This window comes from Schistocerca gregaria, chromosome 2, assembly GCF_023897955.1.
Source record: "Schistocerca gregaria isolate iqSchGreg1 chromosome 2, iqSchGreg1.2, whole genome shotgun sequence".
Taxonomy (NCBI): Eukaryota; Metazoa; Arthropoda; class Insecta; order Orthoptera; family Acrididae; genus Schistocerca; species Schistocerca gregaria.
The window spans coordinates 637,127,861-637,244,570 of NC_064921.1; the positions used below are offsets into that span (position 1 = coordinate 637,127,861).

Genomic DNA, 116,710 nt, shown 5'->3' on the forward strand with positions numbered 1-116,710 from the left:
AAGAAGTGGAGCATAATACTAAATAAGATCCACAGTGTAGTTGTAGTGAAGGAATTTTGTTACGTCGGAAGATAAATTACGCATGACGGACGAAGCAAGGGAAGTAAGAAACCGACAAGGACAGGCCATGGGGGCATTCCTAGCGAAAACTACCAGTATATGTTGAAAGTTAAGCGGACAGCTAAGTTAAGCAATGACAAACTTCTCGAGAGAGTCAATAGGAAACGTCGACTATATGTAGGGAGAGGACGACAGGACATGTGTTAAGCAATCTGATAGCAGGGAATAATTTCAATGGTAGTACACTTACCCTTGGGCAGCAAAAGCTGTAGGAGAAGGCAAATATTAGAATGTATCCAACAAATAACAGAAGACGTTGGGGGCCAGTGCTACTCTGAGATGAAGGGGATGGCGCAGGAGAGGGGCTCGCAGCAGGCCGTATCAAACGGCGTTAATAATAATATATAATAATAATAGCAATAATCTCAGAATTTGAGTTGTTAATCACAGTGTTAATATTAATATGTCAAACTGATATACGCTCACAAGTTTCAAAGACGGACGAGTTATCCACTAATTTTTAACGGGAAACAAGAGTAAGAAGAGTACACATGCATTAAGCCGCAAGATAACAATATTTTCAGTAGCTATATTTTTACGATTGTGTTTTAATTTAACCCATTTGGGAAAATAACTGGAAACAGATCATACTTATTAACTTTTCAAACAAATTATCTCTTGACTTCGCCACTTATGAAAGTAATATCCTTTTAAGGCCTAATTTCCTAAAAGATTACTCATGGTTCATATAGTATTAGTAGCAGTAGTAGTAGCTTTATTCATCTATAGATCACATTTACAAATACAGTGGAGAAATTATGCTATTACAATTTAATTATTAATTTATAGAGCCATTAACTTACTTACAGGCCTAGTTTGACAAGGATTGGAGGTGAAATTACCACGAGTTGCTTAGGGATTTCATGTTTCTAAGAAGTTTAATCGAAAACGGATAAGATTTTTCGGTTCTGGGCTTCAGGTTCGTTGTCACGTGGAATGGTTGTAACTTACTCGTGTAAACTTCAGAACACACTCTTCAAATCATATAAAGGTTTCATGCGTATTATGAAATCAGATATTTCTGAACACTTTTATTTTAGACTATGCTCCTATGATAGGACTTGATTGTGCAGTTAATGAAGTGGGTTCGAAGGGGTTCGAAGAAAATGAGGACTTTTTGCGTTGGGATAAGTTGCGTGTTGATGTGAGGAGAGGTGTACAGGATGTCGATAGTTCAAGTTACAGTTGGAAACGCTGTAGAAAGAGAACTACTGCATAGAATGACGTTAAATTTGAACAGTATATTGTTGATGCTGGGGAAAATGTCATGGAATAAAAACAAATTTATGAGAACTGGACCAATAGATGGCGCTGTAAGCTTCAGAATATGCGCGCCAACCCGATACGCGGCGCATGGATGTTCCTCTGTTTGCATCCGAAACGCCAAATATGATTGTGTCCATGACAGATCGCGTGCTACTGGTGAGCCTCTTTTACAAGACCGGTGACTGTGCACCAGTAGACCTGCAACTGTTCCGGACACTCAAGAGTATGAAAAAGAGCAGTGATACTGTGTCTGTTTAGTGTCTGGAGAAAATAGTTACAAAATTCGAAAAGACAATTTATTTTCAAGTGCAATGCCCAGAGGGAGGAAAGCAGTTTATCTGACGTCTGTTGAAGATGTGGCCATTGCAGGAGGGATCGAGCGGAGTCTGCAATCATGCCGCGCACGGTAAATTTCTCGTACGTTGGAAATGCCTTCAGGCAGGGTGCATAAAGTCCTACGAAACATCATGCATCGCTATCCATACAAAATCACCTATGTTCAGGAATTGCTTCCTGCTGACCTGCCAAGAAGAGAAATGTTTGCTTTGGATTTTCATGCTGGCTTGGAAGAGGAGAGTGAATAGCCATAGACATTATGTGGACAGGCAAAGCCCATTTCGAACAACATGTCAGTAAGTAGAACTGCAAAGCCTGAGCAACGAAAAATACGCATGCTCATCAACCGATACCACATCAATCTACAACGGTGACTGTGTTGCAGGTTGACGGCATCGTTTGTCGTAGGGTCGTATTTCTTCCAAGAAATGATCCTGCGAGCCCTGTTACCTGAAACATCAATGGTAAACGCTGTGAGAGTCCTTTGCGCACGAACGTCATTCCAACCCTGTGACAGCGTTGGTGTGAGGGTAGGATCATTTTCAAGCAAGATGGCTCTCCTCTGCACACTTCACTTCCAGTGAAGCAGCTGCTGCAGAGGCATTTCGAACATGCTGGATTTATCAGCCATCGTTTTCGTACAACCTGGCCCTCCAGCTCACCTGCTTTTAATCCGTGTGACTTCTAGCTGTGAGGTCATCTGAAAGATGTTGTCTTCAGTGCTCCAACTAGGAACGTAGCTGAACTGAAGCCGCGCATTGCTCAACGCATTCTGAACTTGACCCCTGAGACAGTTCGATCTGTTGTGGAACATGCTGCTTCTCGATTTCAGCTTGTGGCAGAAAACGGTGGACAACTTACTGAACATCTCTTGCGCCAGTCTCACAACAATTAGAAACGGATGTCATTTTGCTTTGTGTGCGGGTTTTGGCCTCAGGAAAGTCAAAAAATGTCATTTTGGTTTTTATGAGGTTTTTGGCCCCAGGGCAATTAAAAACCGATTTTCCCATCCTATGTGGTACGACGTTGCCGTGGTGAATGGGCTTAATTAACTAACAGTGCCACAACTGTTGCCTGCCAAACTTGTGTAGGCACGTGCATTGAGCCACTGAAACCCTAGCCGTCGTATTGCGATTCATCTGGCGTTTGTAGGCGACCCCATTTGCTTAAGACGCTTACAGCACCATGTATTGGTAAAATTTTCGTTAATTAATTTATTTTTGGCCCATGACATTTCCCTCTGCTACAATAATAATTTTTATAAATTCGACGCCGGCCGGTGTGGCCGAGCGGTTTTAGGCGCTTCAGTCTAGAACCGTGGGACTGCTACGGTCGCAGGTTCGAATCCTGTCTCGGGCATGGGTGTATGTGATGTCCTTATGTTAGTTAGGTTTAAGTAGCTCTAAGTTATAGGGGACTGACGACCTCAGATGTTAAGTCCCATAGTGCTCAGAGCCATTTGAACCATTTTTGAACAAATTCGACGTCATTCTGAGCGGTGGTCCCGTTTCTACAGATTTTTAAAACTGGAACTCTTTATTGACACCCTGTATATACAAGTCTAGGCTGAGTGCAGATCTCTGTACGGTTTGCCGTAATTTGTAGAATTTAGTTGCACACACACACTTAAAATCAGAGTGGGGGTGATTTGCAAGTGAGACCAACGGTAGAGCCTTGAGGCGTGTTGTTAGTGTCACAGATTTGAAACGATTTTGGCCATTTTTTTAGGTGGTGAGGAGGTGGGTTTGTTCATTTAATGGAATGTACGAATATGATTGTTCATCCGCATACATCATAAGACCTTGCCTTGTCAGTAACTTACTGTACTGACAGTGCTAATAGAATTAGATCTAGTTAGAAAAGAATTTAACAGTGCTTCACAAAGGCCATTCCAAATACACGAGTATCCTGTTTCCTACTGCAGAATGAGGCTAATCACTGTAGCGGGTGTACAAGCTGTCCCAGAAAGCGACCCGCTGGGCGAAAGGCCTGTGGGCGACGCTGAAGCCGCCGGGGCTGACCAGCAGGTAGGCGCCCGCCTCCTCGCTGAACGCCGGCCACCGCGCCGCCGCCGCCGCCGCCGCCGCCGCCGCCGCCTGCAGCTCTTTGCCCTCCGCCGCCCCAGGCGCCGGACTCCTGCAGGCAGTCAACAGGCTAGACGCGTCAGCCCACACCACAACGCTCTGCAGGCCGCGCTACCGGTTCACAGGGTACTAACTCTGCGTTCGAACAGGCCTCGGAAAGCCCAACGGTACCTACCAACCGCCGTGTCAACACCAAACGAAAGGCGTCACTGGATATGGAGGATCATGTGGTCGGCACACCGCTCTCCCGGCCGTTATCAGTTTTCGTGACCGGAGCCTCAACTTCTCAGTCAAGTAGCTCCTCAACTGGCATCACATGGGCTGAGTACACCTCGCTTGCCAATAGTGCTCGGTAGACCCGGAGTGTCACCCATTCAAGTGTTAGCCAAGCCCGACAGTGACGTGAACCAGGGTTAAAACTGCAGAAAGGCCGTCAGCCCAAAGGGTATTAACAGAGGGAAAATCTCACAGGCTGATAGTCTAGGTCTTATTCCTCTGCTTCTTTTTCTTCAGTTCAATGTCTTCTCACCTCTACTGAGACCTACTGCAGGTGGCTGAAGACTGCGCACTTTTCTAAAAAATTCCTGTTTCGTCTACGAAACCATACATCATCTCATAAATTGCCTTAAGTGTGGAGGTAGTTGTACCAGGTGATCAAAAAGTCAGTATAAATTTGAAAATTGAATAAATCACGCAATAATGTAGATAGAGAGGTACAAATTGACACACATGCTTGGAATGACATGGGGTCAGTCGGCAATTTTCGCACCATACAGATATCATTTCTAAATCGTTTTGCAATTGGTTTTGATCTTCTGATGACTTTACTAGACGAAAACGACAGCACCATCTGCAAACAACCTAAAACAGCTGCTAAGATTGTCTCCTAAATCATTTACATAGATCAAGGACAGCACCGGGCCCATAACGCCCTCTCGGGGAATGCTAGAAATAATTTCTGTTTCACTCGATGATTTTCCGTCAACCAATACTAACTGTGACCTCTGACAGGAAATACGAATCCAGTAACATAACTGAGACAATATTCCATAAACACACAATTTGATTACAAGCCGCTTTTGAGGTACGGTCTCAGAACCCTTCCGGATATCTAGAAATACGCAATCACTTTGTAATCCCTTGCCGACAGCACTCAACACTTTGCATGTGTAAAGAGCTAGTTGTGTTTCACAAGAATGATGTTTTCTAAGTCCATGTTGAGTGTGTAAATAAACCGTTCTCTTAGAGGTAATTCATAATGTTCAAACACAATATATCTTCCAAAATCCTGCTGAGTATCAACGTTAATACAGGGTGATTCAAAAATGCATGTAAATATTTTAAGGGTGTATTTGTGAGGTAAATATAAGACAAAAATGTTCTATACAATTTTTGCTATACTTGGCTTATTACAGAGTTATGAACAAAACATGATAATACATTCAATACAACGTAAAGTATTTACTTCCCAGAGTTCACAGTTTAATTACAGTGCATTTGGACTAAAAACGCAAACTGGTAAATAAACGTGACGTAACAAACTGAACCAATTCCTCGCGAATACAGCATTACTTTAGTTCCTGTTGATTGAACTAAATCAATGCAAAATAACTAAGGAAAATACGTGAAAAATTTACAGACTGTACTGTACTGTATTTGCACAAATCTTAATGCAATGCATGTTCAAAATGCTATCCCTGAACTTGCTGACAGACCCGTGCTCGTCGCCGAAATGATCTCTGCACATTACACAGTCCGTTCAACTCTCCACGAATAATTTCACAACCACCTTCAATTCTTTGTTGTAGCACTTCTCTGTTCGGTACTGCAGAAGAATACACCAATGTCTTTAGTCGGCCCCATAAATAAAAGTCTAAAGGGTTCAGGTCAGGTGATCTGGCTGGCCAAGCAATTGGTCCTCCGCGACCTATCCATCGATGTGGATACGCATCATTGAGGTACGCCCTTACGTTGCGGCTGTAATGGGTAGGAGCACCATCGTGCATAAACCACAAGGTGGCTCGTGTTGCAAGAGGGACATCCTGTAACAATCCAGGCAATTCCCCCTCCAAAAATTCGCGGTAAGCGTGCCCAGTCAGCCTTGGAGGTAGAACATGAGGTCCGAGTAAGTCATTCCCCACAATACCACACCAAATGTTTATGGAGAATTGATGTTGATATCCACGCACAATTCTCGCGCCAGGATTCTCGACAGCCCACTGGTGCATATTATGCGAATTGATTACACCCGCACGAGTAAACATGGCCTCATCTGTGAATAATATCCGCCGAATGAACATTGGATCATTCAAATGACGCTCTTGTAACCACTGGCAGAATTGCTGACGGCGAGGATAGTCTGCAGGTGTCAATTCGTGCACTTTGTGCAGGTGAAATGGATGCAACTGTTGTCTCCGAAGCACCCGCCATACAGTAGATTGTGGAAGTCGTACAGCTGAACTAATTTGTCTCGTACTGATTGCTGGATCTTGGTCTACCAGGTCCAAAACATGTTCCTCGACGTTCACTGCATGCTCAAGTGGTCGACGTGAATGTGGCCCAGGACGAATGCCATACTACCGCATACGTCTGTCCACAGATACAAACGTCTGATGACTTGGTAACCGTCGTCTTGGAAACAGCTCACTGTACCTTCGTCTTGCAGCAAGTGCGTTTCCATCTGCTGCACCATACACAAGGTGCATATCAGCATACTCACTGTTTGAGTACATCATGTGCACGAAACCTGTAGCCTTCCGACGATGAATGAACGACAGGAAGTACGTTTCCGTTACCAACAACATCAGCGCCATCTTCTGTACAGTAGGAGTAAACAGCAATTGCAAACACAAACAAACACTATTCATGCAGTTTCGAATCAACTGTTGGGAGATACGTATGTGCATTACGTACCAGAATATGGCATCCTGCTGCTTGCACTGACGTCGTTTTGATACGGACATGACTTTCGTATTTTAACGATAACTCTGGAATTAAACGTTTATGGAAAAACATTTATAGAACATTTTTGTCTTATATTTACCTCACAAATACACCCTTAAAATATTTACATGCATTTCTGAATCACCCTGTATATTGTCCTGTAGTTTAGTGGGTTACTCGTTTTGCCTTTCTTGAATATTAGTGTCACGTGTGTAACTGTCCAGTCTTTGGCAACTGATCTTACGTCGAGCGAGCAGTTGTACATGATTAAGTATGAAGCTATTGTATCAGCATGCTCTGAAAGGAACCTAATTGGTATACTGTCTTTACCGGAAGACTTGGTTTTATTAAGTAATTTACACTGATTCACTACTCTGATGATATCTACTTCCAACTTACTCATGTTGGCAGCTGTTCTTCATTCGACTTCTGGAATATTTACTTCGTCTTCTTCGGTGAAGGAATTTCGCAAGGCTGTGATTAGTAGCTCTGCTTCAGCAGCACTGTCAACGATAGTATTTCCATTGCTACCGCTCAGAAAAGGCATTGATAGTGGTTCAAATGGTTCAAATGGCTCTGAGCACTATGGGACTCAACTGCTGTAGTCATCAGTCCCCTAGAACTTAGAACTACTTAAACCTAACTAACCTAAGAACATCACGCACATCCATGCCCGAGGCAGGATTCGAACCTGCGACCGTAGCAGTCGCACGGTTCCGGACTGCGCGCCTAGAACCACGAGACCACCGCGGCCGGCGACATTGATAGTGTTTTTCCGCTAGTATACTTTACATACGGCCAGAATCTCTTTCGACTTTCTGCCAGGTTTAGAGACAAAGTTTCGTTTTGGAAACTGTTATAAGCATTCTCGCATTGACGTCAGCGCTAAATTTCGAGCTCATGTAAAATATCACCGATGTTGGGAACTTTGCGCTCCTTTAAATTTGGCTTGCGTTTTTCGTTGTTTCTGGAACAGTGTTCTAACCTGTTTTGTGTAGCATGGGGGATTAGCTCTGCCGTTTGTTGATTACTTGGTATAAATCTCTCAATTGGTGTCGATACTATTTCTTCGAATTGAGGCCACATCTGGTCTACACTTACCTTGCTTTTTTGGAAGGGATGGAGATTGTCTTTCAGGAAGACGTGAAGCGAATTTTTATCTGCTTCCTTGAACATACATTTTTTGTTTATTTTTGAAGGGTTTGGGAGTTGCGGCATTCAGTCTCGCTACGACAACCCTGTGATCACTAATCGCTGTATCCATTTTGACTCTCGTTATTAGGTCATGATTATTTGTTGCTAAGAGATCAAGTGCGTTCTTATAACCGTTTACTGTTCGAGTGGGTTCATGAACTAATTGCTCGAAACAATATTCAGAGAGTGCGTTTAGCATGTTTCAGATGTTTTAAATACGTATTTTCGCCAACATATCCAGGGTAAAATGAGGTCACCACCAACGACAATAGCATGAGTCGGGTAAGTGTTTGAAATTAAATTCATGTTTTCAGAAATTGTATAATTTGAGTTTGGAGGTCGGTAAAAGGATCCACCTATTATTTTATTCCGGTTGCCAGGAATTACGTCTACCCATACTAAGTGATCGGAACTATCAACTTCAATTCGCTACAAGATAAACCGCTTCTAACATCAACAATCACGCCACCGCCAAATGTATTCAGCCCATCCTTCGTGTGAAGGTCCCCTGGTAAGGTGTTTCTCCGAGATATCGTTTCCTCAGAGTACCGGTCTAGTCCCGCAAGGTACACAGGTAAGCCACGCAGGACAGAGGTACTAGCGTAAATGAAGCTGTGAGGGGTTAAGGGGTGTCGCCATTTTTGGATAGCTCAGTCAGTAAGAGCATTGTCGACGAAAGCTTCCGCGTTCCCTATTCGGCACGCAGATTTAATCTGCCAGCAAGTTTCAAAATACTGCATACTTCGTTACGCAGTTGTAGACTCATTTTTGAGTGATATACGCTTTCTTGATATTTTGAATCGGATCCATTTTAGCCGGCTCGTGTACTCCTTCATTAAATCAATTGTAGGAGTAGCAATTTCCAATAGCTATATTTGCTCTAGCGCCGCTTCTGCAGAAAATACAGCGTCATCGGCGAAAGTCACAAAATCAAACGTAATTTATAATGTCCTGAATCCAACTCAAACCTTATATTTTATATTATTCTCTGTTGACTGCTTTCTACATTCTTTCATTCTCCGGAACATACTTGAGTAAAAGTAAGGGCCACTGTCATCTTTTGTCAATAATATTTATGTAGGTCACATTTCTGATAGCTCACTCTATTTTTTTAACCCTTTAGTTAGCAGAATGTGTCTGTGATCATTTGTTGTATATGATCTAGAGACTTGCTTTTAACACCAGATTCGCTCTGTGCTATAGTAATCATTCTATACTCAATATAATGTTCTGTAAAATCACGTTTAACAGTCTCTAAAGTCTTCTCGGGCATCCCGAACTGTAACTATTACTGCCGCCATAAGTGGAGACGACTGGAAAGATCTGCAAATAAAAAAGCTAGTGAAGCGTATTGTGCTTCAGGATAAGAACGCACTGTAGGCGGTGGATCAACGAGTATATGCAGATGCGCGATGGTACTAGATTTTGCTCTACACGCACGACCAGTGGTGGACGAACGTCTCTGCCTCATAGTTTTCAGAAGTTTGTACCAAACTGTTATCGTCATTACACGTATGTTGTTGCAGTACTGATTACCACAGGGACCACCACACATTCCAAGTTTAGCTTCTGAAGAGGCACAAAACCATTTTTCAGGAGCACAGTCCAGCGCATGTAGTTTCTATGTGCCGCATGTACGAGCAGCTCTCTTTATTTACGCTGGGAATGTTTGAAACGACATTGCCAACGTGTTGTGGAGGATTGATGTGTTCGTTTGACAGGGATATGAATTAACTGTTAGTTACTGGAACTCATATTAAACAACCAATAGCTCCTATGACACAAGAATTGATGGAACTGTTTCGAATCGTTAACTCAACATCCTCAGTGCAATGTTGAACGAAATGCTACTATCTCATAACGTATTTCCGAATGCTGTGGTTGTCGCTACACACAAACGCAGCGATAAGGGAAATATTTAATGGCTGAGAATGATCTGTTACGATTGAAAATTAGTAAAGTGAATCGTCACAGCAGCCCTTGGTTAAGTATAGTGCTAGGCATGGAGTATTTTTTCGGTGGTGGAGCATTTGCACTGTTCCAGTCGAAATTTCTGATATGGTCTGGTTGAACAGGGGCCGCGGGAATTTTAAACATCTTTTCTCTGTGCTCTGGCGGTGGTAACTATTTTATTTTTGACACTTTTTTTATACGCTAAGGATACTGATAATCTAGTTTCACCTTGACAAACAGTCGTCTAAACAATGTTAACCAGAGAGATAAATGTTTCTAGAATAGTAGTTCTAGATAAGTTTTACCGCTCTTCGTGGATTCTGCCAGCATTAGTACACAAATTCCTACACCACGAAGATAACGTGCTACAAAGGCGAAATTTAATCGAAAGGAAGAAGATGCTGTGATATGCAAATGATTACCATTTCAGAGCATTTACACAAGGTTGGCGATGGTGGCGACACCTACAACGTGCTGACATGAGGAAAGTTTCCAACCGATTTCGCCGGCCGCAGGTGGCCGAGCGGTTCTAGGCGCTTCAGTCTGGCACTGCGTGACCGCTACGGTAGCAGATTCGAATCCTCCCTCGGGCATGGATGTGTGTGATGTCCTTAGGAGAGTTAGGTTTAAGTAGTTCTAAGTTCTAGGGGACTGATAACCTCAGATGTTAAGTCCCATAGTGTTCAGAGCCATTTGAACCAAGCCAACCGATTTCTGATACAGAAACAGCAGCTAATCGGCGTTGCATGGTGAAACGTTGTTGTGATGCCTCGTGTAAGCAGCAGAAATGCGTAGCATCACGTTTCCGACTTTGATAAAGGTCGGATTGTAGCCTATCGCGATTGCGGTTTATCGTATGGCGATATTGCTGCTCGCGTTGGTCGAGATCCAATGACTGTTAGCAGAATATGGAATCGGTGGGTTCAGGAGGATAATACGGAACGCCGTGCGTATCTCAACGGCCTCGTATCACTAGCAGTCGAGATGACAGGCATCTTATCCGTAGGGGTGTAACGGATCGCACAGCCACGTCTCGATCCCTGAGTCAACAGATGGGGACGTTTGCAAGACAACAACCATCTGCACGAACAGTTCGACGACGTTTGCAGCAGCATGGACTATCGGCTCGGAGACCAAGGCTGCAGTTACCCTTAACGCTGCATCACAGACAGGAGCGCCTGCGATGGTGTACTCAACGACTAACCTGGCTGCACGAATGGCAAAACGTAATTTTTTCGGATGAATCCAGGTTCTGTTTTCAGCATCATGATGGTCACATCCGTGTTTGGCGACATCGCGGTGAACGCCCACTGGAAGCGAGTATTCGTCATCGCCATACTGGCATATCACCCGGCGTGATGGTATGGGGTGCCATTGCTTACACGTCTCGGCCACCTCTTGTTCGCATTGACGGCAATTTGAACAGTGGACGTTACATTTCAGATGTGTTACGACCCGTGTCTCTACATTCGATCCCTGCGAAACCCTACATTTCAGTAGGATAACGCACGACCGCATGTTGCAGGTCGTGTACGGGCCTTTCTGGATAGAGAAAATGTTCGACTGCTGACCTGGCCAGCACATTCTCCAAATCTCTCACCAATTGAAAATGTCTGGTCAATGGTGGTCGAGCAACTGGCTCGCCACAATACGCCAGTCACTACTGTTGATGAACTGTGGTATCGTGTTGAAGCTGCATGGGCAGCTGTACCTGTATACTCCATCCAAGCTCTGTTTTGACTCAATGCCCAGGCGTATCATGACCGTTATTACGGCTAGAGGTGGTTGTTCTGGGTACTGATTTCTCAGGATCTATGCACCCAAATTGCGTAAGAATGTAATCACATGTAAATTCTAGTATAATATATTTGTGCAGTGAATACCCGTTTATCATCTGCATTTCTTCTTGGTGTAGCAATTTTAATGGGCAGTAGTGTATGTTATCAACTAATTTCTCAAAAATAATTGCAGACCTAAAAATCATTTACGATTACGACGCTAAATATTTTATAAGCAACATAAATTGAATGAACCCCAGGATTTGTTCCAGTACACATAATCTGTGCAGACTTTGATGCCAGAGTAGACCTACTTTATCCAAATATTGAGAAAGGCAATATACAATAATAACTCTCCTATAACAAGGCCCCCAGAGTAGACAACAAGGCCCCCGGAGTAGACAACCTTCCATTGGAACTACTGACGGCCTTGGGAGAGCCAGTCCTGACAAAACTCTACCATCTGGTGAGCAAGATGTATGAGACAGGCGAAATACCCTCAGACTTCAAGAAGAATATAATAGTTCCAATCCCAAAGACAGCAGGTGTTGACAGGTGTGAAAATTACCGAACTATCAGTTTAATAAGTCACAGCTGCAAAATACTAACGCGAATTCTTTACAGACGAATGGAGAAACTAGTAGAAGCCGACCTCGGGGAAGATCCGTTTGGATTCCGTAGAAATGTTGGAACACCTGAGGCAATACTGTCCCTACGACTTACCTTAGAAGCTAGATTAAGGAAGGGCAAACCTACGTTTCTAGCATTTGTAGACTCAGAGAAAGCTTTTGACAATGTTGACTGGAATAGTCTTTTTCAAATTTTGAAAGCAGCAGGGGTAAGATACAGGGAGCGACAGGCTATTTACAATTTGTACAGAAACCAGATGGCAGTTATAAGAGTCGAGGGACATGAAAGGGAAGCAGTGGTTGGGAAGTGAGTGAGACAGGGTTGTAGTCTTTCCCCGATGTTATTCAATCTGTATACTGAGCAAGCAGTGAAGGAAACAAAAGAAAAATTCGGAGTCGGTATTAAAATCCATGGAGAAGAAATCAAAATGTCGAGGTTCGCCGATGACATCGTAATTCTGTCAGAGACAGCAAAGGACTTGGAAGAGTAGTTGAACGGAATGGATTGTGTCTTGAAAGGAGGATAAAAGATGAACATCAACTTAAAGTAGTAAAGAAGTTTTGCTATTTGGGGAGCAAAATAACTGATGATGGTCGAAGTAGAGAGGATATAAAATGTAGACTGGCAATGGCAAGGAAAGCGTTTCTGAAGAAGAGAAATTTTTTAACATCGAGTATAGATTTAAGTGTCAGGAAGTCATTTCTGAAAGTATTTGTATGGAAGTGAAACATGGACGATAAATAGTTTGGACAAGAAGAGAACAGAAGCTTTCGAAATGTGGTGCTACAGAAGAATGCTGAAGATTAGATGGGTAGATCACATAACTAATGAGGAAGTATTGAATAGGACTGGGGAGAAGAGAAGTTTGTGGCACAACTTGACGAGAAGAAGGGATCGGTTGGTAGGACATGTTATGAGGCATCAAGGGATCACCAATTTAGAATTGGAGGGCAGCGAGGAGGGTAAAAATCATAGAGGGAGACGAAGAGATGACTACACTAAGCAGATTCAGAATGATGTAGGTTGCAGTAGGTAGTGGGAGATGTAGAAGCTTGCATTAGATAGAGTAGCATGGAGAGCTGCATCAAACCAGTCTCAGGACTGAAGACCACATCAAACAACAACAACAACATCGGCATTTTATTGTTGAAAGAAGTATAATATTACAGGTGGTACATGTTCAACCTGTTGTGGACTGGGAGTGTCCAATTTAATGAAAGTGTCTCGGAGAGACTGAGGAGGAGGACGGAGAACGGGAAGAACAGGAGATGGACAGAGAGAAGGGAGAGGAGCAGATGAGGAGAAAGAAAATAGGAAGAGATGGTCAGAGAAGAGAGAGGAGGGGATGGACAGAAAGGTGCAGGAGTAGATGGATAGGGAGTGGGGGTGGAGGGGGTGGGCAGAGATGGGGGAAGGAGGAGATGCTCAGACAGAGGGGGAAGTAGGATATGGACTAATATAAGACTGGATTAAATATGGTCCTGGGAAACGCCGGGTATTCAGTCATTATAATAATCTCCGTGGAAACGTTTTAAACGATTATCGTGGTTGGTTCTTCCGTCATCTGTGTCGTAGTACTGCCCACACAAGCGAAATAATCTTATTTTGGTCCTCCGTTCTTTCAAAAAAACTGCTGCAATACCGATCCCCATTTTGATATATCTCTGCTCTATCTACCGTACACCCACAAACTGATAGACGCCCTCCTCACGCTGTGCTGGCACTAAACTTGTGCATAGTGGTTCAGTACAGCTCAGCATGGCAAGACAGTCATTTCGTAACAACTTCGGCACACACGGATGGTGTACTGATAGGCTGCCTATGTTTGCATCCGTCGGTCACAAAACACTCCGAGCCGAATTCGACCGACTTGTACCGGCTTCAGCCAACCCTGAACTAAGGAGTCCTCAGGGAGGTCATGAACAAACTATAGTGTATGCAAAATAAAACTGTCCAGGAAAATACTTCATGCCCCTTAAGATAGGCAAACACAACTTAAGTTACATCACTCGCATCACATTTACATTTCTGCGATTATTTAGGAGCGCTTGAACCAAATGCTTTTTCTTCACATATGATTGGCTATAATCTTTAGTTGGTAATTCCACTATATCTTGCAGCCAATACACTAACCGGAGTAGAAAATTATCTTGCTTAGTCGTAAGACTGTTGCGTTGTAAGGTTTATTTGAGACAGCAGTAGGAATTGACTGTATTCTAAATGGATGCTGGGCGTTTGGTAGAAGTTTGGAGTGCGTTTAGCCTTTGGCATCGCCTTCTCTACGTGATCTTAATCAGCCCCACCGTACGGATGCGACATGGACCTACAAATCTCCTCTGTCACAATACATGAGAATAATGAGTTGCTACACACGGAAAAGCAGCAAAGGCAGAGCTTCTAGCAGGAACTGCAGCAACTAAAGTATGATTATTATGTCTGTCACATATTTTCAAAAGCTCCAGCGACCAGGATAGAACAATGCCACAAATCATCTTTTATATATAAAAGTGAACAGCTATTTCTAAATGAAAGAAGTGAATGCAAGTACTGCTCACGTCTGTAGTTCCTGGAATGAAAACAGTTATTGGAACACAAGTGAAAGTACATTTAAGTACATTTAAGTACATCTGATTTACAGAAAAATTTAAGAATATGCGTATACATTTTTCGAGAAGCAGATCAGGATTTAAACCATTCTGAGGTAAACAAAAAAGAGCTCGTGTACGATTCATATGAGCATGCAGTCAACCTATCGCAATATTTTTAGTCTTTGTTACACCCAAATAGACGTTGCCGCTCTGGGTCAAACAGCACATGCAGCACACTTTCCGTTGCTGAATACGTCCAGTTTCACCCAGAACTCATAAAAATCTGGAGTGCAACATTTGCAAGCAATTACAGAATGTGTCCAGAAATGTTATCGTTGGATTTCTACCATTGCGAAACTGCATTCGTTGAACTCTTATATTAATTCCAAAGAATTACCCTCACATCGGATAGTGGAGTTCTGAATCCTTCTTACCCTGTCTTGGCGAAGTCTGTCCATAGTCGTGTCATCGTGTCAATGATCTTCCCATCGGGAGAACTTGGTTCTGGTATCTCAGGATAGAGTACACATCGAAACAGGTATCCCAAGTCTGTTCCATGGCCGGCAGCTGCAACAGATGAAGTGAATATCTAAAATATGGACGAACTGCAAGCCCATAATTTAAAAATTAAACACACATTTGGCAGTAGAGGATAACTGCAAGTTACTGGACAATATCTGAAGACTACACCTTCATCAATACTGAATATATTATTTATACATTCCCTTATCTTTATCGCAGATATAAAGCTTCCAACTTCTGTAATCTGATTTACAGCTAGAGGGAAACCTGTACCGAACTCATGGATGCTCCTGGAACTACTACTGATTGAGTCTCTTAGAATTATACTAGAATGTGCACGAAGATAGTGTTAGATTCATAAGTATGTGTAACTCGCTGAATCGAAATACGAACGTGGAGGCATTACGATTTATTTTCACACAATAAGAGTTGCCGTACAGACAATACAGTTTGCTGGAGTCTCCCTTGAGAACTGTACGATGTGCAGCATAAAAATGACGCAGGTTGTTTTGGATCAGTTCTATTTTTCTGTGTAACTGTTAATCGAATCCACTGAACAGCTAAACATCAGTGGCGGTGTTGTTTCAATTTTTCGTAGTACTGCTGGAAAGTGACAATTCGAATATCTTCCAGTTCGTCGCTTCGAATGTCTTCGACACTACAAACATGACATTCTCTCCTGTAGTAGTTGTCTAGGTGAATATCAGAAAGGCTACGCGGACTGAGACCCAGCGAATAAAAGGATGTCGAATCACGGAATCTCCTTGCTCGTCAATTGTTGATGAAATGGCTATCTGATAAGGAGCACTTCCACGGTACAGCAGTCGAAGACTCGCAGTGATTAGTCTGTCGTGGAATCGTCCATTTTCTGAGTCTTTCTAGAAGCTTGAATGACTTTACAGGAGACGAAAGTTCTTAGAGGTGCCAAATAATAGTTATGACTTCCTCATTCAAGCTTCATTCGGTTCCACACTTCACTCTGAATTTTTTTCTGGTTTATACTGGAAATCTAAAATTTACCTCCAATGGTAACACAACTCATGAAATTGATGTCATTTTAGAGTCTGTTGAGGTTGTCATCGTATTAGGCTGTGATGCTTTCTCTTGCCATTTTGTCTTTCTCATATCCGGAGTGTGATGTTAGCCAAAGCTCGGTCGAGAGTCAACCTCAACCGTTTCACTTTTCGATCAGTTTACGATGAGTAAGGCCGCCCTTAGTTTCTTATTCTATTGCTTCTGAATCCTTCAAAAATGATTCGAGTCACTAAAAAATTTGTAGTCTGAAGAGGGAAAATTTTCTATAGACTCAGAACAAATTTTTGTTAGTGAAACTCATTGCTCTTAACCATATTATCTACTAGGACACTTTATTTAAAAAAAGGAGGAGATATAATTCCCTGTCAACGATGAAATTATTACAATCAGAGCACAGATTCGGATTGGGCAAGGTAGGAAAACGAAATAAGCCGTGACCTTCTGCCTTCATCGATTAGCGTAATCATAGACAACCTGAATTGAGATGGCAAAAAAAAAAAGATTTGAACGTATGTTCTTCGGATGATGAGTCCATCGTCTTAAATAATGTATCAAATCTCCTGACTTACTGCTTTTCTTCTTTTTTTTTTTTTTAAGTGTAATACATTACACAACTTCATTCAGTTGTATTGATACATGACGAGGTTGAAAATTGTACTAGACATCTAGGAAGGAGTGACCAAGAAATGTGTAGGGAATGTGTCAGTTCCATAGTTGAGCCACTTCATTCCAATGGTGACAGACTCGTTACTTCTCTACCACGCTTAGTGCGCATGCTTAAGAGCAAATAGTGAAAGTTGTTTTCCGTTACCACGGCGTGAAAACTGATCCTTTACGTTTCGGGAGTGCAGCCACATAAACTGTACTTCTTCTAATAGAATTTCGACCTAGGACCTCCCGAAATATAATGAATTAACCGAATATGACAAATTATTTCTTCAAATATTTTTCTGAAATGGAAAGAGCTCTTTGTTCCCTCCACATTTTGTATTTCTACTTTGCAAAGGTTAATAATCGTGAGAGTTCCAGTTCCTGTTTGTGACAAATATCTGATGTGCCCCTTTTCTTACCGCAGTAGTACAAACTAGTGTGCTACATTGCCAAGTACACATTCCGCAGATGGCAGGCAGGTGTCAGAGAAGCTACGGTTGACAAGGTACTGGATAGTTTCTACACAGCGGGGAGCGGAACAACAGCGGCAGTCAGGCAATTCAACAGAGAAAAGATTCTACGGAATAATTGATGTGGATCCCATATAAATTTCACTTGTTACACAACTAATAGGCTGGGAAACTCAGAGCAGCTATTAATCTTGGCATTGACTGAGAAAGTTGCTGGATGTCCTCCTGAGGGATATCGTACCAAAATCTGTCGAGTTGGGGTATTAGATCGACAAAATAAGATGTTTGGAAGGCCCTGGCCGTAATGCTACAAACTTTTTCAGGTAGGGAGAGATCCGGCGACCTTGACGGCCAAGGTGACGTTTTTCCAGCACGAAGTCAAGCAGTAGAAAGTCTGTCCGTTTGTAGGCGGGCGTTATCTTGCTGAAACGCAAGCCCAGGATGGCTTGCCATGAAAGGCAACAAAACGGAAAGCAGAATATCGTCAGAGTACCGCTGTGGTGTAAGGACGCCACGGATGACAACAAACGGATCCTGCTATGAAGTTAAATGGCACCGCAGACCGTTACTCCTCGTTGTCAGGCCGTAAGGCGGCCGACGGTCAGGTTGGTATTTCACCGCTTTCTGGGGCGTCGCCAGACATTTCTTAGCTGGCCATCTGGTCTCAGCGGGACACATCACACAATTCTACTCCAGTCTGTGAGATTCCAGGCCGAAGACGTGTCCGGAGACGCTCTGGGCAGTGGTGGTATACCAGCCTGACCGTCGCCTGACGTAATTCGAGAACTGGGAATGGTAGTCTGGGAGTTTCTACTGCTTGTCTTCGTGCTTACCAAACCATACCTCCACCGGCAAAGTTGCCTGATCTCTCCGCAATCGAGAAAGTTTAGGGTATTAAGGGCACGGCTCTCCAACCATCTCAGAGATTTTGAACATCTAACCCGCCAATTGGACAGAATGTAGCACAGTATCCCTCAGGAGGACACCCAAGGCCTCTATCAATCAATACCAAGCCGAATAACTGCTTGCATAAGGACTATAGTTGGACCAACGCATTGTTCATGCTCAATTTGTGAAGTTCTTTCTCTCTTATAAATCATCCAATTTTTCTGAAACTGCAAATCATCCACCGAGTACCGCCCCAATCGGATGCTTGCTTCGTGGTGTGCCTTTTTTTGTAGATGACAGCATAAAGGGAAACATCTTTCTTCACCAAGTGATTTGCTATAGGACACCTGAAAACGATGGATCAATGGTAAGTTCCACAGCTCGTGGAGGGAGAGAAGGAACATAAATTCATTTCCCAAACGGATGATGTCCCCACCACACTGATAAGCCAAAATTTGGGAGTAACTAAATTGTGACCTAGTATGTCGATGGATTGATTTTACGTCATCTGCAGTCAATAGTCTCCGCACTTTGACGTCTTGTTCACTGTGTTTCTCAGAGTTTGAGCTATTTCTATGCGGTTTTGCCAAGAACCAAACATACATTCATATACCTCCAAATGTGTTGACAGACTTGATATGGCGTTAATATCACACCCATCAGGAACGCCATTGCGGACATGCTTGAGAGACCTTAGGGGAAGTGGGTTTCAGTCTTGGCAGTCAATTCCATAGCACTATGTTTGTGAATGTGTCCTACATGTAAAAATATGCAGAAGCCGCTTACTTTTTGTCGTTAGCTATTATCAGTATCAGTCCCTGGAAGGTATCAGATCGACCAGAAGCTGGAAGCAGAGAATGTGCCTCGGAATTGAGGGTACTCGTTAGAATGTCAGAGTACAAGTTTCAAACTTACGGCTTTGGGAAACTGGTACGATCAAATAATTACGTTCAGTATCGATGAAATATAGTCTTATCAAACTATCCAATAATTTGCACCACTCATTGATTTTGCTTTTTTATACTCTATATTTTTATGCTTAGTCACTGATTTTTTATATTCATTCAACTGTTGAACGGAGAACAAAATTGTCGTGTACCATCAGTTTTATCCGCCTGTTGCTTCACCTCTTCTGGAACTGTATCTCCTAGGACCATTTTTCTGAAGGTATCTAATTTGTAAAAGTACACAGGTGCCACAGACTTAGCGCTGTGAGCTGTTGCCGCTCTCACTGCGGGGAAGGTGAACATCGCGTCGCCTCGCAGCTGAAAACAGAGAATCTATCTTAGAACAGCCTCGCCTGCATCGCTAAATGAAATGGTCAAATAATTCTATAGTAATGTGTAATCAATGTTCATTGCGCAACCTAAAATAGAGTAAAAATAAAAAATATCACTCCTAAGACATCTGCCAGACCTGCTGAGATACTTGGGAGAATATAGACCGATAAAAGTATTCTATCTGAGGTATGATATATGAGACAGGCGAAATGCTCTCATATTTCAAGTAGAGTGCAATAATTCCAATTTCAAATATTTCGACTGCTGACACGTGTGAATGTAATCGAACCGTCAATTACACACATTATTTACAGAAGAAATAAAACTCTGGTAGAAGTAGGCTATGCGAAAGATCAGTTTATGTTCTGAAGAAATTTAAGAATATGAGATTCAATACCGAGACTAAGAGTTAGAAGACAGTCTAGACTAAGGAAAGGTAAATCTAAGTGTATAGCATTTGTATATTAATAGATAAAGCTTTTGACAATTACGATTGGAATACATTATTTGAAATTCTAAAGGCTGCAGAGATCAAATACGGAGATCAAAAGAATCTATACAACTTGCTCAGCAACCAGGCTGCAGATTAGCAGGATACTAAAGAGAAGCAGTAACTCACTAGGAAGTAAGGTAAAATGGAAGCTTATGTCCGATGTTATACAATCTGTGCATTGAGCCGGTAATAAAGGAAACCAAGGTGCATTATGGAAATGGAATTAATATTCAGGAAGGAGACAAAAAAATACTTTGCGGCTTGCCGACTACGCTGAAATTCTATCTGAGACGGCGAAGGACTTGAAATATCGTTGAAGCGGGGTGCATAATACTTTGAAAACAGGTTAACCGATGAACATATATAGAAGCAAAACGAGGATGATGAAATGTAAGTCAGAAGAATCTGTTGCAATTGAATTAGAAAAGTAGTACATGGACAGAAAACCAACTGATGGTGGACAAAGTAGAGAGTGTTTAAAATGCAGATTGTTAATAGCAAGAAAATGGTTTCTGTCCACAGGAATCTGTTGACATCTATTGTAAGTTTCTTCTTCTTCTTAGGTATTCAACCATTAGCAGTTCGTCATGCATTTGTGTCTTCGGCCTTCCTTTTGAGAATGGTATAGGCGCTGCAGCAGGTATCCTCTACGATCTGGTTGATGTATTCTAGTCTCGGTCTGCCTCTTGTATTTATCTCTTCTACAGTCCCTTCAATGACACTTTTAATGATACCACCGTGTCTCAGCAGACGGTAACCCATGTTTCCTTCTGTGTTCGGTTACCTGCAGGAGACAAGGCTTCTCTTCCTCCACTCTGTGGAGTACGTCTTCGTTTGACAGCTTATCTATCCAGGGTATCTTGAGCATTCAGCTGTAGCACCCTCTCGAAGGCTGTTATTTTATGTTTTTCTGCTTCTCCGAGTGTTTCACCTCCTTACAACACCACACTCCAAGCGAAAGTCTTTATGAGGTTTGTCCTGCAATGTTTGTCTATGTTTGCGGATGTGAAAACGTTTCTTCTCTTGTTAAAATCGGCTTTCGCCGATGGATTCGACTTGTAATATCCTTCCTTTGCCTTCCGTCTGATATAATTTTGCCTCCTAGGGAGGCAAAGGATTCAACCGTCTCCAGTCGCTCTATGTTAAGTGAGCATTCGGTAACAGTGTTTTGTCTGCCCACCACTAAGATTTTTCTTTTACCTTTATTTATTTTCATATTATAGGAAGGGCCAAAGGTTGTTTCGGTCTGCATCTTCAGTTAACACTGCAATATCATGAGCAAGTCCTAGCATGTCTATTTTCTTACCATGAATTTTAATTCCTGCTATAGCTCCTAGCTTCTCTCTATCATCATTTATTGTCCTTTGAATGTATCCACTGAACAAGACAGTAGCGAGTGAGCAACCCTGTCTTACACCCTGCTTAATAGTAGCATCTTCTTGAGATTCTCCACATCGTATCACGGCCACCTCTTCTCCACACTGCCCCTGCTTTGTTCTTCTGTCCTGATACTTCATGACAGTCTCTCCAATTCTGCGTTCTACCCACTTTAGAATGATAGAGGCGAAGATCTTCGAGGGGTGTGTTACCAAACTGAGAGTCCTATACTGTTCACATCTGTTTAAACATGCTTTCTTTGATATTGGGCACTGTGATACATTTCTTAGTCTGTTGGGAACTCCCCGGTTTACTACTTAACATGTATGAGATGGAACAATTCTTCATGTAGCTGCTCTCCAGCAGCCTTCGATAAATTATGTTGGTATATCGTAAAATCCAGTGACTTTCACAGCTTTTAGCTACCTGACTGCAAGGTCGTACCCGTCGCTCAAGACAGCCTCCGTCTTCTTACGGATCGTTTCCCTCAGCTTTCTCTAGTGCCAGATCTTCTTTATTTTCTGTTCATATAACATAATTCCATCCCCATTTTGACATCCACTGCATTTTATTTGTCTGTTTCAAAAGCGCTCTTTAACTGATTTATAGGCAGATTCCTTGATCATTTCATTCATCTCTTTGCATTTGTCCTTCGAGTATTGTTGTTTAGCCTCTTTTGACTCTGGATTAATTTCATTCTTCAGTGTTCTATATTACATTTGTTCTTCCTCAGTGATGTGCTTTTTCAGTTTACTTCTTAAATTAGAAATCTTTTCTGAAGTTATCTGTCTGGGGCACAGCCTCATGCGGAAGATAAATATGGACCAAAAGCAGTCCAGACAAGAAGAGCAGCTTTTGAAGTGTGCTGCTACAGAAGGATACTGATGCTTAGACGAGTAGACTGGATAGCAAAAGGTGTCAGTTTTCATGTTCTCACGGCGTGTAAAGTGACCCATAAAACTGCGGAAATTCAGTCGTAAGCAAATTTTGCCTGCTGCCAATATTTCAGCTGTAAACCGTTCAGCCATCAAATATTAACAGCCGACAAAGTATTGTGACGGCTGAATTCCCACAATTTTATGAATCAGCTAACGAGACGGTAGTGAATCGAATTAGGGAGAAAAGAAATTCGTGGCAAACTTGAGTAAATCATGGGATCGCTTGATAGGACGCATAGTGAGACATTAAGGAGTCCTGTGTCCTGTCTGCACGATGTGGTCTATTTTACACCATATTTTAGCTGTACGTGACGATGTTTTGCTGAGTGTATTGTATGTGTTGACGATGCCATTACGGCTTTATCACATTAGGGCATGGTGTAGAACAGGTACGCTTTACCTTATTTTATCTGTACATTTCCCAGTTTGTATGCGATTATATGGTGACATGAAATGCTGTATTGTTTTGAAAGCTAGGCTGCCCTGTAGGTGTATATTTTTTATATAGTAGATCTGAAGATGGTCATTACTGACTGAAACCGGTCATCGTCGTGGGACTATATATTCTGATCAAAGACAGGAATAAAAAAAAATCACTTAAAGGAATATTCAGCTTGATAGGTTCCCGGGAATTACGCCGGATAAATATTATAAAAACCGCTCAATATTTCAGCGAGACAACTCCCTGCCATCTTCAGGTGCTACTGTCGCGTCGCTGAGAAGCTCGCCAATTTTTATGTTAGCTATCTAGAACAGTGGAGGCGCCAGCGGCGGCATAACGTCATCGAAGACCAATCGTACACGGTGGTGAAAACGACAGCCCTCTGCTGGAGAAACGGATCGCGGTCTGCGGAAGCGCGCCGCGGCGCGGGAAAATGCGGCCGGGAGCGACGGACCCCGTTCGCACGCGTGAGTGGTTGGCGCGCGATTTAAGCATCTGCGGAAAGGTTTCTCATCTGCGTTTACTCGGTGCGGTTGCTAATCTGTGGCTGACGATTCCTTAGTGCCGCCAAGGCTGGCTCCCAGGCTTTGCTCAGGTGAAACCCTGGGTCTCTGTTTATTAGGTCACTGCTTATACGTATTTCGACCCCCTCTTTGTGATGGAGGCCCAGTAGGTGGAAACATACGAGAGGATCTTGGTGTTTCATAATTCATGCCGTGTACCATGTCAAGGCAGTGTTCAGCAACCGCAGATTTCTCTCGCTGACCCAACCTCGTGTGACGTTTATGTTCGTCGCATCTGTCCTTAACCGGACGACACGTCTGGCCAATATAAGACTTCCCACAGTGGCACGGGATTTTATATATTCCTGGTCTCCTCAGGCCGAGGTTGTCTTTAGCAGAGCCCAGCATTGATTGCACACTTGCGGGGGGCCGAAAAACACATGTAATCCGGTATTTCTTGCAAATTCTGCCCAGCTTAAAAGACAAGCCACCGACATACGGTAGAAAAACCAACCCCGTGGTGTTCTCTGCTTCTTCAGGCTGTTCTTGAGGTTTGGCGGGTGCTGGTCGAAATGCGTTCCGGATCTGCTTCTCGGAGTACCCGTTCTGGGCAAACACAGAGCGGATATGGCTAATCTCTGCCTATAAGCTGTCCTGATCTGAGATGGCTCTAGCCCTACGCACTAGCGTCCGTAATACACCGCTGCGCTGTGAGGGATGATGACAGCTCGTAGCTTGTATATACAAGTCTGTGTGCGTAGGCTCCCGGAACACACTGTGACCCAAGGAGCCGTCTCCTTTTTTACGAACCAAAACATCAAGAAACGGAAGCTCACCATCTTTCTCTACCTCCATGGTGAAACAGATGCTTGGATGGAGGGAGTTCAGATGTTCCAGAAAAGAATGAAACGTTGCTATCCCATACGGGAGACGAGCCGGCCCAGATTGAACCCACGTTGCGGATTAATGACGAGGGCTGGTGAGACGTCCAGCCTGGCTGTAGTTTTTGGGCGGTTCCCAAAATCCAAATAGGTAATACAGCGGCGGCGCACACGTTCCGCCGCAGCTACAAGCTACACAAACAATTACTTTGCCACACTCGAACAAGAGATTCACTCTCGACGCAGATAGAAGGGGTGCACAGATTCCGTCCGGTGGTAGTGGTGCTGGAGGGGGAGGGGGGGGGGGGGAGTGATGGCGACAGGAAGGGCAGTAGACCACCAATTGCCACTAGTATTTCCGCAACATATATAACAGTGCCGACCCCATAAGATATGCGGGAAAAAGCAAGGAGGAAGAAGAAGAAGAAGAAGTTATGCAGAGGAGAATAGGTTTTGCACAGGATAGACTAGCGAGCAGAGCTATACAAACCAGTGACTAGGGTTGCTCTCTACCAAAACTACGCTTCGGTTGTCTTCGTACAGTATAAAAATGACGTAGTAAAGCGTAGAATTACCGGCAATGTTGGTAACATTGATGAGGAAAGCAACATAATATGTGAGAGAGCAACTGGGAGTCGACGGCATCTCTTTGTCTTTTGTTTGTTTCTTTTGCACATAATTAGAACCGCACATCGTCCAGTGTTAGTTTATTGTGTATTTTATATAGTTAAAAAATGTGACGATGGTATGCTGATTGTATTTGTATGTTTTGACGATGCCATTATGGACGTATCACTTTAGGACATGGTGTAAAAAAGATCCGAGGATGGTCATTACGGACTGAAACCAGTCATCGTCTAAAGAATTCATTTGTGATCATAGACTGGAACAAAAAAGGATTTTAAAAAATATAAGTAATAAAAGTAGATTACGTAACTTCTGCACATTTATATAACCAAAGTAATTATTTTTGTTGCGAGTACGGTTTACATAACCAAACATTAAAAAAATTTAATTGTTTTTTTGGTATTTTGTATTCAGTAGAACGTTCCTCATTATGATCAAAGGCCAGAGATTCCTCTTATTTATGATAAGTGCAAAAGTTGTTTATGAAAAACAGAAACAAGTTTTATATAAGCTCGACGAAGTAGTGAAGGGATGTTTGATGTGTTTTCCTTTTGCATTTTTTTTACGTTTACCCTCTTTTTGAGAAAATTGCGACTTATAAATCTGTGTTTTATCTTTTGTTTTCACTATAACATCCCTCTGTTTCACGTAGCAAATCAACGATTTTAAAATAAAATTGGAACAGTTTTGCTATACATAGTGTTTATTTTTAAGTAACAGACAGGAGGATAATTATCAGAATAAATATGTTCCGTTGGTTACGCAGCCCTTTATGCACCCTCACTCAATTTCTAGACTGTTCACCACTAACTGATTCTAGGCAAATCCAATAAGACACATCGCATTCGCAAACAAAGCTATCAAAATGAGGTGACGCCCGATACGTATGCAATACGCCTAATGCATATGTAATGCGGTTACCATGTTCACTGACCAAAGCTACTAGGAAAACTGCCGACTAAGCTTACTTATGATACTCTACGGTAGTTTTTCAACTCTATCAGTGACACAAAAGATCGTATAGGCGTTTGCAAAGCAGCTTCCAACATGCAGGGAATGCACTGGGGGTTGTTGACAACCGCTTTATTGTGCTTATGTAGTATGCTGGAAATAGAGGACGAACTGCAGGGAAAGAAAGAGGAAGAGAGTAGGATGGAAGGAGGGGCAAGAAAATGGCTCTTCTGTGTTTAGAGTTTTAAAAACGAGCCATGGATTTAGTTGGCCTCAGATGATGAAGACAACGAGCTAATACTTTGCTGAAGACAGTTAGGAAAAACAGACAAATCATTATTCAACATGGGCAGTGGTGTTTTCAGAACTATTACTCCTCTTTACGACCTCAGTGTCTTCAGTAGTTCATCAACTTCATTGTTTTCGTGAGAAAAAGCATCAGAACCGATTCAGGCAATAATAAACACAGGGTTGTCGTAGCGAGATTAAATATTGTAATCCCCAAATACTCGAAAGATAAACGAAAAATATACCTATTCAAAAAAGCAGCTATAAATTCACTTGATGCCTTCCTGAGAGACAATCTCCACTCATTCCAAATTAATAATATAAGTGTAGACCAGATGTGACTTAAATTCAAAGAAATAGTATCGGCAGCAATTGAGAGGTTGATACCAAATAAATTAACAAACGACGGAGCTGATCCTCCCTGGTACACAAAACGGGTTAGAACACTGCTGCAGAAACAACGAAACAAACATGTCAAATTTAAACAGACGCAAAATTCCCGATATTGGCGATCTTTTACAGAAGCTCGGAATTTAGCGCTGACTTCAGTGTGACATTCTTATAACAGTTTCCACAATGAAACTTTGTCTCGAAACCTGGCAGAAAATCCAAAGAGGTTCTGGTCGTATGTGAAGTATGTTAGCGGCAAGAAACAATCGATGTCTTCTCTGCTCTATAGCAATGGAGATACTATAGAAGACAGTGCTGCCAAAGCAGAGTTACTAAACACAGCCTTCCGAAATGCCTTCAGAAAAGAAGACGAAGTAAATATTCCAGAATTCGAATCGAGAACAGCTGCCAACAGGAGTAACGTAGAAGTAAATATCCTCGGAGTAGTGAAGCAACTTAAATTACTTAATAATAGCAAGTCTTCTGATTCAGACTGTATACCAATTAGGTTCCCTTCGGAGTATGCTGATGCATTAGCGCCATACTTAACAATCATATATAAACGTTCGCTCGACGAAAGATCCGTACCCAAAGACTGGAAAGTTGCTCAGGTCACACCAATATTCAAGAAGGGTAGTATGAGTAATCCACTAAATTACAGGCCCATATCGTTAACGTCGATGTACAGCAGCGTTTTGGAACATATACTGTGTTCGAACATTATGAATTACCTTCAAGAAAACGGCCTATTGACACACAGTCAACATGGGTTTAGAAAACATCGTTCCAGTGAAACACAACTAGGTCTTTATTCACATGAAGTGTTGAGTGCTATTCACAAGGGATTTCAGATCTATTCCGTATTTCTGGATTTCCGGAATACTTTTGGCACTGTACCACACAAGCGTGCTTATTGAATATCGCCTCAGCTATATATGACTGGATTTGTGATTTCCTGTCAGAGGGCTCACAGTTCGTAGTAACTGACGAAAAGTCATCGAGTAAAACAGAAGTGATTTCTGGCGCTCCCCAAGGTTGTGTTATAGACCCTTTGCTGTTCCTTATCGTTATAAACGATTTGGGAGGCAATCTGAGCAGCACACGTTTTGCTCATTTTGATAAAAAAAAACACCAATCGTCAAAGGAGTTGTATGGGAATTGCTTACCATGCAAAGCTCCTTCACAGTTTCCATACAAATCGCTCGGTCTCCGAAGTAGAAACTGCGTATCTGTTCTGCCACTGCATCCCTGTCCTCGTCTCTGCACCGGAGGTTGTATGGAATGAGTAGCCGGTGGTTCACAGCGTAATTCGTTACGATCTTCGGCTCCTTCAGCAGACCTGTGAAGAAAACAAAAACAAGAAATGAAAATTACCTGACAAAGTGGCGATTGGACAAAGCGCCATTCTGCAGTAGATTAAGTCCGTCACTGTCATACTTTCAGAACTACCGAATTATGTCCGATGATTTAAGAATTCAAAGGTTATTTGGGCTGAGCCTTGTCCTAGCAATACAGAAAAGTGACGAGGGCATATACACTCTAAGACAAAATACAAACAACGCAGGCCGGCTTGTGTGGCCGAGCGGTTCTAGGCGCTTCAGTATGGAACCGCGCGACCGTTTAAGTAGGTCCAAGTTCTAGGGGACTGATAACCTCAGACGTTAAGTCCTATAGTGCTCAAAGCCATCTGAACCATAAACAACACACCATGAAGGAATTATCCGAATGGGTCGGAAATCAGTAGATACGATGCATACTCAGAGACAAGCAAATAATTACAATTTCAGGAAATCCTGTTGAGAGATATCGTACATAACTCTTTTTAATTGGAGTGTTGGATCTTCACATTCACGAGCTGGTTGGAAGCCCCTGTCCATAATGCTCTGAACGTTTTTCATTAGGGAGTGATCCGGCGACTTTGTAAGGTTTGTGAAGCACGAAGGGAAGCAGTAGAAACTCTCTCCGTTTGCGGGCGGGCATAATCTTGGTGAAATGTAAGGCTTGCGCAGAATTTCGTCGAGGCACCGCTGTGCTGTAAGGGTTCCGTGGATGATGACCAAATAAGACCTGCTGTGAAATAAAGTGGAACCCTAGACCACCACTCCTTGTTGTTGAGCCGTATGTCGGGTGACAGACAGGTTGGTCTCCCACCATTGTCCGAGGCGTCCCCAGATACGTCTTCGCTGATCAGAGGGGGTCAGTTCGAAGCGAGATTCGCTACTGAAGACAATTCTGCTCGAGTCAATGAGGTTCCCGGCTTAAGACTTGTGTGGAGACGGCCAGGATACAGTGGGATAGCGACCTGACTATCGCCCACCGTAGACCCTGACAACCAGGAGTGACGGTCTGGGGTGCCACTTGTTTTATTGTCATCGGCGACACTCCTACAGCACAGCGGTACGTCGACGATATTTTACATCCCGTTTCTTTGGCCTTCGAGGCAAGCCATTCTGACCTTACATTTCAATAAGATAATGCCTACTCGCAGACGACGAGAGTTTCTGCTGCTTGTCTTCTTGCTTGCGAAACTCTACCTTGGCCAGCAAGGTCGCCAGATCACTCCCAAAATGGACGTTTGGAGCATTATGGGCAGGGCTCTCCAACCATTTAGGTATTTTGACTGTATAACGCTCCAATTGGCCAGAATATGGCACGACATCCCTCAGGAGCACATCCAACAAGTCTGTCAATCAATGCGAAGCCGAAAAAGTGCTTGCGTAAGGCCCACAGGTGGACCAACGCATTACTGGCTTACTCAACTGGTGAAACTCTTTTCTCCTGAATAATTTATCCAATTTTTTCTGAAATTGTAAGCATTGTTTGTACATGAAATCACATCTACCATTTTCCAGTCCATTCGCATTATTCCCACATGGTGCGTTTCCCTTTATTTTATCTTTTTTTTTGTCTCAGGATGTATGTTAAAGTTACCGTGGGACCAGTCTAAGATTTTATAGATGAAATCTTTTGAATCTAATTATACACGGAAGATTAAATACGAAAATGGAAGAGCTACTAGATGAAGGACAGTTCTACTTAAAAATGAAAATGAGGCCAGGAAGTAATTCCGACTTCGCACTTAGTAAAGGAAAAAAGCGACAAGAAGAATCGTGGTTCCTACTTAGTTAGCTCATGCGAAAAAGAACATTACTCTACGCCTTAAAAGCGCATAGAGCTCGATTTAGTTCGCTACAAATGGTGTAGAACTACAACCAGGCGATCATGTCAAGTTGTTTTGTTTGTTGTTGATACAAGTCGTGATACTGAAGTGAGTTGTGTGTGTTTGGGGGAGGAGGGGGGTTCCAGTTGGTTATATACATTGTGTCCCAGTTCCGCTAGGACTGCTTGTGTGAAATTCCACGCTGCAATAATGTCTCGTGACGAGTTGCGGCGTTACGGTCCTTGAAGTGTGAACAACAGCCGTGCAGGAGGTCACAGCTCTAGCATCGTTGCATCAGGCTCCACCATGACAACGCGCCAGTCCACAAAGCGAAGATCGTGCGCTAACGGATCACAGTCCTGGATCATCCCCCAGATTTGGCCACAGCCGACATCTAGTTGTTCCCCAGATAGACATTAGGAATGAGGGGACCCCGTTACGGCGCACTTAAGGATATCCAGGACATCTGTACTGCAGTACTAAATGCAGTTTTTCAAAAAAGAACTGCAATTACAATTTCAAAACACTTTTAAAACGATTTCAGCTCCGCTTTGATTCAGGGGTAGACTATTTTGAATAAATATAGTGATTTTCTGAACATAAGTCACGACATTTATTTTTTATAGCCATAGTCTTAACGGAACTATGATACACTGCGCATACGATCAGCGCATTTAGATGAGTCGATACGGAAACGTGACACAGTGGCAGTAAGGAGATATTGTGTTCCGGCGTGCCCATGATCACACCACTATTAAAATTGCTCGATTTGATGGTGTGTCAACGCAGAATGTCCCAACGCCTCTACAAGTAATGGCGCATCAATCGTAGTCATGTAACACAGCGTAAGAATATTGGACGTAAAAAAGATAGTAACAAACCGTCAAGGGGCTGAAGACGGATGTCCCTCCTTGTCAGTGACAATCTATTTCATATGCGACAAGATTTGGCACTGTCAATGAACGCTGGTCCATCTCGCCCAGTTTCCGAGCGAACACTGTGGAGGAAACTTCATGCAGTGGACGTTTGGGGCCGGGTGACTCGCGGAAGTGCGTTGCTCACGAAAAGCTGCGCATCTTCAGTGGATCAAACAACACTGAAACTGGACCGCAGCTGACTGAGTGGTCCGACGAGTCGTGCTTTTGCTTCTTTTCAGAAGATGCGAGGCGTCGTGTACATCGACAGCCCGATGAGTCATTTAGCGCGTAGTGTCTCGAAGGTTTAGCTCGGGCTGTAGGTGGTTCTGTTCCTATTTGGGGGTGTTGTTTGTACCATGATTTGGACCCATTCATTCACTTTACTCTAAACATGAATCAAGATCCTAATTTCAAAAATTTCGATGAATCAGTGTTTCAGCTGTTCGACTAGCCAACTTAGTCCCGTAAAAAGTGGCTGGGATCATTTGGAATAGCGAGTGAAATATGCACGGGGAGTTCAATAACTAATGCAACACTTAAGTCTGACAGTAGGTTGGATTTATTCAGGATCACAATATACCGTATTATTCTTCACTCTTTTGGCTACAAAACCGTATTTTTCAACGTAATCTCCGTTCAGTTCGACTGCCTTACGCCACCTTACTGGGAGAGCATGTATGTCCGCATGATACCGCTCTACTCGTTTACGTCGGAGCAAACGTGTTGCTGCTTCAATAACCTCCACACCGTCCACGTACTGCTTCCTGCGGAGTGCACCACTTCATTGGGCCAAACAGATGGAACTCGGAAGGTGCGAGAATCGGGCTGTAGGGAGAATGAAGAAGAAGAGTCCACAGAATTATGTGAGTACCTGACTCGGGTGCGCAGACACGTGCGAGACCTTGCATTGTCATGGAGAAGGAATTTCGTTTGCATTTCTGTGGTGACGAACAGACTGAAGTTGTTTCTTCAATTTCCTGAGAGTAGCATTACACACTTCAGAGTTGATCGTTACATCGTGAGGCAGGACATCAAACACAATAACGCATTCATGGTCCCAGAAAATCCTCACCTCGACTTTACCGGCTGAGGGTACAGCTATGAACTTTTTCTTCAGAGGAGAGGTGGTTTGGCGCAACTCCATGGATTGCTGTTTTGCCTCTGGTTCTGTGACGATGTTCGCCAAAAGATTGTCACTATCAGCCTCGTAATGCCCAAACAATTCCGCACATATGGTCTACATCTACATCTACATCTACATCCATACTCCGCAAGCCACCTGACGGTGTGTGGCGGAGGGTACCCTGAGTACCTCTATCGGTTCTTCCTTCTATTCCAATCTCGTATTGTACGTGGAAAGAAGGATTGTCGGTATGATTCTATGTGGGCTCTAATCTCTCTGATTTTATACTCATGGTCTCTTCGCGAGATATACGTAGGAGGGAGCAATATACTGCTTGACTCTTCGGTGAAGGTATGTTCTCGGAGCTTTAACAAAAGCCCGTACCGAGCTACTGAGCGTCTCTCCTGCAGAGTCTTCCACTGGAGTTTATCTATCATCTCCGTAACGCTTTCGCGATTACTAAATGATCCTGTAACGAAGCGCGCTGCTCTCCGTTGGATCTTCTTTATCTCTTCTATCAACCCTACCTGGTGCGGATCCCACACTGCTGAGCAGTATTCAAGCAGTGGGCGAACAAGCGTACTGTAACCTACTTCCTTTGCTGTCGGATTGCATTTCCTTAGGATTCTTCCAATGAATCTCAGTCTGGCATCTGCTTTACCGACGATCAACTTTATATGATCATTCCATTTTAAATCACTCCTAATGCGTACTCCCAGATAATTTATGGAATTAACTGCTTCCAGTTGCTGACCTGCTATTTTGTAGCTAAATGATAAGGGACCTATCTTTCTATGTATTCGCATCACATTACACTTGTCTACATTGAGATTCAATTGCCATTCCGTGCAACATGCGTCAATTCGCTGCAGATCTTCCTGCATTTCAGTACAATTTTCCATTGTTGCAACCTCTCGATATACCACAGCATCATCTGCAAAAAGCCTCAGTGAACTTCCGATGTCATCCACCAGGTCATTTATGTATATTGTGAATAGCAACGGTCCTATGACACTCCCCTGCGGCACACCTGAAATCACTCTTACTTCGGAAGACTTCTCTCCATTGAGAATAACATGCTGCGTTCTGTTATCTAGGAACTCCTCAATCCAATCACACAATTGATCTGATAGTCCGTATGCTCTTACTTTGTTCATTAAACGACTGTGGGGAACTGTGTCAAACGCCTGGTCCTTCGTTGCTCTTTATGCTCTTCTGTTAGGTGGCGAGGAACCCAGCGGAAATACACCTTTCAGTACCACAACTGGTAGAGGAGTATGCCAACACTAACAACAGAGACGTACAGTTGTGCAGCAACGTGTTTGACAGAGATCCGTCGATCACCTCGGATGAGAGTGTCCGCAGTTTCCAACATAATAGGAGTTACAGCTGGGTGCGCCCTGTGTGCGAGAGATCGGACAAGCTTGCTCGACATTGTTGCGATGACGACAGACGCCTCGCCCGACGACTCACTCTGCTTTTGTTCAGTGCCAGGTCTGCCTAGACATTTTGCAAGCGCCTGTGTATATCTGCGATGCTCTGGTTTTCCGCCAAAAGAAACTCAGTGATAGTTCTCTGCTTGCAACGCGTGTGATGCTACAGACGAACGTTAAACAAAATTAAAATTGAACAGTAAGGCCATTGCTCTCTCAGACAGTACATTTTTCAGGATATTTCTACAGACGCTCGAAGTATTCTGAGTCGTGTATTATTCATCAATACTCACTTAAAGGCACTTCGTAAAAAAAGAGAGTAGCAGGTTGTACAGCTAAAGTGGCGGCGCTGCCGACCTGGGAGAAAGAGTGAGCCCTCGAAGGCGGTGGCGCCCGTGATGAGCGGCAGCAGCTGGAAGTCGCCGCTGCGCAGGATGTCCTCGGGGTGGCGCGTCAGGAAGGCGCCCTCTCCCGCCACCTCAGCGGTGCCCACGAAGGGGAACATCAGCCCACGCGCCTTGTCCTGCAGCCGCCGGTACAATGTACAGTTGCTTTTACTGGAAGTGCTCGAAGGGTGAGATCGAGCGCCACAATTTCGCTATTATCTACGACATTTAATTTATAAACTGTTCAATAAGCCGAATTATGCTGCTACAGCTACACTTAGAATTATTCCCCTATCGTCACCACCTACTAAACGTGGCGTCTACAACTAATAGCTCATAACTTATACAGAATGGTCAAAAAACAGTCTCGAAACCTTGGGGGGGGGGGGGCTGTGCTGAGAAATAATTGTTAAGGAAAAAATTCGCTACGTTCCCCCGTTTGGGAAGTTATTTAGCACTGAAGTTGGCCCATCAGGTCGTAGCGTGTGCAAACCTAAGCAGCCTGCCAGAGACGGTGTCGTGAAACGTGTTCTTTGTTTGGTTTCCTCAAACCGAACAAACGTAGCTTTTGCTCACCTCGCTTAAATTTAAAACATCTGAAAGAGGCACATTTTAACTGATAATGAACATTTCTACAAGTGGTAACTTACACACCCACAGATGCATTACATTACCGCATTTTAGCGCATGTAAGTGCTTAAATTTGCGCGCGCATCGACCTGATTGGCTAACTTAAACTCTTTACAATTATTTCTCAGCACAGCCTCATCTGCAACACCCTTACACGCTTTTCAAACTGTATAACATGGTGTTCATTCGCGACACAAAAGAAATTAAACTAATCGCATTAATAAGGAACTATTTGTCGCAGCGTTTCAATGAGCTGTTTTACGGCAGAACAGTTCAGTTTACCGTCCGAGCATTGCGTCCGCAGCGGTGCCGATGTGTCAGCAGGGACGGCGTGTGTCGTAAGACAGTACGCTTGGCGAGGAGGCCGGCGGAAACAGCGAGCTCAGCAGGCCAGTGCGTGAGTGCGAGCGATTCTGCGTCGTCGCTGGCGGCGCAGTGTACCTGTCTATTGCAGTTTGAGAGCCATTGATATTGATCTTGCTAGTCAATTTAATAAACAGAAATTGATTGGAGGTCCAAATGTTTTTCGTGGACTCCATCTCAACTTTACCTGTGATGTACAAGCAGTGTTTGGAGGTAGCACTTGGCTAACACTTGCTGTTGTATGGGGCAATCAAGCAAATTATGGTGGCCTTCAAGCTTTTCCTGATGCTAACATTTTGACTTGGAAGACGTGGAGTATTTCTGAGACTACAGGACTGTTGGCTAAACAGCCTTATGGTACTTTTGTTCCAAGCATGCCATTTGTTTTGAGTAAGAGAAAAAAGAAGAAATTAAATGCTGATGAGTATCTTTTTATATGGGCGAAAGTTGGTAATGGTAATTGTAAAATAAAGATCAACGGAGATTGTATGATTTATTATAGACAATAAAGATCCTTATCTCCTTTCCTTGTCTCCTTTCTAAAAAAAAGATTCCAGTGCGGTTATTCGTCGCGCCAGACCGCTCGTGAGATTTTTTTTAAAATGGCTCTCTTGTTTGCTCGCTAGGCGGGTGACCTTGAACGGGACTTAGCCACTGGCGAGGCTGCCTCGGGCAGCAGGGAGACAGAGACAGAACAATTAGGCGGGACTTGGTGCGCCTCCATAACGTTATGCAAGACACATGATTCGATTCGCAACTTCATGCACTGTTGGTTTGTCAAGGGTGCTAATGTACCGACACGAATCGTTAAACAAACGTAGCAATAGGAGAGACTGTTAACGGCTGGGACTAAAGGAAGAGGGTCTGGTCATTATGAATGATGTTTAATAGCAAAAACCCTTCCCCAACCGCAAAAAAAAATCTCCAGCTGACAGACCAGTAATGACTCTATCAGAATCATCGATGGCGTTCAAGCCCTTAGCGCTAGATTGTCTGATTACTATTAGGTGGCCGGCCGGTAAGGCCGTGCGGTTCTAGGCGCTTCAGTCTGGAGCCGCGTGATCGCTACATTCGCAGGTTCGAATCCTGCCTCGGGCATGGATGTGTGTGATGTCTTTAGGTTAGTTAGGTTTAAGTAGTTCCAAGTTCTAGGGGACTGATGACCACAGCTGTTAAACCCCATAGTGCTCAGAGCCATTTGAACCACTGTTAGGTAACAGTTTGTGCACGATTGTTCCATCTATACAGCACATCTCCGCTGTACTGCCGCTCGTGAGCCACCCAAGAGACTGCCATGATGTTTTAACGTCGCAGCCTCCGATCCACCACCGGTTTGCTGCAGAGTGGGTCATGATCGGCGAACAGCACGACATCACGACGACGCAGTCACCTGATGGGCAATAGCGTCGGTCATCGAGATGACCCAACACGGCAAAATTCAGAGCCTGGTACGGCAATAGTGTCGGACAACATGGCATCCGACAACACGCCGTGAGGGAAGGCGAGAGGGGCCTTGGGAGGGACCGAGCACTTCCAAGTCGTCGTGGAGGTCCAATCAGGACCACAGCAGCAGTCAGACGTGAGAGTCCGACCCAAGACCTAGGAAAGAACGGAAGATGCCGTCTGAGTTCTAAAATTACTGAATAAACGTGTAATACAACTGATTCTTTTATTGCTGCGTCTGATAACGCGCCCAGAAACCTACCACGACCACCTGAACACAGAAGGGGCATCAGGCGGTTGTGCTAGTTCTTAGAGCGCTATTGTTTGTTTATCTTGAACCGAGTCCTTACACCATGACACGTTTCATCAAAACAGATTCATTCGGTGGCAGCTGACGAACAGTTTGCTATAGATTTTTTACGCTATGTTTGAAGGCAAACACGATGGAATTCCAGCGCGTCATAAACGTAAATGTCGTTGCAGGTATGAGTAATGGAAGGAAGGAACTGCAAATATTGGTGCACACAAATGGGTCCCACTCCGAAGGCGACCATCAAAACTAGAAAATATCTATAACTACAAAAATTGTCAGGATCGGCCGTAATTTCAATACTTCAACAAATAAGTCAGCTATCCCAGTTGTAATTCTCCCTATTCTATCACATATATCTTAGTACTTTGTTAGATATAGTCGTCGAACTATGTACAGGTGACTCAAGAAAACTGCAGCGGCACTGATTTAGACGATACGTTTTTTCTGTAACTCTTCTCTCGTAACAAAATATCCAACCTTTGTGACAACTGTCTTATGGTTTCCATAGTTATTCCTGATTCTGTGTCAGGCTGTGTAGACGAGACGCCAGACCGCGGCGGACACATGACGTACCTCCGCGGTGCGACCTTGAAGAGTGTTCTCGACGAGCGCTATGGCGGGTTGGCGCGCCAGGAAGTCGAGCAGCTGTCTGGAGTCTGTTGTCGTGAGGCCGAGGTGGGCAGCCAGCGTGAACGAGCGCTCCGGCACCCGCGCGCTGAATGCGCCGTCGCCCACTGCCACGCCGCTCTGCGCGATCACTCGCCGAAACAGCCCTGCGGCATCGCGACAGGCAGCTCGCCATCTCAACGGGACTAACAGGAAGTCATGCTGGGAAGAACAGCAGCAATCAAAATTAAAGTATCCAAGTCAACAAAGAGAGATCGAGGTTGCGACGTTCAAAGGTTGTGAAACATGCTTGATTACAGCAAAAAAAAAAAAAAAAAAAAAAAAAAAAAAAAAAAAAAAAAAAGACTGTAATCAAAAATCATCGTTAGAAGGCATTTATTTATTCTAACTATCCTTTTCCTCACAGCTTCTCCCATGCATGCGTTCGAGGAATATATTGAACACACCCCCTCCTCTCTCGCATATACTGAACACACTCCCTCCTCTCTCTCTCTCTCTCTCTCTCTCTCTCTCTACGTCCATCTCTTCCTCCCCATGTCCGTCTACCTCCTCCTCCAACCTCTGTCTGTTTCTTCATCTCCTCCTCTCCCTCTCTTTGTCTATTTCCTCCAACCCCTCTCTCTGACCATATTTTCCTCCCCATCCCTCTGACCATATTCTCCTCCCCCTCTCTCTTTCCATTTCCAGCTCCCACTCTTCTTTTTCCACTTGCCCACCCCCCTGTACACCTTCCACTTGCATCATACATCTCCCCCTCCTCCCCTCTATCTATCAATTTCCTCCTCCTCCTTGCTCTCTACCCTTTCCATATCCATCTCAACCTGCCGTTACCCATGCTCATTGGTACACACAATCCTTCCAATACTTTCAATAAAGCAGGCCAATACTGCTCCCTCAACATGCCTGTCAAGTGGGTAGCCTACATATCATGGGCTTGAAAATCATTTATGTCCCCTGTAGTAGAGGCCATCATGCGAAGCTGATCGATAAAGTAGACAGATATTACTTTAAAACAACATGCGTGTCATGCAGGCTAGCCTACATGTTGCAGTCTAGGAGACTGTTTCTTGTCGCTGAGATGTGGGCTACCATGCAAAACAGGTTGATTTGGCCGAGCCAATACTGTTCCTACACAACTTGCCTGTCTTCAAAGCAGCCTATACACTAAGGGCTGGAAAAAACACGTTTTTGCCTATATGTCCTCTCCTATTGGAGCTAGGACGCTATAAACCACACAGTGTTGCTACTATGATGCGTGCTCTTTCTGTGCCAGGTTTGGATGGAATCGATCCGGGCGTTTGGGAGGAGATCACGGACATAGATACATACACTCTGCTCTTTGTGTATAAAGATTTAATAGTAAAAAAACTTTTAATCCCTATTATTCATTCCAGAAATTGTAACTGTTTCACATCTGCAAGGATTTCATCGAACACTAGTAAAACTTACACACTTCAGTGTAGCTATTGATACAGCAGCAGTTTTATGCTCCAGAAGCGAAAATATTGTGGAGTACCAGTACCCAGTACTACACCATTTCTGATTCCCAGAAGAAACAGAGCAACCTCTCAGAGATGCTGGTTGTATGGAAGCAATGCAACATGGCCACAATGAACCACCTACCTGGCACGTGTACATCAGGTTGTATGGCAGCCATTCGACAGCATATTAATTGCTTATTGTAAGGTGATTCATAGTGGAGTGGCTGAAGGGGTAACTGTTTTGATAGTAAACAGAACATGGTGTATGGCTTCCAGTCGCTACAGCTTTCAAGCGCAGAGAGTATCTTCATTCAACATATTAAAAAATTTAAACTATTTGAAAGTCAGTTACAAACAACATTCGTCCACGAGACTCAGAGGGTAATAAACACGGGTTCACAGGTAGATGCCGTGTTTCTCGACTTCCGCAAGGCGTTCGATACAGTTCCCCAGAGTCGTTTAATGAACAAAGTAAGAGCATATGGACTATCAGACCAATTGTGTGTTTGGATTGAGGAGTTCCTAGATAACAGAACGCAGCATGTCATTCTCAATGGAGAGAAGTCTTCCGAAGTAAGAGTGATTTCAGGTGTGCCGCAGGGGAGTGTCATAGGACCGTTGCTATTCACAATATACATGAATGACCTGGTGGATGACATCGGAAGTTCACTGAGGCTTTTTGCAAATGATGCTGTGGTGTATCGAGAGGTTGCAACAATGGAAAATTGTACTGAAATGCAGGAAGATCTGCAGCGAATTGACGCATGGTGAGCGGAATGGCAATTGAATCTCAATGTAGACAAGTGTAATGTGATGCGAATACATAGAAAAATAGGTCCCTTATCATTTAGCTACAAAATAGCAGGTCAGCAACTGGAAGCAGTTAATTCCATAAATTAACTGGGAGTAGGCATTAGGAGTGATTTAAAATGGAATGATCATATAAAGTTGATCGTCGGTAAAGCAGATGCCAGACTGAGATTCATTGGAAGAATCCTAAGGAAATGCAATCCGACAACAAAGGAAGTAGGTTACAATACGCTTGTTCGCCCATTGCATGAATACTGCTCAGCAGTGTGGGATCCGTACCAATTAGGGTTGATAGAAGAGATAAAGAAGATCCAACGGAGAGCAGCGCGCTTCGTTACAGGATCATTTAGTAATCGTGAAAGCGTTACGGAGATGATAGATAAACTCCAGTGGAAGACTCTGTAGGAGAGACACTCAGTAGCTCGGTACAGGGTTTTGTTAAAGTTTCGAGAACATACCTTCACCGAAGAGTCAAGCAGTATATTGCTCCCTCCTACGTATATCTCGCGAAGAGACCATGAGGATAAAATCAGAGAGATTAGAGCCCACACAGAATCATACCGACAATCCTTCTTTCCACGAACAATACGAGACTGGAATAGAAGGGAGAACCGATAGAGGTACTCAGGGCACCCTCCGCCACACACCGTCAGGTGGCTTGCGGAGTATGGACGTAGATGTAGATGTAGAGGTGACATCTAACTCCACATGTTATGTTTGCTTTGATTATGGGCGTCTCTTGGTTCCTAAGGTTGACCAGGTTAGGTTGGTTGGTTGATTTGGGGGAGGGGATCAAACACAAGGTCATCGGTCCCATCGGATTAGCGAAGGGTGGGGAAGAATGTAAGCCCTGTCCTTTCAAAGGAACCATCCCGGAATTGGCCTTAAGAGATTTAGGGAAATCACAGAAAACCTAAATCATTATGATCGGACGGAGGTTTGAACGGTCGCCTTCCCGAATTTGACCAGATTAGCTGCACCGAGAAATCTGTCCTACCGTTAGGCCCATTCAACTTCTACCAGCATTACTACTCCTGTCAGCAACCCGGAGGATATAAAGTTAGAGTTAACATTTAGCCTGCCACGGTGGCCGAGCGATTCTAGGTGCTTCAGTCGGGAACTGCGCGAATGCTACGGTCGCGGGTTCGAATCCTGCCTCGGCCATGGATGTGTGTGATGTCCTTAGGTTAGTTAGGTTTAAGTAGTTCTAAGTTCTAGGCGACTGATGACCACAGAAGTTAAGTCCCATAGTGCTCAGAGCCGACCAAGTTAACATTTAGCGAAGGGTCAGAACCGCAATACACGTATGGGTCACGGTGGTGCCTTTGCGCCACAAAGATTGTTTCTGAATGCTGCTCATTGTAGCTCAGTATTGCGCATGTGATGTTCTACACACTTTAGCATTTTATGTCGTTGAAACCTCTGGCTTTGGACAGTATTTTTCTCAGCCAATAACAATTTAGCACTTCTGGATTATTAGCTTCTCGATCGACAACATTAACCAGTTTTTAATTTTATAAATAAGGCAAAAAGGATGTGTTAATTACGCATATTCCTTACAAATCGAAAGAGACTCCGAGCTCTCGCAACTCCTTCATGTGCAACAGCTACTGACAGTGGCTACAGTGGCTACAAATACATCTTTAGTGAAATAATAAATGTCACAAAAAATTACACGAAAAACTGTAACTGCAACAAAGTAAGTCCACTTGTTCCAAGGAAAGGTCAGGCAAAATCTTCTGCGTTCTCATCGTTCAATTAACGCAGCGCGAAGAAAGACATCTGTTTGCGATGTTTTTACTTTCATTTCCATGCGTTTCAGATAACGTACACTGAATTGCGGCAGCCCCTAATTGGTCCTTGGACATACTGTGGTTACGCGTTACGCTGTGATGTTGAACGTTTCCGACTAGGTGCTCCCTTGTTGTTTTGGAATGATGCCTAGCGGCCACTCCCATCCTCCCAGTACACCGTCGCCGCCACATGTCAGCCTAATTCAAACACTGTCATAGTTTACGTAGTATGCCAACCTTATTATAGGCTTAGCACTTCCACAATTTACACATAACTGCAAATTTATTGTAGCTTACGGCAAAAAAATTTAAATAATTCTAATAAAATTTTTCAGAACTTTACTTATTTTCAGACTAATACTGGACGTATTTGTGAAAGATTTGACACATCCATACCAATACACTTACGCACTTTTGTCTTCTCATTTCCTTGGGAGTTATCACACCTAAATGGGTCAGGGAGGCATATCTCACTAGCCAGTTGTAAAAATGAAGTACGTCGATAAGGGATACAGGCGCCTTGTTATGAACAAACGTTTGCGGTTCCCCATTCGAAAGCAACTTCCTTTTGGCTGCTAATAGAGTAGTTGTGCAGAGTCAACTGTCATTATAGGTCCCTAGCTTACACCTCGCTTTTGCGAACAGGCTTTATACCTCGACACAGGAGTAAATTTGAATGCAGCGGACAGCGGAAAAAAAAGGTTGACACTGTAGGAGGATGGAACACAAGTCTCCCTCTTGACAGTCCAACAAAAATGGTTCAGATGGGTCTGAGCACTATGGGACTTAACATCTGAGGTCATAAGTCCCCTAGAACTTAGAACTACTTAAACCTAACTAACCTAAGGACATCACACACATCCATGCCCGAGGCAGGATTCGAACCTGCGACCGTAGCGGTCTCGCGGTTCCAGACTGCAGCGCCTAGAACCGCACGGCCACTTCGGCCGGCTAAAGAGGATGAAAATCAGGTTTGCTTTACATGCCGGGTGTAACGGTCCTGAGCGTTAGATACCTTTGGACGTCGTGAGCTGATATTAGTCAGGAATGCCTGTAAGGCGATAAAGACGCCATTATCAACACCTCACTGAGTTTGAACGGGGTCGCGTAAAAAGGCTACGGAAAGATGGACGTTCCCTCCGCGATATCGCAGAAAGACTCGGTAGGAATGTAGCCACTGTACACAGTTGCTAGGGGCGTTTGTCACGGTAACGCACGGTCCATACGGCCACTTGGGAAGACCATAGTGTTCGGCGTATAGCTGTGGCGGATTGTACTGCATATGCAGCAGCAATTTGACCAGCAGTTGGCATCACAGTGACGCAACGAACTGAGCTGTTACAAATCGGTTTCTTCAAGCACACCTCCGAGCCGGACACCCTTTAGCGTGCATTCCGGTGAGCCCAAACCACCGCGATATTTTGACTTCAGTGGTATCAACCGAGAGCTCATTGGAGGGCATGGTGGAGATTTGTTGTGTTTTTTGACGAAAGCTGGCTCTGTCTCCGTGCCAGTGATGGCCGTGTGTTGGTTAGGAGGAGGCCAGCGGAGGGCCTGAAAACAACCTGGCCACGTGCTAGACACATTGCAACTACACTTGTAGTTATGGTGTGGGGTGCGATTTTGTATAACAGCAGGAGCACCGTCGTTGTTATCCCACATGCCCTGACTGCAAATCTGTACGTCAATCTGGTGATTCGACCTCTTGTGTTGTCATTCACGAACAGCATTGCACAGGGTGCTTTCCAGCAAGATAAAGCTCGTCCACATATCGCTGTTGTGGTCCAATATGCTCTACAGAGTGTTGAAATGTTACCTTGCCCCACTCCATCACCAGATCTGTCTCTAATAGAGCACATATTGGTCACCATCGGACGACAACTCTAGCAACAGCCACAACCACCATGAACTGTCCCTGTATTAACAGACCAACAGGCACGGAACTCCATCCCACAAACTGACATCCAACACTTACACAACACAATGCGTGCAAATGTCCATGCTTGTATTCAACATTCTAGTGGTTACACTGGTTATTAATGTACCAGCATTGCACATTTGCAATGGCTTATCTCGCTCTTACATTAACCTATGATCTCGTAATTTGAATCACTTAAATATGTTACCTAGAAAAATTATTCCCGAAATTTCATTATTCTACATCAATTAATTTTTTGGTATTTCATTTTTCCGTCTGTATATTCAACGTGTGGTTCTTGGTTTGTATATTTCTGAAGATCCACACAGCTGTCGAATGGAACATGTAAATAAATGAAAATTATATACGGCTTGCAGCGGTTCTACAATTTTAATAGCGGTTTCGACAAAGGGCAGATTGTTATGGCCCATCATCTGGGAATGACTATCTTGGAAACGGTGAAGAAGGTAGTCTGCATGCGTGCTACTGTCACGAGCAGCAATGGGAAACGGTTGGTGGCCGATGAAACAAGGAGTAAACGCCATGGTGTTGGACAAACATGCTTCGTCACAGAACTTTGAGGGCGGAGACCCGCCGACACTGTAAAATAGGATAAGCGGCGGTCTGTGGCAGACATGACAACATACATTGCTGGGCCGACACAAGTGTTCCGGAGCACGCCGTTGAGGGCACATTGTTAAAATGCAAGTCGGCAGCAGACGACCACTATGGGTTACCAAGTTGACCCAGTGACGTCTTTAATTACTGTTGCAGTGGTTACGGGATTATCGAGATTGGACCGTGTCACACGGTCGGATGAATCACGTATCAGCTCTATGGTCACTCTCAGATATACAGTCATCCACGCGAATGGATACTCGAAACATGCTCCGCGGACGTTAGCTGATGGGGACAGTATTAGGTTTGGGGGGAACATCCACCTGGCTCCCATGGGACCTGAAATAGTAATCGAAATCACCATCAGAGCTCTGGACTATTTGAAGATTATTGTGGACCATCTGCTTTCCTTCACATTTGATGCTTTCCCTGCTGGCAAAGCCATCTTTCAGCAGGATAAATGTCCATCTGACAAAACCAGAACAGTATTGCAGTGGTTTCAGGAGCATTATAGTGAACTTACATTCATGTTTTGGATAACACCTAGAGCTGATATGAACACATTAGAAAATATCTGGACACTTTGGGGGGGACCTGCCTGTGATTCACAGGAACTGCGTGATCTTTGCTTGGACATCTGGTGTTATATAACTCCGTAAACTTATCAAGAACTTGTAAAATCTGTATCACAATCGCTAAAGTATTATGTTTTCAAAATATGGACCGACACGTAATGTATTGGTTCATCTGTGTATTATGCCCAGATAGCTCCCTGTGGACAGAGCGTTAATCGCTCGCCTGCAATATTCTTGTTCCTAGCCAACGTTCCAGATCAGCTGTCCGATGCGGTACCCATGCTCAATGACACACTGCTCTGCTAAACTTAAGGAGACGAGATACGTAACCTATTAACAACTAGGTGGAAATGAATGACAGTTCGGGAGTATGTTACCAGTGGTGTCCCAGCCGTGCACAGAAAACGGGACTACACGTGGCATGAGGTCAGCGTGACTATGGCGCAAAATGGGGCTGGTCTCGCAAAACGGGGCAATTGAAGGAACAGGATAAGACAGCACTTGTCAATCAGCGAGCCGTTACAATGCACTATGATGTTGTTCTTCATTGTAACATGACCTGGATACAAAATCTGATGTCTTTACACGGGGAAGAAACATGGGGAAACTTCAAGAAGGACGAAGTCTGACAAATGTATCTCAGATATTGTTTCACATGCATGAAGAGCACTCCAAAATACAGACACTGCTGCCCGAAAGACAGGAGGTGGTGGTTCATTGTCAACTACAGCTGCATATGACCAATTCATTATACAACAAGCAAGAAGGGACTCACATCAAGCAGCGGGTGCTCAAAAATGTTTCAAATGGCTCCAAACACTATTGGACTTAACATCTGAGGTCATCAGTCCCCTAGACTTAGATCTACTTAAATCTAACTAGCCTAAGAACAACACACACATCCATTCCTGAGGCAGGATTCGAACCTGCGACCGTAGCAGCAGCGCGGTTCCAGACTGAAGCTAGGCCACAACGACCGCCGCAGCGGGTGCAGTTGCAAGTACGTTTAACAGGAGTGCAAGGCAAGCAATCTCATGTTCCACAGGAGTAAGGAGAATGAGTGGTGGTGGTCTCTTTGCCCAGCGACCTGTATGTTGGCTTCTGTTGGCAGCGGCGCTATACTGCGATTGTGCCAAGAGCATAGAGACTGAGGTGGTGTGCTCTTCTCGGATGGAAGCAGATTCGGTGTGGAGCAGATTCGGTGTGGAGTAGATTCGGTGTGTAACAGATTCGGTCTGGAGCAGATTCGGTCTGGAGCAGATTCAGTCTGAATAGTGTGATTCTGGAAGCTCCCTCATAAGGAGAGAAGTGGGAACACGTAATGCACCTAGGAACATTGGCGAACATAATCGTTTTGGTAGTCCAGGTATTATGATGAGCGGTGGCACAATGTTGAGAGGAAGTACTGACCTCCAAATCTTTGGACGTTACTGTGACACTGTACGCCTTCTGCATGTTCGCCTGTTCTGGGTTGCAGTCGACCCTGACTTCTTTTATACGGATACCAATGTGCAGCCGCATCGAAGAGAGCAGGTGGAGGAGCCCTTCGAACGAGAGGCTATTCGGCGAGTGCACTGGCCTACCCTACACCCCGTGTGGAACACGTTGGGGAGGCGCACTGCAGCACGTCCACAAACACCAACGTTCATCCAGCATTTGTCAACAGCGTTCTACAAATGGAACGTCCTAAGACTACTCACTGACCTTGTGGCGAGCACGTTTCAGAACAAGCATTGTCACCTGTGGTGATCACACGTCCTATTAACAACCATGCTCCACCTTTTGTAATGTCCAGGGGACCGTCATTAATCACGGTGACATCAATTTAATTACTGACTTTGAATAAAAGTGTCATTTCTGTCAGTCTCATTGCATGTCTTTCAGCTACCATGTGTAGTTTACTCTACTGTGGTGTACTACAGTATACTATTCTATAGTATAGCGGTTCCCATTGTTATTGAATTACGTTACTTGGTAGTGACAAATGCACGTTTTGCATACCAGTACAAATCCGCCCAGGATGGGCGTGACGCGCCACTGAATCGTATTCACTCCATAATTAAGGATGGAAGACCAAGAAAGAATAGCTCGTATTAGGAAGGGTATAAGACGAGACTGCAGTCTTTCGACTATTCAATCTATACATCGAAGAAGCAAAGACGGTAATAATAGAAGGTTCAGGAATGGGATTAAAATTCAGTGCCAAACGACATCATAGATGCGATTCGCTGATTATACAGATGTTCTCAGTAAAGCGAGAAAGAATTGAAAGACATACACTCCTGGAAATTGAAATAAGAACACCGTGAATTCATTGTCCCAGGAAGGGGAAACTTTATTGACACATTCCTGGGGTCAGATACATCACATGATCACACTGACAGAACCACAGGCACATAGACACAGGCAACAGAGCATGCACAATGTCGGCACTAGTACAGTGTATATCCAGCTTTCGCAGCAATGCAGGCTGCTATTCTCCCATGGAGACGATCGTAGAGATGCTGGATGTAGTGCTGTGGAACGGCTTGCCATGCCATTTCCACCTGGCGCCTCAGTTGGACCAGCGTTCGTGCTGGACGTGCAGACCGCGTGAGACGACGCTTCATCCAGTCCCAAACATGCTCAATGGGGGACAGATCCGGAGATCTTGCTGGCCAGGGTAGTTAACTTACACCTTCTAGAGCACGTTGGGTGGCACGGGATACATGCGGACGTGCATTGTCCTGTTGGAACAGCAAGTTCCCTTGCCGGTCTAGGAATGGTAGAACGATGGGTTCGATGACGGTTTGGATGTACCGTGCACTATTCAGTGTCCCCTCGACGATCACCAGAGGTGTACGGCCAGTGTAGGAGATCGCTCCCCACATCATGATGCCGGGTGTTGGCCCTGTGTGCCTCGGTCGTATGCAGTCCTGATTGTGGCGCTCACCTGCACGGCGCCAAACACGCATACGACCATCGTTGGCACCAAGGCAGAAGCGACTCTCATCGCTGAAGACGACACGTCTCCATTCGTCCCTCCATTCACGCCTGTCGCGACACCACTGGAGGCGGGCTGCACGATGTTGGGGCGTGAGCGGAAGACGGCCTAACGGTGTGCGGAACCGTAGCCCAGCTTCATGGAGACGGTTGCGAATGGTCCTCGCCGATACCCCAGGAGCAACAGTGTCCCTAATTTGCTGGGAAGTGGCGGTGCGGTCCCCTACGGCACTGGGTTGGATCCTACGGTCTTGGCGTGCATCCGTGCGTCGCTGCGGTCCGGTCCCAGGTCGACGGGCACGTGAACCTTCCGCCGACCACTGGCGACAACATCGATGTACTGTGGAGACCTCACGCCCCACGTGTTGAGCAATTCGGCGGTACGTCCACCCGGCCTCCCGCTTGCCCACTATACGCCCTCGCTCAAAGTCCGTTAACTGCACATACGGTTCACGTCCACGCTGTCGCAGCATGCTACCAGTGTTAAAGACTGCGATGGAGCTCCGTATGCCACGGTAAACTGGCTGACACTGACGGCGGCGGTGCACAAATGCTGCGCAGCTAGCGCCATTCGACGGCCAACACCGCGGTTCCTGGTGTGTCCGCTGTGCCGTGCGTGTGATCATTGCTTGTACAGCCCTCTCGCAGTGTCCGGAGCAAGTATGGTGGGTCTGACACACCGGTGTCAATGTGTTCTTTTTTCCATTTCCAGGAGTGTATATATGAAATGAACCATCTTATGAGGAAACACAATGGACTGACACAAAACCGAAGAAAGTCGAACATACCGAGGAAAAGCACAACAGATAGTATCGATAAACATAACATCTACGAAGTAGAAGATGTTACGCAATCCTGCTACCCTGGAAACGAACAGACGAGACAAGGAAGACGTAAGAGAGTTCCTAGCACAGGCAAAGAGAGCATTCCTTACGAAAATGTCTTCTAATGTCTACTGGTATTACGCAAATACGATGTATCGTAGTAAAGTGAAGTGTAAAGATTTTACATTCACTTGTGCGTGTAGAAAACATTCTGTATGCATTCTTATTTTTTGATGGAAGCATTAATTCATTCCTTAGAATCTTAAATAAATCAAAATTCACAATAATTTCCCCAGCGAAATGAAACATTTGTAAAACATTGACATAGTACTACGAACTACTTCACTGATTTCAACGTATCTCACTGTCTATGTGGAAGCTATTAAGTTATTAATAAATGTGTGTAACCTCTTAACTGTTTGGAACTGGATCAGCTTTTCTTCGTAATTAAAAGATTAGTCCGATCACACTCTGGAGCAGAATGGCTTTTCGATAAAAATGGGAATTGCACAGGAAAAATCGGGACTGTTGAAAGTACTACATGTGACGCATTGGCAATGAGGGATTAAAATAATAAACGAAATGAAATAATACATATAATGAAACTTCTGAAAGTTTTTAAGGGTGTTGCAGGTTAGGCGGTGGTGAGAAATAACTGTTAAGAAAAAAATTAGATACGTTGCGCCATTTCCGAGCGATTAGCACTGAAGTTAGCCAATCTGGCCTTTTTGCGCACAAATTCAAGCAGCCCGCAAGAGACGGTGGCGCCGAATGTGTTTGTCGTTTGGTTTCTGAAACCGAACAAGAGAGTGATACAAAAATTGGACACCGTTAGTTTAATATTACATGTGAGGCACAAAGGAACTGCATTACACAGTATTGCTTGGGCATGAGTTATCGCCCGTGATCCCGTCGGCCGCAGTTTCAAATACGCGCGCCACATTACTTCGCCGCGTTCCCTACAGCCGCCACCGCAGCAGGAGGGATCTGGCATCAACGATTACGCTGCTGCCAATGAGATGCAGGGAGCCCCCCCCCCCCCCCCCCACCTTCTGGAGCTCCAGCAGCGGGTGTACTTAAGTTCGAACATTCATGTACTGAGCTCTGAGCTCCTTTAGTGTCTGAGTTCAATAACATGTAAAGGCTTTCATAATGGCCAGGGCTCGTCATTTGCAGAATAGTGGTTCAAATGGCTCTTACCACTATGGGACTTAACATCTGAGGTCATCAGTCCCCTAGAACATAGAACTACTTAAACCTAACTAACCTAAGGACATCACACACATCCATGCCCGAGGCAGGATTCGAACCTGCGACCGTAGCGGTCACGCGGTTCCAGACTGAAGCGCCTAGAACCGCACGGCCACACCGGCCGGCTGCCGAATAGTCATAGTATTGAAGACTGAACTGTAAATCATTTGCATCGATACATATTTCGAGATTCAAAGCTACTATTAAGAACTGTCGCTGCTACTACAGCAAAAAATATCATGTATTATTTTTACTGCTTGATATTAGCTGGAGAATAAATTAATATCTGAATTCTCTGTTCATGAATAGCATCTGTTCATCGCTCCTTTATCCACTAAGGAACCACACAGCGTGCAAGGAAGTTGTGACAGGAGAGAGGTGAAGAAATAAAAACAATCCTGGCCATTAAAATCGCAACATCATGAAGCAGCAAAGTAACAAACGTTAAGCTGGCATGAGGTTCGCTACATATAGGACATGGATATGATCCACAGTTCGGCACACTCGTACAAAGTACGATGGGTGACACTATCCACGTTCTGCAGAGGTTTCACATTAGGAAGTTGTTGTAAGATGATATAACGCTTTGTGTAAGTAGGAGTATCGTCTACCATAATGTATCAGTATCAGACGCATCAGAAATGTCACCTAGCAAGCCTGGTTTCATCGTTCCATAACAATTCTTTACGCATTTGTCGCGATCTCATGATTGTCGGATAAATATGGAATAGACGCTTCGAGAAGCGCCGTATTCAGCGCCATGTAAGATCTCAATAATTCCACACGACGAACGCCTAAGGAACAAGAAAAGAAAACTGTGTTCCAACAGGCCTTCAAACCCCAACGGTACCAGCCGACCACCGTGTCATCCACAACCCATCTGGACTGGAGCGACGTGTGGTCACCACACCACTCTCCCATCCGTTATCAGTTTTCGTGACTGGCAACAGTAATTCTCAGTCAAGTAGCTCTTCTATTAGCTTCACGAGGGCTGAGTGCGCAACGCTTGCCAACAGTACTCGGCAAAACCACTTGGTCAACCAACAAAGTGCCAGCTAATCCCGACGCACATAACTTCGGTGACCTGACAGGAATCAATGTGAGCACTGTGGTATGGTGATTGGTAGCGCCTAAAGCCACCCATTCACAGGCCAACGAGTTCGCCGACCCATCCACCACTCGCATCCCTGCTGAGCAGGTCACTGTCCCGTCTGACTGTGTGTGGGCACCCTGTGATAGCAATAAAATCGTCCACACAAAGGCGAATGTGTCAGGCAGGCCTGCTTGTCAGGGAGAGTTGGTGGACTGGTCGGCCTGTGAATAGGTGACTTAAGAGGGCGTACAAGTTGTTAGTTGTTCACTAGGCTGTTGAGGATAGTACAGCCACATCATGTGGCTTGAGTCAGGAATCGTGTTGTTTGCACATGGACAGTGTACCGGTACATGGTACAAAATATTAAATCGTGTGAGGACAAGTGAGACAAAAAAAACAAAGTAAAATAAAAATTGTAAAAGAAAGAAAGCTCTGAAAATGGGCGTGGCAATGAGCTGTCATAAAGGTAATTTATAATGAAGTGAAGTAATAATGGTACAAACAGACTCTATAAAATAATTGTTTACGATCTTTGTGGTAATTAATTGTTCTTTTACTCACCTCCGTTTTTTGCTCACTCTCTGTCCTAGTCTCGAAGCTAAATCTTAAATAATATATGGTAATTTATGCTTATCATTTACTTCTCTTTCATATGCCTAGTGGCCTTCAGGCAGAACTAAACATTTTGTTTGTAAGGTTTTCAGTACACTGGGTAATTAACAAGAACGGACAAACAATCGACCATTCGTGGCAGACATCTTGCATAGGAATAATTTCATTGCGTTCCGTCACCAACGGACGCTTTAAAAGACTCACCATAATTATTAAGGAAAAGAAAGTGAATATATTAATTTATGTAGTATTAAGGTAAAAACAAAGAACATTCAGCTAAGTTCAGATATTGGCCGCTTCTCGACAGGACAAAGATTATTACGTTTAAAAAAGGGAAATACCTTCTTTCATTACAAGGTTTCTTTTAACTAAATTTCACTATAGTAAAGATACCCTGCAGCAATATTTTAATGTGATAGCACGAAGTACAATCCCTGAGATTAAGTTTACGTTTTTTTGTCAGTATGAACGCTCCAGGGAGACATAAATTTTAACAAATTCTAAAACCGCTTCACGCAATCCTATATTAACAAGGCAGTGAGTCACGCGCTGTTAAATAATTAGAGCTCAGAGAACTATTTTACGAAAGTACAGATTATGATCCCCCATATTATCATAATTCTTTCTTGTGTCCCCTTCGTCGAATAAGTGCTCTATTCACGCTCTTGCTGGGTGTAAATATCAGTAATGTTAAGCGGTAAGATCTTCTTACACTCTTTTCGTCACATTCGTTGTGTACACCGTAAGTCAATTATTCAGAATGACAGTCACAATCGCATTATTTATTTTGCCGCCAACCGGTTTCAACCCGCAATGGGGCCATCTTCAGGACAATTTACACCATTTGGTAGTCACGCTGCCTTGGTACCTAGTTACCAACCGTGAACAGGCAGGGTGACGACTCCAGCAAGAGACCAAATGGTGTAAATTATCTTGAAGATGACCACATTGCAGGTTGAAACCGGTTGGCGGCAAAATAAATAATGCGACTGTCGTTCTGAATAATTAATTATAAGTAAATTAATCGCCGTTTATCTCCATATAACTATATTGTCTAAAAATTTACACCGTAAGTATACTTGACACAGTGTTCAGACCAGGTCGGTAGCGGTACAAATAATGTGAGCACTGTGGTATGGCGATTGGCAGCACCTAAAGCCACCCATACTCAGGCCAACGAGTTGGCCAACCCATCCACCCCTCCCCACCATGTGCCGAGCAGGTCACGGTCCCACCTGGCCATGTGTGGGCACCCTGCGACTGTGTAGCGGATGGAGTGTGGAGTGGCAGATAGAGGTCAGAGCTGCTCCAATGGAGATCATGCAGCAGGACCCCAGACCCGACAGCTGTAAGGTCGTCCACACAAAGGAGAATGTGTCAGGCAGACCTGCTTGCCAGGGAGAGTTGGTGGACTGGTCGGCCTTGAATAGGTGACTTACGAGGTCGCCCAAGTTGTTCACTAGGCTGTTCAGGATAGTACAGCCACATCACGTGGCTTGAGTCAGGAGTTGTGCTTGTTTGCAGCAACGTAAGTACTCACACATACAGCACGACGGTGTCTGAATCACCACGGACTATAAAATGAGAGTGAGGACTATAAACATTGGTATCTGCCATATGGATCTAGAACCTAGTGTGATGGTGCTGGGTGCCAGTGGGTACAAACCACGATCACCTCTGGTTCGTATAGCCAGTCTTAGACCTGTCACCACATACTATGTCTGATCAACCCTGGGATAGAGTTGAAGCAGCGTGAAATTACAGACTCCTGCCAAGTTCAGTTCCACTCGGTACCCAGATAGGTCAGAGCCAGCGTTGCTGCGTACTACAGTTCTTACCCTTTAGGGGAGAGTCATGCAGTATCAGACACTACTGTGATTTCGCTTTGCGTCTCCAAACAGCAGAAGTGTACAGTAAGCAGATACAAGCGTGTTTGTCCATGTGCACTAGAGTCCAACATCTTGTTCCTCTCTCCAATGCTTTTTCTGCTCTGAGTGCTTGAAGTCGGTGCTGTTTCTCTTAGTGCACGGAAGATATTTTGAGGTCTGTAGTACACGTTTTTATGGCATGTGATTAATTTACTTTGGCTATCTATGTTAAGGAATGACACCTAACAAACGTTTCATGAGAATTTATATAAAATATGGCTAGATCCTACTGCATGTTTCCTGTATAGTAATTTCAAATGTTAATGTATATTTTCTTCTTTATACTTGTTTTCAGATTGAAATGGCGGGAAATGAAAAGAAAAGAGGAAAACAGAATGAAGATTGCATGAAAATTGTTTTCAGTAAGGTTATGTGTAACAAAATGAGCGCGAGGGAGGTAGCTGAAGCGTTATCAACAATTAGAAAAGATAAAAGTCGGCGTCGAAGAGAAGACATGAAAACCAGAAAAAAATCTGAAAGAAAGTCAAAGAAAGAACTTACGTTGGATGTTCCAAAATAAAATAACAGAGCAAAGGCTGGTTATTGAAAGCCAATTACAAAGTGGCAAAGAAAACTCCAATTTACTGGAAATGATGGGTCAACAGAACAGACTGAAAGGAGAGCTATGTGCTTGTAGTCATCTGAAGAAGACTGGGCGCTGTGTCCAAGCGTGCAGGTTGAGCACATGTGGGATGTAAGGGACAGAAGAATATTTTGTCTTTCCTATGCCTGTAAAACAGCGAGCTAAATATTCGTGAACTGAGTAACAATAAGTTCCCATGCTATCTATTCTATACTTATTTAACAATTGCCAGTGCAATGTATCATTGACAACCGATGTTATCACAGAAAAATCGATGGCCGGAATTACAAAACACTTTCTAGAAGCCTTGTAACTGTACCTCTTTTACTTTTGATGCAATGAAGTACTATAAATAAAACATAATAATTATTACACATGTCTTGAGGTAAGAAAACAGAATATTAATATTCCCACTAACCACCATAGTTATACAGTAGTAAAGTCAAAAAAATTATCCTACTCAATACTGCACGGCTCTCTCCTATAATCCAAACCATCTACAAACTTAATAACGTGTGCTTCGTATGATACTGTATACACAGAAAAGATAAAATATCGCTGCTCGTCTCCGTTTCTGGAACTGTAATTTTGATGGTGTGTACATTTCCACATACTTTGCGCGATGAGCACCACGCAAATAACTCGACGGAGGATACGAGACCACAGGATTGCGTGATGGAATCGAGGGAAGTACAGGCCGGTGGCTCTCACCCTTAGCTAGCGGCGACATCATCAGCGCGTGGCAAGACCAGCCGCCTGCGCTGACCCCGAAGATGGTGACGTTGTCAGGATCCCCGCCGAAGCTGGCGATGTTGTCGCGCACCCAGCGCAACGCCATCACCTGGTCCTTGAAGCCCATGTTGCCGGGCACCACGGAGTCGCCGGTAGCCAGGAAACCTACCACACACCAGTACATCTTATAAGTTTCCATTTATGTTTAAATTACACGAAAATTTTTATCCTTATTCTTTTGACACAAGTAAACGAATTTTTACGAATTTCAGTACTAGTCGGTTAGTCGTACATGTGAGGGTCATTTCATAAAAATGAACAGGTTGGCACCTGTAGAGTGAATAACTTATCGAGATTGTTCGTTTTGTCTAGTGTAAGCCAACACCTGTGGAGGAAGGTCGTGTTTTGTTTTCACTGACGTATTTTGTTTTGTAATAACGGAAGTAGATGTAGATGTAGAAGTTAGAAATGACGTTCTCACTGTTTTCGTGTTCTGTATTTGTTGAACATCAAAGATCGTACAGTAAGGTCGAAAAGTTGCATGACATAAATCGGATCGAAATTTGTAGTGCTTTAAGTGAGTTTTCTTTAACAGTGGACTCTTCGTCGTTTGACCAATCGTTTTGTGAACATTGTGTGGACATAAACAATGGTCCATGACCAGGAAGGCCAAAAACATAAGCAGATGAACGAATTCTGAAACTTATAGCAGAAGCTCTCGAAAATCATCATGGAACAAGTTGTGGTACTTCGGAAGATACAGGAATTCGATCTTGCACTATACGGTAATTTGACTATTGACAGAAATTACTGCGCGATGGCTCCCTCGCTGATTGAGTGCTGAATAGAACTGCAACCGCCTAGAGTTCCCAACGTTGGTGAAACAAACATTTTTGAAAGTCAAGTTTTCTCGTATCGAATCGTGGCAGTTGACGAAATGTCGGTTAGAGACTTCAAGCCGGAACTGAAATGACTCTCGAACGAATGTAGAGTTCAATTTTCCACATGGATGATCTCAGCAGTTTGGTCTCATAAGACCTTCCCACAAATTTCCAAATTTCATTCAGTAACTGCATGGTAAAAAAGGAAGAAACACGACCTCAGCTGGTCGAGTACAGGCAATTCATAATGCATGAAAGGTCGTCCACACATCGATAGCATCGTAGCTGATAAACTGCGCGAAAATGTTTCGCGAACAGGCGCGGATTCTGTGTTCGTTCCTTTGGCCTTTGGAGGCGGACGAGCGTTACAGGCTCTTCAAGCCTTCCTCCCCCCCCCCCCCCCCCCCCCCAACCCCACCCCAATTAAACTTGCCGTTCACACTTTCGATGTACCACAGACTTCTACAATAATAATTAATATAAGGGGCAGTCAAATGTAAATAAGCCAGACGGGAAAATGTAAGTAACCAGTTGTTTACTGTTTCAAAAGTAATCGTCATAACTGTTAACACATGTATCCCACTGTAAGACAAGACGCTCAGTGCCTTAATGGAAAATTGTCTGTGGTTGCCTGCAGAACCATGATTGCGCCCAGATGTGCACCTCTTGGTCCGACACTAATCGACGGCCACCAGTTTCTTCAGATCTCCAAAACTATGGTCAGAGACTGGGACTTTATGGAGAATGTGTAAGGATTTCCCAGCGAATCTTGGCTCGACCTTATATACAGTGTGGACAGATTGGTCTCGGGGCAGCTGTTTCGACTCCCAGTGTAGCATTTCCGATGAATGATGCTATTCGCTGTCAGAGTTTATCTCCTGCTGTCCACACACGGCATCTGTTATAGGCCACGTATATATAGAGAAAGAAAACATAGAATGTAGCTGCTTCTGGTAGACATGAGTGACAGTGTGTGATTGAAATGACTGGTCGGGGCCAAGAAACCACATAATTTTGGTATATAAAGTGAATCGATGGATTTCAGACGTTGTTGCAGATTAGTCATTTTCACAGACGGGTCAGTAACCAGCATACACAACACGTCTATCCATGCCAAGCTATTTACTAACTTTACTTATTAATACGCACAAATCAATACACGTATAATGACTAGACATCCATATTTTTAGCTCTAAACAAATTAATAATGGCTCCAGTACCCAAATCAGTTCAGTGGTTCTAAGGAGGCTTTTCTTGGTTGTAAGAAAAATGCCAGAGTTGACGTTCCCCAGCCGTTTAGCTCAAATGGATCTCTCTGTGCCTTACTTCCGGCTATCAGTTTGGCTTTATGGCGCGTCTTATGGCGGGCGGAACCTGAAAGAGTCCTCGTGCCAGGAATCGAACGTGAACAATTCAAAAAGTCGGTGGTGAAATGTCAATTGCAAGAGCTGCATAGATATTATGGGTATTAGGCCATGGCCTAAGGCAGTGGTTTTCAATCTTTATCGACTAAGCATCCTCTTGTCGCTTTGAAATGGTGACCAGGGCACACCGGCCCCGCGTCCCATTTAACACCACCGCGACGTCGGCACCACAGATCTTCTTGGTGTAAAATCGAAGTATACCTTCTATGCAAACTCTTATGTACTTAGCAATGCCATAATCACAGCTGAAAAATGAGAAAAATGGTTCAAATTGATCTGAACACTATGGGACTTAACATCTATGGTCATCAGTTCCCTATAACTTAGAACTACTTAAACCTAACTAACCTAAGGACAGCACACAACACCCAGTCAGAAAAATGGGAAAGATTTTATAAATAAATCTGTATTTAGATTACGTAAATTTACTTTTATTTATGTCCAAATATATTTTTAAAAAACAATTTCAACGAAATTTTCGAAGTTTCCTTCTTCAAAACTAAAACGTATATTTCACAATACTGAACACATTTCTGTAAAATTTGATACTTTTAACATATTGGTATTCACTGTAAGAATGATCAAAGAGGTATTTTCTTCAGACGAATAATTAAAATTGAGTATTACGATGACAGAATGACAATTTACTTATAATGGGGAAGACATTCTACGGGCAAGAATGAATAATTCGAACTTAAACTACTAGTTTATAGACAAGGAGAACATAAAAACAATGATGTAGGTAGAAATTTATCTTTAATGAACAGAAGATTAATATTAAAGTGTCCAAAAGTCAGTGATATCTGCCAATCACGGACGCAGCTCCATCGGTTGGACACGCAAGTATGTTAGCAAAAGGATTTTGTGTATTCTTTAAAAATATATTCCAATTTATAACAGAGAGAAGAGTATTTTGTATAGTTGGTTAAATTTCTGGAAGAAACATTTCCTATATTACCTCGAATTTCCGATTAATGAATTAGGTCCCCAGCAAAGGTTCCTTGACTATAGCTAACGGTTCATCAATACGCATTACAAATTCTCTGTTCTTCAACGCATCAAAAAACTTATGTTGCACATCAAAAGCTAACTCGTCAACTCGTCAATTCCTCTTGAAACTGTAATCACTGAATGAAACTGATTTCATCGTGCCACATGCGTCGCGACCTGACATAGTACCAGCAGTTTCTTTTACTGCGTGTAATACGTTTCCCTAATAGTGCATGATCTCCCCTCCCCCCTCCCCCCCCCCCCACACACACACACATTTCTATATTAATAACGAGGCATTCAAGGTGTTGAGCTCTCCGTCTCACTTTTTTCCCAGCCCAGTACACTTTGTGACTGCACTTGTGTCGTCTAGCTGCAGCACCGGACCTTTTAGTTACCAGCAGCGATTAGATGTGTGTCTCAACCAGCTCTGCAGCGAGCGGAACTCATTATATTTGGCTACTTCTTATAATAAAGGTTTTCTTTGTGTCAGACACCTCCTGTTCTGGTTTCCTATTTGACAAGAAATAAGGTGAAGACAGTGAGTTCTCTTGCACTGTACAATCAGAATCTAAGTGTCTGAACACATGTGCCAGAGCCCACTTGCCTCAAAAGTTGCGATTCTCAAAATTAGATTTTAAAGCTTGGAGCAATGAAATAGGCTTACCCATTGAGTTAGAATAAAATTTTGCTACCGGGCCCCTTTGTCGGCGGCGGCGCGTCATTCCACGCCAGACCAGCAGCCGCTACACACAGCGGTCGTGGAGGTCACGGAAGTTCTCAGTGATTATCCCAGTAATGACACCACCACCTCGCCCGGTACCGGTGCTTCGCCTGCCGTACAGCAGCGGACATTCGAGCATGAGGAAGAGAAGACAACCGACGAAAGAACAGCACTCGCCGTGGAACACTACAGCAACCAAACAAAGGAAGTAGCCAGCTTATCGCATCAGTGCGCGGATAAAGCGTTGCCAGAGAGCCCCGCAGCTGAATCTGCACTTGCAAACTCTTCTAGTATTGCACCAGTTCGTGATACAAACATTGCTGCTCCCTCCCGCAGGTTAGCTTATTCCGTGAAGAAAAACAACCATTATCGAAGCAGTGACATTGGCCCTTTCTGTACATATGTTGAAGGAAGTGCAGGAAATGTTTTTAGGCTGCATCCGATGGCAACTTGTGTACACAACGAATTCACAGAGCAGCCAAGACATTACAAATTTCTTAATAATAGGACGGAACAGAATCAAAGTTAATTAATTTTTTATATCTGGAATTCACAGTCATGTAGAACTTTATGAAAGACATCATATTAACGCCAGTGACTGTAACACTTTTTTTATTTTACGATTGTAGTTACGGCTTTAGGCCATTATCAAATGCCACAAAAATCTGTACTTGATAATGACCTAAGGCCAAAATTGCAATCGTGAAATAAAGAAAATGTTACAGTCACTGGCGTAAATATGATGTCTTTCATAAAGAACTTGACTCTCCCAGAGCAGCTAACTTATTGTTGGAGTCCCCGGTATTTACTGCTCACCAACTATAAAACTGAAAACCAAGTCACGCCATAACGCGCCAGGGCGTAATCAGAAACGTTGACACCAGCTTAATTGAATAAGAACTTCTGCATACACGATAGTTTCACCCCAAACCATCTTGAAAGTCAGGCGCACGTCAAAAAAGATGATGACAGGCGGAATTACCTCTACCACAATATTTGGCACGTGTGTGGTTCGGTTTGCTTCGCAAGTACTGCCAGACTTTGTTTCACATTACGGCATGTGATCCCGGTGGATATACGTGACCCTTCCGTGCGGCAATGTTTTAATTTTCTCAGATTTAATCATGTAAGCAGCCAGTGCCGCCAAATGTGGAGGAGATGATGCGCGAGCCGACTGCCCGTCCACTGAGCCGAGGTGTGTTCACTGAAACCAGGCGCATGAGGCGATAAACCGCGAGTAGTAGGCGCGCCAGAGGTGCATTAAGGAAATCGCTACCAGCCAAGGTAGCCGAGACGGCTATCTCACATAGGCCGTATGCCGAAGCAGCGCAATCTCTACCATCCGTGCATTATTAACGAGCCTTCTCACCTCTGCGGGCTCAGCCGCACAGATATACAGCTACAAAGCAGCGACGCCAGGCCGCCCGCCCAGGACCTGCGCCCCAATGGAGGCTACCTCCATCTCTACACCCGGACACACTGCCCCTGCGACAGATCCGCAGTAATCCGTGCCCACCGCAACACCACTCTACCATGTCACTGGAAAGCTCTAGTAACAGAAGTTTTACTCTGGAGATGGAAACAGGTAGAATGTCCGTTCCAGGATCACTCATTTTGCAAGAAAAACTTTTCAATCTTATCGTGCGGGTCATTAACGAAACCCAAACAGCACCACAAGGACCAGTCGATTTCGCAGCGTTACCAGATGTTACTGGAAACCCTGATTCAGGAAAACAGTGATTAAAATTCTACAATGGGATGCCAGGTCGATCATTTCCAACAAAGGAACCCTGCGAAGAGAATTACCTTCACTTGGTTTAAACCACATTCATTGTTCTCGCTTCCAGGCTTTCACAATTTTCGGAAAGACAGTCATGACGGAAAAGGCGAAGTAGCAATGTTCGTTCGATCCTCAGTTCCTGCTTCTGCTACATACGACGACCACACACATAAAGAGGCTTTCAGGCTGTAGCGGCGAACACTCACTTCAAGACTTTAGACCTCTCCATAGTGGCACTATAAACCGTCCAAGAACCAAAATCGAAACTGATGTGTGGCATACATTGGTCAATCACCGCGCGCCCCCTTTCCTGTTTTGTAGAGACTTCAATGCGCACCATATGACCTGGTGATGCGAAATGAATGATGGATCTGGAGCAGCTGTTTTGGACATCATATTAATTCAGTTTACATATTCTGAACATCGGTTGCCCAACACTCATCCCGGGACCTGGAAGACGTTCGTCTGCAATAAACATGACTCTGCGTTCTTCGAATATCTTTCAAAAATTTAAGTGGGAGGTCTGCCGCTACCCACTGGGATCTGATCACTTGGTATTCGAATAATTACGATAAATCAGAGTCGGAGGCATATAAAACAAATATCAAGGAACACCTTCACGCAGGTTTCTTGCAAGGGCCCGCAGACGAACGTTACAATCTGTTCTTTTCCCTCGTCTACATTTACGTCATTACTCTGCTCTTCACAATAAAGTGCCTGGCAGAGGGTTGAATGAACCACCTTCAAGCTGTCTCTCTACGTTCCACTCTCGACCGGCACGCGTGAAAAACGAGCACTTAAATTTTTCTGTCCGAGCCCTGAATTCTCTTATTTTATCGTGATGATCAGTTTTCCCTATGTAGGTGGGTACCAACAGAATGTTTTCGCAATCAGAGGAGAAAACTGGCGATTGAAATTTCATGAGAAGATCCCGTCGCAACGAAAAACGCCTTTGTTTTAATGATTACCACTCCAATTCACGTATCATGTCTGTGACACTATCTCCCCTATTTCACGATAATACAAAACGAGCCGCCCTTATCTGTACTTTTTCGATGTCATCCGTCAGTCCCATCTGACGCAGATCCCACACCGCACAGCAATACTCCAGAATAGGGAGGACAAGCGTGGTGTAAGTAGTCTCTTTAGTAGACCTGTTGCACCTTCTAAGTGTTTTGCCAGTGAATCGCCGTCTTTGGTTTGCTCTACCCACGTTGTTATCTATGTGATCGTTCCAATTTAGGTTATTTGTTATTGTAATCCCTAAGTATTTAGTTGAGTTTACAGCCTTCAGATTTGTGTGGCTTATCGCGTAATCGAAATTTAGCTGATGTCTTTTAGTACTCATGTGAATAACTTCACACTTTTCCTTATTCAGGGTCAATTGCCACTTATCGCACCATACAGATATCTTATCTAAATCATTTTGCAAGTAGTTTGATCACCTGATGGCTTTACAAGAAGGTAAATGACAGCATCATCTGCAAACAATCTAAGACGGCTTCTCAGATTGTCTCCTATGTCGTTAATATAGATCAGGAACAATAGAGGGCCTATAACACTTCCTTGGGGAACGCAGGATATTACTTCTGTTGTACTCGATGGTTTCCGTCTATTACTACGAACTCTGACCTTTCTGACAGGAAATCACGAATCCAGTCGCACAACTGAAGCGATACTCCGTAGACATGCAGTTCGGTTAGAAGACGTTTGTGAGGAACGGTGTCGAAAGCCTTCTGGAAATCTAAGAATATGGAATCAATTTGACATCCCCTGTCGATAGCACTTATTACTTCATGAGTATAAAGAGCTAGTTGTGTTTCTCAAGAACGATATTTTATGAAACCGTGCTGACTATGTGTCAATAAATCGTTTTCTTCGAGGTACTTCATAATGTTCGAATACAGTATATGTTCCAATAATAAGCAAGGCGGCCGTATTTTCCAAATTCCAGGTCAGAGCGATACGGAGGGCGAAAGGTCTTTCAGTTCCATGGTGGAAGCAGGAATGCTCAAGACAAGTTGCTAAACAAAAGCTAACTTACAGCCTCTATAAACGAGAAAGCACTTGGGCGAAATATCTCAAATACAAATTGGTATCCGCCGTTACCAAAAGGCTTTTGAAACAGCGAAAAATCAGTCTTGGAAACAGTTTTGTGAGACACCAGAGAAACACCGTTGTCTTCGGTTTGATCCACCATACGCAAATTTCGAAACAGGTGCCTGTTGTGTAAAGGTTTACATGGCAGGCTGAATGACTTCGCACAAATCGTCACGCCCCCATTGGTCATCTCTGAACCACTACCAACCTCGCATGATGCTTCTCCTTCGTCCCTGGCATCGAATCAAACCTTAATGACTCCATTTCAGTTCTCAGAACTGCGAAACGTCTTACAAGGAACCAGAAATGCTGCTCCAGGACATGACGACATCCACCACAAAATGCTGGCCAATTTGCAGGGCGGAGTCTCACACATATAACTCGTTATCTATAATCATTTGTGGGAATTTAGCAGTTTCCCGGACGAATGGCACACTTACGTAATTGTTCTCATACTCAAGGCCAGCAAAGACCCGAATTTGGGTGGTTCGTACTGTCCCATCGCTCTTTCTTCTTTCGCGTTTAAGTCATTAGAAAGGATCATAAATCGCCGTTTGGAATGGTGGTTTAAGAGGAACCCCTTCTGCCCCGCTCTCAATATAATTTCGAAAAGGCAGAGACACGATAGACAGCCCAAATCTCTTACCAGGTTTAGCAGTATGAAAACGTAATTTAGTTGCAATAATTATACTTCTGTTGCTTGAAACTGATAAGCAATATTTATTCATAATAATCTCCATTGCTATTTATACATTTCTCCCACCTCTCCGGCAGGCTGTGAATTCCATGCCAAAAAATGTTCTTCTTTTGAAGCGAACCAGTCAGCGAACCATTTTTGTACATTTTCATACGAATTGTTGTTCTGCGAGAGCGTGTCCCAGTGATGAAGAAAGATGATAATCGGATGGAGTCAAGTCTGGAGAATAAGCAGCTCCACTGAACTCCTCGATCGTTTCCCTGGGCCGTTTTGCTGTGTGATGGGGCGTTATCATGGAGAAATATGACTTTGTTTTGCGTTTTTTTCCATATTCCGGTCGTTTTTCACGTAATGCTCGGTTTAAATCGATCATTTGTTGTTGGTAGCGATCAGTGTTAACGGTTTCACCAGGTTTTAGCAGTTCATAATAGATGCCACCCTTCTGATGCCACCAAGCACAAAGCATTGTCTCTTTTCCAAAGCGATTTGGCCTTACAGTGGATGTCGATGGTTTGCCTGGATTCACTCATGATTTACGACGCTTAGGATTCTCAAAATAAATCCATTTTTTCATCAGCTGTCACTATTCCAGGGAGAAACGACTTTCTTTTGTATCTGGCAAGCAGTATTTCACAAGTGGTCTTTAGATTTGCATGCTGTCTTTCATTTAGTTCATGCGGAAGGTATTTTGTCACTTTCTGCACCTTTCCCACAGCTTTCAACCGAAGAAAACGGCATTCTGCGTCAGACCCAACTGTTCCGCTAGCTCCTGTTGAGTTTGAGTATCATCTTCATCCAATAAGGCTTTCAATTCTTTGTCTTCGAAATTTTTCCGTGGTTTCCGGCGCTCGTCGTTACTCACCTCAAAATCACCACGTTTGAATTTTTTTAACCACTCGAAACACTGTGTTTTCCCAAAAGCTTAGTCGCCGAAAGCTTCGACAAGCATTCCATGCGATTCTGCAGAAATTTTCTTCAAATGATAACAGAAAACCAGTGCTGTCCACAAATCGTAGTTGGTAGGCACAAAACTGGACATGTTCACGGGTTGGAAACAGATACGACGTATAGAATTTGGCTACTGTGTGTTAAGATTCGTCGTCAGCCGTTACAGGAAGCAGATGGCGCTGCAGGCGCGATCTCACTGGCCCTACACTGACGCCTAGCGCCATCCATAGGGAAATTCCGGTTTCATACTTTACACCTGGTAACTTACCGACGTACAACATATTTATGCTTCTAATGGTTACGTGATGGCATTTTTTCTCGATGTTTGCGGTGCGTATGATAGCGTGGATGCGAGCATCCTGATACGGAAGCTAGTGTCAGACCTTATTACCCGCAATGTTTAGTCTCTCCTACGGCAACGTGTAAATCTACGTCAGGCGACAGGACGATACATTGTATGGACCGAGTGTACAGAGAACTGCCGCAAGTCCTATCTTTCATGCAGTGTACTCGTCAGACCGTAACACAATTTTTGGTCCTTCAGTAAAAGTCCTAATGTACGCCGATGACATTTGCATGTACACGTTTCCTCTCGGCTTGAGGATGACGCTAAGGTGGTTGGATCGAGCGGCTTACGCACTGTATTCACGTAAGTGTAGAACTGGACTGAATCTGGAAGATACCAAATCTTCGTCGGCCGCTGTGACCGAGCGGTTCTAGGCTCTTCAGTCAGGAACCGCGCTGCTGTTACCGTCGCAGGCTCGAATCCTGCCTCGGGCATGTATGTGTATGATGTCCTGAGTTAGGTTTAAGAAGTTCTAAGTCTAGGAGACTGATGACCTCAGATGTTAAGTCGCATAGTGCTTAGAGCCATTTGAACCATATCTTTGGCGGTTGTCTTAACACGGCAGAGATGGACAACAACAACACCCGAGAAACGATTAGGGTCTTTTACTATTCCAGAAAGAAGGTCAGTCAAATGGCTTGGACTCTTTGTCGACAGCAGACTGATGTGGGCACGCCAAGTGGAATATTTGATTTTCAAGGTCTATCGATTACTCAATATCCTGATATCGGTATTTCGCGTATGATAGGGAGCTGAAAGTCATTGAGGAGTCTTTTTCCTTTCTCATTCCCACAATCGGTTCCATATTCTCCCACAACTCTGTTTTCTATTCCTTCCACTACGCAACTCTACAGTCCTCCATGATTAATAATTAATCTCCTTTTACATACTCAATTATTTGTTTAATGTCATCATATGCTCTTTCTCTTTATCTTCTCTTTGTGACATCGGCATTTATACTTTGCATTGGTTTGCTGCCCTATTCTGATTATTATAACGTTTTCAGTAAATTGTTTACAATAAGTCATCTCTCCGATACATTCCCATTCATAACCGATTTGCAGGTATCTTCTGCCTTTTGCTGGGAGCATTTCCTCGAAGATAGGAAGGATTCTGAAAAGATATCACATCAAAAGTATTTTTCGTCCTCCAGCGAAGATTAGAGCGCTTCTTGGCTCTGTTAAGGATGACTTGGGTTTGAGGAAGCCCGGTGTTTACAAGATCCCTTGCCACTGTGGAAAGGCTTATATTGGTCAGACAATCCGGACCATTCTGGAGCGATGTGCTGAGCATCAGCGGCACACAAGGCTGCTTCAACCTGAGAAGTCTGCAGTGACGGAACACTGTCTCACCGAGGGACACAGAATACTATATGACGAGACACAAATGGTTGCCCCTGCATCTCGCTATTGGGACTGTATTTTAAAAGAATCCATAGAGATTCGGTTATCTGACAATCTTATTAATAGAGACAAGGGTTTTCTTTTAAGTAAGACTTGGGACCCAGTGTTATCTGACATTAAAAAACAACGGTCTGTGGTTCTACCGTCGGAATAAAAAAAAATTATTTATTTTTATTTTTTAATTTTTGACAGCGATATCTCGATTTCGCGTTTCCATCACTGGCGGCGGTGTATGTCTACTGCGCTAGAGGGCAGTTACGGCACCTTCTCGCGCACGCGTTGTGGGTCTTCTGCGGCCTACATAGTGGCCGCCGCTTGCGCTTGGAAGTCAGTTCCGGCGGGATCGTGCACCAGCACTCTCACCTGAAGATGGCAGCCAGTTGGACCGCGGAAATATTGTGATCCGGCTGCGTACCCGAGAAGAATATTAATCTTTGATTGTTGATTTCTGTTCCACGTCCTAACTCTTGACAAAAAGCTTGAATCCAAGTACGGAACAATTTACGGTACTGAACTTTTCTCAAGCCTTCGCACGATTTATTGACTGCACTGTATTATGGTCTGTTCCGCCCACAGGGCTTCGTTAGTAAATTGTTATATCAAGCCGAGTCAAGCCTACTTTCCTTATTCAGCCTACAAGCACACGCATATGTTAAAGTGTCGGTCGCGGTAATTCAAACCGGTACCGACATCCTACGTTCATCTGACCATAAATCGTTATTGTCTTTCCATTTCACTTCATTGATTTCCGCTACATCGGTCCTTTCAGTTCTCCTTTTCACATTTCCTAGCTTCCTTTCCACTTTCGGACTTCCATTCTTTCACGCTCTTCATAGTAGAATGTTACTCTTTCGTTGACTATTCCATCTCTGTCTCACGTTCATCTCTCCCTTGACTATCCCTCTCAGAGAACCGCAGGGGAGGAGGGGGTTGCTCGCCTGAAATCTTTTGACAATGGAGAGATCATCATTTCACATTTTTCATCAACAGACCAAACGGCCTGTGGATACACATTATGTATCTTTGATACAGCGATTTCCATTGCCTTCTGTATCGTCATGCAGTTGATCATTGCTGATTCTTCCGCGTTTAGGAGCAACGGTTAAAGGACTGCTCTGACTCTGCCAGCTGTAGGCCCCGTGGGCCACAGAAAGAGATCCGCGCTGTAAGCGTTTACAGTTTTGGGAGTATCTCACCCAGTACTCCGAGCCGGTAGTTGGAGGAAACCACGACGACGCCGCGCCGTACGAGGAAGTCCGGCCCCCACCACTGGCTGCTCCCAGACAGGTGCACCAGCCCTCCGCCGTGCACCATCACCATCACAGGCAGCAGCTCCCTGGTGGCCTCCGAAGGAAGCTGCGTTACATGCACCAATGCTGTAAGTCCCACAGTCACTGCGTTAGATATCACTTTACAAAACTACTGATTCTACTGGTTACAAGGAAATTATTTTGACAAATACATAGTGGCGCCATGGTGACATATGTTATATGTGTTTTTCATTAGGCGATCGCTGACTCTGAAAATTCTCAAAATAATTACAGGCACAATCGCACGCCATGGGGAAGCCGTCTGGGGTGCTATGACGTACTCACTCTGCAGCTTGGGAATCAATGTTCAAGTTATGTATCAATTTCGATAAACTCAGAATTTAATCCCTTGAAAGAGCATAAATGAGCGTGGCGCGGGATCTACTGATTTTCCAGGATACAAAGCTTCCTACGAGTTACGACGCAACAGAAAATATTCAGAGTCACAAACAAGGTAGAATTTAAAATAACCAGCAGTTAGCATCTTTTTAAAGATATGTTTGTGAATATTGTGTCACTCTTTATGTGCACGTTGGACAGAGCGCGTTGCTGCACCAACAAATTGAGCAACTACATCCACGGTAAGGTCACGGTCTCGACCAAACACGTTTCTGCCATTCTTTGCCATCTTCCCGGTCACCGACCTCAGTGTTCTGATTCGCACCACCTCACTGCCATTACTTACGTCAGTGGTGGAGGGTCACGTGACCACCTGGTAGCATTTCTACACCATCCACAGCGTTCCAGAGCGAGCAGTGCGGTCTTTTAAGGGACTAATGCTGTCTACGGGGTGCACATTTGGAAAACGTTGGCAGTATGAGCAGGGTAAGGGAAGAGACTGGTTGATGTGTTACATTTGTTTAGAATGTGTTCGTCAGTGTGAGGTACGCACCCGCGGCGTGTAGACGTTGAGGAAGAGGCAGTCCTCGTCACCCACGTAGCGGCCCGTATCACTGTCCAGATGTGGAGCCACGCTGCCCTCGCTGGTCGCGTCCCGCACTCCGCTCCAGGCAGCGCCCGGCTGCGGCGGCTGCAACACCAGGAGACACTGACTCACTACATCGTGGTACGCCAAACATGAAACGAGCCAAAACTGGAGATTTATATCTCAGGAGTGAAGAGCGAGGGAGGAACATACCAAACATTCGTTCAGACTCACAAAAATACAGGGACCCTACAGGAGGAAACGAATACCTCTCTTTTTCATTTCGCAAGCGTTTGATGAAAATGTTTCGCTGGTCATTCTCATCCTTCTATGTTCTTCTACCCGTTGCTAACAACAGACGGCGATTGTAATGTTAAAAAGAACAGGGCGTAGCTCACACCGTGGCGAAATGTCCACCCATCTTCTCGTATCTCTGTGAAAGGAATAAGGTTAGAGACGTAGCACAAGCCTGGATAGGAAAGGGTGGGTAAGGACATCATCCATGCCCTTTCACAGGAACAATGTCGGAAATTACCTTAAGCAATTTGTGTCTGTTGTGATGTCCAGTCGCAAGACTGATTTGATGAACCTCTCCGAGCTAGTCTATAGTGGAAATGTCTTCATCTCCGAATAACTACTGCAAAGCACATCCATTTGAGCCTGTTTACTGAATTCGTGCTTATGGCTTCTTCAACAATTTTTACATCACACACTTTTCTCTATTAACAAATTGACGATTCTTTGGTGCCTCACGATGTGTCCCACCAACCGACCCGTTCTTTTGGTCAAATTGGGCCATAAATTTATGTTGTCCTCAGTCCGATTCAGCACCTCCTAATTAGTTACTCCATCTATCCATCTAATCTTTAACATTATTCCGAAGCCCCACATTTTATAGACATATATCTACTTCTGGTCTGGGGCACATAACGTTCACATTACGCTTCGCCATCAGGCTACACTCCATATAAATACCTTCAGAAAATTCCTAATAATTTCGTTAGACGTTTACAAATGCTGTTTCTTATCAAAAATGCGTCTCTTGCTATTTCCAGTCTGCACTATATGTCGTATCTACTTCCCCATCCGGAGTTATTTCGAATATTAAATAAAAAAATCATCCACTACTTTTAGTGCCTCATTTCCTAATCTAATTCCTTCATAATCACCTGATTAAAGGCGACTATTTAGGCTGCCTCACCTAAGACCCGCCTGGCGCATTTTCTCTAGTGTTTCAGGACACACTCACAATACCGGTTTTTGCACTGTGTAGCCGGAGTCAGTTCACACAAATACTGCTCATCACGTCTTTCAAATTCGACGCCCAGTGACGATGGTAAGCAAAAGCATTGGTTTGTTTCCCGTTTGAAAAAGAATGACTTTTAAAACGAAATTTTTCGTGCCCATTCGACAGAGCGGTCCCTGATTAGTGTAGTCCGATATTCGTTTTATCAGTATGCATTAACGGGGACAGTAAAACATGGAGGCTAACCAACACTCCAGCAGTGGCAGTACTGGCCTGGCCTGGCCGGCGCTGACTTCCGTCGCCGAGCACGCAGCGATACTGAGCCGTTGCTGTTTATTCCTCGTGTTTTACCGTCCTTGTAAATACATATCGATAAAACGAATATCGGACCAGACTAAATTGGGAGTAGTTCAATGGAACAACTGCAGCCGTCCTTAAGATGTTATTTATTTTATGGCTACCAGAATCGGTGCTTCAGTACACCATTTTCAGACCTTTACTGACGCTGAGGGGTTAACCCCAATCGTATACACGATTCCATCAGTGGCCGATAAATATGAATTGTTTTCTCAGACTACCTGTAACAACGATGTTATGTCTCCAAAGCGTCTCAGTTAATGCCTGAAGATGTACTAAAGCACCGAAAGTGGTAGCCATATAATAAATAACGTCGTCTCAGCATAAAGCAGATCAACTGTGTCGCTCTTAATATCGACAGCAGGCTGAGTGACAATCCTATCTTCTGATACACACGATACCCGACAGGCATGAAAACTAAATGTTTGCATGTCTCCTGTCAGTGAACGTGGAGAAAATCTCGACCCAAGAAGGCAGTTAATTCTTTATTTTTGTATTTTCGTGCAATACATCTTGTCCAACTTTTTCAAGTGGTTAAATTAGGTAGCTTAAATGCGGTTCTGGAAGAGCTACATCTGGCGCAGTCTCTTCCACGAACTCAAAACGGATCCCAGCTGCAAATAAATTTAAATACAGAAAGGTGAAAGTCAGGGAGTACAAAAGCTCGCGAACAGTGCAGATGTTCCAGCAATTTTTACTTCAAAGTCCTCTGTTTTCTGTTGCAAAGCACCTTTTTGGGCACCTAAAAATTATTTTCCTTTTGTAATGCACACTAGTTCTCACCTTTTCCGTATTCAGTTGATCCAGATGGTTAGTACAGAATTCGCCAATAATTAAGTAATTTTCTTTGCTTTTGCAAGGTTTCAGTGACAAGTACTAGTTCTGCATCCCAGATAAAAAATTGTTCAAATGGCTCTGAGCACTATGGCACTTAACATCTATGGCCATCAGTCCCCTAGAACTTACAACTACTTAAACCTAACTAACCTAAGGATATCACACACATTCATGCCCGAGGCAGGATTCGAACCTGCGACCGTAGCGGTCGCGCGGTTCCAGACTGAAGCTCCTAGAACCGATCGACCACATTGGCCGGCCATCCCAGAGATCACTGGGCATAAATTACAGAAAGGGCGCCACTCCAAAAAGATACATGGCAAACACTGGACGAAAGTAGAGCGAGCAAGAACCGGCAGTATAGTTGTACATGGTCGTAGCCGTGTTACGAAAGAGCCAGAGTACCCAGAGCTAATATAAAGCACTGCAACTCATATCGTTACTGGTAGAGAAAGATGGCTACAGCCGGAAATAAATTCAGCCGAAACTTTTGAAAAGCACCTAACCCTGTTCAGAAACGGCAGGTTAAGTACAGTTGATGGTGGCGTGTTTATTGCTGTCTGAAGTAGCTTAGTAATGATACTGAAGTATATAGAACCTCTGAGTTCGTATGGGTGGAGGTTAAGCTTGACAATTGAAGTAAATTAAAAACCGCAGTCACACAATTATAGTCGACAGTGTGTTCGATCTGCCATTGACATACTGATGAAAATATATTTTTAAAGACGCTGGTAAGCATAAAAAGTCGCCCGAAATCGTACTGAATACTTTCTCAGAACAGTTAGTTGAATTTAAGTACAGTTTGAACACTTAGCTGACAGCCCAGTCGAAGTGTAAATGGTTATGAAAACATACTTGACCTCTTGGCAACAAACAATCCTCACAAAACAAGAAACATCATGACAGATAAATGAGTTAGTGACTGCCTTCACTCGTTCCAATCTGTATAAATGTAGACTAGAAGTGGTGTGAATTCAAAGAAATAGAATCGACGGCAGATGAGACGTGTATGGCAAATAAATTAATAAGAGATAATACTGATCCCCAGTGCTACACAAAACAAAACAAGTCAGAACACTGTTGCGGAAGCAACGAAAACAGCTTGCTCCCAAAAATTGGTGATGTATTACAGAAACTCGAAGTTTTGTGCGAACTTTAATGCGAGATGATTTTAATAGCTCCCACAATTAAATTCGGTATCCAAAACTTGCAGAAAACCCAAAGAGATTCTGGTGGTATTTAAACAACACCGGTGCCGAGATTGAGAAACAACGCTCGATAAAAATGTGCTATAATGATGTTGATCGACATAAAAGTTTTTCTAGGTATGGTACCGCGTCATATTGTATACAACTACTGCTGGAGAAAACCAACGTTTTGGCCACAGTTGCAGCGGCCTTCTTCTGAGTCTACTGTAACGATGTCGATGTTACTTGTGACAGTGCCACTAAATCAGAGATTTTTCCGAAATTCCTTCACAAAAATAAGCAAAGCAAATATTACTGAATTATAATCAAGAAGAACTGCTTACAAAAGTAACTTAAAAGTGTGTGTCCTCAGCATAGGAAAGCAGCTAAAATTACGTAATAAAGGCAAGGGAGATTGTGTATTAGTCAGGCTCCTATCAGAGTATGCAGATACAGTAGCTCCATACTTAGCAATCATATGCTACCGCTCGCTCGTAGAAATACCTGTACACAAAGACTTGAAAGTTGCACAAGTCATAGCAATATCTAAGAAAGAAATAGGAGTAATCCTCTGAATTACTGACCCATATTCACTAACGTTGATTTGCAATATGATTTTGGAACTTGTACTGTACTCAAACATTATGAATTACTCCGAAGGTAATAATTTATTGATACACATTGAGCAAGGATTCAAAAAACATCGTACTTGTGAAACGCAACTAGATCTTCATTCACACGAAGTAGCGAGTGTTATCGACAGGGGATGTCAATCGATGGTATATTTTTATATTTCAGGTAGGCTTTGACACCTTTTGTTGCAAGCGACTGTAATTATGTAATAGGCGTATTTAAACTGTTTTAGCATGTAATTATCTGAACTGTTTCTTATTTAAATTGTTTTGTTAATTAAATTGCATTGTGTATTATTGAGAAAGAGCGGGAAACCGCGCATAGATACATTTTGAGAAAGAGCGGGAAACAGCGCGCAGTAATACATCTGTAATGGTAGCAGGGATTGTCTGCACCAAAAACCATTGTTGGCGGCGAGACCGCACTTTTGTAGCATTGAGCGTTGGAAGCGAGCAGTTGCGAGTAAGATGTGAGACGAGGCAGTCGTAGCTAGCGAGACATGAGAGGAGGTCGCTGTAAGCGAGGTATGAATTAACACTTTGAAAGAAGCGGTGGTCTCGCCAGCCACTCGCTATATGTAGCGCAATGCTAGTTTTTAAGAATTTTTGTAAAGAACTATGCCCCTTGTAATTGTTTGTCAAGATCGTTCTCAGAATATAGTTATGTAATTTTGATGGAAAATTAGGTATGTAGCGCAACGCTACTTTTTAAGAATTTTTGTAAAGAACTATACCCCTTGTAATTGTTTGTCAAGATCGTTCTCAGAATATAGTTAACTTCTACCAGATTAAATGCATTAAAAATTTTCTATCCCAAAATCATTCACGTAAATGCTTTACGGAATTTATTGTTATCTTAAAAGAAAAGTCTAAACTGAGCTTCAGCTTTTATCAAATCTAAATTAACTTCAACTTAAAGAATTCCAGTCACAAAGTATTATGAAACTCCACCAGCAGCTTATAATTATGTTAAAGAGAAGTAAGTATATTCATTCCACAGTTTGCTGTAGCAGTCAGATGGCGATCCAGTATAAATAATTAAAGGTAAGAATCAGTCTTAATAATTTCAGGTAACGACTGAGGGCCACGGCGACAACACATTTTATGTTTCGTCGTAATAATCAGCAGGTAGTCTTGACAGAGCAGCAGTAAAAAGATTTTAAGAGACGCAGCGTTCAGTCAGCAAGCAAACGTTCATCCAATATTAGACGGGAAGGTTTCACGACTTTTAATCAAATTGCGTGCCTATGGAGTATCATCTCAGTTGGTTAATGGATTCGTGATTTCCTCTCAGGAAGGTCACAGTTCGAAGTAATTGATGGGAAATCATCGAGTGAAAGTAATATCTGGCGTTCTGCAAGAAAGTGTTATAAGCCCTCTGCTGTTCCTGATGTACGTACACGACTTAGGAAACAATCTGGACAGTCTTCTTACGAGGGAAAATCACAAAAAATTTTTTATTAGCCAATGTAAGGTACATACAGGTAATGACAAATATACATCCTATTCTACGTGATTTCCACTATTTTTCCACATAGTGTCCACATCGGTTCACACGTTTGTCCCATCACAGTATCCCATCTCAGTTCTAAATCTGAAATGCCCCTCCAGTAGAATTCGTCTGGATACCTATGGAACCACCGTCGGACTGCTGTCTTGGCTCCATCGTTACTTGTTAATCGCTGTCCTACCAGGACTTTTTCAGCAGTCCGAAAACGTGGAAATCATTAGGGACAAGGCCTGGACTGTACGGTGGGTGATCCAGAATCTCCCAGTGAAATGCTCGGAGTTGATCGGTAGTTCTGATTGCCACATGTCGTCTCACATTGTCGTGGAGCAGAAACATTTTGTCCACATCGAGAATCCCTCGGCACCTTCACTTGATGAGAGCCCTCAGACGTGACAGTGCGGAACAGTAACTGTCGGCTGCACCTTGAGGCATGAAGTCCTGGAGGAGCGGTCCACGGCTATCCCAGAAGGCCGTTAACATCACTTTCCCAACAGATGACGATGTATGGAATTTTCTTATCGCAGGCGAACCCGGGTGTTCCTACACAGTGCTTGGATTCCGGCTTGAAATGTAATATCCATGTTTCATTGCCAGTAACAATGAGGTCCAGCAAACCTACACCCTCCTTGGAGTACCGTTCCTGATGATTAGGTGAAGACATCATTCTCTTGCCTTTCATCATGTCGTCCAACTGCTTAGGCACCCACTGATAGGAAACCCTCCGGTACACTGAGGACCCGCGGACGATATCGTCAGCGCTTCCATACGATGTATCAGGCTCCCGGGAAATGGTCGTGGTGTGCACCCGCCGCTCTGCTTTCACCGTTGCATCCACGTAAGACATGTTTTCGTCAGTCTGCGACGAATGCGGCCTCCCCGACCGCTCATTGTCATGCAAGACTTACGACCTTTGTCAAGGTTATAACACCACCACCTCACAGCTCTCAAAGCGGGAGTTAGCCCCGTATGTATGCTGCATTTCACTGTAGATATCGATGCACGTTCGTCCCTTGCTCCACAGAAAATGAATCACACTTCGTTGCTCTAACGCTGTGTGCGTGTGAAGCACAACCGCCATCTTTAACAACTGGCAACAGCGTAGTGCGGCGAAACTATCGGCAGATAAGCCCGGAGGGGAACAAAGAAAGATCCGAAGGTGCGAATGGGTATGTTGACTTCGCATTTTGAGCTGTAATTTGGCTTAAAAAAATAGTGGCGAAGACTTTCCTATCTGCCCTCATACATTACTTGCAGATAGTTGATTCTGTCATTTACGATCTTGTAAAGCCATCAGATGATCGAAACCATAGCAAAATGATTTAGACAAGATATCTGTGCAGTACGAAATGTGGCACTTGACTTTAAATAACGAAAAGTGGGAGTCATTCACTTGCGTGCTAAAAGGAATGCCTAAATTTCGATTACACGATGAGTCACACAAATGTAGGCTGTAAGTTCAACACTTAAGGATTAAAAGCCCGCCGTCTTCAGGTCACAAGTGGCCCATCGGGACCATCCGACCGCCGTGTCATCCTCAGTTGAGGATGCGGATAGGAGGGGCGTATGGTCAGCACACAGCTCTCCCGGTCGTTATGATGGTATTCTTGACCGAAGCCGCTATTATTCGGCCGAGAAGCTCCTCAATTGGCATCACGAGGCTGAGTGCACCCTGAAAAATGGCAACACCGCATGGAGGCCTGGATGGTCACCCATCCAAGTGCCAACCACGCCCGACAGCGCTTAACTTCGGTGATCTCACGGAAACCGGTGTAGCCACTGCGGCAAGGCCGTTGCCACTTAAGGATTTCAATTACGAATTACTTAAATTGGATCACATAGAAATGTGGCGGAAGTGAACCATAGACTGTGATCTATTGGCAGACCACTTAAGAAATTCGGTACGTCTGTGAAAGAGGCTGCCTATATTACGCTTATCCCTCCTCTTCTGGAATACTGCTGAGCGGTATAGGATCTGTATTAGATAGGATTGACGGAGGACATCGGAAAAGTTCAGAACAGGACAACTCATTTTGTATTATAGTGAGATAGGGGAGAGAGTGTGACTGATATGATATACGAATTGGGGTGCTATTCATTAAAACGAAGGTATTTTCGTTGTGGCAGGATCTTCTCACCAACTTTTTCTCCGAACGCAAAAATATTTTGTTGGCGCCCACCTACATAGGAAGAAATGATCATCATAATAAAATAAGACAGGTCAGAGATTGCACGGAAATATTTGAGTGTCCGTTTCTCCTGATCACTGTTCGAAAGTGGAACGGTAGACGAAAGTGGAACGGTAGAGAAACAGATTGAAGGTAGTTCGATGAACTCTCTGCCAGGTACTTAATTGTGAATTGAAGAGTACTCATGTAAATGTAGATGAAATTATGACAGGTAATCTATCCAGCGTACTTAACTTACTGTTTCGTTGCTGGCATGAAATAGTCACATTTGAACTGTTTCTTAATTGAACTTTGTGACGATACAGTATTATAATTTACTGAAGAAAATGCACATTTCACGACCATTTTAAGAAGCTATGCAAACAAAGGTGTGTTTCCAGAATGAGATTTTCACTCTGCAGCGGAGTGTGCACTGATATGAAACTTCCTGGCAGACTAAAACTGTGTGCCCGACCGAGTTCGAGTCTCGGTCGGGCACACAGTTTTAATCTGCCAGGAAGTTTCAAAGGTGTGTTGTTAATCAAATTGTCACTTCACTTACGTTGTTGAAGAACGGGATAAAATCAATAAAAACAAAATTTGATTGATATCATAGGCATGTCTATGCAAGGTTGAGAAATTTTCTCGTTTTTCGAATTACATGCTTGTTTTATATTAATTACAACACTATAAATATTATAAATTAATGACATTTGGGCAGTATAATAAGTTTGATACAATAGATTATTAAATGTACGAAGCAAGAAAGCGGGTGTGTGAGAGACAATCAGAGTTTTAATCATCTATTCGAAAAATTACAGTAACGTAACTAATGTTCTTCTTGTTTGCATACCACGTGCACCTCGGAATCTCCTCGGCATAGTGCTGTAGCATGCCACTAGAGGTGTCAAAACAAAATGGCACTGTCCATCTCCAGTTCTTCAGTGAGAGGGGTACAGAACCATTACTGTTCACTGTACATATAACAGGATGTCAGAATGTGCATGAGACTGTTCGCGGATGATACTGTACTGCATATAATGACGTTGCAACACTAGGGAACTGCTCAGAAATGCGAGAAGAGCCGAAGACGGTCCATTTGGGCTGACGAATAAGCGGCAAATTTCGTTATCCTGCGATCACGCGATTGTTGATTTCACTGGAAGCAGTCACATCTACATCAACATCTACATGATTACTCTGCAATTCACATTTAAGTGCTTGTCAGAGGGTTCATCGAACCACAATCATACTATCTCTCTACCATTCCACTCCCGAACAGCGCGCGGGAAAAACGAACACCTAAACCTTTCTGTTCGAGCTCTGATTTCTCTTATTTTATTTTGATGATCATTCCTACCTATGTAGGTTGGGCTCAACAAAATATTTTCGCATTCGGAAGAGAAAGTTGGTGACTGAAATTTCGTAAATAGATCTCGCCGCGACGAAAAACGTCTTTGCTTTAATGACTTCCATCCCAACTCGCGTATCATATCTGCCACACTCTGTCCCCTATTACGTGATAATACAAAACGAGGTGCCCTATTTTGCACCCTTTCGATGTCCTCCGTCAATCCCACCTGGTAAGGATCCCACACCGCGCAGCAATATTCTAACAGAGGACGAACGAGTGTAGTGTAAGCTGTCTCTTCAGTGGACTTGTTGCATCTTCTAAGTGTCCTGCCAATGAAACGCAACCTTTGGCACCACCGGCACTGCGCAGCGAAGGTACTGACTGCGCTTGCCGCTTGTGTACTTTACATACGACCAGAATTTCTTCGGATTTTCTACCAAATTTCGAGACAATGTTTCGTTGTGGAACCTATTAAAAGCATCTCGCATTGAAGTCCGTGCCAAATTTCGCGCGTATGTTAATTTTAGCCAATCTTCGGGATTTCGCGTTCTTCTGAACTTTGCGTGCTTTTACTGTTGCCTCTGAAACAGCTTTCGGACCTGTTTTGTGTACCATGGGGTATCAGTTCCATCTCTTATCAATTTATGAGGTATGAATCTCTCAATTGCTGTTGCCACTATATCTTTGAATTTGAGCCACATCTCGTCTACATTTGCATAGTCAGTTCGAAAGGAATGGAGATTGTCTCTTAGGAAGGCTTCTAGTGACACTTTATCTGCTTTTTTAAATAAAATTTTTTTGCGTTTGTTTCTGGTGGATCTGGAAGAAACGGTTTCGAGCCTAGCTACAACGACCTTGTGATCACTAATCCCTGTATCAGTCATGATGCTCTCTATTAGCTCTGGATTGTTTGTGAGAGTATGTGTTCGGAGCGGTTTAAAGTGGAGTAACCACATCACAAGAAGTGCAGATGCCAGACAGATTTATTGGAAGAATCGTCAGAAAGTGTAGTTAGCTACGAGGGAGGAAGCTTACAAGACACTCTTTCGATCGGTATTTGGGTATTGCCTGAAGTCCGGGACTCATGCCGTATAGGATTGACAGGGAGAAAGAGAAGATCTAAAGAAGAACAGCGCGTTTCGTCCAGGTTCGTTTAGTTAGCGAGAGAGCGCCGTGGAGATGCTCATCAGTCTCCGGACGCTGACGCGCTGTGTTTCACGGAGCAGTTTACAGTTAAATTTCGAAGAGCGTACGTTCCTAGGAGAGTCGGTCAACATATGATTGCGTCGTACATTGTTGTTGTTGTCTTCATTCCTAAGACTGTTTTGCCACAGGCTAGTCTGTCCTGTGCAGCCCTCTTTATCTCTGCATAACTACTGCAACTTATATCGGTTTGAAACTACTTAATGTATTCAGTCCTTTGTCCCCCGTACAATGTTTTACCCTTCCTTTCCCCTTCACTTCCGTCCGTTGCGAAATTAACGATTCCCTGATGCCTTGGGATATGTCCTATCAAGAAAGCCCTAACGTTAGTAAAGTTGTGCCATAAATTTCTTATTTTCCCAGTTCGATTCAGTAAGCCGGCCTATGTGACTGAGCGGTTCTGGGTGCTTCAGTCCGGAACCGCGCTGCTGTTACGGTCGCAGGTTCAAATCCTACCTCGGGCATGGATGTGTGTGATGTCCTTAGGTTAGTCAGGATTAGGTAGTTCTAAGTCTAGCCGACTGATGTGTCGTGTGACTAGGGCCACCCGTCGGGTAGACCGTTCGCCAGTTGCAAGTCTTTCGATATGACGCCACTTCGGCGAATTGCACGTCGATGGGGATGAAATGCTTAGGACAACACAGCACCCAGTCCCTGAGCAGAGAAAATCTGCAACCCAGCCGGGAACTGAACCCGGACCCCAAGGATTGACATTCTATCGCGCTGACCTCTCAGCTACCGGGGCGGACAGGGGACTGATAACCTCAGATGGTAAGTCCCATAGTGCTTAGAGCCGTTTGCACCATTTTTTGATTCAGTAACTCCTCGTCACCGTCACTAATTTTGTTACCGAAGTAACAAAACTCGTCGTTTACTTTTTGTACCTCATTTTTTTTATCACATTCTATCAGCATCATCTGATTTAAGTCAACTACATTCCGTAAATGTTGTTTTAATTTGGTTGATTTTCATTTTATAATCTGTTTTTCAAGAAACTATTCATTCCGTTCAACTGTTCTTCCAGGTAGTTGGCCGTCTCTGACTCATTGGCCGTCTCTGACAGAATCATAATGTCATCGGAAAACTGCGGGGTTTTTATTTCTTGACCCTAAACTTTAATTCCCTTTCCAGATTTCTCCTTTGTTTCTGTGGTGTCACCGCCAGACACCACACTTGCTAGGTGGTAGCCTTTAAATCGGCCGCGGTCCGTTAGTATACGTCACCACTGTCAGTGATTGCAGATCGAGCACACGGCAGGTCTAGTGTAGAGACTCCCTAGCACTAGCCCCAGTTGTACAGCCGACTTTGCTAGCGATGGTTCACTGTCTACATATGCTCTCATTTGCAGAGACTCCAGTTTAGCATAGCCTTCAGCTACGTCATTTGCTACGACCTAGCAAGGCGCCATATTCAGTTACTGTAAGTACTATCTTCTGAACAGATAATATTGTGACTCATGTATCGTCAAGAGCGACGTTCGTCATTAATGGACTGAACGTAAGTATCAAACTAATTACGTCCGCATTCTGAATTCTAATTCCTTGTCATGCTCCAGACCTCACGTCAGTATAGTCCTTCCCTCCTCACGCCAGCCTGCGTGAGCTAAAACGCGTGCATTTCAGCCTCCACTAGTAACGCGGTGTTGGCTCTTCCTCCACTGCTTGCTCGATCTACAGATTGTATAACATCTTGAGAAAAGTTTATGAAGGTGAAATTGGAGGTATTCGAGTTCATACGGAGGCCTACTAGCAATTGTTCTTAGCGCGCACCATTCGCGACTGGTACAGATAACGGTGCTGAGGCTGTGGGACACCAAGTACCCTCCGCCGCACACTATAAGGCAACTTTCTGAATGTACATGTAGATTATTTGAAGTGAAAGCGACTGTATTATATACAAAGGACGTTTACGTAAGAAAACGTCTCTTTCGTTGCATGTATGCGTGATTTACAGCTGTAGTGGAGTGTCTGAGACACTGAAACATTTATGGTTCGTGCACAAAATCCTGCGCCAGCAATACTTTCGCAGCTATGGACGGCTACAGAGGCAGTATGGCTCGATATTTCTGCAGGGAACTTCCGACAACTTGCTGAGTCATCTCCAGGCCGAGTTGCTGCACTATGTTAGGAGATATTCCAAGAATTTTGGCACCTCAGTGTACGATGTATGACGAATCGTTGTGCGTCCATTGCCAGCCGTAGCTTTCCTTGAGTGAGCCAAATTCTCTGATGGCCCAGACAGAGGATTGAATTCAGTTGATTTACTAATTTACAATGTTTGAGCCGTGAACGTTTATGCCGCTGAAGCACGGTTGAGGGCAGAGACCCACCTTGAAGCGCAGCTCCCCGACAGGCGGCTGTGCGTAGGGGAGGCCGCGGAAGGCGAGGCAGCTGCCGCCCCGGGCGCCCCACACGCTGCTGCCACGCAGGGCCCCCTGAGCCACGCGCAGCGTCGGACCGTCCGCCATGCCTGCTGCCAGCACACCGAGCGTCGCCGACCAGCCAGCCAGCCGCCGGCCTTGGCTCGCAGCATTAATTCTACGGCAGCATTCCCGCCGGCATTCAGACACGCCACGAGCCTCTTGCGAAACACCGCCGTCACGTAAGCAGACAGCATCACCTGTTCCTGCGTGCGTATGCATGTGTAATCGCCCTCAAACCTGTAACTTTTCATCGGGACAAATTTGGAGTACTTCTCCGCATAACATTAACATTATTTCATCATTCCCACCTTTTACTAAAACCCCAAGGTCAGTCTTACTTGATCACTGTTCCTAACCAGTAGCAGAACCTTTGCAACACATAAATTACGAAGCGTAAAACAAAAAGGAGCAAAATATCTTCATACAAGTAGCGCAAGCTGTCCTATAAATTAAGCCAATCGACAAAGTCACCCCTCAAAACATAACATCAACATATATACTTATATTAAACTAATAATAAAGTATCAGAACCTAGTAAAAACGTGAATGTTAGGCAAAAAAATCTTGAAATGTTAAGACAATAACCAACGCTCCTACAACCAACATATTACCCGGCAGTGACGCTACGCATTACGCTAAATCAACAAACTTCTCAGTGTATTTAATCACACTATGTTACTATGGGTAGCTTTGAGGGATGAAGTAGTGAAGGTAGCAGAGGATAAAGTAGGTAAATTGACCAGGGCTAGTAGAAATCCTCGGGTAACAGAAGAAACATTGAATTTAATTGATGAAAGGAGAAAATATAAAAATGCAGTAAATGAAGTAGGCAAAAAGGAATACAAACGTCTCAAAAATGAGATCGACAGGAGTGCAAAATGACTAAGCAGGGATGGCTAGAGGACAAATGTACGGATGTAGAGGCGTATCTCACGAGGGGTAAAATAGATACTGCCTACAGGAAAATTAAAGAGACCTTTGGAGAAAAGAGAACCACTTGTATCAACATCAAGAGCTCAGATGGAAACCCAGTTCTAAGCAAAGAAGGGAAAGCAGAAAGGTGGAAGGAGTATATAGAGGGTCTATACAAGGGCGATGTACTTGAGGACAATATTATGGAAATGGAAGAGGATGTAGATGAAGATGAAAAGGGAGATACGATACTGCGTGAAGAGTTTGACAGAGCACTGAAAGACCTGAGTCGAAACAAGGCCCCCGGAGTAGACTACATTCCATTGGAAGTACTGACGGCCTTGGGAGAACCAGTCCCGACAAAACTCTACCATCTGGTGAGCAAGATGTATGAAACAGGCGAAATACCCTCAGACTTCAAGAAGAATATAATAATTCCAATCCCAAAGAAAGCAGGTGTTGACAGATGTGAAAATTACCGAACAATCAGTTTCATAAGCCACAGCTGTAAAATACTAGCACGAATTCTTTACAGACGAATGGAAAAACTAGTAGAAGCCGACCTCGGGGAAGATCAGTTTGGATTCCGTAGAAATAATGGAACGCGTGAGGCAATACTGACCTTACGACTTATCTTAAAGAAAGATTAAGGAAAGGCAAACCTACGTTTCTAGCATTTGTAGACTTAGAGAAAGCTTTTGACAATGTTGACTGAAATATTCTCTTTCAAATTCTGAAGGTGGCAGGGGTAAAATACAGGGAGCGAAAGGCTATTTACAAATTGTACAGAAACCAGATGGGAGTTATAAGAGTCGAGGGAGATCAAAGGGAAGCAGTGGTAGGGAAGGGAGAAAGACAGGGTTGTAGCCTCTCCCAGATGTTATTCAATCTGTATATTGAGCAAGCAGTAAAGGAAACAAAGGAAAAATTCGGAGTAGGTATTAAAATCCATGGAGAAGAAATAAAAACTTTGAGGTTCGCCGATGACATTGTAATTCTGTCACAGACAGCAAAGGACTTGGAAGAGCAGTTGAACAGAATGGAGAGTGTCTTGAAAAGAGGATATAAGATGAACATCAACAAAAGCAAAACGTGGATAATGGAATGTAGTCGGATTAAGTCGGGTGATGCTGAGGGAATTAGATTAGGAAATGAGACACTTAAAGTAGTAAATGAGTTTTGCTATTTGGGGAGCAAAATAACTGATGATGGTCGTAGTAGAGAGGATATAAAATGTAGACTGGTAATGGCAAGGAAAGCGTTTCTGAAGAAGAGAAATTTGTTAACATCTAGTATAGATTTAAGTGTCAGGAAGTCATTTCTGAAAGTATTTGTATGGAGCGTAGCCATGTATGGAAGTGAAACATGGACGATAAATAGTTTGGACAAGAAGAAAATAGAAGCTTTCGAAATGTGGTGCTACAGAAGAATGCTGAAGATTAGATGGATAGATCACTTAACTAATGAGGAAGTATTGAATAGGATTGGGGAGAAGAGAAGTTTGTGGCACAACTTGACGAGAAGAAGGGATCGGTTGGTAGGACATGTTCTGAGCCATCAAGGGATCACCAATTTAGTATTGGAGGGCAGCGTGGAGGGTAAAAGTCGTAGAGGGAGACCAAGGATGAATACACTAAGCAGATTCAGAAGGATTTAGGTTGCAGTAGGTACTGGGAGATGAAGAAACTTGCACAGGATAGAGTAGCATGGAGAGCTGCATCAAACCAGTCTCAGGACTGAAGACCACAACAACAACAACATGGTACACCTTGCTGAAAACCTTAATCGTAGATATTTTACTAATTGAAATTTAATTATAACAAATTGTACCAAGAAATATGCTTTTCGGGTGGATCTTCAGTGTGTCGTTTCCTTCAAATAGTCTACTCTCATAATACGAAAGTTACAAGAATTATTTTGCCACGAATATGACGTTTCTCATTACTTTATTGGAACGAATCACACAGTTAACAACGGGTTTTCCAGTGGTTCTTGATTTGCTGGTGCTCAGAAACGGCATATCCCGAACGTGCTATTCCACGCTATGAGGTCAGAAACTCGGCACGCCCAGTGTTCGGATGCACTGTCCGTCTGCCGACGGCTTAGGCCTTATCTCGCCGTGTTTTCTTTGTTTCCTTTGCGTTGTGGTTCTATATTTTGTCTTCTCCTTCCTTGATATACACAGAGATTGGACAAAAATTTGGAAACACCAGGAGAAATGTATGCTAGAACATAAATACAGCTGCTATCCAAACCTGCACGTAGCGCTGTTTAACACTCAAAGACTCAAAAAAACTGCATCACGAAGAAATTAGCCGGCCGCGGTGGCCGTGCGGTTCTGGCGCTGCAGTCCGGAACCGCGGGGCTGCTACGGTCGCAGGTTCGAATGCTGCCTCGGTCATGGGTGTGTGTGATGTCGTTAGGTTAGTTAGGTTTAAGTAGTTCTAAGTTGTAGGGGACTTATGACCTAAGATGTCGAGTCCCATAGTGCTCAGAGCCATTTGAACCATACTTTTTTTTTTGAACGAAGAAATTATGCGAATGGGACGGAAATCGATAAATGTGCTGTTCATGCACAGACAAATTAATAATTACAATTTCAGAAAAAATGGGTGGTTTAATATAGAGAAAGAGCTTCACAAACTGAGCGAGTCAATAACGCGTTAATACACCTCTGGCCCTTATGCAAGCAGTTATTCTGCTTGGCACTGAAAAGGTAGAGTTGTTGGATATCCTTCTGATGGATATCGTGGCAAATTCACAACTTGTGCGTTAGATCGTCAAAGTCCCCATACGGTTAGAGGGTCCTGTCCATAATGCTCCAAACAAAATCGACTGAGGAAAAATCCAGAGATCTTGCTGGTCAAGGTAGAGTTAGCCAAAAACGAAGACAAGCAGTAGAAACTATCGCCGCTTTCAGGTAGTGTTATCTTGTTGAAATGTAAGCCCAAGAAGGCTTGCCATGAAGGCTAATAAACCAAGGCGTAGAATGTCGTTGACGTTCCACTATGTTGTAAGAGTGCAGCGGCTGACAACCAAAGGGATTCAGCTATGAAAAGAAATGGCAACCCAGATAATTCACTCCCAGCTGTCGCGCCGTATGGCGCGTGACAATCAGATTGTTAATCCACCACTGTCTGGGACGTCTCCGAGCCGGCCGCTGTGACTGAGCGGTTCTAGGCGCTTCATCCGAAACTGCACTGCTGCCACGGTCGCAGTTTCGAATCCTGCTTCGCCCACGGATGTCTGTGATGTCCTTAGGTTAGATAGGTTTAAGTAGTTCTAAGTCTAGGGGACTGATGACATCAGATGTTAAGTCCCATAGTGCTTAGAGCCATGTGAACCATTTGGGGCGTCACCACACACGTCTTCGGCCTGGAACATCATTGACTGTAGTAGAATTGTCTTCAGTGATGTGTCCGACTTTGAATTGAGCACCGATGACCTGTAAAGACGAGTCTGTAGATACCCCAGAGAGTGGTGGGATATCAACCTGATTTTCGCCCGCCATACTGCCCCATAACCAGGAGCGATAGTCTGGGGTGCTATTTCATTTCATAGCAGGATGCCTTAGGTTGTACTCCACGGCAGCTCTACAGCACAGTACGTCGAAGGTATTCTACGCCCCTTGTTGTTGACCATAGCAAGCCATCCTGAGCTTACATTTCAGCAAAATAAAGCCCGCCTGCACACAGTGAGGGATTTTACTGCTTGTCTTCGTACTTACCAAATCTCTCCCCAATTGAGAACCTTTGGAGCATTATCGGCACAGACCTCCGACCAGCTGGGGATTTTAACGAAGAACATGCCAGTTGGATAGTATTTGGAACGACATTCCTCAGGAGGGCATTCGGCAACATTATCAATCAACGCCAAGCCAAATAAATGCTTGGAGAAGGGCCACAGGGGGGGAGGGGGGGGGGGGGCAACGTCTTATTGACTTGCTCAGTTTGTGATGCCCTTTCTCCTGAATATATCATTCGATATAGCTAAAATTGTAGTCATTTGTTTGGCAGTAGATGTACTTCAGATATACTTACTTCCGTCCCATTCAGAAAATTCTTACGTGGGGTGTCGCTTTTTTTAATGAATTCAAGTATTGACAAATTGTTGTGCTCTTGTGATGAGTGCTTCCGTAACAAAGGAAGCGTAAGACTTTTGTGTTGCAAGAGGCACCATATCGAAAATTTATATCTCAGACAGGGAAAGCGGGAAAACTTCATCCATTAATTCACAACGTCGACTGTAGTGTGTGTTGAGTGATCGTGACAGACGCTTATTGAAGAGCATTGTGACCAAAAATAAGAGGACGACAGCTGCAAAAGTCACTGCAGAACTGAATATTGAACTCATGTACTGTGTCATCATGAAACAACACGAAGGGAGCTCCACAAGCAAGGAATTGCAGTGTGAGCTGCACTCATCAGTAGTTGTAAGGTAATCGGGCTGTCACACAACTTTGCATTGCTGCCAAATTTATTCAAGATGGGGGATCCAATATGGCGGCCATAGATGTGGCGATGTTGCACTGACATTATGGAGGAAAATTCTTATTTTGGCGAGAAAATAGGTCAATTGGACTACCTCCACTAACCTAACTCCACCCACCACTATGAAAATTGTGGGACGTTAAAAATGGTGGGAAATTCAAGTTTATTGGTGAAAATATCAGATTTTGTGCGCTCACCTTGAGGTCCGGAGATCAACTGACCTAGTTCACAACACCACCACCAGAGGGCGCTGTTGATCTTCCCCCATTCCCCTCCACATCTGGAAATTTGTAGGGAATGTAGCCCAGTCTGTCAAGCTGCTGGGCTGGGAGAACCTCACGAGAGTAGGCTAATATGGCGCGCATAAGGCATTGTGAGACATGGACTGTGGGAAAACCAGAATAGAAGAGAATAGACGCATTCGAGATGTGGTGCTACAGAGGACTATTGAAAATTGGGTGGAATGACAAGGTTAGGAATGAAGAGGTTCTGTGTAGAATTGGAGAGGAAAGGAGTATGTGAGAAATACTGATAAGGAGAAGGGACAGGATGATAGAACATCTGATAAGACATCGGGGAATTACTTCCATGGTACTAGAAGGACCTGTAGAGGGAAAAAACTGTAGAAACTCTAAAGACGATCCTACATCACGTAAAGATATTGTTAGCTACACTATCACAGTAGTTTGCTGCACGAGTACGGTCGTCTCCAGGGTCCTGTGAAGCGACGTGTCCGACGGCAGCCGCAGCCCGCCACAGAGTGAACCGGCGAAAGAAAGTGGGCTCTCTGGCCGGTTAGACTAGTTTGTCCACCACAAAGAAAGGATCGGTGCGATAAGAGGGTATTTACGGAGTGCACCAGAACCTACAGGAAAAAGCACGCGGGATCCGGGGCCGGCAGACCAGCACCAACTTGTCCTGCATGATCAGACCAACATTCGTCAGCAGGTGGGTACGAATGCTGCACTCCTATCAGCTCCCTGGGTGAAGTTGTGGGTGAATGGGGTAAAGATTACGTAAACCATTGTCATGTTGCAGTCGCTCTCATTCTGCCATCATCAGTTCGCCTGTGTGGTTGACAGTGTATTTTAGAGTCAATTTTTTTTCGGAAAAAAATTGAAGCACACAATTTCCAGAGACAGTATGAGCAGCGCGAGGAGCAGCAAACGCCTTCGCCAGGACAATCTGCCATGTACATTATTTGTTCTAATCATTCAATGCACCCTGATTTAGTATCCCTCACAGCAACTCTTAAGACCATATAGGTTTTTTTTCAGGCAGTTTCAGCAGTCGGTATATGTTTCAAAAAATTCGTAACACTGAAATGCATTAACTGGATTTTATTAGTACTAGTGGTTTCGACCGTAAGTCATCATCTGGTACAAAAATCAGTTAAAACATTTCATTTGTCACGAATATTGTAAAATAAAGCATTGAACATATTAATCCACGTCAAACACGTAATAAAAAACTCATTCATAGCATTCACAAGTGCAGCAATCGTCCTATTCATATGAGTTACAACAACAAATACCACACAAAATACAATTTGGTGTTGTCATCTCATATGAACAGGACGATTGCTGCACTTGCAAATGCTATGAATCAGTTTATTTGGATTAAAATACTGAATGCTTTGTGTTTCAATACTCATGACAAAAGAAATGTTTTAAGTTATTTTCGTACCAGATGATGGCTTGCAGTCGAAACAGGTAGTACTACTAAAATCCAATTCTGCAGTCACTTTTTTGAAACACTGTTTAGGTCGTAATCTACCGAGCACTTGAATGGTTCGCTGCTGTAATTTTAGTGCCTGACAAATTTTTATTTAGTAGTTGGTGTTACAGTCCTTTTTTTTTTTTTTTTTCTTGACGCCTTCATCCCTGAGGAGGGCTGGGGAATGTATGTACATTTATTTTTCGTAACGTGTTGCATTCAGTTGTCTGAGATATATTCTCTGCTTTTCTACACGCTTCTATGGATGAGGAAAGAGATGTACGTGGCGAGACCGATAGCCAGGAGCCATCGATTCAATCTTGTAAGTAGCAGGATACGATTTTCATATTCAGCGTGCATTATATATAAGTAATTTTAATGAACTAGTCAATACAATTTTTTGTTTATATTTCAGTGAGCTAAAGAATACGATTTTCAGTACAATTTACTGTTCCTAAGTCTCTAATATTTTCAAGAAATAATTCCGTTCATTATCTTATTATTGTTGGTAGCGTCAGCGAGCAAGATAGATGGCCTCAAGGCGATAGAAAAATACCAGTATGGGTGTTGAGATGGCAGCTACTGAGGAAACTGATAGACAGCGCCATCGACCCTTTTGGAGGAGGATGAGGAAATAATTGATTGGGTGTGAGAAGCATTGGAAAGTCCAACTGAACTGCTCAATCCTTGGACCCAGAGTTGAAAAGGTGATTACAATGCAACCATCGTCATTCCAGCATATAGTTATTATCATTCTGGAAAAATTGTTATTGTTCACAGTATATATTTTTATAAGTTTTTTTTTCGTTATCCATATGGGGCAGAGGCACCACAGTCGTCTTCAGCACGACTACAGCTAGCTAGTGCGGTGGTTGTGGGGGCAGGAATGAAACATCTACCCGAACGGCACGCACCGCCGCGGAAAGCACCGATTGTGACTGCGCGAGAGGCGGCCGAATCACCTTCGCATACCCTCTGACTTTTTGGGTTCGCCGTCAACGAAAGGTATATGAGCTTTGGCGCATACCCCTGTGCACCTCGCCGACTCCTTCATCAGCTGGAAGCAGAGAACATAACTTGCCGGGTGGTTTGCGAATCTACTTTGAGAGCTATACTGGTCTGGTTTTTCGAGATGGAAGTTTGAGGGTCAGTCAAATACTACACCAGGACATCCATACACATGTCTGTGATCCAGCAAATAGAGAGTCCAGCTGTATCAAGCTCCCTAAGAATGTATCCAATAAGAGGGCAAGCATCAATATCGAAAATAAAACCAATCAGGCTTGTTGCATGGTCAGTCGTAGCTTGCGAGAGAAATTATAATTACAGAGTTCATACTGAGCATTCTGGTACATACGATATGGGTTATAACATTCTGGGTATTATAACTGTGATGGTATCAAGTTCCACATGAAGATCCAGGACACGGCTACATTTCAGGCGCAGAATACCGACATATCGGTTCATGTTCATGGCCTGGAGAAACACATGTCAGATGAACAGGACCGTCATATAGTCGTTGGTCTCTTCGTTTTATTCAAAATTTGCTGGTGAGATGCATGTAGACATGCTGCTCTTCTCTGAAGGTGCTAATCAGCATTATGTTTGGGTCAAAGACATGTCCCGACTCCTAAACTCCCAAATCAATAAACAGAAGTGTAAACAGCACATGGTGTCTAAATTTGTTTTCAGAAGAAAAATATTTAAAAAGGCATCTGGACTACTGTGAATTCAAGGACCCAGTATGTGTTATTACGCCTACTGAGGATACAAATTCATAAAGTTTTAAAATGCTCACCATCAGGAGCAATGCTCGGGATCTCACTCACCACCTTTACAGAACAACACCTACCATATGCAGCAGCGCACCAAATTTTAACGACCTATGATTCAATCTTAATCTTTACAAATCTTATGTCGGGGACAATCCTGCGGTTTAGCTGCTGGCTGAGCTCGAAGAACTTTCATGAGAGGCTGATAACCTTTGCAGAGACTGTGATGTCGTCAGTCATACGACCACACGGCCATCTGAAAAGTCGATCTGCCGGATGCGATTCTCTCGATAAACGGAACAGAAGAACGGCTGTGCTAAGCGAAGTGTACACAGCCAGCCAGTCGTAGTACTTGCGCTCGCCGCTAGGCTACTTCATGTGCAGCAGGGGGGTAGTGCAGATGCGCCAGTCTACAGTTCGTAGCCTCGCTCAGCGGTCAGCCAGCTCCGATGTTAGTCATGGCCTGCAGCTCAGTCATTGCTGCCATCAAGTCTTTGTAACCCAGTTTCAAGTTAGTCTTCAAATTCACCGGATTCGACATTCAAGATTACTAGAGATTAATTCGTCACTACAAGATTTGTGACTTGTAAATTATGTCATTCGTCAGACGCTTAACCTAGTCACGTCTTGTACAATTGTCAACCAACAGATCATGGACTACAACAAAGTTAAGTAATAAATACTTCCTTATTTTGTACTCCTGCTAATTAATTGCGTTTTCCTGTTGTAGCTACCAAGCAGTCTTGGCACAGTAGAACCAACGTTTCCACCTCCTTGGCTACTTCACATTTGCTACCTCATGTTGATGGACCCGGTCATGGTGGAAGATCGGGAACCACCAGAGACAACATTCCCATGACCAAATTGAAGGAGAAAGAAGATTTGTACAATAACGCTGTTGACTTCATATTTGAGGGGTGCCGTTAAATAGGAAACTAGAAACTTCTCGTAGGGACCACTGCCATCTTACGGAGAAGTTCTGTGGCGCAGCTAACAATTTGTACAATTTAAATTACCAGCCACCAAGGCACGTACCTGCTTTCTTCCGTAATTTAAGCGGGTATGACATTCACTTTCTTGTTGAGCACTTGGCTGATTTCGGTATGGAGGGAAATGAGGTCAGTGTCCTGTCTAAGACCGTGTAAGGTGTCAGGCAAATCCAACACCTTCCACGAAAACACTGACATGATAAGCAAATCCAGTAGTATGTCACAAAGCTCCGAATAAATCGTGACATTAAAGTAACCAAAGTAATATGAGTAACGAGTGACCAAATATAATACCACAGACTAACACAAGAATGCCTAAATGCGTGTCATACGCAGTTCCGAGGGGAGAAACGAGAACAGAAGCCGAGAGCACAACCGTGTTAAGCTAGAAGGCCCTACGATAAGGGACGGACACCCACGTCGCCAGCTAACCACCAGGACCATCCCCTAGGCCATGTTAAAAGCTAGAGCCCTCTAGAAGAACAGTATAGATCTTACGATAACACTAAAAGGGCCACACCAGCCGCAAGTTTTAGCGTGAGACTTTTCCACGTCTCTGTTAAATTGAAAACCTAAAAAACATGGCCCCACCAAGAAAAGTAACCACTAGGACCACCCCCCAGCCCATGTTAAAAGCTAGAGCCCTCCAGAAGAACAGTATAGATCTTATGATAACACTGAAAGGGCCACACCAGCCGCAAGTTTTAGGGTGAGACTTTTTCGTGTCTCCGTTACGTTGCCAAAAAGTATAGCGTTTCTCATTGGACAGACAGAATATTTGTAGGTGGAGCTTAATGTTAACATTGAGACCCTGATTGTTCAGATGAAAACACATCCAGATAGTTTTTTTAACCTACTTCGGTAAATTGTAGTAAGGAGAAGTTAGGAGAGAATTAGTTCCGAGACGGCAAGCTGTATGGAGCTGCGCCGCCGCCGCCCTCTGACGATCACCGACAAGATAATGAACGCACACGATGCCGCATTTTGAGCGCATAAGGCTTCACTCAGAACTGCAGAAGTCTCATCTGTTACATCCCCTTTTTACGTAATACTAGCGTCGATCGTCAATTGAAGCTCATGGTATTCACATTTGCTACGTAAGTTAAAATCTGAAGCGTGATGATTTTTGTTATATAATTATTGAGAGGCCACGTCAGCCACTGTAATTTACGACAAATTAGATAAGTAATTAAAGATAATTGAGGGTCACTGTAGACCATTTTGATAGTTTTCTCTTTTGTGAAACTTAATTTAAACCTAGACTATAGATGTGATATGGCATAGGTCATCCTTCGATCCATTGTAGAACTTGGAAACCATCCTGTATTAAAACATTTTCTTTTATCAATAGTGCAATTTATAAACAACGTTTTGTGAGTAGAATAAAATTTCCAGTGGTAAACTTAACTGCTTTTCCGACGTTATTTTACCAGCTAACTAGAAATAGGAAATCCTTGAACCCCTTCCACTAAATTTAGTCAGTATTAAGATTCTTTTACAGGGAGCGCAGTGGAGATGACGCTGAAATCATTAAGTATTTGGTTATATCATCGCTAGTCTCACTGTACTCTTCTGAACTCTACATGTCATGTGTGGTCTGTCGTCTCCTTACCAGCAACAGGTCCCAGGTTCAAACTAGTCAATTCCCTGAAAAACATGCTCAGAGTGTCGTTGCGCGAAAGTGATAGGGAGATACGACTTAGAACAAACAGACACCACGCAGAATGTCAGAAGCGTTGAGCAACATATTTCATTGTCCAAACAAAAGAGGCCGAGAATTATGCTTCACTTCCTTGACACACTATGTTTTATGCAGGCATCGCTCCAGAAACTCGAAACTACCTCGGGAGGATATTCATATCACTCGAGCTGCATTTCCCGATGGAGAGAAGTTTCAATTTGTGTCTAGGAAGGGGTTGTCCCACACGAGTATGTGAACAGTATGGCAAAACTCAACGAAACCAGGCTACCCGACGTAACAGTGCTCTTCAGCAATCTTACAGGCGATGCCATAAAAATGCCGAGTATGAGTGTGCCGTGAATGTCTGATGGGAACACTTTAGGAGAGTACACACAGCTTTACTTGAGCACAGACATGGGCATGCTTGCGGACGTTCTCGAGAAATTCCCTAATCTGTGCATGACCACATATTCTCTATATCCCGCCTTTTATTTCACGGAACCTGGGTTCTCTTGGGATGCAGTGCTCAAGAAGATGAAGTGCAGCATTGAATAATTGATCGATGCTGACATGCTTCTTTTCTTTGAGCACAGGGTTCATGGGGGCTTTGCCAATGTGTTCATAGGCAGCCAAAGGAAATAAGCCATGGATGCGTGACAGGTTCAATGCATCCCTTGGTTCAAGTTACATAATGTACTTGGATGTAAATAACTTTTATGAGCATGCCATGCAACAATCACTGCCGACTGGTGAGGTTCAATAGGTGCTGCAGGTCCAGAGGTCGATGCAGCACTTTACAAGATAGCAGCGGAGCTTGCTGCGGGTCCAGATGTAGCAGAAGTCGACATGCTGGTAGTCACTCCTGCAGCCCTCGACAGGTCGAGGGCTACTGCTGAGCAAGGATGAGGGAATGTCACATAGAGATCAAGACACAAAACAACCAATAATAATGCTAACTAGAGACAAAGATGTAATATGGGATACTTAGTTTTCAGCTTCTCACTGTTCTGCTGGGCTGACTTGTATCTCAACTGCTGCTGCTGAAGATTCATGGATCACCTTCTGCTGCTGGCTGACTGAGTGACACTGAGGCTATAGAGCTGCTGAGCTTGTATTATATCTACTCCATTGGGGTCACCAGATACTGCCATCCTACTGGCTGAAGCCTATCATGTGCTCAGATTCAGAGTTCGTATTGGTTCTTGCCCTTTTTTCTGGACCGCCATCTTGGATTACATCACTGAAGGGGAGGGAGAGGGAAGTGGGGAAGGTGCATTAGCGTTCTCTGGTGATGGTGTTGTGAACTAAGCCAGTTGGTCTCTCAACCCTAAGATGAATACCTATAGTCCATTTTGGAACAGGGCTAAGCTGATGTGGGGTGTTAGGAAATTTCAGAAAAGGTAGGCAGTTCCAGTAGACATGTGTTCTGAAAGCCATCTTCACCCCATGCCACTGTATTGCCATTATTTGTTGAAAAGCATGCACCCCACATTCATCCATTACACTTTTGTACCACTCATTGTGTAGGAGGCTATGCATACAGTCCCCAGCTGTGTGCTTGCATGAAGAACACTTGTTAAATTCATCACTGATCATTACCAGCGTTTCTACAATTGTACACATGGATGCTTGCACTAGAGCTAGTGAATGTCTCGCCTCTTGTGCTTTGGAAGACTGATTGGACTTTTATCAAATGATCTACCATTCCAACACACGTATTTATCAGCATGAATTGCAAAGTGTAACTGAGCCCTATCTGGCTCAATCCTCATTATTTGATGATGCATATTCGTCTTCATACATTCATAAAAAATCATCGCTTTCCAAGTATAGTACAGGAGGCAAAAGACACAGTCCTCAGCTGCATGATCATAGCTAGTATTCCTGTTAATCTGCAGCACAGGCATCTCATCTATTGAACACATAGTATATGGTAAACAATTATATACATCCTCCCAGGAAGCTCGAGACAGACTGAGTCCTTATCTCACTAATTTGCAGGTGTGGAATGGGGGGAGTGGAGAAGGGAGTGGGGGATTGCCAACAGCACCATCTGGTGATGGTGTTGTGAACTAGTTCGTTTGGCCTCTGGACCTCGAGCTGAGCACAGAAAAATTAGATATTGCAGCCAATAAATTTGAATGTACCGCCATTTTTTAGTTTCCCATCATTTCCAGGAGTGGGATTGTTTGGAGTTAGGTTAGGGGATGTAGCCCAATAGATCTATTTTCCCACCAAAATTCGAATTTCCCTCCATGATGTCAGTGCGACGTTGCCACATCTATGGCCGCCACCTTGGATCTGACATCTTGAAAGAAACTGGCAACAATGCAGAGTGGGGTGATAACCCCATTACCCTACTACTATCAATGATGCAAATGCACATAATAGGACAAGGTGATGTCAAAGCCATAAAACCTGGATTATGAAGCAAAGGACGGAAGTTATTTCGTTCCATACAGTTTCTAATTTCTAGCCCAATTTACACTCCAAGATTGAAACACAGTGGTAGTTCGGTTATTTGGCCAGTCTTACCATGGTGTTCCATGGAGTCCAAGGTTACTCTGCGAGTTCACGTTACTGCCAAAGATTATAGGACGATTTTTGTTGATAAGATCCATCTGTTGGTACTGTGTTTGTTCCCCAATGATAATGCTGTGTTCCAAGGTGACACAGCCCCTGTTCACACAGCTCGCATCACCCAGGCCTGGTTTTGTGAGCAAGAGAATGAATTGTCGCGTCTCCCGTGGCCACCACTGCCTCCAGATCTCAGTGTTAGAGAGTCTTTGTAGTCTACTTGGTGTGTAATCTCTATCCATCTCCATTATAGTCCCGTGAACTTATACCAAACCTTTACACTGCAAGTTAATTAGAATTTAAATGAACCATGTATCTTAAGTTCCCTGTTGTGCGGGGAAGACATATACTCGAAAGAATAAATGAAATATGCGAAATATAAGTATTGCTATAATCAGATCGCTGACCGCCCCTGGTAGCTGAGTGGTCAGCACGACAGAATGTCATGCCTCACGACCCGGGTTCGATTCCCGGCTGCGTTGGAGGTTTTCTCCGGCAAGGGGCTGGGTGCTGTGTTGTTCTTATCATCATTTCATCCCCATCGACACGCAAGTCGCCGAAGTGGCGTCAACTTTAAAGACTTGCATCAGGCGACCGGTTTAACCGACGGGAGGCCCTAGCCACACGGCATTTCCATTTATCGGATCGCCAGTGGTCTGTGGTTTTAGCAGTGACGATAAGAAAGTGACACGGTTAAAGTAAACTGAAAATAAAAGAATGAAATGGCATCACAGTAATTGCAAAAACCTGCAAAAGAGGTTATAAATTTAGTTCATGAGCAAAGAAAATTAACGGGTGCCAGCTCACTAAGTGAGCAAAATTGTCGTTTCTGTAATTGCTGATTCGTATTACTGGTAAATTCACGTAAGAATACTTGGCCTGTTAAGCTTAAATAGCACGGAGTTATTAAATGTTAAGTTAGCACAGTTTCAAATGGAAATGCCACAATGGTTAAAATACTTTTCAGTTAAATCGTTAAGCATGAAAATAAATTACTAATGAACAGAGAACAACAACATTGCATTAATTATGAATGGTTAACTAAAATTGAAAAGTCGTGACGTCACTCTCTGTAGTGATTACTGTCGTTAGTTTTGCGGGAAAAGCATTTGCACTAACTCATTACCAAATGCTGTCATTTAAACTGCAAAACAACTTAGTGTTCAATAATCAGTGTCACATAATTCACAATTAAGTAATCTGCAAAGATAATTTCCAATTTTAAAAGTATTTTAAAATTCTAGAAGTGATCCTACTGACTTGTTGATCACCACATTCGGTGCTGCGTGAGCAGTCACTCCGATAACGCTTATGATTTCGTTAGCTGCTACTTTTGGTCCGCCCTGTACCCGAAGCGCAATGTTTCGGCATTGTTGATCGTGTCCCCTGTTTCTTATGTATAACTGACTTGAGTATCCTAGTTTTGAGCTACGTCGTTATTGTCGTGCTACTTTTGATGTTGGTTGGGTCTAGAAAAGCTATTCGCAGCAGTACGCCTCTTTACTGTTGCGGATCTCCATTTTCCATTCTGTCATTTTCGCAAGATTGGCAGTTACGACCTCCACTTCCGCGACCACTACCTCGTCAGCCTCTTCTCCCTCTATCTACTTGCGCGGATCTCAGATTGCAATTGTTATCAAAATTATTATTTTAATGGTGGTCGCCATTATAATGGTTTATATTTTAGTCATACAGCGTGTTACCGTAAGAGCGTGCAAAAATATAACAGGTTGCAGGGAATGCTCCACTGAACAATCTGAGGTAGGGAACTTGCGGTCGGAGCCGGCTGTAGTGGCCGAGCGGTTCTATGCGCTTCAGTCTGGAACCGCGCGACCGCTACGGTCGCAGGTTCGAATCCTGCCTCGGGCATGGATGTGTATGATGTCCTTAGGTTAGTTAGGTTTAAGTAGTTCTAAGTTCTAGGGGACTGATGATCTCAGAAGTTAAGTCCCATAGTGCTAAGATCCATTTGAACTTGGGGTCGCAAAGGCAGCCTAAGGAGATAGGGAAGTAAACTTGTCTACCACTTTGTCCAGCCTAAATTTTTTCCAGCTTATTTACTACTAACATGCGTACAAATTTAAATGTACTATGTTGTTTATTTACATGTTTTCTTTACTTCCTGCAAGGAAACAAGGTATGACAACCTAGGTATTACAATTACGAACGACTTAAATTGGAAGGAACACATAGAAAATGTTGTGGGGTGGCTAACCAAAGACTGCGTTTTATTGGCAGGACATTTAGAAAATGTAATAGATCTACTAAGGAGACTGCCTACACTAAGCTTGTACGTCCTCTTTTTGAATACTGCTGCGCGGTGTAGGATCCTTACCAGATAGGATTGACGGAGTACATCGAAAAAGTTCAAAGAAGGCAGCACGTTTTGTATTATCGCGAAATATGGGAGAGGGTGTCACAGAAATCATACAGGATTTGGGCTGGACATCATTGAAAGAAATGCGTTTTTCGTTGCGGCGGAATCTTCTCGCGAAATTCCAATCACCAAGTTTCTCCTCCCAATGCGAAAATATTTTGTTGACACCGACCTACATAGGTAGAAATGATCACCACGATAAATTAAGGGAAATCAGGGCTCGTACGGAAAGATATAGGTGTTCGTTCTTTCCGCGCGTTATACGAGATTGGAATAATAGAGAATGGTGAAGGTGGTTCGATGAATCCTCCGCCAGGCACTTAAATGTGATTTGTAGAGTATCCATGTAGATGCAGATGTAGAGGTAGAGCCTGATTACTAGGAAGTCTTGATGCAGGTTCCGTTTACTTCACTTGTATCGCATTCACTTTGTCGCATGACAAAACATGCTATGAATCAATGACAGTCCTGTTCAGTACTGAGTGCTTTTCAGAGACGTACAGCACACTACGATGGAGCAGTACCGGTACAGTTTCGCAGAACTCACTGACATGCACTACGCTGCAGTGGCCTCACTGCAGAAAGACTGTACAGGGAATGAATTCCTAACAGGCGTCAACCGTGACGACGAGTGTTTATTTGTCGCGATCGGCGAATGTGGCAAACTAGCATTGGAAAGGAGATACGAAGGACCTGTCAACATGAGGACCATTCGCACATTCGATTTTGAAGAGGACGCCTGCGAGGTCACTTGACATGAATCACCTTCATTATTTCCTTTAGGGAAATTTTAAGTCACTTGTGTGTGAGATCCTATTGGATACGTAGATGGAATTAGTTGCCGGAATTGTAGCTGCCTGTGACGTGTTTCGAAACACACAAGCGATATTTGTCAGGGCGCGTCAGAATCTTGTTCGCGGATGTAATGCTTGCATTGAGATTGAAGGCCGTCAGTTTCAGCACATTTTATAATTTCAGTGTAAATGGCACGTTCGTTGTGTGGTATTTGCAGCTAACAGTAACTAATGTAAATAGAAAAGTACACAGTGTTCCTGTTATCATCTTAAGATGGCTTCTCCGACCGCAGGTTTTATACCTCAAATTGTTCAGTTAAATTTTTGCACGCTCTCACGGAAACGCCCTTTAGTTTTCGTCGTTAATGTCATGGTTTCCATTTTGATTATTTTTGTCATTATTACTGTAATATTCTTATTTTTGCTACTGTTACTGTGGTTATAGTAACAATTTTCATCAGTACAAAATGGTCGACTGAACCAACGTCGATAAAAAGACAATAACAGAAGTTCCTGTGATGACGGCTAAAACTTAATCGCGGTTAAGCTGCCTGTGTGCTGCACCAACGTTAAACGCTGGTTATCAAAACACTTTAGGTAACTGCGCATTTTACCGCAGTTAACTATGTATGCTACAAGGGAAGGCGTTCATTATACACGCAAAGGTAATGATAATCGCTGTTTGTCTGTGGCATGGACGTTAAAATATTGTAACCTCCTTGGTCTTTGTTATTACCGTACGCTCTTGTGGTTGTTTACTCGAATCGTGTATTGTGACGTAACCTTGGACGGTGTTATGGGGATCCAAAAAGGACGCTGAATTTTCCTAAATTTGAAATGGGCATCCTTTTGGAGCTGGTTTGCTGAAATGCAGCAACATTAGAGTGTAAAAAAGATGCCCGGGCAAATATAACGACACAGTTTAATTCCACTCGAGGTAAGATTAAATTTTATTTGATTCGTAAATTGATAAATTTTTGTTATTAAAGTAAATGAAAATAGTATTTCCTCACAGTGCTTAGATTGATATTGCAATAACAGTTCAGGATAAACAGAACACAAACCTAGATTAAAGCAGTGGTCGTCAAACTCTTTTGTTCAAGAGCCAATACTGATATTGTGGGAGGGCATCACGGCTCGCTCATGTACCGATCTTATTATTAATTGATAACCTACGTAAATCCGTATGCTATTAACGGCCAACAGTCTAGCTGCAGTAAGAGCGCTATAAGAGTCTTTAAAGAGTGGATTTTGCTCTCGACCAATAGCATTCGTTTGCGGGTGTGGAATTTGGTTGTTTGAAAGTAGTTCGCCATTACTTTCGTCATTTATTGCCTAGAAATTGTAGGGTATATACGCATAGGCTCTTTGAGCTGTTTTTATGTTGTTGAGAGGAAGCCGCTGTTGTCTGGCTAAGGTCCGTGCCGTTGAGCAGGCTGTAATGCGTAAGTGTTGTGTAAGGCAAACTCAGTTTGTTTTTCTCTGGTGAAGGTTGGCTGTACGTGGTTAGGCTGGTCTGGGAAGGCATGTTTGTATTCCTCCGTGTGTAGGTAGGCGATTGCGTGATTCCACACAGTTGGATAGGGGGTTCATAGGCTACTGTCACTAAATGCTTCGAAGCTGGTTATCACATCAGTAACTGCTTTATTCAGTTCCGTGCTCTCATAAATTCATCGATATTAGCTTTGTAGTAAGTGTAGTGTGAGATTAATGCCTTTTTTAAGGAATAGAGGTGATGTATTTCACATAATGCAGATCTAGTTTGTGAAGCTGAATATAGATTGGAATATCGCTACAGTGCTGTTAAGTTTTTCTGATGTCTTTAAAGACGCGCGGGATTAGCCGAGCGATCTGGGCGCTGCAGTCTTGGACTGTGCGGCTGGTCCCGGCGGAGGTTCGAGTCCTCCCTCGGGCATGGGTGTGTGTGTTTGTCCTTAGGATAATTTAGGTTAAGTAGTGTGTAAGCTTAGGGACTGATAACCTTAGCATTTAAGTCCCATAGGATTTCACACACATTTGTTGTCTTTAAAGTCAACACATAAACTATTTTCTTATGAATTAGTTTCCGAGAACCATATCATTCTTTGTACTTGATCTGTTTGAATGTGCCACGCTGGTCGGCCACCGTCTAGTTGTGCTGCATTGTCAAATGTTCCTCTGACGAACCGCCGCTCAGCTGCAAAGCTGGTACTGCGAATAAAACATTTTAATGAGTGGAATCTCTCTGCATGATAATTAGATTTCAGATGCTTGATAATAAAGCTAGGCCATCGCATGTTGGACTGGTGGCTGCTGCAATGAAACACTGTCGTGTGCCTCACTCATCTAATGCTATGTTGGGTTGCAGGTGCTCACACTGATAACTAATTATTTTTTGCAATTTGAATTTATATGTACACACTAACAAGAGACCGCTGGATGTTATAAGCAGAAAGCTGGAACATGTACAAAGTAAGCAATTGCATTCACAAACATGTTCATTTATGTGCTACTTATATATCTTAGATATGCTGGCCCACACTTTTTCGTGGGCTGTGCCTTTTAAATCGTGTAATGTAGTCACACAGTTCTCTTATTTTTGAGACACTTTACGAAATTTATTCTTTTGGGCACTAGAGATTTATATTTTGCTCATAATCAAAATATCAGGGCTCATCTGTCACTACCCTGAGAATAGTCTACAATTCCTTAAAAATATCAACAACATTCAATGGAATATTTCATCTCTTGTGAGATACACTGAATAGAGACTTCTTCAGTAGAGCTTCACAATTATATACAATTCTGCTTTCGCAATTGTGTCTCGAAATATGTCAATTAAAGTGAAAGGTTTTCCCTCATCCAGAACATATGCTCAGCTGCCTTGAATCTTTTTCAAGTCTAAATTTCTTATTTTATAACCTGAATTAGCAAGTATTGTAACGCAGTAGCCACTTCGAAACTGCAATGGAGTAAATGTACTCTCGAATCCTACTTCTCCATTCATTTGATTTTTGAGATACTTCATCCCGAAAACAGTTAGTAGTGTCGGCACAGGATAGATTTCCAACAAAGTCAAGAAATTTCGGAGAATGTCTTCAGATATACAAAATGGAAATTGGTTTTAGATTAAAATAGCTTCTACGAAGCAGCCGAAAGAGAACAAAACCGTCAAGAAATGAGGTTGACAGAGTGCAAAATGTCTAAGCAGGAATGTCTATAGGAGAAATGAAACGATTTAGAAGCAGATTTCACTAGGAGAAAGATAGATATCTCTGACAGGAAAACTGAAGGGGCCATTGGGGAAAAGAGAAGTAGCTGTGTGGATATCATGAGCTCAGATGGAAAACCAGAACGAAGCAAAGAAGGGAAAGCTGAAAGGTGGAGTGTCAATACAAATGTGATGAACTTGAAAACAATATTATAGAAAGGGAAAAGAACGTAGATGAAGTGAGATGGGCGATATGACAGTGTGAGAAGAATTTGAAGGCACTGAAAGACCTAAATCGAAACAAGGCCCACGAAGTAGAGACATTCTGTCAGAACTACTGATAGTATTAGGAGAGCCATTCATGACAAATCTACTCCATATGTGGGCAACATAAATAATGTAATAATTCGAATCCAAAAAAAGGCAGGCGCTAAACGGTGGGAATATTACCGAACCGTCAGTTTAATAAGTCAGGGCTGCCAAATACTAACACTAAGTCTTTGCAGAAGATCACTTTGGAGTCAGGAGAAAGCTAGGAAAACACGGGGCAATACTGACCCTATGATTTCTCTTAGACTGTAGGTTAAGGAATGGTAAACCTATGTTAATAGCATTTGTAGACGTACAGAAAGCTTTTGACGGCGTTGACTGGAATACTGACTTTAAAATTCTGAAGATAGCAATGTCAAAACAGAAGGAGCCAAAGACTACTTAAAACTTGTACAGAAATCAGACGGCAGTTATAAGAGACGAGGGGTATGAAAGGGAAGTAGTGATTGAGAATGGAGTTAGAAGTGTTGTAGCTTATCCCCGATATTATTTAATCTGTACATGGAGCAGGCAGTAAAACAAACTACAGAAAAATTTAAGGTAGGAATTAAAGGTCAGAGAGAAGAAATAAAAACTTTTAGGTCTGCTTCCGTCAGAGAAGATCGATTGAACGGAATGGACAGCATCTTGAAAGTAGGATATAAGATGAATTTCAGCAAAAACAAATCAAGGATAATGGAATGTAGTCTAATTAAATCATGTGATGCTTAGAGAATTAGGATAAGAAACGAGACACTAAAAATAGTAGCTGAAATTTGATATTTGGGCAACAAAATGAGTGCTGATGGCCGAAGTAGAGAGGGTATAAAATATGGACAGCCAATGGCAACAAAAGCTTTTCTGAAGAAGAAAAATTTGTTAACATCGAATACAGCTTTAAGTGTTAGGAAATCTTTCTGAAGGTGTTTGTCTGGAGTATGGCCGTATGTACCATAAACAGTTTAGACAAGTAGAGAATAGGGGCTTTTGAAATGTAGTGCTACATACGAATGCTGAAGATAAGGGCGTAGAGAGGGTAACTAATGAGGAGGTACTGAAAAGCATTAGGAAGAAAAGAAATTTGTGCCACAGCCTGACTAAAAAAAGGGACTGGTTGATAGGATACATTCTGAGATATCAGGGGATCACCGATTGAATACTGGAGGAAAGTGGGGAGGGGGAAGGATCGTAGAGGGGGACTAAGAGATGAATACAGTTAGCAGTTTGAGATAGATGTAGGTTGGAGTAGTTATTCGAAGATAAAGAGGCTTGTACAGGATAGAGTAGAATGAAGAACTGCATCAAACAAGTCTTCGGGCTGAAGATCACAACAACAGCACCAGTTTATATTTCCAAATGTGACTGCTTTAAATAATATTCTTACTTAATTTGACTTCATTTACGGATTATTGCTGTGTAATAAAGTAATAATGTAAGAGATAGATGCTTCAGTGGAGTAAAGACAAGATTTTCTCGATTACAAAGCTTTTAAGTTACAATAGAATGTTTGTTTCTAGGTGTATAACCACGCTGTATTTTGGACCATGGTTTGAAGTTGGAAAATACGTTAACCTTCTGGAGTACTTTTTGTAATTTCATAAAAACATTGCAGCACATGAAAAATGAATGCCATCATTCAAGAATTGATAAGAAAATATATTTAACTTGCGAAGTAAAACACTCCCCCCTGTACATATTTGCAAATAGTAAGCTAATAATTCTAAGCTAGTAAGAACGTCATTTTTGTTGCGATGGAGATTAATCCGCTATTAAGTTAATTATTTAAATTATTTCTTCACTGACACAGGCACACAACATTGCAACAGAAATTATCAGTTTTTATCGGCTTCAGTCATCTTCAGCTCATACAGAAAAAGCAGTAGATGACTCATGAAGAGATCGAAGACACACATTGTCAATGAAAATATCCTCATTCGATTTATAAACGATCTGCTGCTTTTCCTGTATGTTCTGCAGGCGTCTAACGTCAACTTAAACCAGCAACATCTTTCTAGAGTAAATGTGATTGTCTCATTGTGTAAACATTTTAAAGAAGAACATGCCATCAATAGTCCCTGTACACGTTGCATGCAACTAACACATCATGGACACACACACTTCCAGCATCAGGACCGTGACAGTACCCTTGCCTCTCCATCGCATTCTTCGTGAGCTCCGATTTGTCTGTCTGGAAAACAAAGCAAACGTTCCCTTACCAAGAATCGGATGTTGAGTTCAGAAAGATGAAACGGTATTAGCATTATCTATCACATAGATATAAACTGTGAAAATAAGTAGAATGGCAGAGGTCCTTTACTACTTAAGATACACTTCTACGAACCTTTCCTTTTTCTGTCTAGTATGTAAACTGCTATTTCTGTCTGGTTTAAGAAGGTTGTTATAAATATGACGGTTACCGTTTTCAAGGACAATTTATTATACGGTTTGATTCTCTGGTAGAAAATAGTTATTTTTGTTCTTTGCCCATTTTCCCATGTTGTCGCATATATCAAATATTGCTCTCGTTCCATATATATATTACTGACCTTTATCTTAAAGTGCATATTGAATAGGTAGTTGTACGGAAACTCTGCAATTATAATGCACTACTCGATGAACAGATGCTTACAATTAACAGAGTTACAGTTTCTAGCTATTATTCATATACGCTTTTGTGTGTTTTCCAAACTGCGTCCATATTTTGTGCACTGATTTCCAGAAAACGATTCTGTAGCTAAATACCAAGTACACATACAAACAGTACGTAACTATGAGGCACTTACCAATTCGTAGTGACACGACACTGAGGACATAACATGGAGATGGCGTTATCTCCGCTAGTATATTTCTATGTTCATTCCACGCCAACTGGCAGGCAATATTACTCCCTATGTTTTTCTTTTCTTTTTACCCCATTGCCATATTCATGACTTCGCCCCTTCCGATTTGTTTGAGTCCATGCAACATGACCTTTCTGAACAACACCTCACATCTTTTAAGGATCTCGAAAACAGGCTCCACGTGTGGATCAGTTGAAAAGAACCAGATTTTTTATTTTTATTTAATTTAATTTTTTTGTTGCGGAATCCATTTGTTACCCGAAAAGTGAGAAAAGGTTGTAGCTGCCAAAACAGACGACTTCTGTTGAATTGTCTTAGAGCATTCTGTTAAAATAAACATGTCTTTCCTGTTCAACAAACAGCGAAAATTACTGCCGGTACCCAATAGTTTCTTTTCTTCAAATGGCCTATTTCTGAACTGTATACATCCTTAAGGGTTTCATTTACTTTCTCTACCAGAAGTTTTAGTTTTTTTGTCTTTGTTTACAGTGTTACTGTTCCAGCACGGGTAAATCTTCCCCATATCTAACAGTGTCTGGGACGAAGTAAGCTGAAAATGACAAAGGTCTTAAGATATTCGAACGGATATCCGTATACATGTATTTTGTACCCGCTGAATATTCCACAAAAATATTTCCTCTAGATGTGTTCTAACTTTACCCTACTGTCCCTATATTCCAGACGTGATCGAAACTAGTCGCTTCCTACTCTCTTGTTCCTAATCATTATTGCTTCCTTTTGTTCAGAAGTGTCAAAAACTTGGATATTCCTAAAACTATGGCGATTACAATCATTTCTAGTGCATGAGCAGCATTTACTCTGGCATTCATATTTCTGCAAGCTCAGAAATAAAACTGTGCTTTTCTGAACAACTTATATGTAAAGGTACTTCTTTGTCTATCTTTCATAATTAAGTCTATTAACTTTTGCAAAGTGATAAGCCTGTTATTTTCTTTATCTTCTTTCTTTAGTAGAGAGACGATTCTGGCTTGTTATACACTCCTGGAAATTGAAATAAGAACACCGTGAATTCATTGTCCCAGGAAGGGGAAACTTTATTGACACATTCCTGGGGTCAGATACATAACATGATCACACTGACAGAACCACAGGCACATAGACACAGGCAACAGAGCATGCACAATGTCGGCACTAGTACAGTGTATATCCACCTTTCGCAGCAATGCAGGCTCCTATTCTCCCATGGAGACGATCGTAGAGATGCTGGCTGTAGTTCTGTGGAACGGCTTGCCATGCCATTTCCACCTGGCGCCTCAGTTGGACCAGCGTTCGTGCTGGACGTGCAGACCGCGTGAGACGACGCTTCATCCAGTCCCATACATGCTCAATGGGGGACAGATCCGGAGATCTTGCTAGCCAGGGTAGTTGACTTACACCTTCTAGAGCACGTTGAGTGGCACGGGATACATGCGGACGTGCATTGTCCTGTTGGAAGAGCAAGTTCCCTTGCCGGTCTAGGAATGGTAGAACGATGGGTTCGATGACGGTTTGCATGTACCGTGCACTATTCAGTGTCCCCTCGACGATCACCAGAGGTGTACGGCCAGTGTAGGAGATCGCTCCCCACACCATGATGCCGGGTGTTGGCCCTGTGTGCCTCGGTCGTATGCAGTCCTGATTGTGGCGCTCACCTGCACGGCGCCAAACACGCATACGACCATCATTGGCACCAAGGCAGAAGCGACTCTCATCGCTGAAGACGACACGTCTCCATTCGTCCCTCCATTCACGCCTGTCGCGACACCACTGGAGGCGGGCTGCACGATGTTGGGGCGTGAGCGGAAGACGGCCTAACGGTGTGCGGGACCGTAGCCCAGCTTCATGGAGACGGTTGCGAATGGTCCTCGCCGATACCCCAGGAGCAACAGTGTCCCTAATTTGCTGGGAAGTGGCGGTCCGGTCCTCTACGGCACTGCGTAGGATCCTACGGCCTTGGCGTGCATCCGTGCGTCGCTGGTCCGGTCCCAGGTCGACGGGCACGTGCACCTTCCGCCGACCACTGGCGACAACATCGATGTACTGTGGAGACCTCACGCCCCACGTGTTGAGCAATTCGGCGGTACGTCCACCCGGCCTCCCGCATGCCCACTATACGCCCTCGCTCGAAGTCCGTCAACTGCACATACGGTTCACGTCCACGCTGTCGCGGCATGCTACCAGTGTTAAAGACTGCGATGGAGCTCCGTATGCCACGGCAAACTGACTGACACTGACGGTGGCGATGCACAAATGCTGCGCAGCTAGCGCCATTCGACGGCCAACACCGCGGTTCCTGTTGTGTCCGCTGTGCCGTGCGTGTGATCATTGCTTGTACAGCCCTATCGCAGTGTCCGGAGCAAGTATGGTGGGTCTGACACACTGGTGTCAATGTGTTTTTTTTCCATTTCCAGGAGTGTAGATACATCGGAAATTTACGTATGCTGAACTATGAATTGTTTCAGAACAGACTGCCACGCCATGTGTAATTGATGACTTCATTTTATTTTCTTTGTTTTTCGACTTTTAATTTATATATATCATTCTAATGTGCCAATTAAAAACTGGATTTACACTTAAAGTTGCTGTGCCATGTTTTTTATTGACTGCATGTTTCGATCAACAATTGCTAAGCTGTATTTGTTCCAATGGAACTGATCACAGCGACTTTCTCCTTCTGATATCGATTAAGCATCCTTTTTAGGTGTACTGAAATTTATCTTTGTGGACTGTTTGTAGAAATTTCTATACCGATGGAAACATTGTACAGACGGGGGTAATTGTTGTCTGTGTTCACCCTAAAAAAAGTCAAGTTTTTCTCGCTCATTACAAGTTTCTGATCATTATGTATGCAGTATCTTGTTTTCGCTGTTACAATCTTTATTTTTAATTAATTTTGATTAAAACTCGTCAGCAACTCCGGTCGAAGACTTCCGGCATAAGTCACCCCCATTCAGCCAACGGCTTTGTCAAAGCTGGGCGGAGGAGTGGACACAGGTTCAGGGAACTCTCTTGCCCTTGGGCTGGGAAACTGCCCCTAAAGGTAGAAGAATCAGCAATGACCAATGGCGTGAGGAGGCAAAGTAAATCACTGCATTAAAGACGCATGACGTATATCCACAGGACATGTGGCCTGTAATTGCAAAAGTGCCTTGATGATTGCTCCATTGCAAAAGATTCCGGAATTGTCCCCCATTCGGATTACCGGGAGGGGTCTACCAAGAGGGAGGTGACAGTGAGAAAAATATTGAATAACCAACGGAAGGACAACGTTCTACGAGTGGAGTCGTTGAACTTCAGAAGTTTAGATGTAATAGGGAAGATAGAAAACCTGAAAAGAGAAATGCAAAGGCTCAGTCTAGATTTTATGAGCGTCAGTGCACTGGAATGGAAAGAAGGCAAGGATTTCTGGTCAGATGAGTGTAGGGTAACAACAACTGCCGCAGAAATGGTATAACGGGAGTAGGATTTGCTGTGAATAGAAAAGAGGGGCCAAAGAGTGATTTACTGCGAGTAGTTCGGTGATACGGTTGTTCTTATCAGTCTCGACAGCAAACCAACACAGACAACGATATTTCAGATATACGTGCCGACGTCACAAGCGCAAGATGAAGAGGTAGAGAAAGTATATGAGAATGTTAAATGGCTAATGTAGTACGTAAAGGGGCATGAAAATCTAATAATCATAGGGGATTGGAATGCGGTTGTAGGCAAAGGAGTAGAAGAAAACGCTACTGGACAATACGGACTTGGTACTAGAATTGAGAGAGGAGAAAGATTAATTGAGTTCTGCAACAAATTTCAGCTAGTAACAGCGAATACTCTCTTCAAGAATCACAAGAGGGAGAGGTATACCTGTAAAAACGCGGGAGACACGGGAAGATTTCTGTTACATTACACCAAAGTCAGCTAAAAATCCGTAAATCAGATGCTGGATTGTAAGGCGTACCCAGAAGCAGATATAGATTCAGATCACAATTTAGTAATGATGAAGAGTAGGCTGAAATTGAAGATGCAAGTGCGAAGAAGTGAGATACAAAAGTACTAAGGACTGAAGAGATGCACTTGAAGTTCTCTGAGGCTACAGATACAACAATAAGAAGTAGCTCAGTAGGCGGTTCAGTTGAAGAGGAACAGGATTCTCTAAAAAGGACAGATATAGAAGTTGGAAAGAAAAACATAGAAGAACAAGGACACTGTGAAGAAACCAAAGGTAACAGAAGAAATACTTTAATTGATCGATGAAACAAAGATTCACAAAAATATTTGGAGAAATTTAGGAATACAGAAATACAAATCATTTAGTAATGAAATAAATAGGAAGTCTATGGAGGCTAAGTCACCTACGATTCATGCTGGTGTGTAGAATGTGTGAGTCTGGCGATATACCACCTGACTTTCGAAAAAAAAAAAAAAATTATATACACAATTTCGATGATTGCAAGAACCGACAAGTCCGAGAATTATCCCACAATCAGCATAACAGGTCATGCATCCCAGCTGTTGATAAGAACAATATACAGAAGAATGGGAAAGAAAATTGAGGATGTGTTAGACGACCATCAGTTTAGGAAAGATAAGGGCACAGGAGAGGCAATTCTGACTTTTCGGTTGATAATGGAAGCAAGATTAAAGAGAAATCTGGGCACGTTCATAGGATTTGTTGACCTGGAAAGAGCATTCGAAATTCTGGGGAAAAAAAGGGGTAAGCTACATTGAGAGACGGGTAACATTAAAAAAAAAAAAAACAAAAAAAAAACAAGAGCCATGAGGGAATGACAAGAGTGGACGACCAGGAACAATGTGCTCAGATTAAAAGACAGGAATGTAGTCTTTCACCCCTACTGTTCAATCTGTTCATCGAAGAAGCAATGAGGGAAATAAAAGAAAGGTACAAGAGTGGAATTAAAATTCCAGGTGAAAGAATATCAATGATAATATTGGCTGATGACATTCTCAGTGAATGTGAAGAATTACAGATCTGCTGAATGGAATGAACAGGTTAATGAGTACAGAATATGGGTTAAGAGTAAACAGAAGAAAGACGAAAGTAATGAGAAGTAACGGAAATGAGAACAGCGAGACACTTAAGATCAGGATTGATGGTCACGAAGTAGATGAAGTAAGGAATTCTACTACCTAAGCAGCAAATAACCCATGACGGACGGTGTAAGGAGGACATAAAGAACAGACTAGTACTGGCAAAAATTGCGTCCCTGGCCAAGGGAAGTCCACTAGCATCAAACGACGGCTTTAATTGAGGAAGAAATTACTGCGAATGTACGCTTGGAGCGCAGCATGGACTGCAAGAAAACTGGAAAAGAAAACAATCGAAGCATCTGAAATGTTGTGCTACAGAAGAATGTTGAGGGATAGGTGGACTGATAAGGTAAGGAATGATGAGGTCATCCGTAATATCGGCGGGGAAACGAATATGTGGATAACGCTAGCAAAAAGAAGAGACAGAGTGGTAGAATATCTGTTAAGACATCATGCAATAAGTTCCATAGCACCAGTGGGAGTAGTACAGGATAAAAACTGTAGAGGAAGACAGAGGCTGGCTCACATCGAGCAAATAATTGAGGACACGGATTGCAAGTGCTACTCTGAAATGAAGAGGCTAGCACGGGAGAGGAATGTGTGGCTAGCTTCATCAAACAAGTCAGAAGATCTGTGACTTTAAAAAAAGGAAAAAGCCATTAATTGTGGCTTCTTTCACTTCTATACATTTCTTTATGTGTTGATGTGTTGCAACAGCTCTCAGTTCTTTAATATCTTTTTTTGTTTGTTTATTTACAACCTTCTCCATTACACATTATTTGCATTACGAAATGTATGTATTTGAAAAAAAAAATGTTTCAAATGGCTCTGAGCACTATGGGACTTAACATCTGAGGTCATCAGTCCCCTAGAACTTAGAACTACTTAAACCCAATTAACCTGACGACATCACACACATCAATGCCTGAGGCAGGATTCGAACCTGCGACCGTAGTGGTCGCGCGGTTGCAGACTGATGCGTCTAGTACCGCTCTGCCACTGCGGCCGGCTGTATTTATCTGTGTGTGTGTGTGTGTGTGTGTGTGTGTGTGTGTGTGTGTGTGTGTGTGTGTGTGTGTGTGCGTTCGTGTGTAGTGTAATGTTTGTGTTTGAGAATGATGTGAGAAGGGAGAGAGTGAAATCCGGTATCGGTACATAGTCTATTCATCGCGAATAGCATCAAGGGCGCCGCCAAGCTTAACGTCCCCATCCGACGGACGGATCACCATTCACATTGTCACATGTCCTTAATTCATGAGACATTGCGGAGAGGATTAGTATTTAAACCAGGACATTGGCGCAAAGCCTGGTGATCAGTAACTTTAAGCCACCACCTCTCCCCGTCATGCAGGCCAAACATTTGCAGTGAAAATTTTTTCCACCCCCAGGATTAGAACCCCGGGTTCCAGCGTCACCACACAAGCGTGCATTAGCGACCTCGGTTACGGAGGCGGGTTTTAAATTCCAACTATTTTAAAGGTGTTTTACTAATTTTTAACTTCCTTTTACGTTACATTTTATACAAACAATAACTTATATTAAAACAAGAAATTTATAAAACTGAGTTTTGTCATTTTACTTATTAGAACACACAAATGTTTGGAATTATTTGGTGTTATTACCAGATACCTACTCGTCCTTCCACATCAAAATTATATGGGACTGACTTCAGCGTATTTTCATATCATATTTTCGTATCTTGACACAGAGTTTAAGTAAAATCGTCCCTCGGACAGTCTGACTTTTTTACGGTGAACAGGGTCATATCTCACAGCATCAATCAATTTATGAATTGTTTCACGAATATAAGTCTACTGTCATGTGGTTTATCTATGCCCATAAACGAAACTTTTGCATCGCCTGTTTATTTCGAAAGCCATGACAGAGGAAACAAAAACTGGCTGTGACGTATGTCTATATATTGATTTCCAATCTGTCCAGATCAGCAAATAAAAAAAATTGTCACGATAAAATCGTCTGTTTCCCACGGAGGTTTTCCATAGCTCATCTGAGTGACGTCAAGACGTGTTGAAGGTCCTTTTGCCCGGACGCAGGCTTGAATAAGTCGTGGGATATCATAGACGAGATCATCGAGCCAGCCTTGGTCAAAACTGTACCACTCTTCAATAGCGATTCTGCGTAAGACGCGCAGCGTACGTGATCGTCGTCGGTGTCCAAAAACAGCCCTGACATGTCTGATTGGATTCATGTCTGGGGAATAGACGCATACTCCGTTCTGGCTGGTAATGCCAGAATGTTAAAGAAACGGTGTTCACGAGAACAGAACGGTGAGCACGCGAATTATAATTCATCAAGATGAAATTCTCACCAAAATGTTGACAGTACAGTCCCACTGTTGGGTGTAGAATCTCTGTACCGTAGAGCAATGAGATTTCCCTCAGCAATCACGAGAGGTTTATGGTGGCACCATTTAATGTCATCCCAGAACATCAGTCCAAATGTGTGTGAAATCTTATGGGACTTAACTGCTAAGGTCATCAGTGCCTAAGCTTACGCACTACTTAACCTAAATTATCCCAAGGACAAGCACACACACCCATGCCCGAGGGAGCACTCGAACCTCCGCCGGGACCAGCCGCACAGTCAGTGACTGCAGCGCCTCAGACCGCTCGGCCAATCCCGCGCGGCAACACCAGTCCACCACGAACTTGTTACAAATGTGGGACACACTCTTGGAGGCGTCTGATAGTACAGTATTGTCTCCAAACACGTTGTCCGTATCATATGGCACAACGCACGTCGATAATCCTTGGGGGTCCGCCCTATACAGCTTCTGGCCGATCTGTAACGGAGCCCATGGTGTGGTGTACGAGGTAGTGCTCTCCATTGTCTTCGAAACTGGAGATTTATGTCATGCAATCGTCTACTAATAGTTCGACGGGATACATTATGTCCTGTATCCTCTTCAAATGTTGTATTCAGTTCTGGAGCACTCAGCCCACGGTTACTTTGACTGAAAAGTCACAGATATCGATGGATCGTGTGCAAAAATGGTTCAAATGGCTCTGAGCACTATGGGACTTAACATCTGAGGTCATCAGTCACCAATAACTTAGAACTGCTTAAACCTAACTAACCTAAGGACATCACACACATCCATGCCCGAGGCAGGAATCGAACCTGCGACCGTAACAGTAGCGCGATTCCGGACTGAAGAGCCTAGAACCGTTCGGTAACCGAGGCCGGCTGGATCGTGTGCACCTGTCGAAAGTGGACAGCCTGTGCAATGTAAATCCTCTACTCCACCTGTCAATTGGAACTTATTCCGTGTCCGTGCCACATTACTTGGACTACGGCGCACGCATGGAACAGTTTCCCTGGTTGACAAGCCTTCTAATACATAATGTGATGATGACGACTCGATCATTGGTCGCGACTGTCTTTCGTGACGTTATGGATGTTAACTCTACTGTCCCACAGACAGCTCTAATGTGTCACTACTGGTGATTTGCTTTCAGCAGAAACGCTGCAATCCATTTGAGTGAGGCATCCGTAGGTAGCGCTCATCTTAACTAGGTTTATATTTACAGAAAACGTCAGTGATGACTTTCTGATTAGTGCTGGAACAGTCACAAAGCCAATAAACCTGAACGACTTATCGGGGTGAAACAACACTTTTGCTGGGTTTGCATTTAAGATAAAATGTGTTCAGTACCTTAAAGTGGCCTCAGACAGCAGTGACAATCTACCATCCTTACGACATCTGCCGAGTACACAGAAGAAAGGGAACTGTTGTTTAGTACTAAGAAAGAGAGACGATAGAAATATGCTTATGAAGAACCGCTTCCTATAGGATCGCTGTAGCCGTATTACTCTTTATGTGAAACAGTGCTATTTGATTTCCACCCATAAGAGTATTCAGTCTCCAACCTGTAGCAAAAAGTCCAGAAACACCACACAGCATGTAATTATAGTTCCCTGTCACCAGTGCATTGTGTACAAGTTGTTACTAGCGTTTGAGTGTGACTTTGTTATGTTACCAGCTGACGACACATTAGATGCACTTGCCGTATAGATAATTTGTCACTGTTTGGTATGTTACAATAGTTTTTAAACAATTACCTTTACACTTGTTTTATGCAAAATGTTTTTGAACGGTGGTTTTTAGTGTTGAGAAGGAGAACGGCTGTAAACTGTCCTTTATTAAGTACTCGTTTGAAAAGAAGAAATTGTGTACCTTACAATATAACACAAAAATTATTTGGATCTACAGGATTGTAGTTCTAACGTTCTTGACAATTTGGCAGAGTATAACGCAACTTTTATACTCATAATGTGAACGATTTCAGCTTTTTCGGAAGTTTCCATAAGAACAACATCTCTCCATACTTTCTAAATTGGGAAAAATATTACAATCAGGATGCTACTACGCAAACTCTCTTCTTGCATTAATATCGCAATGCAAATCGGCTGTAACTTGAAGAGTCCAACGTTAATGGATCTTCATTAATTTGCCGCCAACGTAACAGAAGGGTTTCATGGGAATAAAGTATGGGGAACATTCCATATTAGCACAGAAAACTCTAATTTAGACATAGAAACCATCAGTGACGCCAATGGACCTCACAAACATGCGCTCCTGAAGCACTTACTGAAATCAGTAATATCTCAGGATTTACTCACCAGCTTTCTCGACATGGAGAACCAGATATTCTATCCCTTAGCCTTACACTTCATGTATGAAGGGATTTGTCTCTTCAAAAGTGTAGATCGCAGCCCCGGCAACGCTGAAATAACCCCGACTTCAGGAAGAAGGATCAATGGTAACCCTTCGTTATGATGCTGGACACAGCTCTAAATGTAACGTATATCCGAACAACAGTAAACAATCAACGTTATTACAACCGAAAAGTTGTCTGGCCCAAACATTCATATACCGTGTATGTACCTTGAAATTTCCCATCTCGAAGTAGCAGCGTCATGTTTTCATGTGCCTTTGATCAGTAAGCAGCGCTAGACAAGTATTACTAAAATTATAACGGAATAATAGATTCAGAACTGTTTTCTGCTGAGCATCTCATTGCTATAATGTCCGCTTTAAAGGTGTGCTGACTGGATGTAGCTTAAGTTCTGTTGCTAATTTGTCAGCATCGGTCGTGGCTATCTTTTCGCCGTATTGCCGCAATGTATCAACATATACTACATGAACATAAAATTAAGAACTTTCATCCTGCACATGTATGCTTAGTCAGTTTGTTTCAAGCGTCACTTGCGTGCTGTGTTGTAACAATGGGAAACAAGTCAATTTGAAGGCTAATAGCCTTCGTGTTTAATTTTGATTGCATGCAGATAGTTCACACAACACGAAAAGTTGTTTAATTTAATAAAATAAGTAAATATGTCTTCTCTTATTACTAAATAAGGGGCGAAATCCTTAATAAAAAGTCTGCTGTGGAACAAAGCAGAGGTCCAGAAGGAACACCGGTACCTTACTTCTAAATTTTGATTTTCCATCTGTTATATATATTATGCCATTGAGCAACTGTTCAAAAATTTTTAAAGTGACGTTGTTCTTAGGTAAAGAAAATTGAAATTAATTTAATGGATACTATTTTCTCTTATAATACTGTAGCCTAATAAGTAACCTCAATATTTTTTAAAAAGTTAATAATCTTTTACATAGAAAACTTCTTGGGGGATTATAAGCTCTGAAATATTGCGACTGAAATACCTAACAGCTAAAAGAGTTCTTTTCAAAATGACCATAGGCGAACGCTATGTATTATTGTTATTATTATTCTGACTTCTGTGAAATGAGACCAGTTCGTCTTAAATACACCTTTCTGAAAATGCAATTTCGAAGCATGTTGTTAAACACGAATTAAATATCTGAATGAATGCTGATTAGTTCTTTTCCAGGATTTACGATGATATGATGTTCAAACAAGGCTTAAATGCTTCCTCTTTAAAATCCCCTAAATTTTTGCTTCTCTTAGATCAAATTTCGTCTTTCTTACAGAATAGTCCTCATGGTTTAATTTTATAATAAGTGTAACTCTTCATTTGCAGAACTGAATATACTACAAGAATTGTAGAGTGAGAATATTTTCTAGAAATTGCTTTCCTAGGTACTTGACATGCAAAATGGGAGAGCGTGAGTGCAATTCTGCCTCAGAAAGATTCTTACTTTTTTAATCGCATTTTATACGTTTAAACCCATTCGTTTCCACTAATTTTCTAATGGAGGTTAATAATCTCCTTACAGTTACTTGTCTACATAGTCGCTAGAATTTGTCATAGCGTTGTATCAACATTCCAATACCCTCTTCACAGAAGGCAGCCGCCAGTGCTTTCCGCCAATTGTGTACGCTTTTCTACAGCCCGTTGTCTGAGTCAAAAAGTTGTTTTCATAGCCAGCGGTTCATGTGAGCAGAGATGAAACTCAAGAAGAGCCAATTACGGGCTGTGTTGTAAGTGATCAAACACTTCCCATCGAAAATGTTGCAGGAGTATCTTCATTACCCTTGCAGAGTGCGCTCGAGAATTGTCATGAAGAACGAAACGCGTGACAGTTATGTTATGTGGGCTGCAAGACATCAGGCGAAATCTCTTACCAGGCCATCATACTTGGCGGGAGACACTATTTTCTAGGCATCTTTAAGCTCTCACTGTGCGCTCAAAATTGAAAAAAAAGTGACGTACCGCTATCGACGAGCATAATAGACACACTCCCCAACACATCTGTGCAAAACTTCATCGAATTTTCACAGTGGTTTCGGAATTTACTTTCCGAATAGCCCTCGTATTAACTCCTACACTATCGTTTTTCTTTTAATGTAGTTTAACTGTAGTATATTTTTAACTTTTTTTTCGACACTACCCTGAATTACTGATGCACTACATATTTCAGAAAGGACATATTAGAGAATAGCTCTTTAGTATTTTACTGGAAAACCCATCAACTCCTTATGAGCTATTATTTTAAGCGAATTTATAATTTTCTTACAATGATAAGGGGAAGTGGATCAGAATTTCAGATTACTTAATTTTGCACAAGTTTTTCCCTCCATGTTTTTTTGTTGAACTACTTGATTCTGTTGGCCATACTACACCTAAGAAAAGTTTTAATAGGTACTGTTTGTAAGTTCCATTTAAGCCCTTCGGGCTGGTAGTATAAGAGATAGTTATATTGATGATCAGCGTTTGTGGTAGCAGAAGCAAAAGCTACGGGAAATAATTCACACACACAATGGCCATTTGGATCTGAAAAAGCATTTAAACTGTATTTTATTTTACTACTCAAACTTCCTTAGTCTTCTCTTTACCTTTCTATGAAAATGAGAGAATGAAAGTAAGATTCTTTTGGGTTATAGAAAAGATAGAAGTAACCAGCAATGAGTA

At 43.2% G+C, this 116,710-nt stretch overlaps 1 protein-coding gene and 1 pseudogene across 1 annotated transcript; both read right to left on the minus strand.

Annotated features, from left to right (window-relative positions):
* Positions 1–809: 809 nt before the first annotated feature.
* On the minus strand, positions 810–80,775 carry LOC126334671 (esterase FE4-like). Its single transcript, XM_049997136.1, has 10 exons — positions 80,572–80,775; positions 67,719–67,856; positions 66,713–66,872; positions 54,203–54,388; positions 36,970–37,169; positions 33,619–33,784; positions 27,795–27,967; positions 19,558–19,723; positions 15,327–15,459; positions 810–3,858 (listed from the first exon to the last, which is right to left on the minus strand). Exons 1-10 carry the CDS (start codon positions 80,707–80,709, stop codon positions 3,654–3,656), a joined length of 1,665 nt encoding a protein of 554 aa, XP_049853093.1. The 5' UTR covers positions 80,710–80,775; the 3' UTR covers positions 810–3,653.
* LOC126337370 (5S ribosomal RNA) lies at positions 75,198–75,315 on the minus strand (annotated as a pseudogene).
* Positions 80,776–116,710: the final 35,935 nt, after the last annotated feature.

Bases quoted from the DNA above. Each gene is read 5' to 3' on its own strand.
- LOC126334671 (XM_049997136.1), bottom strand. From the start codon at position 80,709: ATGGCGGACGGTCCGACGCTGCGCGTGGCTCAGGGGGCCCTGCGTGGC. The intron at 33,785-36,969 runs GTACGTCATGTG...CGGCGGCTGCAG, and splicing joins TTCAAGGTCGCACCGCGGAG to GACAAGGCGCGTGGGCTGAT. The intron at 19,724-27,794 runs GTAAGCAATTCC...CTCTGTTTTCAG, and splicing joins CTGTGAAGGAGCTTTGCATG to CTGCGAGGCGACGCGATGTT.